The sequence below is a fragment of the Zonotrichia leucophrys genome, chromosome 3, assembly GCF_028769735.1.
Source record: "Zonotrichia leucophrys gambelii isolate GWCS_2022_RI chromosome 3, RI_Zleu_2.0, whole genome shotgun sequence".
In the NCBI taxonomy this organism is placed as follows: Eukaryota; Metazoa; Chordata; class Aves; order Passeriformes; family Passerellidae; genus Zonotrichia; species Zonotrichia leucophrys.
In genome coordinates, this window is record NC_088172.1 from 68,198,513 (window position 1) to 68,342,691 (window position 144,179).

Sequence of the window (144,179 nt, forward strand, 5' to 3'; positions counted from 1 at the left end):
GCCTCTAGAGGCTCACCTGTAAGTGGGCAGTATCAGGAAGAAATTCAATAGACTCTCTGAAAAAGACAGGCAGAAGAACAGCCCAATATTTCCTCACCCCGGCGTAGGGACCTGCTGCGGATCAGATGTGGGAGCACGGAGCTGGTTGGGAGGCGTACAGGAAGGGATTGCTTCCAAGGGGTGGGTCAGAGGGATGTGCCACACCCTCTTTCATTGCAGTCTTATGATTTCACTATTACAGATTCAAACTTGGCACATGCAAAAGTTGAAGTTCCCATGGCAACAGTTACTTCTACCACAATTCCTGCCTTGTGTACTTATCATACGCATTTAGCGTCAAACAGGAATACATTACATGACACATTTAACAACGTAAAATAGAAAAGAAAATGCTTCAGCTGTGGAATGAAGCCAAGTTAAAGATTGCTATAGAAACCTTGATTTTTGCACTACTTGACCTTTTCAATTTTAGCTGTAAAACTTTATGGTTACATTAACAAAGATTTGTACTTATTATCTGTTCACCTCACCCCACAAATGGTAAGAGCATTGTCCAAGCAGAAGAAATGTTCATTTCCCTAGATAAAAACTCAGTGCTTATTCTCACTTTACCCTGGTCAGCTAAGCTTCATTTGTAGTCTTGCTGGGACAGAAATTACCAAATATACTGAGAGAAAAAAAATGGTGAAAAATTCAGCTGTGTGATATCAGTTCAGGCAGCTGTTTGCTTTAGTCATTTTGTTGTTCCCTAATCTCTCAGAAAGATAAGCAGAATTGAAGTTTTATGGTTTTAGTATCCTAGTCTTGCAGAAATTGTATGTGAGGGGAAGGTGTTGCCCTTTCACCATACATATAGGAATGGACTTAACAGCTCAACCCAAAATTCAGCTCTACCAGCATCATGTTATGAAAGTAATTGATAGCAGGTATCTATGGAAGGCTATACAAACAAAGAAAAGATAGAAAGAGACTTCACAGAAGTTTCTTTCAGCCTAAAGCAAATTTGGGAACATCATGAAACAGATTTAGTTTTGGGGTTTTTAATCTCTTCCAACTCTAAACCTGTCAACTGATTAATTCATTTTATGCAAAATGCATCAGAAATAATAATGGGCTGAATTTAGCCCTGAAAGAGAGAAGTGGGTATCATTCTATCCATTTCAACGGAAGTACTTCAGGGACAATATTGTACTACTTGACCTAATTTTTTCCTGATATCCTTGCAAATGCAAGCAATTTCACTGAATCAGTACAAAAGGAGGATAAGTAAAAGAAGAATCTGTTGGATGTTCCGGGCTTTCTGTCTCCATGCACTTGTGTCCTTGTTGACAGCTGCTCACCATCACTCTATACCACTGTCAGATCAGATTGGCATTGCATTGCACATTAAATCCACATTTCAATGGTGTAACCTGTCATTGCACTGTTCATGTGAATTGATGTGAACTGATTTGTTCTAACCAGAGCTTGGAGCAATTTGATGGCAGGGCCTGTTATTCCACAAAACACAAGGCAGTGCCAAACAGCACAAGCAGACAATTTAATTAAATTCCTCAATTCCACTAACTTCACTGTCATGGTAAGAGTGGGAAAGTAGGTTTTTACAGCTATTTTGGCAGTGTTGTGCTGTGGTTTCTTTGGAGTTTCACTAATTTCATGTCTGTAAATTATTATTGTCCTATATGGGAGTTTTCCCCCATACATAACACAATGTATATATGCAGTACCTGCCACATACCTGCCATATACCCTACAGCCGGCCCTGCTGCCCAAGGTGTGCAATACATAGGAAGATATGGGAGTCCATATGTATGCAAGCTATACCAAAGCACACAAAGGTTTATTTACCTGCTCTATACTCATGGCTTCACTGAAAGTGAGATTTAGGCATTTCTCATACAAGAGACTTGCTGTTAGGCTGCTGTGTTACTTGGAAGTAAAAATTACACAACCACACTAACTACCAAGCCCCAAAACAGCTGTTGTTATGCAAGCAAAAGGTTTAGAAATATAACCCTAAGTATCATCAATGCACTTTGTGAATAGATTCGTAGTTCAGAGTTATGATCACTGTATGCAACAGTTATAGTGCAGTTTATTTGAAAAATAAGTTTTGAAAGCACCTTTCATTTAATAGGACCATAACATCTCTAAAGGAGAAATGTTGCAGTTGTTTAATATCAAAAAAAGAACACAGATGTGTACCTGCCAATACAAAGGTTGTTTTTGCCCTGAGGTTCTCATGGGTTAAGGATTCAGAGTGTCTGAAAAGGCTCACTAATTAAAGCAGAGAAAATAATTTTTACTTGTGACCCCTTATCTTTTGACAGTTAATTATCACCATAAACCTGCAGTAAAATATTACCTGCATTTCTCGGATAGCCAAATTTAACATACAGAGAGCTTCGATTCATACAAGAGAGTAATAAAACTGCTTAAGTGTAACAATTTGTGAAAATCTGATGTTTCAATGACAAAAGGTTGCTTCTTGTTGTAGTATCATATTTCTGACATCTTGGTCTATAGATTGGCAAATAGTTTCTTTTCTCCCATCCTCAGTCAACAAGTGTCTTTGCTGGAGGGGGGTCAATATTAGTATTTAATTTGCTTGACATACACAAGAGGAATATCTGCCAGCTCTGTCAAGTCTGAGGCACACATAACATATTCCCTGATGCCTGCCATTACTGCTGCTTCTAACCTAAGAAAGAGTTTCTTCCTTTCTCTTCAAGACTGCTCACGAATCCACAATATCTCAACACAAGCCTGGCAATGTCTCCTGGTCATAAAGGCCTATGCACCAACCTGTTCAGTCTGTACTCAAATTAAACTGTATTCATGAACAAAGAAAAGAATTGAAAGCTAGAAAGTTGGAACATAGCCTGTCTTCATCCCCATTCCTGCATCCAGTTTAACTCAGAACAGCATAGGTCCCAGCAGGGGCCCTATGGGATTCAATTGGGTCCAGTTTCTACTCTTTCTAAGCATGGCAGTTTATCCTTAATCTTTGTTACTTTTCTTTTAGTCATGCATTAAACCATGTGAGGGCACCTCCTTTTTATATCATGACTGTTTAATTCCTTTAAGGACCTTTGGTGATGTGAATCACTTTGTGAAAACCCAGGTCCACTGTATATCAGGCAGCATGCCCTTAGTCTGATTCTCATTAACTCCCCCAAAGGATGATAATGGATTTGTGAGGCATGTTTGCTTTCTACAAAATGATGTGTTTACCAATTCTATTTTCTATGATCGCTACCAATTTGTCTGGTACAGAAATCAATTTTACTGGTCAGTAGTTTTGCTGTTCTGCTCCTTAAACATTTTTTTCTTTTTAATAGCACCACATTTGCGACTTTCTATTTTTCGGCTTTCAAGAGTGATTTCAGAAATTAGTAGTTTAGCAGTCTCATATTTTAGCTTCTTTAGAATGCTTGGTTTAATACTACCTGGTGCTTGAGATTTGCTACTGCTCATTTTATTGAATTGCTCTGAAAATCTCCTCTGTTGACTGTTCGATTTCTGAGTGCTCTTCAGGCTTGAACCTGTAAAGAATGGCTCAGGTGTGGAAACCTTCATGACCTCTTCTGAAGAGAACATTGATGCAAATAATTCATTTAGTTTTCTCACCACAGTGCTGCTTCCTGGAGTATCCTATTTGCACCTTAATCATCTCTCAGCCCATTGACTTTCCAAAAGGCTTCCTGTTTCTGAGAAACTTCTTATTAGTCACTTTTATGCCTGTAGGAAGTTGCTCTTCAAAATCTTTTTTTGGCTTGCCTCATTAGAGTTCTATGTTCAACAGGATGAGTTTAACTTGTCTTTTATTCTCCTCGTTTGGACAGGATTTCTATATTTAAACGGATGAGTATTTTACTTCTAATAGCCTTCTCCATTCTGTTGTTTTAACATGCTGCCTTTTAAGCATTTAATTATTTTCCCCAGCCCTTTTAACTGTTTCTCTTCACTTTCACGTTATTCTCCATCTTCATAGCTTTAACATGATCATCATTAGCTTTTTTCATATTTTTGGTACTGCTTAGATGATGTAAATACTTAAAGGTTGGCACAGCACCCATTCACTGACCTGAGAATTCTTTTTTTTTTCCTGCTTTGGAGTTTTGGGTTAGTTGCTCCAACAACTAGCTATTTATTGACTCTTGGATGTTTGTACCTCAAACTCCAGGGACATTTCTACTACTGAAAGTGGACTAAAATTTGAAATTTTCTGTGTTGGCATTTTTGTTGGAAATAAAAATTGCTTTCATGTGTCTTTGACAAGCCAGTTGCAAAAAAATTTTTTTTAAAAATGTAAGAAGTTAAAATATTGTATGTCACTGTAAATCAGAATCTAAATAATTAGGACAAGACAAGGACAGCGGTGATTACCCAATATGGGGAAAATTGATAGCCCTCATATCCTTAATCATCTACAATTACCTATGATGAGCAACAAATGAAGTAGACTGAATCTTTAAGGTAAGTCAGTCACTTAATAAGCCAATGCACTTAATGAATTCCCTTGTTTATCTCCTAGGTCCAGAAAGGGCTGTGAGGTTCATAATGAGCTCTGCAGCAGCAAAGTGCTTTATCACCTGAACTGGCCAAATTTCATCTGGCTGAGCTCATCTCCTGTTGCCTGGGGATAATGTCTGCAAATTGGTGCCCTGCCAGGGGGAAGGAGGCCAGCACTGTTTATGTCCGGAGGTTCTTGCACTTGGTGCAGAGCCTGGGACAGGAGCCACACAGCCTCTCTGCCCCAGCATGTGGCTGGGCACATCTGCCTGCACCATGCTGACTTCCCTCTTCATCCTGGGCTGGGAGGCTGAGCTTTGGATGCATCTCCATGTTTCTAGAGCTACAAATTCAGATGCAAGCAAATGCTCAAGGGCAGCTGCTCATCTTGAACCTTCATAGCCAGACCAGTTCCCAACCCATAGGACCCCTGCCAGCAGCAGCTGGGGAAGGAAATTTTCACAAAAGACCTAAGACTGTTTCTCTTTGTGCTGCCTTCAAAGGCCACTTTGAACTCTGCAAGTATCACATTAGCAGTATTCCCATTGACTTAGCCACCAAGGTGCCCTTAAAGGACCAGGTCTGACATGCTTTTCTGTAGCTCTCTCTGGTTCAGAGAAAAGTGCTGCGCTTTTCCAGAGTTGAGAGATCTGATTTCATAGATTTTTAAGACCAGAAGAAAACAGAATGTTCATCTGTTCTGTGATGAAATACTATCCCTCTAAGCACCAGGCACAGATATTACCCTGACTTTGAGGCTTATAAAGTTGAGTTTATTCAGCTTATTATTTAAGTTATTTTCATATCTGCTTCCCTACCAACAGAAAAAATTCTCAAGTCAAAACTATTTTTTCATTTCATATTGCCTTATCAATATGTTTGGTTTTGGGGTGACAGGAAATGTAACTCGGATTCTTGTATTTATAAATATTCATAGAGGTGAGAGGATTAAGCAGTTAGAGTATTGTTTGAAAGAAAATTTAGATCCCCTTTGCAAACACCATCATGGTGATAGAAAATCATTCTTTTCCCTGTAATAATCTACTTTAAAAACATCCTCTTTGCATTACTTCCAGCTATCAGAATCAGCCAGTAAAGTATAGCCTGAATTCTGATAAAGGGCAATTGCAGTAAATGGAGAAACAAGCATAAATTATATCAGCAGTGAGCCCAAGAAAGAACTGCAGAGATAAGAGAAGATGAGCTTTTTGAATCATTTATTTCACCTTAAATTCTACTTGTAATAAAATAAAAACAATTAATTATAAATAATCATGTTTATAAAGAACAAGTAATTTCTATGCCTTGTCCTTCCATCCTTATTGAAAGTTCCCACCAGCCAGGGGCAGCAGTTGACTTCACACCATTTCATCCACTGGACACATCGCTGGATCTATCTCATGTGACTTTGGACCCCATTCAATTCCTAAAGTTCAGCTGTGTGTATCAGGAATATCCCATCCTCTCTGCAAGCAGTCTTATTTGAGGCTATTGAACTGTCTTCACAAACAAGGATCTGCACAGTCACATTGTGTACCCACTGAGAAAGCTCATATGGACAGCAGGGAAGTCACTGCACTCCCCAGAGCACAGGTGAGGCTGCAGTCCCTGTACTTGCATCCATGCTTCCATAGTTTGCTCTTTCCATTGAGAAAAAATGTCTTTCATCAGTGGTCTCTGCTGCACAAATCTTGTGCAAGCATTTTCAAAAGGGAGGCTTGGTGCATCTCTGTTTCCATGGGCATGTTCATGGAGCCAAGAGCCATGATGTCAGCAGGCACAGACATACTGTACTGGAACTGAGGAAACCAGCTTGGGCAGTGGCAGCAGCACACTGTGGCGCTGGGAGTTTGGGATAAATTGGGCAGATCTGCCTAGAAATGGCAAGTGCATTCAGAGGTAGCTGTTATGCACTAAGGACCATATGCAGAGCATCGTTCTGGTGGCACCCCAAGGGCAGAGGTGTCTCTGTCCTTGCTGCAGGGACACCTCCTATTTCAGTGTCGGTGGTTTCTGCTGCTAGACACAACATCAGTGTGTTGAGACTGTGGGGACAAGATGCAAAAGTAAACAAACATTTACAAGTCAGTTTAAATAGGTAGTAATGGCCACTAATTATGTGAATCAAATAAAATAACTGGTATTTGAATGATTGACCTTTAATTTCTATAACTCAGAGATCATCTACTTGCTACAATGTTCAAACATCAGTTGCTGTCACATGGCTAAATTTGTTTTATTTTTTAGCAAAGTTTATTATCATCTCTGAATTTTAACATTTTAACATTTTAACCCTATGATACAAGGCTGATGAGTGCATGCTTTAGAGTGATTTCATTTTTCTGTTTTTCTTTTCAGTTCTCCCAGGAGTCTCGTGTCTAGGAGAAGTTGTTTTATGAAAGAAGAGCAAATTTTACCATTAAAATAATATAAAATATTAACATTAAATAAAAACATCTATAAGCTGTTTCATGGAACTTGAGGAAATGACTTATTCAAGGCACTGTGACTGTCAGAGACTATAACTGCAGCTATTTTGCAGACCTGACATTCCTGCTGAGTAACAATTTACATCAACAAATTAATTTTATTTCAGAGTTGCTAACAAGCTTACCTAATGATTTATGTGTTCATTTAAAAACTACTAAATAGAAGAGCATTCCTGAATAAATTCTAATCTTACTTTTGGGGGTAAGTTGTCATTCAATAATATTTGTCATAAAAATACCACAAAAACTCTCATATTGTTTAAGGAAATAAAACCCATACACTAGACTGTTTATAGACAGGCTACTGACAGCCAGAAGGAGGAGTGTTTTTGCATTTGTGTCACCTGCATCAGCATAAGTGCTTTCAGTTGTACCAGGTGGGCTGCCTTTGGTTATGTAGAGGCCCAGCTCTTTGCCCAGTGGAGCCTTTGAGCAGGATTACAATGCCAGGGGCATTCACATAACTCTAAGGTGAGTCACTCCATCCCCTTGGCAACTCCAGGGAAGCTCCCCAACAATGCAATGCTCTATTCCCCTCCATACATTATAAACAGTTATCCAAGGGGTAGCACATCTTTTTTTTCATGGTTTCCAGCTTTCCTAGATTTACGTATTCACAGTACGAATGGCCAAGCTTCTGTCAAGTTCAGGAGCCCAATGAGCGCTATAAAATATGAAGGACAGAGAAATACCAGAAATCTGCAATTTTGGCTGCGTTTGCAATTGCTGTGATTCACATGCACCTCCACACCTCAAAAGCAAAAGCATCTAAAAGGTGGGAGAGTAGATCTTCAGGGGAAAAAGAATATAAGTCTTGGTTTAGCTCTCTCTGTGAATACAAATTTCATCTGCATGCACATAAATAGTAGAAAAGGCTTTATTTTGAGAGCTAGTTTAACAACTGGAAGGATGCTCCTTCAAAGACTGAGCCATTACAAGGAGATACATGACCCTAAAATTTAGACAATTTAGAAAAAGTATCTTTCCATTTAATGAACAGCTGGTTGAATGCAGAGAAATATAGTAATTTTTCTTGGAGATGGATTTATAACTACTAATATTTTCATGCTAGCAGCATCTTCAAGCAAATGTGATGTGTTTTATGATGTATCTTTGTTTTATATACACATTTCATTCTTGTAATTCCTTGAAAATTAAAAAAAAGAACCACAGCAAATAAGAACAAAAAATGTGGTGTGTAAAAATATTGGATTTATCTGAAATCCTAGTAATAATATGTCAGAAGATTAAAATTTAAAAAAAAAGCCTTAAAATGTAAATCTCTACTCAGCAAAGACACTGACTGAATGTAATAAACTATCTGAAAGCAGAACACTGAATTTGCATCCAGTCATTAACTGCCATACTTACATCTTTTGGGCAAATATAAAGCTCTCAAATACCACAAAAAAATGGAAATGTGATGGCCTCGCCATATAAAATAAAACCCCAGTGTAAGATAAAACATATTTCAATGACTGCAATTAATTGCAAAATAGAATAAATCACTATACAAATAATTTATCTGCTTTAAATATCATAGAAAAAAGCCATTAACATGCCAACAGGAAACTGGCAGCTTGACAATTTTATGACACTAAAACAGGACTGCAATGGTGTGATTCTCACTTCATTTAAGACAATGATAAAGCTTTCATTAATTTCAGCTAGTGAGAACAGAAGTGTCAATAATTTTTCATTTAATAAAATGTATTTTTCTTCTGCAATGCAAAAGAAATTAAAAACTCTAAAAAGTCTGAATATACTGACATTTGGGCTGGTTTACATATGCTTTACATGCTTACAGAAATGAGCAGAATAATTTATTATATCAGGCTTGCATTGTCAAATAAATCTTGCACTGCAGAATCCCTTATGTTCATCTTTTTCTCTGATCAAGAAAGAGCATTAAAAACCCTCATGCTCTTCTTGGGTGGCTTGAGCCTGTAAAGCTAATATAAAAAGAGATATGACTTAGGAGAAGCTATTTTGTATTGTTAGTTTATCAAGCCCTATCTTTACAACAAGGGAAAAGCAATCTAAAATCAGGGGCAGTGGCTATTTCTCATGTTTATATAACTTTTGTTTTGAAAATGTTGTGCATAACAAAACTAGGATTTATGCTGAGAGCAATATCCAAATGAAGGATAAGAGGTGGGCACCCAGTGTCTGAGCTATTGGTGCTTGGCAGGTGGACAGTGGGGCAACCTTCTGCTCTGCACTTCAGCAACAGCGTTGGAAAGCCCAGAGCCATCAATGTCCCATGGTGGGAGAGCACCAATGGCTCCATTCCCACCGGAGGACAGAGCCACAGGCAGCCTGAAAGACCAGACGGGAGAGCATTTCTGTCCTGGGCAAAAGGCAGGGAGTGGTTAGTGGCTCTAAAGCACAAGGAGTCCCACCTCTTGCCCAAAACCCTCTGCCCATTCACTGTGAGCTGGCACATTGGAATGCAGGCAGAGACATTCCACTTTACTGTGCTGCTTCCAGAATCAGGGGCTCACTCACCATGGGCTTCCTAGGGTTCATCCTGCCACTCTGTGCATGGAGACGCTCACTGAGATGAAGGAGACACAGCCTGCTTTTCCCTTCCCTCTCCTGCTTACCATCATTTCCAAAATACACCATCACTGGCTCCTTGCCTAGTCCTGCACCACCTCCCTGCTCCAACCCAACCCCTCTGCAGGAGAGAGGGCTAGCAAGGATCGTCTGGGGGACAGCCAGGGAACAGAAGGGGAGGAGGAGATGCTATCTGGTGGATAGTAGTGAGGGAAGGGGCGCTTCATGAATTATTATTGCCTCCTGAACTGAGTTTAATTTAGCCCCTAGGACCATAAGCTGCTTTTGAGCTACTGCTAGGCAGTGCTCTCTGCTTGTACGTGTCAAACACATGGCCCCTTCCCAACAAGGGCCCCAGGCAGAGGTTTGTGAGACAGTTGGAGTGAGCTAGTGTTGAGGAGCTGTAGTATGCCAACAGATGGGCTGGGATGAACATCTTATGTCAGAGATTGCTCTCCAGAGGCTATTTCTAGCCTCTTCAGGCCTTTTGTGTTGCTGGAGGGCAATGGAGCTACAACATAACACAGAATTAGGCCTGCTAGTTCTGAATGAGGAAGGTGTTTCCAAGCATTTGGGAAGCAAGTGCAAGTCAGCAATCTCAGCACTGGAATGATAATTGTCTTGCAATTTGACTAATTACCATGTGTGGCAATATAGGTGCGCTGTGACAGCATTTTTTAATGCATCCATTAGTGTGCAGCTATGCCACACAGCAACAGGGCTTCATCTGTTTCACAAACTTCTTAGAGTTTGTGGATAAAGTTAAGCACATCCCTCAGTTCCTTGCTGAGTCAGGGAGAGATTACTTACAGCATTAACTCAGCTCTACCAAGGTGCACCTTTATTCCTCAGAGAAAAATTGCAGAGCTGCCTCTTGCTTTTGTGTATTGCAGTCCCTATATGTAGAAAGACTTCAATGTAAAACCTTTCCTCTTCACTGAAATGATAATAAAATAAAGTGTAACTGTACTAAGTGGCAACAATGAGAAAAATACACCTCTGGATGCTCAGAGATATGTAGACACCAAATTCCCATTAAAACTGCCTAGCTAAAAAACACTCCTTCACCCAGATAGCTTCTGCACGGTCTTTGGTTAAGTCAGTATATCACCACTGCAAGAAAATTTTGCCCATGCTCAGCAGTCCATTAGAACTTTCTAAGCCTGTCAGGCTTGACTGACTCAGCTGAAAAATTTTTAGGTATTTGTGAAAAACGTCAATCAGTTGTTTTTAAAATTTTAAAAGTTTAATAGTAATAAAGTTGTTATAAAAATATCAATATAATTAGAGTAATAAAAATTTTGGACAATTTTAGGATTAGGACAATATGAAACAATAGAAACAAAGAGTTACAGATGTGTGGGTACCTTTTGCTGGGCAGCATAAGCCCAAAAAGGACACACGTTAACAGAGGATTAACCCTTAAAAGCAATAACCTGTTGCATATTCATACATCTCATACATGATGCATAAATTCCATTCAAACACAGGATTCTGTCTGTTCAATGTCAACTTCCTCTGAATCCTGACGGCATCTTCTGGGCTGAGTGATGTGGGAAGAAGTCTGTTTCTTCTGATAATGGGGCAATAAATTGTCTTTCTCTAAAAGATTTAGGTGTCCTGTGGCTGCTGTCTCTCTGCAAGTCCTTTCTTTCGGAAAAAAGTATCCTACATAGCATAGTTTCTATTTTAACCTTATGTTATAACCTAAAACTATATTTAACACGCTACTTAAGAAAATTAATACAGTATCACTTTCTAACATAACACGTATAACATTCACTTTAACATTGGTGAAAAGCCAATCACAAAGTACTCATTTTTCACAGCATTTAGGTGCTTCTAGTTTTCTGGGTTATTAAAATCTTTTCCCTGCTCCAGACAACTGCTTTTCAGCAGAGCCAAGGCCTGCGCTTTCCCTGCCTCGCCCCAGCTGGGAAATGGCGCTTCTTGCTTGAGAAAAATGAGCCTTCCAGCCGGTGCTTGCAGCCCCGGACGGGCCGAGGCGATGTGCGGGCGGGACGGACAGGAGCGATGTGCGGGCGGGACGGACAGGGGCGATGTGCGGGCCGGACGGACAGGAGCGATGTGCGGGCCGGACGGACAGGGGCGATGTGCGGGCCGGACGGACAGGGGCGATGTGCGGGCCGGACGGACAGGAGCGATGTGCGGGCGGGACGGACAGGGGCGCTCAGCGGGCCGGACGGGCAGCGGCGCTGTGTGGCGGTCGCCGCCAGAGGGCGCGGGCGGGCGCGGGGCCGCACAGGGCCGCGGCTGCTCCCGCTCCTTAATTGGCCTCAGGCCTCAGAGCGAGCACCGCCGCGCTCGGCAGTGGTTCTGCAGCTAGTTACGGACTGGCGGACAGTTTTTGGCATTTATTGGTGCCCTCTGACACCGAAATTATCATAAGGTCAGAGAATTCATTGAACCCGAGCAGCACTTAAGCGCTGTTAGACTCATTTTGGCTATTCAGACCAAACAAGTTTTTCAGAGGGAGGCTATTGGCTCTCCAGGTAAAAAAAATTAATGCAAAGAGCACAAAAAGAAAGCTGGGCTGTTTTAATAAGCTGTCTTGCTGCTGTAGCAGGGATGGGCAGGAGAAAATTCCAAACAAGCAGCTTGCTGTGCCAGCTAAAGGAGTCCCTGGGAAGCTGATGGGAGATAATCAACAAGGAGAAACCCGTGCTACCTTTTTTTTTCTGCTGGCTTTCCTCTCTTTCCACCTACTGTGTGTATCTCACAGAGCACTAGGCTGCAACAGCCACCTTTTTAATTTCGGTGTCTTGAGGGAAGCATGACACCGAGTTGTTAATAACCTCACCTGTCTCTGCTGACACAACCATTGCCTTTTCACTATCCCAGCAGCAGCAGGAAATCAGCAAGAAAAAAAAAAAAACCCAACAGCCTAAGGTAGAGCCGAGGAACATAAATCAGCTGCTCCTGGAAGGTGATGTCGGAGCCCGGGATGTAAGAGGATCCTCTCCAGGTTGCAGGAGGAGTGACACGGTGCTGGGAGCCAGCCAGGATTACCCCTTCTGCCCTGATACCGGGGCAAAGGGGACACGGGGGAGGCGGAGAGGGACCCCAAGGGAGCTGGCAGTGCAGGATGAGATCCCTTTCCTCTGTTTCCTCTGAGTCAGGGGACGTGCACAGCTGTCAGTGCGAAGGTGGAGATAGGTAAATGACAGACTGGGTTCGCTCTCCTCCCAGAGCAACAGCAGCTGAGTCAAAACAAGCGCAGCCAGAAACATGAAACCCTGAAACCCCGCCCCCGCACACTCGCTCACATATATACACACATCATAATTCATGCTACATCAAAGCAGTGATTACCACAGCTTCCTGGCTGTCTATTTCTGTTTATTTATGGTGCATTACACATTTTAATGCTATTCTCATACAGCGGCTCAGCTGCCACTGTTCTGCATTTGGGTGGGGAAAAAAAACCAAACCAACAAATGGCTGTAACATACAGTATGTTGTCCCCTGGGAACAAAGGATAAACAAATGCTCAGCATCTTCCAGGGAGCAGTGATTCAGAGTTATTAATAGCATGACTCCCCCTCCCCATTTCAGTCTTGCTCACGGCTACACGCTTCAGCAAGGAACGGCAGGAGTGACAGTAGGGAGGGGAGAAGGGCTGGAGAGGCTCCTGAAGTGACCTGTTAAGACCAGCTGGCTTCAGGAGAGTCCTTACATCATCCTCTGTCTCTGTAATCATGTCTAGCTCTGGGCTGCTGCAGAGTATTGGATGGAAGGGGAGGGCAAAGGTTTGACATTGGCCTGAGGAGAACCACCAAACTCATGTCTTGCTTGAAGCTTGGTTCGAGCTAAGGGTAAGAGATCACCTACTAAAAACACTGCCTGCCACAAAGTCACAGCTCATTCCCTCTTCTCTCCATCCTCATAAGGTAAGAACATGGGGACTTGACTTTATTAATTTATTTAAGGAAATGACAGTCAGCTCAGACTAAGTTGAATGTACAAAATTTATTTCTCCTTGCTGTCAACCTTACCATCATTTCCCCTTGAAGCCTGAGTTCTCATTGCCATTACTCTTCTTGCAAAATGCAAGTCATTTTGTTTATGCCATGGGAAAAATATATAATCTCTTTAAGTGCATTGACAGTATCAAAATAAAACAAATAATACTGAACAGGCAGCAAAAACAGAAGCCATTGTGCCAACAGTCCCTGCTGTGAGAGGCACACAGACCGCTGCTGTGCACCTCCTGCTGTACCCTAGTGTGTAGGAGTGACACTTCTAAAAGGCTCTTTTTACATCCCTTAATAATCCAGCCATCCTTGTGAGCTCACTGCAGGCACCATGCTATCAGCAGAGCTTTTGCTGTAATAAACTGCTCTTTTATACACCCAGGGATAGTGTCCATGAGACATGCTGCAAATACATCCAGGATCCCAAATCCCTCACTGGACAGGGCAGGGCAAGTGAAGCTGTGCCCTTGGTGCCAGTTTACCTTGGCCCTTAACTACAAAAAAGAAAGAAATACCATCTTTCCCATACTCTCTTCACAACCTTTTTTCTAAAGGGGACCTCAGCTCAGAAGAAAGGCTCTGAGAGTTTGTGAGGGGTCTCTGTCCAGAAGAAATAACACAAATAAAAACTGTTAATGGAAGAAAGCTGCAGGTGCTGCTGGATGGAGTCACACCTGAACGAGACAGGCAAGGTGAAGGGCCCCATACCTCATCAAAAACTTCTTGTCGCCCGGTCCCTCCTGCCACCCTGTTGCAGAAATTGTTGCAACAAGAAAGGATAGCCTGAAAGGGCTAAGCCTTGCATCATTTTTGTTTTTCAAGCTGTTACAGTGACATGTATGTTCCTAAATTTACAGAGTTGCTGAACTTCATTAGTTTATAGGCATCTATATGGCTACTTTTATACATATATATACACATACACAATGTCAAGGAGAGATTGCATTACAAATTTTGACCTCATGCAGAGATAAAAAAGGAACCTCTACTCATGCTAGTAAGACTCTAGATTTACAGGGTAAGGAGTGACAAAGTGTGACAAAGTGTCTGGGGTGACAAAGTGTCTGGATGGGATAACCTACACAGAGTTAAGTTTCCTACACACGTGTCCCCTGCTCTGTCTACACACTTCTGCCTCACCAAGTCCCCTACCCATTCCTCCAGAGATGTGAAAAGCTTCCGAAGAAGGAAGGAGAAAAGTCCTCATGTGAAAGTTTGTGTGACAGCACTAAGCAGGGGAGCTACAACAGAGCTCATATGCCAGGGAGCCTGAAGGGAAAGTCCCTATGGGAGCTGGGGAGGGGGACACTGATGGTCACCTCTTGCCGAGTCTGAATAGATGGTGAGCCCTTGTGGAACAACCCCCAGAAGAAGCACCTGATAAGAACACATCTGAGCTTCCCAAATGCCCTCAAGGGGGGCTCCAGGGTGTGGGCAGAGCAAGGTTTGCACTGCTCCTTGCCAGGACTGAGTTTCATGGGCCACTTAATCCCAGACGGCATGTGCTAGCTGAGGTGGGACGGTAACACAACCCACACGGAGGGATTTCATACAGAGGAAAAAATGTTGCTGCTATGCTGTAGCATTTGTGATGGGTATTTTTAGCCCCCAGGCTCGATGCACATGGGCAGCAGCCACAGCACTGAGGAGCATGTGGGGAGAGCTCCAAGGCAGCTGGGGCGACCAGGTCAGTAATGCAGACCTCCAGCGACACAATCAAAGTTCTTAGGGCTGTGTTTTGCTGGAAAAAGACAAGAGTTGAAAAGATTTGGTGGCCATACGTAGTGCCTCTTGGCTCAGAAATTTAGTTGTAGACTAATTTTTTTTAATGTTCAATTTACTGTCTGCAGCTATAGTTCTCATATCAACAAAAGCTGTGGGGCTGGGTAAGCTGTTGTGTTTTTTCAGCTGACCTGCTCCCACTCACCACTGAAATTAGAAGCATCTTAGGCAGCTCTTTTGCTGTTTCCTTGTCCTGCTGCTGCTGCAAATCAAAAAATGTTTCTTTCATCCTCAGCTTAAAGCTGAGGTGTATAAGAGATGGTTTTCTTATTTTTGTTCTATTGACAAGTCAGGAAAATGCCATTCCAATTACAGTAAATTATTTTGAGTTTCTTGATGGGGTAATTCAGACTAAACTATTCAACCCAAAATGAAATGTGTGCTTCATTCTCCAGGCATTTAGTTCTCTTGTTAAACTTTGTTTCTTTCTCATTTAGGTCACTTTTGAAATGAAAAATGCCATTTTGACACAAAAGGTCCAAAAGTTTCATTTGGTAAATGTCAAAACAAAGCAATTTCATGGGCTTTTTTTTTTTTTTAGCACTATTCTGTCAAAGACTGCTGAAACAAGACATTTCAAACTTTTTAAGATTGTTCCTTGTCATGACATTTTTGGGGTTTTTTGATAGAAACTCCATTTCAGGAGAATTACGTCTCCTAAGTACATTTCTAATCCTAAATAGATTGTAAAACAAAACAAAAGTAGAAGAACAAAATTAGAACATCAGCCCACTTTCACTCAGCTAAGCTGTGGTCTTTTCTTGCCACATGAAAGGAGGACCCCCAGAGAGCAAGCAATAGGGATTAGTTGTCCTTGACAGATACTGTTCTTTTTTGAAGAAAGGCGAGTTCTCAAGAAGAAGGGAACATGCAAGGGCTGAATTGGTGTGGCTGGTCATCTTACTTTGTAGGACGATCCTGAAATCAGCAGGAAAGTGCTGTGTCTAGAAATACTTCTGTCCTTTATCCCCATGACCGAGCAGACAGGCTTTGCAGGCTGCCAATAGCTTGTAGGCAATGGCACTCCTGTCACAGGGAAGGTGTCTCCATTTTCACAGAGATTTGTTTGCTGTATCAAGACCCTGCAGCACCATACCAGCTACCTCTCAAATCCAGACTTGCAGCACTTTACCGTAAGGAGTGAAGTAATCTGGAGTCCTGACATGACAATCCATATTCTGTACTCTGTACATAAAATGTTTTGTTGTTTGCAGTAGGAGAAAATAGGTGTATGAACATTTTCCTGTAGCCAAGGCCTTTTAGTGACTTCCAGTGAGGAAAATTTATTATTAAAGATAATCATAAATGGCTGCCTGCTATTGGGTCTTCTCTCCTCCCTGTCCCATTCTATCCCCACCTGACACACATCCCAGCAGTGATTAAATCAATGGGAATTAATCACATCTCGTGAAAGAGAAGTGGGCCTGTAGTTTCCCCTTTCTGTCTGACAGAATTGTACAGTCAACTTCAGAAATTTGTGATTTCCCTTATGCCAAGCTTTTGGCTGAGTAAGCCACTGTTACATGCAGGCAAATCTGAAACTATTCCCCCAACTTCATCTTTCAGCTTCAAATGTGCAGGCTATGCATTCCCTGAATGCAGCATATCACAAACTAATCCCGGGAAAAATCACAGCGATTTCATCTTAGACCATCATGGATTTCTTGCTGACCTGAAAACCTGAGTAAGGACCTGTGTTTTTCACAGTTCAGGAAATTTCACGGTTTCAAGGAATGGGAAAAGAATGAAAATCCTGAGCGGCAAGAAGACGCTTACAAATTCTTCTGCAAAAAATACAAAAATTAACAATTAAATTATTAACAAAATTAAAAAAAAAAAATAGAAAAAAAGCCTCCACTGCACCCTCCCTCTACCCGCGTTGTCCCATCATGAGACGCTAATCCCTCATTTAAAGAAAATCTGTTTGGGGAAGCAGGAGCGGCTCCGGGCAGTGCCGCGGCCGGCGGGCAGCGCCCGGGGCAGCCGCAGCCCCGCCGCTGCTCCCTCTGTGTTCCCTTTCGGATGTCCTTGTCACAGTTCGGGAGACAGACAGCACACGGGCACCGCCGCAGGGCTCATCGCCCCGCTCATGAGGCTGTGCCTGCATGGCAGCAGGGCTTGGCTTTGCATTTACTCCCTAAAGCACTCCTGCAGCAGTCACCTCATCCATGCATCTCATTATGGCGCAATTAATTAATGAATGAATTCGTTCATTCATTACCAGCACGGTGCTGGTAGCTACTGCTCTGCATCGAGTGGGGTGTGCAAGCGGCTTGGGGGGCTCCCGAGGGCTGCAGGGGAATCAGCTCCACATCTGCTGGCAACTCAACCAGCTTGCACCTCTCATTCTTACAGCCATCCCGACTGCAGCATTTTCCTGCAGCCTGAAAACTTCTCTAGAACTTAGTGGCAAGAAGACGAGGAGGAAAGGAAAGGAAAGGAAAGGAAAGGAAAGGAAAGGAAAGGAAAGGAAAGGAAAGGAAAGGAAAGGAAAGGAAAGGAAAGGAAAGGAAAGGAAAGGAAAGGAAAGGAAAGGAAAGGAAAGGAAAGGAAAGGAAAGGAAAGGAAAGGAAAGGAAAAAGGAAAGGAAAGGAAAGGAAAGGAAAGGAAAGGAAAGGAAAGGAAAAAGGAAAAAGGAAAGGAAAGGAAAGGAAAAAAGGAAAGGAAAAAAGGAAAGGAAAAGGAAAAAAGGAAAGGAAAAAAGGAAAGGAAAAAAGGAAAGGAAAAAGAGAAAAAGGAAAAAAGGAAAGGAAAAAAGGAAAGGAAAAAGAGAAAAAGGAAAAAAGGAAAGGAAAAAAGGAAAGGAAGGAAAAAAGGAAAGGAAAAAGGAAAGGAAAAAGGAAAAGAAAAAGGAAAGGAAAAAGGAAAGGAAAAAGGAAAGGAAAAAGGAAAGGAAAAAGGAAAGGAAAAATCCCAAAAGCAAATGCAAAAGCTGATAACAAAGATGAGTTCATCTGGAATCCAAGAAATAAGTGTAAGTGAAACATTCAAACCTTTATTTCAAAAAATTAATAAAGTTTTTATTAATGGAAAGGACTGGAGCCCGTTCGTCCCCTGATGACTATCAAACAAAATTAAATATGCCATTCTTCTCCATTTAATGTGGTTGGTAGGGGTTACTTTAAAGGTTAATTTTTTGGATTTCAGGTGGTTTACACAGAATAATCACAACTGGTATTTTACCATGGTGACAGGCTCCTCACAGAGGCTGCCCAGAGAAATGTCCTTCTCCTTTCCTCTGAAGGGGAGAAGGAAGTGTGAATCCTCCAGCTACAAACCATTAGTGCTCAGACTACCAGATCAGCTGCCAATGTACTGCATGGTCTTTAGTAAGTAATTTATTATTGAAAACTTTGTATAAAATTGCCACTGGGATGTGGGCTTCTCCTCTAAATCAGGTGTGCATGTGATGAGTTACCTTCAAAACTTTCCTCTATAGCAGAAAAGTAGTCAAATGCTAATCCAATAGAAGCATAAGGAGGAGAAGCCAGGGAGAGGACATAGGAGGGTAGAGGGGTGGAAAGGGGAGGCTGCTCTTGTCCTTCTCTCTCATAGAATCGTGGCACAGTTTAAGTTGCACGGGGCTTGGAGGTCTCCAGTCCAAACCCCACTCAAGTATTGGTAAATTTAAACTTAAAGTTGTTGAGACATGTCCAGTTGAGTTTTGGCTGTCCCAGAATGGAAAGTGCACAGCCTGAAGCACTCTCACATTGCTCTTTTTTCCCTCATACTCAGTCAGAATTTCTTACTGTGACTTGATGCAAATGCAGCTATCACCTTTCTCTGAAGCAGGAGCAGCCACACAGCAAGGCAGCAAAGCCCCATGCTGCAATACTGTCTTTCCTGAACCACCTCCCTAGATAATGTAACCCTGGGAAACCCAGTGTGCTGAAGCATCATGTTTATCCAGGAGTGGATGGTTATGTGTGACAGGGAAGTCTGGTCCTTCAGAGATTCTGGGGATGCACAATAATCCCCTCAGAGCAGTTCCAAGAGAGCACCCAAAGGCCTATATTCAACCTGAGGATCCTGAGGCAGGCAGACCCTACCCCAGGGTGCCACCTGCTCAGCCCTTTTGAGAATCCACTGAGCTCCTTGGCTGGAAGTCTCTTGGGAAAGAAACAGCATTACTTCATTTTCAAGGGCCATGAACATGCCTCAACTCTTTATGAAGTTATTGTTTACATACTGTATTAAATTCCCTTTGCTCAGTTTCACAGCAAATACAGTTTCTTGAATACTTGTTATGCCAACTCTGTGGATGCTGGATTTGCATGTAAGGGAAAAAACACATAGATGGATGGTAGGTAAATTAAAAATGAGAGCTGCTCAGCAGCTGCTCTGGACATGTGTAGGCATTTCTGTGTGGTGTCTGTTTTTGCTGGCAAAGCAGGAAACTGTGAACATACTAAAGGTTAAGAAAATGCACATAGACAGGGCATGATATTTTGAAGAGTGGCTTGACCCAAACCTGTGATTAAACAAAAAGGAAACAGCTCTTGAAAACCAAGTAAAGGATCACTAAGATATTCAGGGACTTGGAGGGAGAAATCTGCTTTCACTTTTCTGGGCATTTTGCCTGTCAAATTATGAGCTTATTTGTGGTGCTAAATGCTTTGCTTGTGTCTCAGAAAAATACAGGAACTGCTGGCTTTTTTTTTCCAGTGGAAGAGAGAAGTCGTTAATGATCCCAAAGGTTAAGAAATTGGCACAGTCAGAAGCCAGCACTCCTTTATTTATTCATCAGCTGGGCTCTGGGTAGCCTCCCAACATGCAAAATTCCCCACTTGACTGCTCACCTTCCCCAGAGGCTTCTCTGTGTTTGCTCTGTGTACACATGATGCCTTTTTACAGGCATCACCCTGTGTAAAAAGGAAGATTAGATTGCAGCGAGAGATACTAGGCCAAAACTGTAATATGGTTCAGCCATAGGCAGGTGTTCCAAACCAAACATGTTTGTTTGTTTGTTTGTTTGTTTATTTGAGCTAAACCAAACCCTGAATTGCACTATATACCCAAAGATTTCAGAGATGCTGAGTTTAAGCACAGGATCTATGTTTATATGTCTGTATCTCCTAGATTTTGTATAGAGATGGTGTGGTCAGTGCCACTAACCATCCAGCCCATGTTCCCCAATATGCCAGCAACTAATCCCAAAGGGACTGGCTTAGGAGTGAGAGATGACTGCTCACAGTTGTCCCTACAGAGGACCTTGGGTCTCAGGGTCTTTAATGTCAGAGTTTATAGCACAAGGGATTCAGCTTCAGAAAGGGCTGTATGAAACTCAGAATTGAAGACATCCCTATTTAGAATTTTGCTGTCTGTGAAGCCACAGGATGCCCCAGGGCACTTGGAAAACCTCTTTACAGATCATCAGGACCAGCCCTGATCCTCCTTAAAAAGCAAAGAGGAGTCTACTCCTGCTGCTCTTGTGTCACCTCTGTTTTGGCATTTTGCAATGCCTGCCGCAGGTGGGAAGGCTCAGAAGAAGCACAGCTCCTTCCCCCTTTCTGCCCTGTTTTTAACCTGCTGCTTCTGTTGAAGGGGATCTCTCTGAAGTGTGAATGTGTGCACAGTAACCCTGTGGAGGTGCTTAACTTCAGTCCTCCCATGCAAAATGGAGAAGACCTGCTGGACCAGGTCAACCATACATCTCCAGTTTTCAGAGATTTTGTTAGAGGAGAGGTGAGTGTATCAGCTTAGAAAATCCTATCTATTGAGAGCAGAAGGTATTACCTGCTTAGGCAATTGCTTAGGCAATTAAGTGTAATGAAGTTTCCTCTGCAGTGGTAACCAGAGAAATCAAGAATCAACTCTGCCTGATTTTTCATTCAAACCTCTCTCTAAATTAGTACATAAGGGGAAAAATGGAGGAAATTATAATAAACTTCATCCTCAGCATTGTAAGCCTTGCCCCTATACTTGTATTGCCCCTTTCCATTTCTGTTTAATTTAAAATATTCATCCTTCAAATAAAAAAAAATTAAAAGGGGACATGGAGCACACTCATTAAAAATAAAGGTGAAATTTCACTGCTTGTTTGTGGAACCAAGCACAGAAAATGAAAAGGTGTTCTGGCAGAGAAAGAAATACATTTACTGAGGTTTCATGCTGTAGCAGTGCATGAAGGCCTTTAATGAGAGCATGTCCCAGTATGCTAAGTAGTCCTTACCTATACGGGAAGTTACATTCTGTGACATCCTCTGAAATCTAAAGACAGAGGGACAAAGCACAGTAGCTTCTCTTTTACCACAGTAGCTTCTCTTTTACCAGCAGGAAAAGTAATGCACCCAGAAGAGATCAGGCCTCATACCTCAAAGCTGAGAGTGAAACAGCTTTAAAAATCTTGTTTAGTCTGTCTTACCCCTGTGCTGCAGACCTAGGAGCCCAGTGCCCATCTCCTCAGGTACATGCCAGCACCTAATTAGATGCCAACTCACACATCCTCCTGCATATATCACCCGTGCACCATACACTGGGACACGGAGTTTGCTATCTGAAAAGCCTCTAGCATTCAGTTTGTGCTAGATAAGTAATAATAGCATTAATGGACTAAAATATTAACATAAAAGACAAACTCTTGTAATTTCTTCTTTGTATGATTCCAGCTAACAGCATCTTCTTTTCTCGAAGGGAGGCTGCTTTGAAAGGATCAAGAGCTGCTCTGCAAAAGTGGGAGGAAAGGACGTTTATATAACAATAAGCCTTTTTCCCCTTAATTTTTTCAGTTGGCTGCACAGTCTTCTCTCATCTTTTGCTGACATCTCTTAATAAAAACATTAAAAGGATAAGCATAGGCAGCTCCATTTCCAGTGATAGGGTGGGTATGAGACCAGTGAGAAACTTCATTTCATAAAACCTCCCTGCTGAAATCTGCCCTACCTCAGCGTTTATCGGCTTCTCTGCTTTATTGTCTAGTTAAAATGGAAATAGCCTATCTTCAGCTCTTAGTTATCAAGCCAAGTGGACGACAATGCCAACTGACACTGGTTTTGATAAGCTAAAAAAGCTGCCCTGGGGCAAACAGCAGTGAGACCAATCAGATTTAGTGATTAATATTTCCTGCTTCAGAAATGATAAAGACACCAATGTAGTTGAAGTTAAACTTCACTGGTGAAGATGAATTGAGAGAATAGCTGGACAAACATCAGGTTTCTGAATGACCAGTGGCTCAATTCTTAAGTGGTATTTTCCATCAAGTTTTCTGGTTGTGTCTCACAGAGCATTAAAAACTAGAAAACAGAGTTGCCAAATCTATTCCCTGAGCCATTGAAAAAAAACCCAGAAAACAAGAGGCAGGTCTGCTCTTAGTGCTTGCACAGTAATTGTTTGCATCACCTCCCGCCAAAAATTCTTCCTTTCTCCTTTCAGCTTGGATATGTACTTTAGGATTCCTGCAGCGTTCCCAGTGTGGCTCTGAGAAATATTGCACTCTCTTATCCTGTATTTTTATTCCTGTCACCCACCAGCAGCTTTCATTTCACTTTGCTTGCCTGGCCACCTGAAGGAAATTCTTGCAGTCTTTCAAACGAGGCTCACAGTGTTTGACTGTGAAGGTGTTACATCAGTGCTAAACCAGTGCACCATCAAAATAGAGCAATCCAGCTAATGAACAGGCAAGCTCCACATGCTGGGTTCATGCTGGTGACTTTGGTATGCTAATGCTGGATATAACAGAGACTTTCACTGGCTTTACTGTCTCTTGTGCAGTTTTATTTTAGAATATTTACTCTCTGAAGATGTAAAAAAGAGGAAAAGCCTTTCCTCCTGCCTCAACTTTCCTTGTAAGAGGGGTTCTACCTAAGAACTGTCACAGAGTGAAACATTCTTTTATTCATGTATAAAACTCTCTTATAGCTTTCATGACACTTGCTTTTCCTTGGTCCTTGTATAAGTGAGGAGAAATATTGTGGCTCTCTGTGTCAAGTACTATTGACGCTAAGTCAAGGGTCCCCTGCCATTTCTGGCTCAGAGTCCATTTCTCTTAAGCCAGATGCAGAAAAGCCCTGGGAACCATTGAAGTCTGATGGAACAACAGTGCCAGAAAAGTTAGTCTGTTTTTACAGCTCAGCTTCTGGGGTTCCATGCTGTCCCCAGATCACAGATGGTGGAGAACTACTGGGTCTTGTCATGCAGGAGTCTCCTGGAAAGGCAAAGCAGCAACCTCTCTTCTCCCAGGATAGAGGCTGTGAGAAGAGCAGAGCTCTGAGTGAGCTGTTAGCTATTTGTTCTCCCCGGAGTTTAGGATTCCGAGGTAACTCTGAGCAGTTCTAGGGCTGTAGAACATCATTTCCAGGAGCTGAGATGGTCTTTCTCAGGATGCTGACGCTTTTTGTGTCAGAAGTACCTAATACAACAGAAAGCCAGGTCCAGCAGGAGAGGCTTGGAAACAAAGAAGCCTTTGAAGTGGGAGTGAGCAAGAGCAAGTGAGACACAGTCCAGGTGGCAGAAGAGGACAAAGAATCCTGCTAAATAATGAAAATTCTGAAAGTGAGAGAAGGATCTGTCAGAACTGAAGGAAAGAGAGACCAGGCTTAAAAATAGGAAAAAAACAAGTCACTAGAAGCAGATGACAAAGTGTTAGGAGGGAAAAGGGGCTGAGTAGGGCACTGAAATGAAAGAGACTGATTTATGGAACTTGAAAGCACAAGTGAAACATAAAAGCCCAGAGACATTCCATCCCAGGTAAGTCCACAGCTGAAGTTTTGAGGTTTCATGATGCAGGGTGTAAAGTATTTGATCTGGTTATCAAGAATTATTTTTTTTTAAATTCTCAGTCACTATCTTTTTCCAGAAGACATCATTCCTGTCAGTTTGAAATACAGGAGTGCTACTGTATATTTTTCAGGGTTTGTTTTGGCTTTTTCCTGGTATTCTATAACACTCAAATTTGATGGTGTTTCTTCAATACTGCACTTTTTGGAAGGCAGATAGCCCATTATGTGAGAGAATGAAATCATATTGCATCTAGTTGAGGCATGTAGCTGCTGCTGTATTTACATTGCTCTGAAAGGGAGGAGATGATTAGAGAGGGATTGCATCATACAGACACATCTGACAAATTAATATATTAAGGGACAAATTTTAAGTCTAGATCACAGGTCGTGACTTTCAAAAGTGCTTGGTCTGCATTTGGAAATGTAAAAAAGTAGACAGATTTTTTCATGCTTCAAAACTTATCTCCAGAATGAGATGAAATGTTCATTTGTGAATGGTAAAGGTTTATGGTGAATCCTGAAGGTCACTGTAAATTAGAAAGCTGGATTCCTTTTCTCTCCATCATATGCTCTTAGTCCCTCTAATTTATACTCCCTGCCTGCAAAGGATTAGCAAATAGATTAATTTTATTTAAATGGGATGTCAAAATGCAACGCAGTCAGCTTCGGGTCACATGTTTCATCTCAAGAGCAGAAGCAGCCCATGCTGAGAGAAAGCCACACTACCAGTAGATCAGAGCTTTCAGTCAGGACCATGGGGATAGCTTTGATGACTTTACAGTTAGTTCACTATTAATAAAAGTCTCTGTAAAACATCTCTCCTGCATCCCCACTCTCCCTTCTGCCTGCTACCTGTGGGCTCTGTTGATTCTGATATCTGACTGCTCTCACAGTTCATCTGTATTAGTGAAAAAGAGAGTTTTTGAGGAGGGGTGGATGTATGCACACCTATGTGCATGCACACACAACACATGGCCCGTGAGCCTCCACCCACCAAAAGCAGCTTTTCATTCTCAGCAAGACAAACCCACAGAGGAGCTCAGAAGTCGCTGCTGTTAGACAGTAAAAGGGCCAGTTCAAATCTGTCACTCCATCAGAGCATGGTATTCCCCCTGGTAAAGGTCACTTGGAGAGAAGGTATGAAAGTGATTCAATACTTGAACTTAACCAAAAAGCCAAGCAACTTATTTACTATGCAGTGACCCTGCAGTGACCTCATCCACAACACTTGCAGCTCCCACTGGCATCAGTTGGTGTCATGAGTACAGATGAAGAAAAAGCGTTGCTGTGATAGGAGAATACATCAGGAACATTTCTGTGGTGGTTTAGTTTCACAAAACCTGTACACATCTTTCAATCACTTTTTATAAACATTAATAAAGTATTGTGTGGGGCCTTGAAATATGTGCTTGTATTTCCATCCAGGCATTTCTAATGCTCTTTCTCAAGGCATAGCAAGTAAGGCACAGACACTAAAGACATGGTAGAGTTGTTCAAGCTGTCTTTTACCTTGAACAGGAATGGTCCCAGTGATGCTCTGAAATAAATCCCACTCTGAGTGATCATTTGCTTAAAAGTCAGGAATAAGCAATTTTTCTTTTCCTTTTCAAAACACTGGAGGCCAAAGGGACAATTTAGAACTCCTCTTACTCTTGATTTTTTTGGCTATCAAGAGAGCAACTAGTTCAGAAGGTAAAGAAAAAAACTGATGATCCACATCTCTCAAAGACACACTGTCGTTACCGGCATTGCAGAACCACTGCATGAATCACTGTTTTGTGTCACTGCTCATACACAGCTGTGCTGTCACTGTGAAGAATTTTTCTGCACATCGACATCCAAATCTGGATTAAAAGGGAAACCCAAACAAATTCATCTATTTCCTTCATGATTCACTCACTTGTCACCATCATGCCCGCAGTGCAGGGACAGAGAAGAAAGAGAGCAAAAAATAAAACCAGCAACCCCGAATTATGGAAAGCTGAGGTTGTTTCACAGCTAGAAAACAATCATAACGTCTTGCTTGACTCTGGGGTCTGTAAAGTGAATTTTTAAAAATTATGATCCCTGGTTTTGCCCAAACGAAGTTTATATTTCTAGTATAAAATGACCAAACCGCCTGCCTGATGTAAAAAGCTATTTTCCTTCTTTTCCCTCCTTTCCCCCTCACCCCACATCATTTGACAGCACTTGCCTCCGGTGCCTCAACAGTAGCTATGACTGTGTCTTAATGAAAAAAGATGTATAAAATATTACCATAACCTCAGAGGCATGAGTAAAGCCCTTATTAGAATTCAGGACCTACAGCTGGAAGGGGGGCTCGGGCCGGCAGATAAAGTTAACTATTGTTAGCTCACAAGTGGCTCAGACTTCCTGGCAACTGCAGTGAATTACTCAGCCCTTTATGCAGGGTTTCAGAAACAGTTCACTGTTTCACAACAAAAAAGGCATTCAGGCCGGGAAAGATGGTCTCCCAGGGCTCTAGAAAGCTAGCTTTAAGCCAGTGAATGGACACTGGAGCCTCCTAAGTGAATGACCACTGTGGGAAAGGGTGGTGATGTCAGCCTGAATGCATTTCCAATGGTTTTGTCCCACTTTTCATTGCTTTTGCACTCTCCCTCACTCTTTTTCTCTGCCTCAAGCTGTCCCCTTCCTGTTCTTTTCAGGCCATTATATTAAAAGTTTAGAGCTCGCATGCACACGGAGGGGAGGGCCCGCTGCAGCATTGCTGCCATGGCAATGCTTCTCCACACTTTTGTTTCAAATTAAAAAAAAAAAAATATTGGGGAGCATGAGCAGTGGGGGGAGCTGAAAAGGAGAGGAAAAAGTGAGAGGTGGAAGGAGAGGAGAAGAGGGAGTGTCGGCATTCTGCAGCTTAGAGCTGGGGCTGTGAGACTGGGGTGAGGGGAGAAAAGTGGGAGCGCAAGGAGGGGAACGGATGAAAGCAGCAGGGATTTGGGGTCCTTTGAAAAACAAATTTGTAATCCTTCACACTGCACATGTTTGAAAGGATCGGCACTTTTGAAGGCCTAGAGAAGAATTGGAATAATGTTCTTAGCTAAGCCCTCGGAAAGAACAGAGACGTGCTTTGGAAAACATACCCAATTACATAAGTTTATCAAAAGCTTTCAAAGGCTCCTCTGTCTACAACCAAAAGGGGGAAAAAATAGTGGAGAAGTGAAAGAGGGAGAAAGCTCCTAAGTGCATTTACCCATGGTAGCGGGTGAACAGCAGCTAAGCTGACATACTTCAGACCAATGTGGCCCACCATCCCAGACCTCCCCGTTGTCAGCAGCATGCAGGATTCCAGCAACAAGCCCTGGAAAGGGTCTTTGCAAAATCCAGATGGATTTGTAAGTAACAAGGGAATAGGAAGCGAGCACACTATCTGCACTCGCTCCTTGCAAATAAAACCACTAGTCCCCTGGCCAGCAAACCCACCTGGTTTGCTTCCTGCTTTCCATTAAATACTTGCTATTCATATAGATAAATGTATGCAGCCTTGGCTAAGCCTGTCCTGAGGCAAAATTATAGGATAAGAGCATTGCGCAGAGATCAAGCATTACAGCTTAGCCCACACTAAGTTCTCTGTGTGCTGGGGCTTTTTGCTTCTAATGTGTCTAAGAATGCAGATGGACGTGCTGCACACACCAGGGCGTGTTAGCAGCAATCCCCTCATGGAGGCTTTCCTTCCCTCTGCCTGAGCAGCAGCCCTGCTGCACCAAGATTATTTTGCTGATGATAATTGGCACGAATTCCCAGTCCTGCTGCAATAATAGTAGCAGAGACCAAGACAGTTTAATTTCCCATGAAACAGGTGAGGAGAGACTTCTGGCTTCACCTAAACTGTCTTTTTATTGGTCCTTTCTGTTACCCACCCACAGCCAGGCAACATTCCTGTGCAGGCAGAGGTAAAAGCACAGCACAGGCAATGTGCTGTAGATTTGCAATAGGGTAAATTCAACTAACATCAGCTCTGTACCCGCTATGGGGCTCACTTCAGTAAGTTTTCATCTGGTAAAACTTATGAACCTTGCCTACACTGTGTTTTCATTGTATAATAATTCTTGTGTTTGGTAAAAGACACAGATTTTTATACTTAAAGAGGAAAGCTCTGTGGCTTTCTTGTACTAAACACAGGCTCCCTGTCTCAAGACAGGATTTAGCAGGGAGGTACTTTCACCACATTAGCTGTCGTCTGGATAAAACCAAATCAAACCTTTATGCCATAGCTTAAGAGGGCAACACAAACCCTACATTTTCAAAACTACCAACCTGTGCAGAACCATCTGCAGTTAGCCTCAAAATATGAAACTCCCTTTTTGACCTGATGAGGAGATCTGTGCACCAGAGCTCCTGAGGTTCTTCTGGAAGTTCCTGTCACAAAGATGAACCACTAAGCACATTTCTAACCAATCTTATGGGATAAAGTGAGGGACATTTATTTCCCTGAGGCAGTATTTCCTCCTCCTTCTTTTGCTTAGAAAGAGTCCAGCACCTTATCTTGTTCTGTTTCCATTTAGCAGGGGACCTCAAGTCTCAGATCTTGTCCATGTAGTAAAACCCAAAGAGCAAGGAAAGCTTACAAGGCTGTGATTTCATGGGTGCTTTAGGCCAGTCTGTGGTTAAACTGCTGCCAAAGGGGCACTCAGCCCTCCACACAATTTGTGCCTTTCCTTGTGGAGAGTAAGCTTGTGATTCCTGATGGCAAGACAGTCTCTGATGAACCTCCCCTAATTATGAAATCCTCCCTCAGCCATCCTTTACTTCCTGGGCTGGTGCAAATAACATAAATACAAATATTCCAGTTCATTATAAACCAACTCACTAGCTTCAATAAACTTACACAGTGCCAACAGGAAAGTTCCTTTATACAGGTTTCAGTGAAAATAAAGACCAGCAGGACTTATAATTGTTACAGGTGTTTCAGTATCATCAATCAGGTGGACATGCCCACTGAGAACTTATGTGGTCTCTGTGCCTCCACAGCTGCAGGGACTGAGGTGGTAATTCTTTGACCCTGGTGCCATTTACCTAAATTGTTAATCCACTAAAGATAAATAGGTGTTAAGAAGAGCACCATTGGAATTTTAAACTGCTTGCCTTTAAAAGGCAGAGAGGCGTTTTCTCTCCTCAGCTTCCCTCCACTTGAGTCTTCTGACTTCTTCATTTCTTTAGTTCTCTTCTGGTCTACAACAGGTTTTAATGAACAATTTTAAAAAGATTTGTCAATGTAAAGAGCTGAAAAATTATTTTCAGGGCTTTTTATATACTAAGGAAGAAAAAAAAATAGAAAAACCTAAAGGGCACAGCTATTTTTCTTGGTCACCTCTAATTTCATACTCTGGCTCTAAGTATAATGGGCCAGGTGCTTCCAGGCCGTCTGGAGCCCCTAGAGCCCTGGTCCAAGGCCCTCCTCTGCCAGCCAGCCAAGCCCACACAGGAGGCAATGCTCTTTCTCAGGTACAGACATTGCTAGGGTGAAGCTATCCAGGAAAAATCACCTAGAAAAACACTGTTTCCACAAACCCCTACAGAAAAATATTTTGCTCTGTTTAGAAGGTCCTTTGTGTTTGAACAGCCTTGGGTTTTCCACATAACTGCTGTGATGGGGATGATATTTCCACATAATAATTCCCTGCCATGGCACTTGGGAAAGCCTCTACCCTGAAGCTGTGAGGTGTCATCTGCCACAGATGCACTGCTCAGCCTCAGGGGCTCCAGAGATATTCACTCAATTTTGGAGGTAAATGCATGACGAAGTAGAGGTTAATGTTTTGAAAATTTGAGTTACAACAAAAATTTTCACAGAACTTTCCTGCTATATGAAGTTTTAAATTTTATATTTTTACTTTTTAGTCTTGGTTTTAGATGAAAGAAACACATGGAACTGTATCAAAAGCCTGCAGGACAGAAGGTCTCCTCTGCTGCCAGCTCTGTTTGGAGGTTGTCTATAAGCTGGACTGTCCTGTCTGACACCAGGCTTTTAGTAAGCAACCAGCATCACTTTTTCCTTTCACTTATCACAGAAAGGTTCATACCATTATGGAATTCCATTCATTTAAGATATTGGTCTAAGAAAGACAGAATGTCTCAGCTAAATTTTAAACAGCTCAGTGAAGTAGCCCCCAAAGTTTGAGTTGGATAAAAGTCATAGGAAATAAACAGTTATGAAGGCAGAAGGCCAAAACAAGATTTAAAAGGCTTTTGAACTCTATCCAGACAAGTTCAGGGGAAATTAAAATTATTTTCTGAGAACCAGATCCTGGCAGGTATATTTTAAAGTAGTGTCTCCTGAAACCTTCCTTCTACACTTCGATCTCTCTCAGCTTTGCTGTGAATTTGGTTAATGAGGTTTTGAAAAGAAAATCTTTAGGATTATAATCTACCTTCTTTCCTTCTGGCACATTCCTATCCCCTTGTATCTAAGTCCTTCACACACACTGTTAAGTTTATTCTCTCTCCCTCCCTTTCTTTACCCTCTGGGAGCTGAGGAAGTAGGCTTTCCTAATTTTCCATCAGGAGCTATTAAAACCTCCTTCTGGCAAAGATTAAGTCTCTGTATGTTGTCTGCAGCTACCTTCACTCACAGAAGCCTTTTCTCCCTCTCCCCTCCCTGGTTTTGGCTGTGGAAAAGTTTGACCTCCTCTCTAAGTCCTTCCTCCTTCCCTTTCTCATTCTGTATCCTCTACACAACACTCTAGCTGATACTTCTTTTCACCTCAACCTTTCTTGCCATCCCTTATCTCTCCAATTCCCATCCATCAGCCTTGCCCTCTGATTTTAAATCTGGATTCTCCTGGTTCTTTACATGTCAAACTTTCTTCTGAGATGTCAGCCTCACTATCAATGAGCTTTCTTGATCTGCAGCTTCATGTGTTGTTCCCTCATGTTTTTACCACATTCGTAGCTCCTTCAAAACTCCTCTTGCCCATGGAAAGGACCATCCACTTCGCTTCCTCTTAGCCAAACACAGCTCTCAGCCAAACACTGGTGCTTTCCCTGCTCTCACAGCCCATCTACCTGCCACAGGTGCTTCACTTCATGACACAAACTCTTATAAGACCTTTCTGCAGCTTACTCCTCAGCAGCTTAGTCTCTTCTTACTCCTCTTTCACAGTAAGACTTAGGGAAAAAAAAGAAAAAAAGAAGAAATAATCTTGGCTCTGCTTCTCCACTCCCTGCTTTCTCATTACTCTCTCCTTTTTCTCTTCAGCTTTATTGAATATGATTCTTGCAGTAAACATCAGAAGTCCTTTCCTCCACTTCTACTATAGATTCTTTCCAATACCCCTATAGCAGTCCACAAAAAAAAAAAAAAGGACCTCAGTACTCAGTAATCTCATAATTGTCAAATATTTCTGGCTCTCTCAGGTGACTTCAACATACGTCAAATCCTATTGTCCCTTGGCTTTTATGTCTATTATCTCCTCATTTTTTCACTTTTTTCTATAGAAGCTTCTCATTTTTTATAAGCTTCAAATCTCTGATACTATTCCTCAGATCACCTTCTTTCCTGCTTTCCTGCTTCTTACAAGTATACTTGGGTAATCCCAGTCACATTAATTTTTACAGTATTATATGTTGTTTCTCAAAACAATCTGAGATGAAGATTTTTACTGTTATCATTATTGGTGCTGCTGTGTTGGTGCTTTAATATAAATTAAACGCTTTTGATAATCCAAATTCAGATTGATTTTCTGTGGTAATGCAAGAATTATATAATTGAACTAATCCAGAAGTAATATTTCTCTTGATTTCTCATTCTTCGTGTAATCATTGTCCACACAGACAATACACTGGATGCACAGAATTCCTTCATTAATTCCAGAATCTAGTTTATGGCTCCTCTCTTTCTATTGGTCTATTTTTCTACCTTGTATATGTCTTGGTCTCTGGAAATAACTCATTCCTTGTACAAATATCTCCCTACCAAGTTAAGGTCTTGCTCCTCCTTGATCTCTCCGTGGCACCAGGAGTACTTCTGAAATGCTTGGCAGTTAATAGCTGATCATTGATTAAAGTGGGAAGTGAGTAACCTGAATATTTTATCGGATCTGGGCCTTGTCCCCCCTTAGGGAGCTTTTATCCATGTAAACTCAGAGCGTCTGTGTAGAATGCAAAGGTATGGCTCTTCTTGAGAGATCTGCAATACAAGTACTGACAGACAATGTCTGGTTCCACGTTATATGGATAGACAAGGAGAAATCAAGTCAATTCTGCTCTCTCAAGAGTTTCACTTCATCTTGGGAGTAGAGCAAACGCCAGACTTCCTGCCTTGCCCCAGGGTGACACAGAGGGATCCAGTCCCTCTGATTCTGGAAAACCCCTGACCAGCTGGCACTGTCACTCCATGGAGCAGCCTCCCATGGCTCCTGCTTTGGAGCCTGCTCATGCCCAGGGCAGGGTGTGCAGATTGGAGCAGCCAAGGACCTATTCCTCAGGCACACTGGAGCTGGGTGATAAGATTTCACACTGTACCTACTAGAAACTCTAAATTCATCTGAAAACACAGCGTATCCAGCAGTATCAAATACTATTTGCATGCTGGAAGATGATGACTTTTCACTCTGCAGTTGGCTGGAGAGTGCCCTGACCACCCTGCTGTAGCCTAGCTTTGGCTATGTGGATATGAAAGCATTGTTGCTCAAAATCAAAATGTGTCACTGTGCAAAAAGTAACTGAAGGGCAGGAGGGGAGCAGCTCATGGTTTGTTTTTCTTTTATGGGTGGTACTAAATTGAGGAATCCTGGCCTGAGATAGGAACAATTTACTGGAAACAGCAACGAGGTAAGAAAACTAACAGTAACAGCACCATACTAGTCACAAAAATGTACAAAGAGAGGGTGATTTACATACAAAATGCTCACCAAACCTGGGATGATGGAAAAAAATGGTGGACAGACCCTTTGCCCTGTGCCCACGCTTTCCCTTGACCACAAAGGAACACCCTTTTTTCCTGAAAGCAAGAGTCCATTTCCCCTCAGCTCCTAGCAATGACTTAGGATGATATGAAATATTATTAGAGTCTTGGCCACACTCACACAGCTCCAGGCTTTGCCTCTGCATGGCTGCTACAAAAAATTAACCTGTCCTTGGCCAAAACCAAACTCTTTTGTTTAATCTTTTATGTCTGTGTGTTATTCTGTTAGTTTTATCACTGCCTTATTGTACTATAAAAGCATTTTATACTTTGACTGGTAATGACAGTCAACGTTATTTGTTATATTTCTTTGGGTTTTTTCATGAAAGTTAGAAAAAGTTTAAACATTGAAGAAAATCAAGCAAATCCATGTTTCACTGCTGAGAGTGGATTCTTGCAGTGGTAAATGCTTTAGAAGCATCTAGAGAGAGCACTTGGCCTCATTCTCTAGGTTTTGGAGTTTCTTTATTTCTATGTCATTTGCTGATGACCTGGAAACACCAAGAGCTGAGGTTTCAAATATGTGTGGCTTCAGTTACACAGTTCAGGACTTGGGTGACTTTCTCAGTTAGTTTGGTCCCTTGAGTATCAGAACTGTAAATGAAGCCAGTTGGACATTTCGATGGTCATCACCTCTGAAAACATTGCGTCATTTAGACTTCAAATGTCATGTCACACTCTAATTTAAAAAAATTAATAAAACCAACAAAACTTACTCCTGTGACAGAACCATGTTCATCTTCAGAGAACCTTCCCAGGGAAAGATTCAGAGGTCATAAATATGGTTCCAGAAGGGATGGATGAGATCCCAAATTCCCTTTGCATATGTGGAGAAGAAACCACTTTATTCCATCCTTATATTTAAAAAATGCAGATCTTTTTCCTCATCTCAGAAAGTGGGGTCACCCAGCTCTTTCTCTCCATGTCCTTTGTACTCCTGCAAAAAATCAGAGAAAAGGAACAAGAGAAGCAGAGACTGGAAAGAATCAATCCTAAGAGGGGGACAGAAGGGTGGGAGGTAAAACTGGGCAGGTATGACTTGTTTACTCTCTGGCATATTAATCAGCTGCAAATTCAAAAGGACACATAGAAATGAAAAATCCTGAGGAAAACACTATCAATAGATTACCTCAGAAAGTAAATTTAGAACTATTTTCATTCAGCAGTACCATGAACTATCAGATATATGGGACCTTCTTGGGCACTGCAGAGAAAGCAAAGCATCCACATTCTGCACAGCAATGCACACTGCCAACCATATTTGACTGACAAACCCTCTCAGTAAAGTGAAAATGTCACTTACATGCTCACTTACATGCTTACATCATGTCACTGACATGCTCATAGCAACCTTTTCAAATAGGGAAATATAAATAATTGTGGCAAAAAAGATGCATGGATAGACAGACAGATGAATGCCTCAGGTTTACAGAATTAATTATAAATTTGGATAAAGAAGCATTGCCTGTACAAGTGAGTTCATAGCCAGCCTGTGGGATGGAGAGAACTTTTCCTTGCTGCTTGCTGAAAACCCCCCACCAAACTAAATAACCAAATAAACAGAAAAACTCCACTTTTTAATTATTCCTTAAGGAACACATAAAACCAACTTCTAATTAGATGCAAGCCAAATGCAGTTAAGCAAGTTGTATAATATGAAGAAAAAAAAAATGTACTTCTCTATGCTGACATAATTAACATTGCCTATTAACCAGGACAGCAATATATTCAAGAAAAAACAGGGCAGAATCTTTTATACAACAAACAACAACTTGAGAAAATGAGCCACAGGTGAGATAGGAGAAAACAAAATCTAAGGTGTGACTATAATATTTAATACTCAAATTTACATCTTACAATGTTGGAAAAACCATTACAGTTATTAGAGTGAAAAGCCCAAGGAAGACAATGACAGCAAAATGAGACGTGACCCTCATGAATTCCATGCTGAGCTTTGAAATTTAATGCTTCAGAGCACACACTTGCTTGAGACCCAAGGAATCTATGCACTGGAAATGGAGTTTCATGTGATGAAAAACAAGCAGACCAGTCATGGTTTATGAAGAAGTTCAGGGAGCAGAAAGGCATTTTGTGGATATCTGACAAAAGCCTCCACTTTAAATCCTTGAGACTCAATGGAGCAGAGAAAGTCCCTTGGTGGTGTGAGCAAAGAGCTGGTGGTGCTGAGGAAGTGAAGCAGCCATTCATCACTATGGCATGGGAGAAGTTGTGTGAAGGAGGAGAAAAGCCTCCCAAGCACCCCGAGCCAGGCAGTAATTATGTCAGGCATTTGACCCACTGAAACCACTGTTAGCTTCTAACAGAGGCACACTTGTACAGCCAAACATTCACAGTCTTAGTCGTGTTTAAACAGCTTCCAGTAAAGATGACACAGGTCTATTAGAGGAATTTGCACATTCCCTTGGGAATTGATGGGTTTCTTTTGAGTCTTTATCCTCAGCCTTGGCTGCCAACTTCATCTTTACAGTTCTTATCCCTTATTTCCTCCGAGAATCTAATAAATGGAATATTGTCCCCAGAGATATGATTTTTTTTTAACCACTAGAGGAAATATGGCTTAGTGAGGGTTGACTGGCTCATACAACAAATTTCCTAAATGGTTGATTTGAATATGTATATTTAAAAAGTTGGCCATGAACCTTAGTTTGGGATAAAAAGGAAACATTGTTCTTCATTTTTTCCTTTAAAAAAATAGTAAATGTCATACAAAATGCATCACTCAGGTAACTCAGGGACAACTCCCATCCCTTCCCGTCCCCCTCTCTCTCACACACAGACCAGAAAAAGGTGACAAAGGCATTGTTGTCAGTCTGTTGACTGGATCATTTTAATTCTTAAGAGCCGGAACCACAAATAGTAAAAATGAGCTAGTTAAAATCAAAAAGGATCCATAAGACTTTTACAAGATTTTTTTTATTACTGCTCTATCATCACCAAATAACTTCATAATATTTAGCTGAAATCAGTGGAATTATGGCAGTGTGAAATATAAGTAAGTTATCTGGAGGTGAATCAAGTCTTTCAGGAATAAAGCTCAAAACCAGGGGTGTAGGTGATACCACATATCCAGCTTAACAGGAGTGGACCAGAGTCAGAAGTAAACACAGTCCTTATAATTTTCTAGGTGAAGGCACAGTGATAACTGTGGTAGCAGTTTGTCCTTCTCCACTTCATACTCTGGTATTTTATAACAAAATGAAGCTAATTAAATTAATCACTAACTATGTTCCTAGGATTTTTTGGAATTAAATTCTGTTTACAAACTTTACCTGACATCAGAGACCTTTTAAGGCGTTTCAAACAAGATTTCAAGTAGGTAGACTGATTTTGCTCCTTCCCCTTCTCAGGCTTCAACACTCTTATTTTGGCAATATATTTTTATTTTCTCTAGTAGAATTAGAGCAAATGCTGCTTACAAAATCTTACTGGAAATTAGCCCACCTTATGTATGTTTTGATGAAACTAAGCTTACTCTGTATCATCTACTTGGTCCTATATGTTTTGTCTAGTCTTTATTGGTTACCTAAATTGTGCCCTGGTATACACAAGCAGACAGAGACACATTTTTCCTGCAATACTGCATTGAATTCAGAACAATCTTGTGTCCAGTTCCCCAAAGGCATCTTTATGATGTTTTAATTAAATCCTGACCTCGCAGCCATGAGGTGTTGATGAGGAGTTCTGTTATGCAAGAGGAGTTACGACTGTGGCACTGTGGGAGCAACACCGCCAGTACATCAGCTGTCCTTTGGCAGCCAAATGCAGGTTCAAGGGGAAAAAACTGTGGAAAGGCTATCAGATAAGAACTCTACATTTAAAATGTCCAGCCCATGCAGCCATGGTGAGTGGGCTACTCCTATGTGTTTTCCTGGGAGTAGGGGCTTAACCTAACCATTGCCAACCCAACCTCCTCCCCTAGCAGAGTCAGTTTTTGGCTCCTACTGTTTCCTTCCTACAAGCTGAGCATCACCACTGAACATCTCAAGAGTAGGGAAAATTGAAGGCTTACATCTATTCCTTAGCTCAATGCTTAACCAAAGCCTTCTATTATCCCTGCTCCCACTCTTTCTCTACAACCGTGGAGTATACAACACTGAAGGCAGAGATCATGCAGACAGAGCCTTAAACCAGAGAGTTTGTATACCCTAAAGGGTGAAGCTGATATAGCATGGATCTGTGTGAGCTACTTCAGCACCTCCAGCCTGAGGTGCAATCCATGCCTTGCTGCATTCTGCTGCAGCTGCACTGAGCATCCCTCAAGCTTGTTTTTTTTCATTGCAATGCTGGTTTATCCGTGCTACCTACTGTGGTAAGGTAAATGGCTACCTAATGAATGTGGTATGCTCTTGTAGGGACATGGTTTAGGTGTGCTGAAGTTGTGTTTATGTTTGGGCTTAATGTTCTTTAGACTCTTTTCCAACATAAATGACTCTGTCTTATGATTCTGCGTTACACAGAAGCCACTGAGGCATAAACCAGTCTTCACATTTCCCTGCATGCTCCTTATCACCACCATCAAAAAGCCCACAGCTCAGTGTGTCTTGTAGTGCTGAAGCATCCTCAGCAACTTATCAGCCCTGGAAGATGTGGGATTTGGATACAACGGCAAGCAGACCCCAGCTAGAGACTGATGAAAGATCTGAGTTCAGCAACAAGATCTTCAGAACAAGCAGAGAAGGTGCTGATATCATGGACTGGGATTTTACAAAAGGCCCTGAGCAATTTATGAATGCTAAATTTCATTGTGTCCTGTGAGAAAAGCACCAGGAGGGAAAGAACTTGGTAAAATGTCAAGCATGAGTAGAGACCTGATAAGACTCCTTCTATAAAATTAATTTGGAATAACTTTGGGTTTCATTTCAGTGCAGAGAGAAGATTAGGGTCAGGGGTTTTTTTATCTTCTTCTAAAGTGATGCTGTTATTCCTTCTTACATTTCTATAATAAACTTCTATGAATCACAATCAAATAAGCACCTGCAGGATTCAGTTTTGTTGCCTAAGTCAAATGCATCATCTTTACTTCCATTTTGGAGAGCATTACAGCCATGTGTAGTAGTCCAGAGCCTCTTAAAAAAAAGAAAAAAGGCAGTCATTTAATTTAACAGCAAGTCTGTTTTCCATCAAAAGGCTAGAGAAATCATCATTATCAAGGTTAGTCCTAATTACAGTATATGGCACAAAAAATTCTGTAAAACTAATGCATATGCTGAGCTTTGGAACTTGCTCCCGTTGGATGTATGTGCCTCAAAAAAAGTAATCTAGTAGTAACTCTGGAAGAGGAACTGGAACATTATCACACCTCAGGCACAGTCCTTTCCCATCACCTTAGGATGCTTACCCAGGAAGTGAGTTCCAGTTTGATATTCTTTATACCTAAAAGGGTTCAACCTCACAGCTCCCTCTTCTGAGGAAAGACACTTAACCGTCTTGTCTAATACTGAGTTTATGAGCAGGCCTATGTTATGGAGGCCACCAGAATGTTATTTAGGTGGCCTCCATAGGTATGAGGTGTCTTTTGAGGTTGAGCCATGAACTCCACCATTGACACTGACATAGCCATCATATGTAACCTCCTCATGAACAGAGAAAGTAGAGAAAAATTAATTAGGTTTAATTTTTATCCCTGCTGGAAAGTTTTCTCCCTTGATTTTCCATCAGACATATCAAGACAGTTTTGAAGGAAGAAACACAAGGTAGTGTTTTCTGTTACCATAAAAGATAAAAGCCCTTAAGAGGGAGTTTGAAGAGTTGAGGCAGGTGTGCAGTTCCCTTGCTTCTGGCTCTCAGGCTCAAATCAAGTGCACAGTGGTCAAAGTTTGTGCCCTTGTGAGGTGCTCTAAGTGAAGGTCCTAACTACCTGTAGGTCCAGCTGGGAGGGCCTGCAGGGCCAGCTTTTGCATGTGGGCCATTCACTTAAGAGTTGGACTTGATGATCCTTGGGGTCCCTTCCAACTCAGAACATTCTGAGATCCTAATCAATTCTGTGATCTATGCATTGATCAAGGGGCTCCTCCACTCTGGCACACAGCTGTAATAGTGTCCTATTTCTTGAGAGTGTCAATAAAGGCTCCACATGTGTTTGGCAGCACCCAAATTGTTGTGGTGTGTTTTTAGCTTCCGGGTCCCTTCCTCAGGTGTGCCAATATTCCCTTCTCCCTTCCCCCTCGCCCCTTGCTGAGTGTGCCCTGTCAATCAGGCTTAACATTCCAGCAAGGCGTCGTGTGGTTGGTCAAGTTCAAAGGATGCTCCTCAGGCCTGGGGGACATTGGCCCGTATAGGTGTCCCTAGTCCCTTGAGACCCTGCCCCTTTCACCTGGTTGGTAGCTCACCTGTCCCCTCCCCTTCCCCGGTCCCTGAGCTTAAAAGGTTAATCAGACCATGCGGCCGGGATTCTGTTGGAGCAGTTGCCCCGGTTCAGACCTCTGTAACCATGGAATAAACATCTGGACATTAAACCCTCTAGCGGAATCCTCTCCTTTCTCTCTTCACCATCGCCAGAAGCTCTCTCTCCTGAGGTAAATGGAGTTCCTGACAAGCCTGGACTTGTTCAGTGCCCTGCTGCAATCTCCAGCAGCCAAGGTGTCTCTGGGGTGATTTACACCACAGTGCCGCCTTTGGCCCAGCAGCGAGGGTCAGAGTGGCCCAGGCACCATCTAACTGGTTATATTGGGATTCTTATTCCAATACAAATAAATGTCTGACACCTTTCATCTGTGTTCTGTTTTGACTTTGTGTGGGACAGGCTCTCTGTTTTGTTTAAGCCTCCAAACATTGTGCGGTGTGTTTAGACCATTCACTCAGTGCACACACCTTATATCATCACAGCCTATTGCACTGGGAATGGAAGAAGTCTGATCCAATAACCCCGCTCCTGTTTTGTAGGAGAAGGATCTTAATACTTCTGTGTACTGAATCTGAAATGCTCACAGAGCCCTGAGGACAAAGCATCAGATGTCATCAAGAGGAACACAGGCTGCCATGCACAATTTCAATATCTAGCATTTATTCAATTTTTTTCTTTCTGTTCTTGTGCCTTGTGGGCACTCTTCCTTTTTCTTTTTTTTTTTTTTTTTTCTGTTAATAAACTGTGTTTTTTTCACTTTCACCCCCTGGTATCCATTCCTCTCATTGGTAAAAGAAAAGGGAATTATTAAAGCCCTTTATGCTTAGAGGAAATGTTCATTCCTGGGCATTTTCTCCTGAAACTTGTCTGAAAACCAATACACACACTTTACACAGTACCCTGGCAGTACCCTGGCTTTACTAAATCTGCCTCTGGCACCACTGTAGAAATTGCCTCTGCAAACAGAAAGCTCATGTTGTATTGGCCCTCCTGAGCTGGTAACTTTCAAGGTTTGTCCATGTTTCCAGTACTGGACAGGGGGATGTAACTTGCTTATATTTTGTTCAGTTCAAACCTTCATGAAGCTGTTCTTTTTATACTGCTTCTGTTCAGAATGAATTTGGTGCTTTCAAAGTTGGGCATTAATTTTTTCTTAATAAGATATCATCATAAAACATGCAATTTAGTGCTTCGTTTCTTCCAATTTCCATATAGGAATCCAACTCTGCTAAATTTGAGTTTCAATCCCCCTGGCCCTTCATGTAACTCGTGCCATAGACTATGAAAGGTTATCGACCCATAGCAAATAAATTAATAAGCTTGCATAATTATATTTGGGTCATTTTATTTCAGACCGTGAAATCAAAATCTCTGTTCACATTAGTGCAGGAATTGCTCTAACTAGCCATTGGGGCTCCCTTGATATACCATCTGCAAATGCAGCAGACTGGCACCTGCTGGACCAGAGAATCCATGCTCATAGATTGCATGCATGTTTTCTTCCCATTACCTTTTCTGGGCATGAGCTTTGAATCCTATTTCTATCCATTTCCTGTCTCAAAACAGTAATTCTGCTTGACAGCATGATCTTTGTCTTTTGTAGTCAGCAGTTGCTGAAAAGTCTCACATCGCTACCAGGTAGGTCAGATTACCCAGCCTCCAGCTGTCTTGGGGTGCAGTGCAGAATGTGTTGGCACAGCCACCAGAGAGGACTCTCAGGAAGCCTGGGGAGCAGGGCTCTGCTTCTCATGGGGAAATATGTCATAGCACTTCGCTTATCCCACTTCTCTTCACCTCTGATGCATCCTCTGCTAAAAGGACACGGTCCTTCTGACAGCTTGAGTCTTTGGAGGTTTTTACTTGGCTCTTCTTGGCTCCATTTCACCTCATGATCACTTTAAATTGGAAGCCTGAGAAAGTTGTGCACGTTGGATTGCTGCTGTCCCCAGGAATCTAACTGAGCTTGAAAAATAGTTCCAAATTCTATACCTTGTAATGTGGTCACACAGGATAAGGCTGGTAAGGTCAACATCTGTTACTGTGATCATCCCTGTAGACACCTTGGGATCCATCATGGAGACATGTCCATTACACACAGCATGGAGTCATGAAGAGGGATCTTCCTGCTCCTTCTGTGTGCTTAAAGGGCCAAAACAGAACCAGAACCATCATTCCATGTATTTCCCCACTGCAGAGACTCACAGAACACAATTCCTGCCCATAACAAACAACAATATGGACAGCCTGTCAGGTGACTGACCACCTGGTATCTCTTGAAAAAACAGCTGCACAGAGTTGTCTTGTGAGGTGGCCAGCTGCCATCCACAGCTGGATGTGAATTGCCCACACACACTAGGGTGAGGAGGAGCAGCATGAGAGGATTTTAGCTGAGAAAATATAATTGGAATGTGGTCCAGAATAAAAGATTAGCTCACTGCATTACTTACTATATATTAGTCAAATAACAGTAGAGACGAGCATCTAGAGCTGCATGGAGTTCACAAAGTTAGCAGGGCTACTGGTGAATATCCATGAGTAACAGGGCAACTTTTAGACACAGAGTTAGCTCATTGGTGGCTGTAACAGTGACAGACCTTACCCAGCCTCTGCATAATAAGTCTCAAAAGTGATGGCTTCTGGATGGTGAGGATTCACCAAAGGAAAGATCATGTTGTATGTGTCTGTGCTGATGTACTTTTCCTAAGCACGTGCTGCTAGCCCTGTCAGCCTTGTGTACTGAGCTAGATGGCCCTCTAATCTAGGAAGAGAGTTCTCATGTCCTTCTAAAAGAGGATCTATGGGGAGATAGGTTTTGGTAGCAGAAAAATGACGCCTTTCCCAGCACCTTTATGGCAGAAATGCCTCAATTCTCCCCTCAGTAAGCTTGTTGAAGTTCCCACCCACTGCATTTGAATAGTTGAGGGATTGAATTGAGGGATTGAATAGTTGAGGAATTCACATTTCTATGTGTTTAATATAACTTGAGAAGAGTTTACTTGTCTGGAATTTTGAATGCAGCTATTTCATACAAGGGTGATTTTTAGCAGATGCAGGCATTTTATACTTATAAAGTTAGCAATGATTTTGGCACAGGAAGTTTTGTGTGCAAGAAAGCCACTAAAAGAAAATATGAATCAGAAATGAAAGTAAACCTAAGCAGAAATGAAAGCAGCAGCCAGCTTCCAGCACAGCATTCCAAAAGTTTAATTGTGTAGTCATCACCCTTTTAAACTTTAACCATACAGAGTTTGGCAAGAGAAAAAACAGAAACAACAGCAAAAGAAAATCCCACCGCAACACTTTCTGTCACATTAAGGGACACACAAAAAGACGATTGTGTAACTTTAGTGATGACTTCCTCTGAAAATCCTTTTCATTTGTGTCCAGCCCTTCCAAGTTCTCCTCATGGGGGATGCCAGGTCCATTGCCGATGTGGGGGACCAGCCAACAGGGGGCAGCCAGAGGACAGGAATGAGCATCAGAGACCGACACCCCTTCATCGGGGAGCCCAGAAAGGCAACAGTCAATCACCCCACCAGCAACCTAGCTGCTCTCCAGACTGATTCATTGGACAGACACCTCCCTCCCTGTCTCATCATTTCGTTATGACACAGGAAGATGTCAGCCTTTCATGGGACAAAAGGACATTCTCAGGAATGCAAAGGACTGAAATATCATCTCATACCCTGGCATGCTTCCAGGACACCAAGGATGTGCGGTCTCCTTAATCACAAGTCCTTTTTTGGTCCTGCTGCATTTTAAGAGACTAGTCTGACTCAAAGACGATATCAAGTTCGTCTAAAGTAGCCCGGAGGATTTGCATTTGAAAGCCATCCAGTCCAAGCTTTACCAAACTAGCTTTTCTGAAATTAAAAACAGAAAGAAGGGTCTTCTTGCTTGACAGTGCCTTTTTTTTTTTTTTGATTTTCAGCTTTGCCCTTGGGAGAAAACACTGCTTTCTGCCTCCCTTATCATATTTTTAGAAGGTATGCTCCTTTTATTTGGGCTAAGTCATTAAACAGACCACCAAAAGGACAGACAAAAGCTATTTTGGAAGACTGAGTTTTCACTCTGAGGATGTAGTCATACAAGTGCACCTCTGCTTTATAGCACTGCTCCTACAGCAAAAGCCAGCATTCATGCAAGGTCAAATTAAACTGGGTGGGTTGCTGGGTCTTAAAGGAGTTTATTGATATGGCCTAAGCTTGCCTGACAAGTAAGGATTTCTCACAGGATCCGATACCTGTGGAGCCAAACATAACCAGCTCTGACTTTCATCTCACACGGGGAATAGTTATAAATAAATGAGAGATTACTCTCCTCCCTGTGAAACAAGAGAAGTGAGGAAAGGAATGTTACCCGATGAAATCACGACAGCCTAATCTTTTCAAAATGCTGCTACTGAACTCATGCTATTGTCATCCCTTCTTGGCTGCCTCAACTTTCTAGAGCCCTTTTTCAATGATTTCCTACTCCTGAATTTTAAACTCAAGTCTTCTACCTCTGTTTATGAGGTGTAGTGAAGTTTTACTCACATCCACAGGACCTCCCTTCCTCAGCAGTTGCATTCACCCTCATTGTTCATTTCAAGGCACTTTATCTATTCACCTATTCTTGTCTACCTCTCTTTTATGAGCCCAAATTTTCATGTAATTTTATATTCTTAAGCAAAAAGATCTTTCCATTTCTTCTTTTTCTTAGGCTCAGTGTCAAAATCTCACTCTACCCCATAACACTCTCCACTGCTGCACATTCCTTGTCATCTTCTAGCTCCAATATTTGCCAGCAGACATGACAAAGATTGGGAGCCACAGGCACATTCAGAAACACAGTAACTGGAAAATAACAATTTAAGATAGTGGCATTTCAACATGGATGTCGCTTCAGTTCTGTCCCCATCATTAATTCTAAGGGAGACTTTCATCTCTACGTTATTGTATTTTCAAGCTCTATAAAGGAAGTTTCTCAAAATTCTTGAGCAATTCACAGCACATATCCTAGTCAGAAAGCAATCATGTCCTTTTTTTAAAAAAAAAGCTGGTGGATAAATCATATTCATTCTTACTGCATGTTCGTTTCCTTATATCCATTGTTCCAATTTCTCATTGCCTTACTTGCCATGAAAATTCCGCTTCTTCACACTTTCTTTATCCCATTCCTTCCTAAAAACTTTCCTTCGCCACTTCCTTCCTTCCTTCCTTCCTTCCTTCCTTCCTTCCTTCCTTCCTTCCTTCCTTCCTTCCTTCCTTCCTGCCTTCCTTCCTTCCCTCTTCCTTCCTTCCTCCTTCCTTCCGCCACTTCCCTTCCCTTCCTTCGCTTCGCCACTTCTCCTTCCTTCCTCCCTTCCTTCCCCACTTCCTTCCTTCCTTCTCTCCACTTCCCCCTTCCTTCCTTCCGCCACTTCCTTCCGCCTTCCTTCCTTCCTTCCGCCACTTCCTTCCTTCCTTCCTTCCTTTCTTCCTTCCGCCATTCTTCTTCCTTTCTTCCTTTCTTCCTTTCTTTCCTTCTTTCTTCTCTTTCTTCTCTTCTCTTTCTTTCTTCTTCTCTTTCTTTCTTTCTTTCTTTCTTTCTTTCCTTTCTTTCTTTCTCTTTCTTTCTCTTCTTTCTTTCCTTTCTTCTCTTTCCTTTCCTTCCTTCCTTCCTTCCTTCCTTCCTTCCTTCTCCTTCCTTCCTTCCTTCTTTCCTTCTTTCCTTCTTTCCTTCCTTCCTTCCTTTAAGGGACACAGCTGGCCCTCTCCTGTGCTGCCTCAAACACCTTGGATTTCTGAATGGCTGCAAAGAGGCATTCTCACTAGATTACAGAGGCATTTGTTAGCAACACTGAGCAATAACAAGATACTCAAGGTCTGCCAACACATGTGAAAGACTGTGATGGCTCAAGCCCCAGATAAGCAAAATACTTGTTTCTTTACACATTATTGCTCCAAGTCAGCCCCAGTTTATTGTCCATCAAAGCCAAAGACTGTCTATCCAATTCACTGGGACACCACTGGGACCCAGATAACATATTTCAGAAATTCTCCTGAGAAAGAACAGGAGCATTACCAAAGCAGCACATGAATTAAAGCAGCCTTGATCCTCTTTAGTGTATGCTCCGAGCCTGGGGCCCACTAAGAACCTTCTGATCACTTAATCTGCCTATCTGGAGGATCTGTATATATACGAGATAATCCTGGTAATCAAGAGTGTAGATAATAGCATTATTATTTTATTCCCATAAACATTTAAAAATAAATGTTTTCTTCTCCAGTGCAATCTGATGGGTGAAATCCATGCACTCAGAAAAATAAAGCTGACCTGCTAGAAAACTGTGGAAATGGAATAGGAATAAAAGCAAGGATAAAGTATCTCAGAAGGCAAAACACACTAAGTAAAAACATTTTGAATGGATACATGTTTTCCAATCTTCAGGTGTAATCAGAAATTCCTGATAAACAACATAGAGCTGATACTGTTTTATGGGAGGTGTCAGAAATAACCATATTTACACACTGTAGTTGTGTACCCGGAACCCTTGGATCATGGCAGGCAGGAGCAGGAGGCAAAAGGAGACTGAGATGTGGCTAAGGCAGAGGCTGACAACTCCCTCTATCAAGGGATGGGGAGCTGGGAATATTGGGGCAGTGGGGGACAGGAGAGAAAGCCCACAGCCAAGAAGGGCAGTCCAGGCCTGGCATGCTGGTGAGTGATCACAGCAGTTGCAATCCTATTCTGGTGCCCCCCTTAGAAATGCAGTATCTGTTTGAGCCCTACTTAGCCCATTATGTCACCACTAAAGCCAAAGAAAAATGTTGACAACTCAAAGACAGGACTGAAGGATGAAGAGTTACAGATATAGTTTAGTTAGTGAGAGTGGAAAGTCCAGTCCTCTTTTAAGGCTGTAACAACAGCAGAGCAGGAGCAAATCCTGTTAATGGGGTTTTTCCTAGCCTTTGCATCTCTGAAGAAACAGATTCTTGATCTTTCCTGGTAGAATTTCCTTCTGATCAGGATTTCCTTCTGATCCTAAGGGAATTGTAGCATGGACCAGAGGTCACCGCTATGACAAAGCATAGGTTTGGGAGCAGCAATTATTGACAAGCTTCTGTTCAGTGAGCACCAGAATAATCCCCTAAATCATCAAGGGAAACTCAGGTCACCTTCCATTCCACACATCTCTAACTGTGGTTTATTAATAGACCGAATACATTTGCTATTTCTACATAAGGTTAGTGTGTTCTATTGAATTTGGTTTGGGTTTGTTTTGTTGGGGGTTTTCAGGTTTTTAGAGGGGGAGTTACTGTAAGATAAATGATACTTATTTTGTATCACTCTCCCTGAGAAAAATCTCTGCAGTCTTACCAGTTTCCCAAACTTCTGCAGCCTTCACTCATATGGTGTAGGATGGGGCTTGGAAAGGAAGAACTTCCTCTAAAGCCAAGCACTCCTGTTTCTCATTGGTTTTAAATTGCAGATTTATAATGAGAGACACACCTAGGGTTCAAATGGGATTCATTTGAAATTTAACAGTGGAATCTGGCTTCTCAGAGTTCCAGCCATTAGACTACAGCAAAACATTTTGTGATAAACCACAGCACTACAGTTTGAAATTGGACTTGAAAAATCATCTACATCATATACCATCTGCAGAGCAGGAATTACTCACCAGGAGCTCTTGAGCAACAACAAAATAAATTTATACATTTCTGCCAGAAGGATTGTGCCAAAAAGAGCAGACTAACCAAGAAATATCTTTTGCTACACAGTACTTACACAATTCTTATTATGACTGTAGACCCCCAAGTGACTCAGTTTGTCTATCTTCTGGAAAAGAATTCAGGATACCAATATGATTTCTTATTCCTATTTCATTCATGGCAAAGTTTTTGGTTTTTTTTTTTTCCTTTATGGTTTTGGTTTGATCCACAACAAAGACAATCGTCTCTTTGCAAAATCTGGATTGATTTTGCTTTTCAAATTCTCATGACATTCAGTGAAAGCTTAATCCAGCACTATTGAAGTCAGTGAAAGTTTTGCCAATGGCTTCAGCTGGGAATAAGAATTTAATTATGCACTAGTAAGAACTGTCAGCATCTGATTCCAGTACTTGCAAATGCAGAATATGAGCCTAAACAGATTATAGTTGGTCCCCAAATGGCAGTACCATGGACTAAACCCAAACTCTTGTTTGGTTGTTTGGGTTTTTTTTTTGGAAAGAGGAATCTGTTTCTAGAATCCAAATCCCAGGAGACTTGCCTTGTGTTTCCAAGGTATTTCCTTGATCTGCAGGAGATTAATACCCATCCTCCTCCTTTTTCTGTAGGAGCATTTTTTTGTGAATAATTTTTTCACAGATTCACAGAATATTCTGAGTTGGAAGGAACCCACTAGAATCATCAAGCCAAACTCTACAGTAAATGACCTATACAGGGATTGAACCCACAGCCTTGGTGTTATTAGAACCATGCTCTGACCAATGGAGCTAAATCCAGGCCATTGACTTCATGGGATGAAATAAAAAGTTATCATTGTTCTTCTGTCTGATTGCTCCAGGTTGGCTTCCCAAGCCTGCAATCCCTTCCTCCCAGCGCCAAAGGAGGATTGCCCCTACGCATGCTCCATCTTCCTTCTTCTCTTCTTTCCCTGGGGAACCTCCGCAAGCACTATTCAGATATGTTAGGTCTTCTCTGGTATTTATTTCATTAGGAGATCAAGTCTTCCTTAAATGTCAAGAGATTGTCTGGAGGTTTTTGTTTTTTCAAGACAGGATGTTTACATTCCTGGCTTTCACCTAGTTTTCCAGGTTATCAAGATTTCTGTCAGGTAGGATATTACTTTTTTTCTACTCCCTGCTCTCCACACAATTATCTGAAGTGCTTTGTGTTTTCCCACATAGGGCACACTTCTGATCTGCTCCAAATAAGTTTTAATCTGCCTGCCTTACTGGAGTTATTTCTGGTTTAGTTCACTTTGGTGAGGAATCACTCCATTATCCTCCACGGAGCTGTATTTGCCATCAACTTTCTAATTGTGCTGCATTATAGTTTTATTTTCTTTATGGGGCCTGCTAGCCCCAAATCCACACCTCAGCAAAAGTCCCACAAGTCAGTCTTCACGTCACAGCCTGAAGGAGGACAGAGAAACAGAGCATCAGGATCACAGGAAGAGAATGCAGCATGGGCTCTTACCCTCCACTCCATTTTTCCTGTCGTCTGTGCAAGAGTAAAAAGACAAAGGAGTTTTTCCCCAAACCCATTTCTGCTGATGCTTACACTAAGTTGAGACATTTTAATCTGTCCTGTCCACAATAACTCTGCTCATCCCATCTGGGTCTTTCATGGAAAGAAAAATCTCACCTGCCCTCGAGGTATCTGCTGGTTTGTTAGAGAACAACCAAATCTAGTAAAGAGATTAAAGGGGCAGTTCCAGAGACAGATGAGATATGTGGAATGGTTTCTCCTGGATGCATCAATCTTGCATCTAGTTACAGTAAATCAGCGCCACAATGAACTCAATCCATTTCGTGCACACATGGGCTAAGGGTTCATTTTTACAGCTGAGAGCAGTTTATTCCCAGAAGTTAACACCCTGCAAAAGGAGATGAAGCAGATGAAACGTACCTACTGGAAGTCAAATGTCTATGTATGTGTTCCGTATTAAAGAATTTATAATATTTGCCTTTTGTAAGCCTTAAGTTAGAATAGATATTGTGGCTAAATAAATTAAAAATTAAACATAGACACCCTGTTACTAAAATCTGTATGCTTAATATCTGAGACAACCATGGCAGTTTCTTCTTTCTGTTTGTTGATTTGCAAGATATATGGTTAGTTTTAAAATCCAGCCTCTAAAACAATGCACACATTTTCCTAGTAGCATAAAATGCTCCTAATATTACTATAATAAAATATTTTACTTGCAAATAATCTTATAAATGTTTTCCTAAAGCAAGGAGCAAAATGCAGCACATACATAACCATTCCTAGTTCAATCCACCACCCGAACAATGATTACATCTTAGAGAGGTATTTGACAAAGTAACAGTGAATGTTTTTGAGAGGAAGAATAACAGGATAAAGTGTCTGAAAAACCATTCAGATAATGTATTGAATGAAATATTCCAGAATTTTCCTTAAAAACATCTTGTCTGAGAAGTGTTGCTGAAGCTTCTTAATGAGAAATTACTAGTGAAGGAGTTCTATCTGCAAGGCAGCTGAGATAAAGTCCATGAAGAAATATATGCAGAGCCCTCCTCAGGAGCAGGGCAATTCATTTTGAACCCACTTTCTGCTTTCAAGTAGACAGAGGCAGAGGTCTGTGTTGTCCATAGGCTCTCAATAACTGACTCCACATTCATCTGTGTAATCAGCATAAACAGATTCATTGACAATATCCAAGTGAAAACTCAGGTTATCTTTCTCACTCTACCAAAGGAAAAAAAAAAACCAATTTAAAAAAATAAAAAAAACCAACCCATATGTATCTTTTAGTGCAGTGAAGGCTTGGAATCAATATCATCCATTATTGACTTTGAAGCTAACTAATGGCTTTGCACAATATTAGCATTACTAGTATGAATATAGCTAATGGATATTAACACAATGTGAAAAAGTGTTCATTTAAACACTGTAAAATGCATTTGGTTAATAATTAACATCTTTGAAAGCTTAACTTCTTAACTAATGCACTTATTTAATAGATTTATAATTGCTAAATCATATGTACTCAATTTTATAAATTGTAGTTTCAAAAGAAATGTGCTCAGTGTAATTCTAATATACATTTTATGCTTCCTTTCTTTCTTTTTTGCATATTATAGAAAGTGCAAAGGAAGAAGATTTCAGCAGTAACTCAGTTATGGCAACAAAAAGCATTCCCCAGACAAAAAGCAGAATGCCACATGGAAATGCAATGCTCCTGAGTAGACACCAAAGAGCCTGGTCCTCTCTGTCCCAAGTGTTCTCTCTTGGAGCAGCCTCTTGATTTACTGATGCATTCAGGATCTGCTGGATGAGTATCATGCATCAATGAGCTTCATCAAGAGTTTAGCTTCAGTACAAAGTCTTTTATATCAATTTTTAAAAAAGTGCTTCCATTCCCAAACACTATCATGGTAGAGAACCAGTTTCCTGATGCAGGGAATCTGCAAGGAAGTGGTAGAATTTATCATATCTTAGAGGGGGAAAATTCAATCAAATAACACTCTGGATAGCCCTCAAAATAAATAACAACAAAAAAAATCTGGATGGGGTTAAAAAAATAGAAGAGAAGGAGTGTGGAGGAGAGTAAGGAGATGACATCCCCTTAGCAAAACCTCCACTACAGAAAAAGGAAAATATTTCAACAAATATCTCCTATTGTATGTATATCATGAGCACAGAGACCCCCTAAGCTGGAGGTTTTGCCTTCTTTTTCACAACAACCTTTAAGCAACTCTTCAGGTTCCTGTGGAAAAAAAAAATTCTCCTCAATCCCTTATTGAGTTCATTTGAAATTCTAAAACTAATGAAGCTTTTGTCTCCCTCTTAACCTAAGAGCTATTGTTACCTCTAAAAATAAAAGAGATAATCTGTTAAAGAGCTAAAAATACTGAGCTCTGAGAGCCTTTTCAGACATGCATAGAAGATGATTGACACCCTTGCACCTTTAGTCTTCACAAAGAAAATGGTGAGGCAGGAGCTCCTATGCCCACCTCACAGCAACTCTTTCATCAGCTGTCTGCCAGTTCTCCCACAGCTCAAATAAATCCAGCACAGTGTGGGTAGGAGGTTAGTGCTCAGAAAGTGGTATTCATGGAGAATCTAAAACAACCACCCAAAGCTGCTTGGGCAACACTGTTTTGGGAAGGAGCTCTGTATCTTTTTTTTTAGAAGGAAAAGCAGGGAGTACTTTCAGGTAGGAATGCCAAGAAGTCCAGCTATGTGCCACCTGCCCAAATCCCCATGCCTGCAGGACCAACAAAAGCTCTCCTGGAGCACAGCAGGACAAGGGGTGCAGGCTGGTGAGTCACTGCATGCTTTGAATTGAATGGGACAGTTAAAACAATTAGACCTAGTTACCAGTAACACAAAATCTCTCCTGTCTATCATAAAGTCTTGTCACAGTGAAGTCTAGGCACAGTACAGTGAGCAAAACTGTTCATTTTCCTAAGCTAACTGGTCAGAATAGACAAACATTTACCTCTCTTGCCTAACTTCAAAGTTGAGTGTCCACAGCAAGTTGCTGGCAGAGGCAGGACTGCAGGGATGAGTCTGAGCCAAGAGATGAGGAGCTGACCCATGGCAGACACATCCAGCTCCAACTGGCTCCACCAGACCCCTGCAGGACACAAAGTTCATCAGATGGTGCCTCTGTGATAAGGTAACACAGAGGGAGAGAGGAGAGCTAAAAGGAATGAGAAATAGCAGAGGGAGCATCAAGGCCAGAGTAGGAGCAGGTACACCTGAAGGAACTGTAGCCCATGGAGAGCCCAGGAGGCAATAGATATTTCCTTAGGCACTGCAGACTGGAAGGAGAATCCACATGAAAGCACAGGAAAAGTGTGAGAGGAAAGGAGCAGGAGAGAGAAATCACCAAACCTCTACGTTCTGACCATAACTGCCCCCTGGCACCACTTGGGGACCATCTCCAGGAGTCTGGAGAGGAGAAGAGAGGGGAGAGAAGAGAAGGGGATGGGAGGATATATCTTTGTGTTTCTTTGTGTCTTACTGCCAGATTCTATTCTAATTTGCAATAAATTAAATTAATTTTCTCCAGGTCTGTATTGCCTAAAACAGTAACTGGTGAGCAATTTCCCTGTCTTTATGTTGACCAATGAACTTTCTTATCCTATTTTCTCCCCATGCCCCATGGACAGGGGTTATGAGTGAGCAGCTGGATGGAAATTTGGGTGTTTGCCAAAGCTAACCCACCACAAAAGTGAGCCCCATCACAATGTTCCAAAATCTCAGCAGCACATGGGCTTTCTTAGCCTGGAGTCTCTGCAAGAGGATGTACTTGGTTTCAATCAAAGGAAGTACTGGGAAAGGTAAAAGGTGTTTCACATAGTTCTTCTACAGACATAATAATAAACACATAAATAAAAATATTATTTCCCTAGGGGAAATACCAGTTTCAGCTTTTGCTGATCATTTGGAGGAAGAGGAGACATCTGAATGATCCTGAAATCCCCAGTCCTGATGTCCTTTCTCTTAGAAATAAAAAATAGAGTGGAGGACAATTGAAGATTCTCCAGCAATGACACCATATAGAGGTTCTTTTTGATTCTAAAAACACCCTGTTTAGTTCAAATTATTCTTTCAAACAAAAGATGCAAATCTGTTTCCAAGTTCTGATTTAATTTCAACTGGGCATCTAAGGACATAGAAAGTTTTCCTGGCTCTAACTACCATGGGACATTTTGGACATTTTGGTCACTTGTCTCAGCAGATCTGTAATCCTAAACCTTCCTTCTATGGGCAGCTGCATTTAGCCATTTTTAGTCTACAATTTTTTAAGTGTGAACCAGTATTTTTCCTGGGTTCTGCATTCTTATTATGACGTTTTCCATAACTTTCAGTACAGAGAGGAATGTCCTTTAACTTCTTTGACAATAAAAAGGCCGCAGTGGGGAGGACAGCAAAGGAAGAAAGATTCCTTCCCCCCCATTTTGGGAAGTGAGGAGAGGCTGAAAGGACATTTCTACTGTCCAGCAGATTTCTTGTGCTGTGAAACTATTTCAAACACATGGAATTCCCCAAGCCTGCACAAGGTGCCATGAATTAATCTCTAACTCATTTGTACTCTAGAATGTTTTCATCCATTTAGGGTATCAAGGGATTTGCTGTGCTTCCAATATGTCATTATAAAGTCCTTTAAATTATTTCAGTTCTACTTTAAACTTAAACTCCTCAAAGAACTTTAACTGTGCAGCATAAATTTATGAAGATCATATGAACGATGTCAAGCTCATGATAAAAGTCAGAGATAATCTAGAAAAAAAAATTGGACTACAAATTAGTCTTCAATGTTCATGCCTGTTTCCACTAGAAGAAATATCTCTAGCAGTGCCTCCAGGACATATCTCCTGACAGAAGTCAGCCAGCCTACCTCATGTGTCTGAGTATTCTGAAGTCAGTGGTCACTTCCACAAAATCCTGCATTAAAGCCTTTTCAATATGAACCTGCCAAGTTTTACAAGATGCACAAGGTTGGGTCAAAGACCAAACTGTGTTTGAAAAGCTGGGTTGTTTCTGCAGGTCATGTTCTAACTGGAGGAGCTCTGCCTTTTTGACCAGTGCTGACTCAATGGCGAATCTTGTCTGAGGCTTGGCACCAGAGCTGTGCCTTTTTGCAACAGAAATTAAAACCAAGTTTTGTTGTTCTCAGTTGACAGAGACTGTGTAGCACTTACACAGGAATTGTAACATACCAGCTATGACCTCCTGTTGAAGCTGCACTTCGGGTAGCTGTAGCTAGTCATGCTCTTTACTATCTCAAATCAGCAAAATAATCTCATCTCAAATCAACAAAATAATCTCTACACTTGGGGGCGCTGCTGTGGGTTGACAAAAGAATTGTTCTGGCTGCCTGACAGACACAAGAGAAAACATTTACAAATGCTTTAAAAGTGCAGTATATTGGTCAGTGTATAATTATTTCCAAATCTTGTATGAGCAATATTTCTAGTTCTATTGTGCTAGCAGAATTTTAATAAAGATTAAATCACTCACTCAAGTTTCACTTTACTAACGTTGTAACCTGGACCTTGTAATCAAAGGGAAAAAACTAATTCTGGCTTGCTTCTTGTATCCTCAGTCTGATGATGATTTAGGGAAAAAACTTCAGTTCCATAGAATGGGAATGCATTTCCCAAACTTGTTACTTCTCTCCCAAATCAAACATTTGTTCTCATTCTCATACATGAATCATGCAAATCCCTTGTTTTTCTGATTCAGTCCCTGTGTATTTCTCTCCATTAAATGAAGGTTAAATGAGGTGGACAGGACATCTATAGTACCTCTAGAGCAGCAGAGCAGTAGTCTCTCCTCAGTTATGTGGTTACCAAAATTTCCATGAGCTAGTCCTCCAATATCAGGTCTGTTGAACATGAATTGATGCGTGTTGTGTGGTGTCACACTTTACAGCTGTCCTGAGTCTTCTAGGACAACCTTTGCTGGACTTCAGGTCCTCTTTAGGACCTGAATTGGCAGGCTCACATCTGAGGAATGTTATTCTTTCTCTTTATCTCTCCAGCTTATAATTTTTAAGACCCATCCATTTCACTTTGCATTTGACATGAAGGCAAGGAAGTACATTTTTAAAATCATCTATTGGGGAAGTAATAAAAGCCTTGAGCCATTAAATTCATACACGTTTTTCCTTAGCCCTTGCCAAGTTATGTGCAATAAAACAATTTGACTGTCCTTGACCAGACTTGATTGTTGACTATCAGAGTAGCATAAGATATCCCTCAGACAGTCTGATTACATTATACAGTGAGATTATATTAAAAGTGTCCTACATTTTTGACTGGGACAAAGGCTAACCATGAAGATAGTGAAGCTTTTGATTGTGAGATATTTCCTTCCTCCATCCTATTCAAGAGTAAGATCTTCTGCAAATTCTTAATAAGATCTTCTGACAGCTCACATTTATTGTTTTCTTTAGCCTGCATTTGTGTGTAGCTTATGTGAGCAAACCTGCCCCAGAGTGACCCATGCTCCAAAACAAACTCCATTTAAACATCATGCTGCTGGCTCTGTGAAACAGAGTCATTTCAGTAGGCTTGCTCAGTGACAAAAATCCATTTCACATCTTCACTGGCCCAAGTCATTTTCATTTAATCACTCAACAGAGTGCAAAGGGCTTATATGATTCATCCTGAGGAAAGGAACGTATACTTATACCCTGCTTTATTGTTATTTTTTAGATGCTTTTATAAAAATAAGACAACCCAGCTATAACAAAAAGATCTTTCATTTGACATTCATCATTCACATTCATTTGTCATTAAGTTAGTAACACTGAGAATCTCTGACTCACAAAATAAGCAAAAGTCACCTTAATAACATCTGCAGGAAAATTTTATCCCTTCTGTAATGTCTACATGTGTGTTCAACTATGTGACCCAAACCATACAAGACATGGACATACTTCTGATTTTAAAGAGAGAAAAACAAAATTATCCTCTCATGCTGATGAAAAACTCAGTGAATTTTTTTGGTTTTTAAGGATTTATTTGAGCTATGACCTTCAGGGAATCTGGGAATCTTCATTCATAGGCAGCAAAAGAAAAATAGCTGAAAATGCGCACAGAAATTTGCAAAGGCTGAGCCAGGGTCACCTTGCAGTTTTCTGGAGATGTCTTCTGATAAAGGCCATCATAAGGGCATTATGAGAAAGAGTTTAGGGGGGCAAAAAGTAGCTCTCCCCCCACCCCTGCCACATACACCTTCCTGGAGTCATACTCACAGACATCTAAAAGGGGCCAGGACACCTTGGAGAGTGGGCAGGGTCTGCTGAAAAGGGAGTTCCAATGTGTCAAGAATATAAATTCAGTATATTCCTCTACAGAAACTTCCCATTAAACCTTGCAGCCTGAGAAGATATGACAGGACAACCACCTCTTTGCTTCCCAGAAAATATACCAAGTAATCCATTGGTCTCATTTGGACAAGAAAACTTATTTTACAGCTCCCATACTGACAATGTGACCTGACCTACTGGAATGACTGAAAATTTTCCTGTTGATCCCAGCATGCACCAAAGTACCTCTTATCTTCATTGACACATTCCTATTATTAAATCTTGCAAGTACAGGGTTATTTTCATTTTACCAAGGAAAAAGTCAAAGGGAGGTCAAAAGCCCTACTGTCAAGGTATAGGGTATAGAGAGTGTCCTTGCAAGAGCAGGATTTTGGAAGCTTAGTCACTCTTCATCTCATCCTCAAGTAAGATGAAGATATTTTGTCATACACTTTTCTGTAATCAGTGCAACATTAAAAGCAAAAGGTAGCAGGAGACATCTCTTCTGACAGCATCCACTTCAGCAATGGGTGTATTGATAGCCAAAAAACAACAATGTTTTTAAATAATCCTTCCAAGTCATTCATCTCCAGTGTCTCTTCCTTACTTTCTTGCTGGGAGTTCATTCTTGTAACAGTAAGTACAAATTAAATTAATAAGTTTAACAAATCCAGCATAAATGGTCGCTTGGCTGTTCACATTTTGACTGGAAGTGATCAGGCTTTGATGCCATCATGTCTGAGAATCAGTTGGAAAGATAGGGAGAATTTTCTGCCCACTGATATCTGACCTTGCAGTTTTGGATTGCTGAGTAGGAGCTGAAACCTGACAATTCATACAGTCCCAATGCCCAAATTATATAAAGAAAGGAGTTTGCAGTAAGAGTGGGTGTGAGACAGGCAAATGGTACATGTTGAGCACCATGCTGAAAGAGCATGCAGCTCATAAAATTACAGTCTCTTGGTGAAGTAGCAGACAACACTTTGTGTATCTGCTCTATATTACACATGCACATTTTAAATGAGATTGTACCATTTTGAGCATTTTTTTTTTCTCTCAAAGACTCATTATTACCATAATTTGTTCCACAATAAAATCAAATATTCACTAATGTTTTTCATGTCAGAATAACAGGGGGGAATACTATTTTAGCACCACAGCAAATTCTATTAAGTAGAAGAAGAGTTTAAAGTCTTGTGCCTCTCAAGCTCCCATTTATAATTAGATCTCTTGTATCCTTATTTTCCATTGGGGGTGGGAATCCTTCAGAGCCCAACAGATCAGTAAAAAGCACAAACTTATTCAGAGCCTATGGCTTTATTTCATTAATACAGAATAGTTACATATCATTGTGGATATAATGCAGCATCTGGACGGTTTTTCAGTCTCTTTCACTGTTGTTTCTCCCTTTAGCATTAAGAAATAGCATTTTCATTTTTAACTCTGTCTAAAGTGTTATGTACATCCAAACACCAGCATCTCCCCCTCGCCAAGCTCTCCAAAATAACACTGCTTTTGAACTGTAGGCCCAGCGCACAGAAGTGTGCAGAGATAAATTTTAATTTTATTTCTGTTCCAGTGGAACAGATAATTTATCAAAGTTGAAACACACAAAAAGTACTTTTCAGAGATTATATGACATAAATTCTGATTACAAAAAATAAAAGGAGGGCATTATTTAGCCTTGCAGAAGGAGAGTGAAAAGGCTAGCTAGAGTAACTACTGAGAGATTGCAGTGCAGCAGAAGCTTTTATGTAATGTCTTGAATCAGCAATGCTTTTTGTGGCAAAGGCCAAGACACTTAGCATGCCTTTGCATTTAACCATTCCACTGTCCAGCACATCTTCTTTCAAAACTGTATTTTAAAGAGATATTTGAGGTAATCAAAAGCTCAGTAATATAAAACAAATAAACAAACAACCAAAACACCAGAAAAAAATCCAACACAAATACATAGCACTTTCTTCAGTACTTTATTTCCAATTGTGTGAAATCTGATAAATCACCTCAGCATTTTGGAGAAGATTATGCTAATGAAGTGACAGGGTCTTGCACTGTGCAGTGCTAATGCTTCAGTGACCTCAGGACTCAAGCTAAGACAACACAGCATCATGCTGTATCTGAGAGGTACTGAAGTGCCTCAGGAAGCACTGAGCCATCATCACTACATGGAGCAAGCACACTTCTGGACATGGAGAGCAGAGGAGACTGCAGGGATGAAGCACAAGCCAAGCAGAAAGCCATCTAGTTTAACAGGCAGCCAGAAACAGCAAAGTAACTGCGAGCCCTGCTTTGCCTGCACCAGAATCCTGGAAATTCATGCTCTTGGTGTGAGCAGAACAATTATAATGGCAATTACTTCTGTGTTGGCTGGGCAGGAGGGATCAATTCTTTCCTTCTGCTGCCATAGGCTATAGTAGCATCACCAAACCAGTTTCAGGAGGGTTGCCTGGATCTCTGTTGTTTGCCACTCTTGCCCTCAGTCTGTCTCCTTAGAACAGAAGATGACTCAGGCTACATCCCTTGCTAGAAAAAGATGATAATTGAGTTTTTTTCCAGACAGCAGAACTTGAGCAGAACACAACCAACTAGCCCAATCCATCCCCTTTCAAATCCTGTTCTTTCTACCACAGGAGATATTACTTTGGCCCACTTGGAATAGGAGACCCAGAATTCTGCTCCTGGAAAGCACAGATGTTCGTGTGTTTGTGCATGTGGGAATTGGAACTTGATAGTTTTGTCCTTTGTAGACATCATCTTGAACAAGATAACAAATGACTTAGGTCTTAAAACAACTGAGGTAGAAATAGACTGAGGAAGAAGTTATTAGAATAACTAATATATAGTTATTGGAATAAAAGTTCAAGGTTAAGTCTGAGGGAGTAAAGGCATCAGAATCAAACTGGATGTCACAATCCAGACATCCTCTCTTTTCACTGGACATGTATGTTAAGGAGACTGTTTCAGTACTGCAGCCTCTTGAGCCTCTCTGTGCTGTACATTGCTACAAACCAATTTGATTTTTTTTTCTTATTTTGTCCTATGGACTGGCTAAGTGCTGTTTAGTGTAATGCAGGGAACCAGAAGTCTAGTTAAGCGTGTGTAGCCATCCACGCTCACACTAAAGACCTGATCCCCTCAGTCTGCCATACACGAACTTAAATGACTGAAAAAGAAATCTGCCTTCAGCTCAATTGCTCCAAATTACAATTTGTTTTGCATTATCGAGGAACATGCTGAGGATCACCTGGAAAAAATAATAATTACCTCACTGTAAGCAGTGCTCTCAGAGCTCTCTACCATGCAGTTATTTTGTCTTATTCTGTATGCATCATTTTGATCTAAAATAATTTCTAAAAATACAGTCATTGCCTTTGGCTTTCATTCTGCTTAAACTATCACATAATGCTGCACATGGACTGTTTTCTTTCATTATCCCCGGCCACCCTGAGCTAGAGAGCTTGCATTAACACTGCACCTCCTATAGCGCCACACATCTAAGCCAAGGATTAGAGCACAGGACCCAGCGTGCCAGCAAACGAGCCACATTTGCATTTGTATGCTTGGCCACACTGACGCAGGGGGACAGAGTAAAGAGAAGCTGTCACTTGACTCAGTCTCTCTAAATAAATGAAGGCAAAAATACTTGATAAATGCCCGATAATCAACACAACTGTATAGTGAAAGAATTATGGCAGGGAGGGTAAGGAGGAAACAGACACCTCTATTTGTAAAATGCCATCCTAACAAGGAGAGAGCAAGAGTTATAAGATCACTCACCTAAATACCTCCCAGGATGTCTTCTCTGATTAAGGATTTGTGAGAGTTATTGAGTTTTGAATTAGATGCACTTTAATAAAACAGTAGAATGTTCTTATCTGATTGCACCTGTATTGATTGTGTTAAAGAGGTCTATCCTCAGATCAAGGTCAATGATTTTACATAAACTCACTAGCTAGATGGAATTGCTAGCAGTGCTTAGGACTCCCATAGTATGTCCACCTTTCAACATATGATACCTACCTGTGAAACCTGGAACTGGAATGAACTTAATGCTCTTTCCATATTCTCTCAGTCTTCTAGCCATACAGTACTTATTCTAATTAAAATATAACATTAATTTGGAAAAGACCACTCGTGCTAGTAAACTCCCTAGCAACTGTCTTACCAGCTATAAAAGGAAATTTTACACAAATATTTAAACAACAATGTTTCACAGACTTAAAAGCACCCTTGACCATTTTGAAATGCTGTACTTCATGTAAATATCCTTCTTTACCCAAGGAAAATGGCACATTAATCTGATTCATTGTTCCATTGGCTTCAGTAGAGCTGATCCAGCTTTCTGCCGTGGTGTTGTAATTTGGATGGTTTCTGAGTGATATGCTCATAGTTCTCCTCAGTAAGTATACACAAATATTTTATATACGTATGTAACTTTATGCATATATAAATACATAGTACATATAATTATGAACATGTATAACATTTAAAATTGTGCATATCCACCCATCACTTTTAGTCTGTTAGCTTACCCTGCTTGGGACCCTGAGTGCAGATCAAGGAGCACAGCCAGTCCTGCCAGTCCCCAGGTTTATTGTGGAGCAGATAAGCCCTTCAGAGCCTAGCTAGCCCAGGAAGCTACCCCAGTGAATGAAGGTGCCAGCAGGCTGTTCAGGTGAGCAGTAGTGTGTGAGTGTGCAGTTGTGCCCCATGGGGTGACCTCAGCTTCACCATTAGCCCTGAGAAGAGATCAGCAGTGCTGTTCCAAAGGTAACAGAAAAGCATCCTCCTAACCACCCTCACCTGAACCCGCAGGGGATGAAGTGGAGGAAGAGGACTGTTCAGTAGGCTGTTTGCTGCTGATGGAGATGCTCAGCAAAGCAGAGGTGATCCTGGAGCTGAGGGTAAGAGCCTTTTGTATGGGCAGAGTGAGGCTGCACTGTAGCTGAGAAGGGAAAGAGGCAGCCCTAAGCTGCCCCCTTCAAAACTCAGGCTGAAGAAGTGCTTGTCTTGTGAGTTTTGAAGATAAGTGACATCTTGCTCCCTATGAGCAGGTGGAGAGACTTCCAGGTAAATCTGTACCTCCTCAAATGTTGCAGGAACGTTTTCCACTTCATGGCAAGTAATGGAAATTGAGCAAATAGAGAAGTCTCCTGTCAAGCTTATAGGCTGGAAAAAGGGCTGAACAGGATCCATAAGCTGGTTTCTGTTGGTGATTCTGCTTCTGTTGGTGATCCTGACAAACTGAGGCAGAGAATCTGAAGAGGACAGCTGCAGGGGACGAGATGGGCGTGCTGTTGAGAGAGGCAAGGGTGCATCAGTGGTGCAGGTGTTGAGGCTGCTGGAGACCCAGATGGCAAGAGATTTCCTGAGTAATATTTCCAAATGTCACAACTGAAACACATGAAGGGGAAAGGGATCCCAATACCCATTAAAAGTAAGTTTTGTTCATGACAACATGAAGTCTGTCAGCAAGGCAAGGAAAAGCTGCCACCCCAGCTCCAGATGGAAATACATCTTGTCCACATAAAATACAGCTCAAGAGCTTGTTAGATTTTTCTTAACTATCCTGCAAGTTTTTCTGTGAAAATTTCAGCCCCAGCCACAGACACAGCAGGAAAGGAGGATTTAGGAGAAACAAGTTTGCCAAGGGCATCTGGAGCTTTCTCTGGAAAGTCTCATGCTTCTGCATGTCCCAAGCTTCAAAGACCACCTGGCCAAGATGACAAGCACCCAAAGGAGGAAAAAAGCAAAGCACTCACTGCTATCTTTGAGCCAAAAGATTCACATTTGCTATCTATGGCAAAGGACACCAATAAGAATCCTGTCTCCTCTTCAGCTGGCACATTTTCATGAAGGGTGGGATTTCATTTGGATGATGCATTGATTCCCATCTGCTTGCCATATTTTCCTAGTGCTGCTGAGTGCTGGGGAGGAGAGAGTGTGTTCATTTCTGAGTTTCCTACCCCCTGAATCAGCCAGTTAGAGTGAGAGCAGAAGGGAATTAGATGGTGCTTCTCAGCCAGTAGAACACGGCTCACACAGGACTGTGCTTGAGCACTGAGTGGTCACACAAATTTTCCTGGATTATCTGTTATCATGTTTGCCTCAGCAGCTGAATCTTCTCTGTCCATCAGCAGGTAAAACACAGAGCAAATTTTGCTCAAAATTGAAACAAGGATAAAACACTTATTTCTTATCACAGATGAGTTGGATCCCTTTTCCTTGCAATTCCACTGAGCTACTAAGATACAAGATACCTAATCCTTTTCTTTCATGCACCAGCTTCTTGTTTCATTTCTCACTAATTAACTTAATGCAAGAAAGAATTCATAGGCTTTTGAACAGGCTCAGCTACTTGTTTCCCTGCTGTAGCACTTACACGGTCTAATACAGAAGGAGCTCCTGATGTAATTTCAGGCAGCAACATTGCTCTTTTACTGCTGCTCAGCACAGACTTTGATTTTCTCTCATTTGGCAGGAATGAGCAGAGATCTCCTTCCAATAGACAGGTAGTGTGACGAGAAAGGTCTAAATTCTGGGACTTAGAGGGAGGAAGGAAAACTAAATGAGCAAGAGGAAGTGGCTTCACAGGAGCACAAGACATCAGATCAATTCATTAAATGAAATAGAGCAAGCATGTTGCTCTAAAAGATTTGTACCACAGCAACCGCAAATTTTTATTTTTACAGCTTGGAGTATGATGTTTGCCATTTCTCCTAGCCTCATTTTCATTTCTAGGAGCTGTAGGAGAGAGGTAAAAAAAAAGCTGAAGACTGACTCTCTTCTCATCCTGTGAGACAGAGTCCTGCATTTGTGGGAATCTTCAATGTTTTTGAGAACTTGGCCATGCTGCCTTTAAATGAGGAGGCATGGGGCAATACATCAGAGACTCCCACAAACACTTAGGCAACGTGCAACAGAGAGGCCAGGGGTAAACTCCTGGGCTACTCACCTGTGCTGAGTGTACAAGCTGACTTCATTTTCAGAGCAGTCAAACCCTGCAGTGTCTTAAAGGAAAGTCCGAACAGCAGCCCAGATATGTCAGGAAAGAGAATACAATGCTGAAGAACTGGAACAGACTCTTTGATTAAGTTTCTATAATGACAGAAGCAAGATAGCCATACTTGCCTTTCGTCCCTGGCCACTGACACAATGGGACATTGTCAGGGCCTTTTTCTAGTAGGAAAAACATCTGGGCTGCCAGAGAAACTCTCAAGGACTTTTGTGCTCTAGACATGCAAATATAAACCAAATCTCCTCATTTCTTCTTTGGACAAGGCTCAAGGAAACTATCCCAAACCTGCTAAATCCAGGGGGCAAATGGAATTTGCCTGCCTGGACAGAAACAAGGGAGTGTGAGTAGGGGGTGTCAGACGCAATTTTGCTCTAGAGTTGGGAGAGTTTTGAATTCAGGTTGGGTGACCTTCAGGGTTTCACTTCAGCACTCTCCTGCTAGTTTAACCTAAAAAATTGCAGGTACTCTTCTTCTGCAGCCTTTTCAGCACAGTTCTGCACATTAGTGTTATTGGTACCTCAATGAATGACAGAGAAGTCAGGGTGAATAAATGGTGACGTTTTAGAATTCACAGTAACACACTTTCAGTCTCATCAAACAGCCTGCATTAGGTATTTGTGTCTGTCTTCACAAATACTAGGGCTGGAGACATGCCTTTTTTTCTCCTTTTTAAATGAAAGAGAAGACAGAGTTATCCCTCAGGATGTCTGTCTGCAATCAATAGACATACAGCAGTAGGCACTGTGGTTGCAATAAGCCAGAACTAGAAATAACAAACCAACTCAAATCAAATATCTGTCAAGTCTTCCCTAAACTAGGAATGTAAATTTCTCCAGTTTCTATAAGCACACATTGGAAGCAATCACCATATGTGGTAAAAAAAAAAATAGTCTGAAGCCAGTCAAAGAAAGTTCAATGTATGCGCATAAAAGGAAAGATCTCAGATGTCTCCTTGAAGAGCTTTCAGGTGTGAAAACATACAGCATGCTTTCACATCCAAAGTACTGAGCTCCCATTCCAAAAATCAGCATTGTCCATTACGTGCTCTAAGCATCCCAGCTGAAGGGGAAAATGGACTCAGAGGCCAAGGACACATGGTGCTTGCCTGCCCAAAGGATGCCTCGTCTGCCTCCCACACTGCCATGCTGTCTGTATCCACGGAGCTCTTGTCTCCCAGCAGCTGTTAAATGGGCTGACACCTTTTGTCAGCAGAGACTTCAACATGAAAAAATCAAAACACATTCAAAAAGAAAAATAGAGGAAACTGCAAAGCACATTAAACTCCAACTGGGACAGCAAAACATAAACTGGGGTGAGGGAGGAAGAAATAGAAGCTGTTGCTTATGTAGGAAACAGCAAATGCTTCCAGGGCCACATGATTCACCTCTGCTGCTGCAAGCTTGCTTCAGTTCAGGGAACAAACCTTATAAATAAGAGTTATACACAGAGATGTGCATAGTTTGCTATGCCTCTCCTTTGCTAGTATGTTTACACTTTCCCTTTCCTATTTTTAAGAGTTGTTGTGTTCTTCCAAACACAAGCAGGCAGAACTGGATTCATTACAGGCAGATAAGGCAGAAAGCCCTGGACTCAGGGGGTTGGAACCCAGTCCTCCAGCTACTCTAAATCTTTAGAACCCTTGGACATAGCTTTTTGCAATGAGCCACCTCTCCTACCCTCCTACCTCATTCTCAGAGTTAGGAAAAAGGAGGAAGAGAAGCACTTCCAAAGGTTGACTGAAGTTTGGCAAGGATAATCAAACCAGGGTTTTCTATAGTTACAAGGGAGAGACAGAAATCCTCTAAAGCAGGATTTTGGAACAGGAGCCCAGCTTGGCTGTTTAAATCAATTCTCCATGTTTCAAGCCTGATTCCCATCCTGCCATGTGGTCTGTGGGAGAAAGTTGAATTTTGAATGAGACCCCAGCCAGGAGGGAAAGGTAGAGAGCCAGGAGGGAAAGCTACAGAGCCATCATCACTGGGAGCCTCCAGCTGCTCCTGAAGCCTTTTTATACAGTTTTGACTGGGTTGTCAATTTGTGCCAGTGGGCTGCTTCCTCCAGCCTGCATCACAGCTTTCTTGGAGCATACATCTTTCCCAGCTTCTCATTCTCACTTCACTTTCCCTCCTTTTCCTTTTCAGCTTCTCTTCTTGGGAAACCTCCCATGTTCAGCCCTCCACAGCCTCAGTGCCAGCACACTGGCTGCTGTGACCGTGCTGTTGTCTCCCACTGTGAGCTCCACGTCTCCCTTCTGCTGCATGGCCAGGCCAGCAGCACGGCTCAGGCTGCTGTGAGAGAGCAGAACTTGTCTGCTGGCTTGGCTCTGCAGCACCTGGGACAGTAGAGTCTCTTCTTGGCCGGTGGTAAGGCATGACTGCAGCAAACAGGATGTCCCGAGAGAGACATATGCAGAAACCCACGCAGTCTTCCACTGGAATATATGATTGTGCCAGGCCTCAGAGTCCCAGGTGGATGCCTGGAGAGTCTGGGGAAGGAGACGTGAGCACTGAACCTTTCCAACTTCATTTTGTACGTGTTTGCTTTATGAAAGCCACACACACACCCCCCAATCAATTGTTTTTTTCATGAGACTCAGATAAACAGGAGGTGATGCTGCTTTAAGTCAGCAGGAGTGAATAAGAGAGATAACAAAGGCAACAGGATAAGGAAGCCCACATCAATAAGATGAGAGCATAATTTTTCTATCTTCTGGAACTTTCTCACTTTAAATGTCTTGCTTTCATTTTTTCGTGTGTGTTAATAATTATAAGCCAAGAAACTAACACACCCAGTCTCTGTGCAAAGTTAACTCTTTAGGTGTGCATTAAAAAAAACCAAAACATTGAAGTTATTATACTAATACAGATAGGGAGAGACTGTGGTCTGATCTGCAATTGTGGGATCAAACAAGATCAGCATAAATTCCTGATAATAGCACAATTGCATTGTACTAGGGTTTATATACTGCTTTCAATATACTAGTTTCAAGCCTATATTTAAAGCAGTACAAACACTGCATGTAGGCAAACACTTGGGAGTGTTTTTGTTCTTCAAATAATTGTAATCAAAGGAGCAGTACTGACCCCACTCCAGTCAGTGGGAGTTTCACTAGACATTGTTTTCAGATTTCTTTCAGCTCCTGGAAAAATTTCTGTTAAGTCAGAAGGCTTTCATAGTGCAAACAGCTTTTCGAGGTTAGGGGGGGAAAAAAAAGGGAGAAAAAAAGGAAATAACACCGACTGATCAAAGGCAAATCTATGTCTTCGACGCCTACATGCACATTAACACCTCATTAACACTACTTGTACCTACAGAAGAAGTCAAGGATGGGAATGGCTCTGGCACAAAGTAAACAAGTCCTAGGCAGAAATATTGCTTTTTTCTTCTGATAGTACCAGAAATAGTGGGTCCTTGACTTCAGTAGCTTTATTCTTACCATTTATGAGAACAGAAATGGAAGATTCCAACATTCAGTGATAAAGAGTTTCTAGATAAGAACTCTTAACAATCATGATAAAAACAAAAGCAGCAAATTGAAGAGAACAAGATAGGGGGTTTTTTTAAGCTTAGTATCTATTTACAGTATGATAAAAATATCAGAATAGTCATTTGGAGAAATAACCTTCAAAAGTGTCATAAAATCTTGCAAATGTTTCGTAGCCCTGAAGGCAAGACATCATTAGAAACTGTGATAGCTCAAATTCTCTATTGATAATTCTCAGTTCTCCTGGGAATTCCATTTTCACAATATGGTGCCACACTTTTGCCAAGAAGCAGAACTGCGGCTTCCTCTTCCTACCTCCACCTGCTCCCAGCCACTTTCCTTGCTATACTTGCAGCTCAGCCACCTTTGCAAACCTCTTCAAAACACTAAACCGGCTGGAAAAAAAACATAGTGGAAGACCAAGATGCTGCCTCGGTGGCCTGGAGGGCTGCAGCCTGGAGGGGCAGGCAGAGTTAGCAAGTTCTTATCTTGCATGTCCCTTGCTGCTCCTAAAGCTCAGAGCAGTCAGGACGAGGATGTGCTTGTGCATATGTGTGCAAGTTGCTGAGGAGAGAGTCCTGCATTAAGGCAACCATCATTATCTGCCTTTCTGTATGTTTTATTTTGCCAGGGCTTAAGATTGGGATAGGATCTGCTGAAGCTGTGCAGGATCTGGGGTTTTACTGGGATATCTTGTACCTGATCATTAGCAGGCAAAAAGAGAAAGCAAACCTACTTTGGGCTCATGCTGAATCTGCACCCATTTCACTTCTCTAAAACCAATTTTGTTAAACCAGATCAGATGTTCTTATACTGACTTAGCTAAAATCAATTCCTAATTGATTAAAGCTAACTTGAAATAAAATTGCCTAGGCTATAATAAAGGGTGACCGTAGCAATTTAACTGACTGGATTTAAAATAACCCCATCAATTAAGCAGCTACAACTGTCGAGCTTTTCGTGGCAGAATTTGCTTCCTCCTCTGTGCTCAGGAAGCATTAAGTGCAATGGGGACCTAATCCCAATTAGTTCAGCTGAGAACTGCTGTGGGAAAACAGTAACCAATCCAGAGTGAAGCTTATCATGCAAGGCACTGGGCCGGAGAACTGGGTTCTGCTTTCAGCTTTCCAGTTAGCCGCTTGCAATGCCTCAGGCAGGATATCCTCCCTGCTTGCCGGTTATGAGCAGAGAAGGCAAATTCCTGCAGACAGGAGCTGTCTCATACCTTGGATTTGCAGGGCACTTTGCACCAAAGGGCTAAGTCTTGTCCAGGTCCTTGGAATGCAGGTATTAACCAGGTATTTGTCTTTACACACTGAGGAACACTAGCGTTGCACTTTCTCAACAGTTCAGTCATTTTTTTTTAAATTTATATATCTTTATAGGTGAGACAAACTCAAGCCAAAGTTTGATTTTCTCCCTTTTAATATCTGGTGTCCTGTTCCCAAAGTCACATCCATATGGAAAAAATTACACACAAAAAAAAAACTGCTTCAAAAACACTGTTTCAGCCACAAACCTGCTGATGAAATTTGGCTCCTGTGATTTGGTTTGCTAACAACACATTTGGATACTCTCATAGGAAGAATCTGCAGTACAGCTGAGGTTTAGCACCAGCTCATAAATAAAGGTTTGGGGAGGGAAATAACACTTGATTGCTTTCTATGCCTTCCCTGTGCCCATTGGAGCCATTCCTGCCAAGCTGGAACCAGCACCAGGTTCAGAGCACCCCAAGTTTTTAGCAGACAGCTCCATTATGCTTGTAAATTACATAAACCTCTGTGAATAGGTGTTTGAAGCACTGAGCACTAAACATTTTCTGTCTGTGAGACCAGCACCTTCTACTCGGTACACCAGTTACTGCTGGGAATGAGGGTGGCTGAACGCTTCAGGGAGGTGCATCCATGCAGGCCAGCAAAAGTTACAAAAAAAAAAAATTCTCTCCTTCAGTCCTCTGTGCTGCATATCTTTTCTCTGCCAGCCCACAGGGAACTGAAAAATACCCAAACTGCTTAACTGCTTATTCAGAACAGACATGAGCCAAAGCTGGAATGGGTTATGCAAACTATCCTGAAGACCGGATTTGCTGGTAAAAAAGGATTCAAATCCAGGCCACCCTGTCTTTGTTTCTGCAGAACCAGGAGTCAGACAGTGATTTTCTCCAAAACAACCAGAATCGTTCTATGTCTACTTCATTTCCACATTTTGATTCCCTGGTTTGCCATCCATCCCACACAACATCCTTTCCCTCTGCCTGCCAATCACTACATCACACTTCCAAAATTTATTTACCTTGTATTAGCCACATAAAGAGGGCTTTCTTCTTTTCATGGTCCTACTCAAACTTAAATCTATATTCACCTCCGTACAGAACAATGATAAGAAACTATTAAACATTTAAAATACCGTACTTACATTTATGCCTAAAATCTAGTTCATGGCCAATGAGAGAAATTTTCCAAAATACTGATTCCTTTCCTTTGATTCCTTTGTTTTGGTTTGGTTTGGTTTTTCTCCCATGATTAATTATTTAGCTACTTAAAACTTTTAAATTTGAATTCTCTTTAAGGAAGTAAAGTAAACACTAATGGAATTCCAGTGAAAGATATACAAGTCACTTATTTCCAAGTGTGAGACTAGAGCAAGACATGTACATTTGTGTGGTTATGTATCAATATACATGTTGTGCCTCTGTATGTACACACACACGCACATGTGAATTTACATTCTTTGCACACTGAATCATTTACGTACTTGAAATAGATTTAAGTTGCACAATTCAGCCTAAATCAAGTTTGAATCTTCTCAAGTTTCTGAGGTATTTGGATCTAAGCCTGGTTTTCAACACATAAAAAAATGGGTCCTATTCAAATTTAAGAATCCATTTAAGGCTCAAACATTTCTCACCAGTAACCTTTCCCAGAGTGGCAATGAAATTTGAGCTTTGCAGATGAGACAAGGTCACATGAAAAATACAGGAACATTATGTCTCTACCAAGATGACATAGGAAGATGGCATTCAAATAAGCAATTGGGACTTCTGCTAGTGTAAATCAGCATACCTGTATGGAAATCAAGATACCACACAAAGGAACACAACAATTTCAAACTCACATTTTTATCCTTTGTTATGAAAGGAAACAATACTAAGTCAATAAAGTAAAATTACAACTCTTTTAATGTGATTTCTTTAAGCATTGACAGGAATTTCACTTTTTCCTCTGTGTAATCAATGAACTGCCTTTGTGTAGGTTTTTCACACAGTAACAAAGGACTGTGTACATGGATGTGAATAAATGATGAGAAATGGTCATGAAAAATCAGGAATAAGAAGAAGGAAGCCAAGAAACAAGTGCTACATTAGAGAGATCTTTTATTTTTGCAATTGACCACATTCCAAGTCAAAGTTGTCCCTTTCTTATCAGCCTTAATATAGATTTCTCCTAGCTGCAGTTCCAGCACTTAAACACAATAAACTACTATGCTCACATGTTAAAACATAATTGTATTAAATGTCCTGCTGAAGACAATTAAATCCTGGTGAAGGCACACTGTTCTTTTCCATCTGTAGCCAAGGCCTGGGCAGACCTGAGCACCAAGGAGGCTGAATTGTCCTCACACCTCATCACTTAGGGGCAGTAGCAGCCACAGCATCAGCACTTGGTGTGACAGCCAGTCCTCTGTCTCTATCAGCTTGATTTGCAGTTTACCACAAGGAACTGCAATAGTTTGCACTTGAATAATAAATACATAAATAAACTGGCATGAATAACACTCCTGGGAAATCAGCAATGAATTTCCAGGTCTATTTCTTACTAGGAAAAAAAACAGGGAGAGAGAGAAAGGGAGAAGATAGATTACTGGGAGAGAATTATGCTCCAAACCTTTCCTGGTCACGGAGTATTGACAGAAAAAGAAGTGCTGAACTGTGGGCTATTTGGAGATGCATTTGTCAGTCGGTGCACAACTTCCCCAAAATCTGTACTTTGTATTTGCTTAATGCTATTAGACACGAGAAAGATTTTTAGAAATCTGAGAGACAAAAATTATACCTGAAATTAGTATTTCTGACTGATTTTCCTTCCTCCGGGTTATTTCTACAAATCAGATATTGTGAATTCTTATCTTGTTCCCAAATCAAATAACTCAAGTGAGTGGCAAAGGCAGGGTTTAAAAGAGGAATCTCCAATGGTCTGTGCCTCAGAGCTGCAGTTTATTCTCTTCCTCCTCAACTTTGAGGCTGCTTCATTAACTTGGACTTACATTCCAGCCTCAGCTCCTGCCGTAGAGAGGAAAAAAAAAAAAGGATGAAAGAAAACTTCATCACGATCCAGCCAGACCTTGAAAAATTAGACCCAGTGAAGAAAAGAATACATTCGGAACTCGCAAAGACATTTTTTTATTGGCCTTGTAATTTCCTCACTAAACACGCTTTTAGCAGCCTGCCCCTCTCAGAATCTTAATTATCTGTCGGCCCCTCATAATGGCCCCATTCATGGTTCTTCAGAGCAAAAGCCCTGTGATATCACAAACACAGGAACTCAGAAGATACAGCATGTTCCTGAGGAAGGGCTGCACACCCACAGATAGCTGGCAGAGGGAATTTGCTACTTGGAGAACATAATATAATACAAATATGTAGATTTTTTTCCCTTCTTTCATTTTTTCCTTTTTTTCCTGAAGAAATAAAGAAGAGATGCTGTGCCTGAGCTGTGTATAAAGGCAAAAAAAAAAAAAAAAACCAAAAAAACCTCTGATATACAGTTCTGAAAGAAAGTAAATATTATAGGCTCTCCATCTCTCTCCCGTACCATTTCTGACTGTTCATTGACTACCATAAATTAATATGACTTGATATAGTGTAAGGGCTGGAGACATTTTATGAGCTTCTGGAATCTTTTCCAACAGGAAATGTGAAGCATCACTTATGGTTCAAGATTTTTTTTGTTTGATTTATTTGGAAATGAACCACATGCTGAAAATATTTCATTTAAATCAAAACTAAGAATACCAAGTTGGTCAGCATTCTTGAGAACTGGCCATTTTTAGTGAATCCAGTACATACTTCTACAGACCCTTTCTATGATAAAAGAAAGAAGAAAAATACTACTCTATCACTAGCTCTGAGAGTCTGCTACTTCTCAAGTTCCCACTGATTAATTCTCTCCAGGTACTTTTTGTATTCAGTTTTGCTTCTTAAATTTGCAGTCTGGCTTTGTCTCACAAAAAAAAAAGTTAAAAAGAAAATAAGAAAAAATAACAGAACACCCTCCCAAGAAAAAAAAACAAAGATATACCAAACTTTGAAAGAAACCACATTGTATGCAAAATAAAGTCCAGAAAATTATATTGAATCACATTAAATAAAAATCTTGCCAAAAAGCTGTAACTTTAGGCAATGTAAGAATTCTACCAAAATATTCACTGTTCAGGGGAAATATCAACTCTATATGTCCATACTTGTCTTGGGATGACAGTTAAAGTTGATATTCCAATAGAAATGCTCCCTCTTACTTCAGGATCTTCTGTCCCAAGTCTACTCATTAAAGATTGACCAAGGTCCTAGGAATATCTACCAATTTTTATTTTAGCAAATGTGCTCCTTCCAGAACTGGAGGGCTAGCAAAACACCATGGAATACGAGCCATATTCCTAGCTGGAATAGCAAAATAAAAGTGATCCCAGAATAATGATAAGAATGATGGGTGGCAGAAAAAAGAGGAGAAAAAAGTTCATGCAGAAGCCTTGAAAAATAAATTTTAATTTTAATCCAGTTTATCACACCTAAAATTTGTATTTTAATATTAAACCTTTTGTGTCTATTATGTGCAGATATGATTCAGGTCAATTCACGTATCAGAAATATCCAAATTAAAAACAAAGCAAGCAAACAAAAATAAAAAAGTCCACCCACAAACAAAGATACAGAAAGGCATTTGGACCTCTGAGGGTATGTGTAGATAACACCACCCTGAAGACCTCCAAGCAGTAAACAAGGAAAATCATTACAAAATTGGGTTTTGGGGCAGGACTCCTTCCCAGAGTCCTGTTTTTAACCCCCAGGGAGGCCACCTCAGAGAAAACCCAAAGCCAGAGGCTCCTCACACATATCCAGCAGCCTGTGCATGAGCTGCTTCAGGGACCAGCTTCAGGCTGGTCATGCTCCAGGAGCCTCATGGCATCAATGAGTGCCAAGCCACCACCAGCACACTGGCACCTTGCAAGCAAGACAAAGGAACGTAAGAGAAAGAAACAGATGTTCTCAGTGGTCTGGAAAATGTGTCCTCCAGAAGAGGGTGAAGAGCAGAGTGTGTGCGTGCCAGGCTACCCAACTGCACCTGCTCTAGACTGGTACAGTAGCATGTCTCCACATTTCATTAATGATAAATTCCCATGTTAAAGGGGGGATCACTAGAGAGAGTAGATTGAAGGAAAGCTCAAGTTAAACAGTGAGAAATTCACCTAATACTTGCATTTACCAACTGAAGCCCAGAGTTTTGCATCTCTAGGCAGAAAGAAATTGACCTCTTCACAGAAGTGGTGCACTGAAGATGTTTAATAAATTGCTTCAGAAGCAGAATCAGTTCTGAACTTAACACAGGTGTCTCAGGGAGGAAAAATGCACATAAAAGGACTGTGCAAAGTGCTGACAGCACTAGCTATGTGAGAGACAATCAAGGTACTTAACGTTTTAAAACACATGCCCTGCATAATAACCAACAGTTCCAGAAGCCTCTGTCACTCTTCCAAGCACTGAATTAAGAGAAGTGTCGCTGTATCAGGATCATAAAAGATATCCTTTAAGCCTTTTGCATAAATGCATGTGTTCTGAGATGGAGAAATGTGAACTCATATTCTTCGTGTATCCAGGGGCTATTTTCCCCCTGAGAAGTTGAGGGGAAAGGGAGAGCGGGGCACCACACTATTGATTTTCTACAAACACATTTAACCTTTAGCAGCTGCTGTCAGCATTTCCAGTGCTAATACCAACAGTGAACAAAGTAGCTGGAGGAGTGCAGACAGCTTTCTTCAGAGGTGAGACTCAGGAAATCAGAGATTCGTCTCTCAGTCTGGGAGGAATTGCTTTAATGGCCATACTGGAGAGGGTATGGATGCAGGGGAGAATGAGAGAGGAGAGATGGGGAAGTGTTCAGGCAATATTTCCTGCAGAAGTACCTGCTCAATAATTTCCCTGAGCCACTGTATCTGAGTCAATTAATAGTACTCACATCTAAAATGTGCATGAATCTTCTCATCAACATTTCCCTCAATGAGTGCAGTGCAGCATCAAAGAAACAGTGCCTAGGCCACAGGTGATGGGGCATCCACTGCCCAGCTTCCAGGCCTGGCAAAGGCTGATGGAAGCAGGGTGACAGGAGTTCTGCAAGAGGCAGAAGTTGAAATGGCTGGTAATAGCTTCTGTAGCCCTTCATTTCTAGGTCACTAGGTCGAATGCAGAAGCACACAAAAATCAGCTTTATCTCCCTCGCAGTCACAGGGAGCCCACAGGAAGGGAGGCAGTGCTTTCAGCCTAGCTCCTCCCAAGCCACTGCTTGCTCCCCGTTGTGATGGAGGCTGACTCCCTCTGGGACAGTCTCCCAAGGAACACATAACATCAAATCAGCATATAGATGGTGCTGCTTCCTGACACCTAAAATCCTGATTTGTGTTAGGCAGGCGATGTGTCCCCATCACAGTAAATTACAATTGACTTTAACTCTTGACCAGCTTACCCTCACTCAGGCCATTAATGTACCTCCACCAGGCACACCTCACACACCCCGCTGCTGCAGCTGCTCTCTGCAAAAGCAAACCAAGGCAGCAGCAGCAGCAGTGTCTCCCTGTGTCCCACACAAACACACACTGCTCAGCAAAGCAGGTCCATGTTCAGTCCTGAGGCAAACACAGCACCCCCCTGCCATAGCCCAGAGATGGGCAAGGGCTGAGCCCCTCAGCAAAGCACCCACCCACAGCATTTGCTCCCTCTCACTTGGCAGCTGGGGCTGAGCCCTGGTATCGTAGAGTTACAACTGAGCTTTCTAAAATGTACTGGTTGCTATTTTTTTGTTGCTATTACCTCCTCCAACACAGTTTGGGCTTGCAATATTAAGACAGCTTGGGTTTACATACAGAGGGACTAAAATAGCTTTCCTGCTAAATAAGTGGTGCAAACACATCATTCGATGGTGCTGCGTGGCTCACAGGATTTATGGTCTCGCGTTTGGGATGAAGAGTGCAGTTCTCCTGTGCTGTTTCCATTATGAATAATGTGGCCACGCTAAACTCACACTAATAAAACCTGAATGTATCACTGCATTGTTCGGCACTCTCTGTAGGAGAAACCCATCCATTACTGAGGCGGGCACTGAAAATTCTTTGTGGCAGGAGCAGCACAGGGACAGCTTCACAGCAGCTATTCAGAGCCACTTTACAGCTTCCTGAGCAGAGCCCAGGCTGGGCTGCATGCCAGCAGTGTGGAAAATGGCTGGCAGAGGCTCTGGCCGCTGATTTGTAGGTCATGTGGATGCCCAGGGGAAGAGGGAGCAGGTACTGAGAGCACCTGTTAGAGAGTGCTTGCTGCATGCCACTGCCCATCTGAACCATTGGCTTCAGCCCACCTGTTGATGATTCCTCTGACAAAGCAAAATGACAGAGACTCTGCAAATTGGACAATCACCCCACTGCTTTAGCTGCTAAACAATTACTGGTGGCCACCAGAGTCTGCATGGGCACCGGGAATGTGCCAAAGAAAGCAAAGCAGGCAGCCCTACCAATGAGAGGGACAGTGCAGGCTGCTGAGAGAGTGTGCTCACAGGGGTGTTCCCAACTCTCAGGGTAGGAGCGAAGGCACCACAGACTTTCTTCTGTCTCCAGCCCAGTTGCAGGGGCAGAGCCAATGACCACAGAAGGTGTGACTGCATACCCAGGTCAGAGCTGAAACCAAAAGCAGTAAGAGCACGTACTAGCAACAGTGTGTGCTTCACAGCCAACACCCTCCAGCCTTCCTTGATAGGCTGACATACACTGCTTCCCATCACTAGTGTGCCATCACTAGGCTGGCTGGCCAGCTTCCTGTGTCCTGCTCCAAACCACTTTCATTTTATGAATCCTTTAACCCTGAGGAGTTACCCAGGAATGTACTAACACCATCCCTTACATTTCTTCTTCATGAAGCTCCTAATAAATATCTCTCTAAGCTGAACTGCCTTCCTTTAAAGAAACTTTAACTTGAAACCTTCCTTTAAAGACTTTGCTACTGGATTTGCCTTTCCTCCAAGCAGTGGTATTTAGCCATGCAAAACAGCCCTCTGACTTCACCCTACTGCAGTGGCACAAAGAGAAACCTGACGAGAAAGTTTAAATTGAACATCTTTCAGTAGATGACAAACCTCGGCCTGCCTGAAGCCTTTGAAAGGCCAAAATGCAATGCAAATTAAAGTTCAAGGAGCTTAGAAGAAAACTATTTTGGCTTTAGGCTTTCAACCAAGCCAAGAAGAGTTAAAATTATATTTCAAACAGCAGTTCAATCATTCACTTTCCCAGTATTAATGAACGCCTCCTGCATGTTTACCCAGATAAGGCTGAGATTCACGTAGCAGGCATACCCCAGAAACTTAAAAGGTCAAAAAGATGGCAACAAAGCATTCTGTTAATATTACCTAGAATCCACTCTGTTCCTTTGGCTATTTTAGTATCAGTAAATAACTCTCTGCATTTTCTGACCTAAGCATTTCCATTTGAGAAGCTTCCCAGGCTAGATGTTTCTAAAATGTTACCAAATGATTAAACACAAATCCTCAAGTGAAGAGAGCAGGTTTTATTAAATATCCCAGAGCAGTGCTGTCTGCCCACACTTATGCCCATGTCTGGCTGCTGGCTGATAAACGCCTTGGCTTTAAGATATTACTTATTAGCATGCCTGTATATTTCCACCTCACACAGTCACCCAAGGGTGATTGCTATCTGTTAATTGAATTCCGTGCCAGCAACTGTGTCTTTGTGTGCCTGCCATTATAATTTCGAGGATTGTGACTTCATTTCCTATTTACAAGTTGCAGTGATGAAAAAGTGTTTTTATTTATCCATAAACAAGCTCAACATTTTTGTAGCTATATGGCAGGAGGTGGGTGGAAGTCACATGTGAAATGCATAGGTGTGTCCTGGTTTTTGCCTTCCTTTTTCTCTTTTTTTAAAGGCAATCTGCTTTCCACCTGAAACAGAGCTGGTGTGATAGAATATATCTCCAGTGATAGAAGAGAAGGTCAGGGGAACAGAATGAGAGTCTTAAGTTTAGAGCAGAGCAAGCTGAGACTGTAGAATTGCTTGGGCTGGTGGCTTCCAAGTAGTGGACTCTGTGGTGCAGCCTTACTGCAGTAATGATTGGCACATCTACCATATTTTAATCAAGCATCATTTCCTTCATCAGAGTGGTTTATGCAATGTTTTTCCCATTGTTTTAGATGTGTAAACATCATGTGTACATTGCCTGGCTCTCCCAAGACTACTCTGTGAGACTGAGGCGGGAGTAGCAGGAGAAGGAAGCCAGCAGAAGAGACAGGACCCCAGAGGCTGGTCTGAGTTCTGACCCTGGATTTCAACAGCAGGAACCTTTGCCTCAGATAGCTTTTGCTGGCCCCCAGAAAGGAGCTGAAGCTTTTGAGAAGACATTGGTCCTTTTGACCAATGCTGTTTGCTTCAGCAAACAAAAGAAGTTCCTGAGCCACCAACCACAGTTGGCTGCTGCTGCAGAAAAACGTGTCTATAATCCCTTTCATAAACACACCGAGATCCACATCATAATCCCTCTTGGCTTTCCTGTCCCTCAATATGTCTGTAGGAAAATTGTTGAAAAATCATAGTCCCTGGAAGATCAGAAGCTGATTTCTCCATAAAGATCCCCAGCAAGTGTCTAGTAGAAAATTAAATGCAAAAAAGCTTGGCTGGTGTTGTAGTTACCTCAGGCTAAGAGTCCGTGGAAAACCAGGATGATCTCTTTTTGCCCAGCCAATTAATGTTTGACATAAAAAGCAGTCAGCCTACAGACAAACAAGGGCTTGTTACAGTGCACTGTATGGAGGTGGATTTCTTGCTATCCACATTACAGTTGTGAGCACGCCTGCTGTGAGCACTCCTATTTCCAAATGTCTCCAAAGAGAGCAACGGAATAAGGAATTGAAGAATACTGATCCATTATAGCCAAACATTGTTTATTTAGCTTAAAATGCTATGAAAGCATTCCTTTTTCATAAAACTCTTAACATTTCCTGATACTTGTCTACATGAGTCTCCTTCATCACTGTTTTGCTTTACCTTTTTCCATAATCAGAATGTAGTGATATTAATGTCACTTAATATAAATATAATTAATGTTACATATTAATGTCAATTAATATAAATACCCAGGAAGTTACAAAATGTTTTGTGAACTGGAAATAAAAGATTTGCAATCAGATTAATTTACTTATCCTGAGAAATCTTCATCCAAATGATATTACTGTACTCCAACCTGTCTTCAGTTTAAGATAACTTCTATTTTGTCTGATTTTATTAGGACATTATCAATATGCAGGATGCATATTGCTATAAATTAGCTTTAGGAAATTTTAACTACAGGCAAGCGTATACATCATATTCATCACTGATTCAGCTAACACTTAAAAAATCTGGCTTCAAGTATCTTCTTTTTGTCTATAAATTGTACTGTTTAAAAAATGAAATACTGTTTTCAGAATAACTTCCAAGGACAAATTGTTTGCAGTGTGGTAGATGGAACAAAAGTTGCCATCTATTATGGAGATCACTCAATAATTTTTAGATTTATTTTGGCTGCTTTTAACTTGTGAAATCTTTATCCACTTAAAAGTTTTTGTTTTTTTGTTTTTTTTTTTTTTTAGGTTGGATGTCATCCTCATAGCAGTTATAAATTCTGTTGAAATTAAGTTTCTGAAATTTTCTTGTTTTCATAAAATATAGGAAAGCCCCGTGCATGCAGAAGAGCCAATAAACACATAACTGTTAAAACTCAAACTTATTGAAGCCTTCTAATAATCAAATTGGTCAATGTCAGAATTAAAAAAATTGAAATGTTCCAAGGGCATTGTGCAGGGGATTTGATAATATTTAACTCATTAACAGTAAATACAAATAATGTATACTCTGAAACCAAAAGAAATTAAATCAGGCCTACATTGAAACAACCAGCAACGAGAAGAACTTTCTTCAGATTTTGAGTTGCTCACATTTTTTTCTGTCAAAAAATATCATCACAACAAAATGTTCCTATTAAGTATTTCAATTCCGACAAAGCAGCATTTCCTGGTGGAAGATATTCTGGTCAGGAAAACCCTTCAACACAATTACTTCAGTCTGTCTTTGATTATACGAGAACACAGTGCTCTTTCAAACGTCTCAAATGCAAAATTAGTCCTGCTTGGTGTATGGCTCCAGCCGGAGAGGTGAATTAGTACAGGGCGTTCTCCTTCTGCAAGCTCTTGCTCTCGGAGTGGGAAAATCAGAAACATGCGCACTGAGCCAGGTCAGTTGCTTAGGTGACCAAATCCAGGAAAAAGTCCTTGCCTGGGAAACATTATAAATTTGCCTTGGTCTGGTCCCAAGGCTTGGCTGGAGCCTTGGTCCGAGCCTTGGCCTGTGACACAGCGTGGGACACGCCCCCATCGCAGCTGAAGGCAGCTGGGGGACAACCAGAGCACAGCTAGTGAACACCATGCAAAATTGGGGGTTGAAATAGGATTGCACCTTACCTCTGATGCTCCATAAATTTGCGTGCTTGCCTTTGAAAGGCTAATATTTTTTTAATCTGTTTTTTTTTTGTTGTTGTATAACTGTATATAGTACATAATTACTCATAATACATTACTGCACATGCGACAGTAGACAATGTTTAGACATTAAATCTTAGCTCAGTGATTGAATAGAAGGTACAGTAAAAATAAATATCCATGTATTTTGTAAATATTTGCATAATGAGCTATTTAAATGCAAGAGATTCTAACATATGTAAACAATTGGAAATACTCTCTGTGTGTAAGTCTAAAGTGGATGTAAAAATATACACAACCTCCTTTAAAATCATATGATTTAGTAGTCAGACATTGCATATTTTTTAAGGCTTTATATATAACTATTGCAGGTTGTAAACACCCATTGTATTAAAAACACATTGCTTGGTACAATTAGTCAGCAAACGGTATGACTGAAAACTTCGGATGACAAGGACAGTGCAGTAAATGGACACTAGTGACTGTCCAGTTACAGTGAAAGCTCTTTGTGGTCTGCAGACTTAAAATATCCAGAGGGTTGCAGGACTCAGTGTAATCAATCCCAGTCCAACAAGTAACAGAGGACATAATTTCCCTCTTGTTAAAAAGCTGTCATGTAATGTGCTGTGGACCGTCTCCCACAAAACTTTCTCCCAGGTCACTGTACAGCCATCTGTGCCATGGGAACTGGGAGGCTACCTCCACCTCACTATTTGCTTTTCTGGTCTTGGTCCAGTCTGAGACTACTGAACCAGTGTGCCAAAGTGGCGCCTTAAAGAGGCCCCACAGCCTTAGCCACAGTGTAATGTGACTCAGCATGGTTTTTGCAAGAAAATATAGCAGTGGAGGATGGAGAGAACAAAATTACGTTCAAAGCGAAATATTTTTTTTTTGTTAATAACAGGCCTGAGCTGGCTGTCAAGGAGAGAAACAATGAGCATTGTACCTGGTAGCTAGGCTGCCTTCTGACTAATTACTGTTCCTGCAGAAAGGAGCAGTGCTCTCTGCCTCTGCACCAGGGACCAAGGCAGCTAGATCATACCCACAGTCACGCCTCTGCGCTCACACCTGATTAAAGAGAGTGAGTAGTGGGTTGTTGCTGCCATCTCCCTCAGGCTTCATGACTCAAAGGGACACTGCTACAAGATGCATCCCATCACCTGTAGGGCACTCCATGTTTCTCTGGTGAAGGGGATGAGTAGAACATCTCCTGCTTTGGGAGACACAGCCCTGTTGCCAGGTGGCACCCCTGCTGCCTCTGCCATGATTCATGGCCACCATCAGTGTCCTAAATTACTCCTATTGCAACAATTAAGGCCTGGGAGCTCCTTAACATGATGAACTCCTGGTTCCTGAGCAGTTAATAAATGCTTGAGTCACTAAGGAGCTAATTTAAGATAGTCCACAATAACGGGGTGTGACAAATAATTGGCAGAGTGAAGAAATGGAAGATAATACGAGATGCCTGGGTGTGGGTGTTTATGTGAGGCATAGAGGGAGAGTTTTTGACTCAGAGGCTAAGTTATCTGGGTCAGATATAAGGCTTTGGAAACTTCTGTATGAGTTTTGGGGAGGGAAGAAGTTAATTTCATTCTGTTCTATGGGACATTTAGTTTCAACATTAAACTCAAACACATTTTCATTAGTAATGCTTATAGTCCTCAGGCAGCTCTGAATTTTTAAAACCTCCCTTTCAAACTCCTACATTGCATTCCAAAGAGGTTGTGTCCAACTCATGACAAGCCCTGCACAAAAAAAGAAAAAAATATTTTCTGCACAGGCATTCCACATGCCTGGAGGCAGAAAAAAAGGGGTTTCTGAAATGCCATCCACAAGAAAGCCATTTGGGTTGTGGGGGAGAGTCTCTCAGTGGGCAAACCACAATCATAGTCATATTTCTTACACCTTCCAACAATCAACCCACAAAGATGACACTCCTCAGAAATGCTTTTCAGAGATTTTCTCCTCACCTGGAATAAAGATAACATTTACACTGCTCTTTCTCATTGAGCAGCTATTCTTAAAACCAGGATGTGTTCTTGACCAACCTATTTCCAAAGGAAACTTGAACAGCTAAAACCCATACTTTCTGCAGACCAAGGAAAGAGGACAGTCAGTATTCCACTCCATTCTCAGTCTCCATAATATGACAGAGGAAAGTATCCCAGGTCTTCATCACAAATGTCTGAGCATGAAATGCATTTGACAAAGCCTGCATAACAAAAAAATTCCCATTCCATATATCAGCCTCTGTTCCAGTCTTCTCTCCCACTGTCCTTAGTTGTATGACTAGTATCTGCCTCAAACCAATTCTCTTTTGAGAGCAAAAAGCTGAGGTAGACTCAGTTTATGTCTGAACGTGTGGAAGATGTGTGTGTCCTAACAAAGGGTGGTTGAAACTCAAGGGCTCTCAGACATCTCCTCCCATCCATGCTCTTCTCAGGTACTCCACCACAACACTACATTTACAAGAACTTGCAGGTGTGTAGGTGAACATGTGCACTCATGTTACACTGCACAAGTTAAAAATTCTGAGCAAACCAAGTCCCTCTCATCCCACAGGCTTCTTCCAAAGTACAGCTCCCCAGAAATATACACAGGGGATTAAGCTATTGCTGTTGTGTTTGCACCTTCACCCACACCACTGGGGCTTAAAATAATTCTGCAGACTTTGTCTCTGGGTGGAGCAGCGCTCATCTCCACAGTATGGACACAGAAAATGGACACTCACATACCTGAATCTTGGGGGCCTGGCTTCAAGCAAGCATGTGTCATCATGTTTGTGAAGACAAGCTTAAGAGAGGCTAAAAGCAATCAGTCACAGCTTCTTGTTCAGCAGGTAGGGACAGGCACCTTGCTTGTGGAGTCTGAAGAAAGAAAGGTATTGCATTTTAGAGGCAAATGATCTGGGTCTGCACTAGCAGCCCTTTATACTCCAGCAATGAAAGGTCTAATTGAGGCTGTATAATTATCTCCTCACGATGTAAAATGAAATGTGCACTCCCTTGGTGGATATCAATGATGAAAACCCAGTTCAGGAAAAGGCTGAGATATACGGCAGGATCAATTTTATTTCTAATAGTTTTTAACATTTCATCTATACATTTAACAGGCTGAGGCAGGGGGAAATAAATATTGTGTTGGTGACTGTGTCATGGAATGAAGCTTTCCTTTTCATTAAAAATATAAAGGGAAAACAACCATCACCATTTTATGGCTATCATAATTTGTTTCACATACATTTTTTCAATACTAAGGTGCACTAAAATATTTAACTGGTAAATAAAGTACCTATAAACTTGTAAAGAGATCTTCAAATCCCCTGGATAAAGACTTGAAGAATGTGGGTTTATTTTATGTTAATTGTCTTGTAATACTTACATGTGTCAATATTAAAAAGATATATATGTATATACAGTAACACATAAAATTATCTCTTTATCTATGCATCAATTCCATATAGCAAAAATATACTAAAAATATTGATCTCAACCATTATTTTGCATTGCTCTGTTTTTTGTTTTATTGATATTAACAATATTTGCCTCCACATAAAGTCTATTTTGCAGATTTTATTACCGCTTGATGCAAACTGAAATTACAAACCAAGACACAAATTTGGGTTCAGACATCAGTCCTAAATTCCCCCCCTACAGAGCAGTTTAGTTTTCATGCTTAAAGAATAAGAAAGATAAAAGCTTAGTTAATGCATTTTTTCCTTTTAATATATGGAATACATACAACAATCTGAAGGCAAGAATACAACATCTTTTATATGATAGTATATAATTTGATCTCTTAAGCATGAGACATCAATACCATTAATGTATAAATAAACAAATAAACCAAGGGGAAGTAAAAATCTGACATGCATCGTGTCTGGGGGTCCTGGTTTTATTTTGAACCTATCAACCTTGCGTAAGTATCAAGGCTTTTCTACTGAGTATTTTACCCTGTGGATGTTTATTTTTCTGCTATGTAATTTGATGCTGCTCTTGGTTTTGGCATCAATACGTTAAAAGTTAAATTTATGTCAGCTCAAACAGATCAACTATCAGATGTTGCTATTAACTTTGACATCAAAATCATTAAGAAATTGCCATCATGTAAATTAATTATCAGAATTGTATTGGCATGAATGCATAATGATATTACTCATGGAAATAATTAAAGAAAATGCGCAGTGAAAAATGCATTAGAATAATGGCACAAAATGTCATTACTCTGGCTTCTTGACAACTAAATGCTATTAGTTTTCAGCACAGTGAACTTTAAGGTTAGCTGAAAGAGTCAGGGAAGTCAACTGCAGAGCTCAAGCTGCTCTTATTGTGCCTTTATTTATTCAGTATATGAGACTGAATAAATACGAGTGAAAACTAACTTTTTTCAACTTGTCAAATAAGGCTTTTTATCACTCTAGGAAAGACTACAAAAAACAAACAAACAAACAAACAAAACCTAAATCAAAACAAACATAAAGCAGCAGAATTACTTATAAACTGTTGTGCAAATATATATATTCTTTTATTGTTGCCAATGTGAGGTCTCAAGGGACCTGAGGCCCAGAAAAGTTGTTAAATTTTAGGATTTTCCAGAGCACAGAGGAGTAATAATTAACAAAAAACTATTTAGGCTGTCACCTTCCACCCCTTACCCAAAAGGTCGCTATTACTGATCAGTGCTCAGGGAGAGTTGTGATTATGGAGCATGTGTATGTTCTCTTAATTTAATGTGAAATGGATTGAGTTATTTTGGTTTTTTTTATCTACACTAAAATACAGTCCACTCTAATAGAATAAACTAATGACTCTGTGGTTCATGCCAGCTTACTCATCAGCTGGACACATTTCTTTTCAATGTCTCTCTCCATTCCCTCTCAAGCCAATGGAAAAGTTCTCTTTCTCTCTCAGTCAGGTTTTGCACTTGATCCGGACATTATATTATAGAAATAATGAAAAAAGGCAGTAATTTCTAGGCTTCTTGCCTTCCATCTTTATTAGACTAAGTGCATTCCATTACTCCCCCAACACAGAAGTTCACATCCTAAAAAAAAAATTCAATGTTTTAAACATTAAAGTATGAAGGGAAGAAGCCCTATTTACCATGCTATGGACAGTTAATCCTAATGACACTCAGAAAAAAAAGGAATATTTCCAGGATATATGTGGAGGGCTAGGAAACAGGACATCTCTGAGCTGTTTATGGCCCTATCCTTGTTTTCCTGCATAACTTCAGACGAGTCACTTAAATGACTTGCCTTAATTTTTTCCCTGTTGCCAAAGTGCTAACACAAAGAGAACACAAAAAGATGTGGCAAAGAATCAACGGTCAAAATGCCAAAACCTACTCCATACATAAAAATCAGTCAAGCTACCTAACCATACACAAATAAACAAACCCTAAAAAATGTCTCTGAAAATTTGCAGAAGAGTCATTTGTGACCTAATGTACAAAGTCTTCAGCTGGATCTGCCAGCATAGACTCCTGCATGTCTGAGGAGTCACTTGTAAATCTCTGTTTGGAGCCTCATTGTCACTGCACTCTCCAGCCTTGACATAATGAATCTCAACTCAGAAACGGGACACAACAGGCAGGCAATCTACATGTTACTGATACCAAAGGTTTGGGTGCTGTCTAGACCTCCTGGCAGTTCAAAGCTTATTTTCTGTGGTTTGCTCTGGGGGACTGGGAGAGACACAGATCAAAAATGTTTAGGGCGGCCAAAGTTTCTGGGAGAAATTTGGATGATAATTAATATGACAGCAATGGCAAAAATAATTTTTAAAAAATACTTGAGAGCTATTCATGGGTATCTTTAAACTTTATAAGTTGCCTTGGGGACTAGCTAGCTTTTCAGGTATGCTTTGACTTTTTATGGCGAAATACAGACATTTTACTTGAAACAGTTTGTTTAATGATGCCCTGAGCCTTTTAATTCTGTTTAACAGTCTAAGCTTTGCTTCTAATCCATCAATAGATAGGTCAAACTTGTACCCATAATTTAAAGTTATGTTAAGAAGATCTATGACATGTCTTGCTACATTTTATTGATAATATGCAATGTATTATAAGTATCATGGGATTGCAGAGCTGCTGTCACTCAGGGGTTTTGCGTATAAGGTATTAGATCTCCAGAGCACACTGCTGCAGTGAAAAAGGATTTTAAATAAATAGGCTGGCACAATTCTGCCTTCAAAGGGACAGTCTATAAATTCACAAAGAAGATTTACTGTGTAATTCAAGCCTGAATCAACACAGGACTTATACTGTGTAACTAAGAAGGGACACACCATGTGGTAGGGTGTTTACAGTGGGGGCAATATTGTAATGCAGAGGTTGTTTTCCAGGCACATCTTTTCTAATTACATTGATTGACACCTCCCACTTACAGTCACACACACACTGAGATTAACTGCAATAATTGTTACACGATAAATTTATTTCAGGAAAATATTGAGTGTTTATTTAGTGCTTTTTAATGTAATTTAGCAGCTGGGGGAAAAAGAAAAGATGGCAACAACACCATCATGTGACTTCGTTAATTCTCCACGCAATATGGCAAAGCATCTTCTGCACCACGTCTGTGAGGCCTTGGAGGTACAGTAGCTGCATCTGGATTCGAATGAACATCTGTAAATTTGCTAGCTTACTTATAGTTTATAGCCACATTTACTTGTGTGAGTTTACTATGTCCTACAGATGATATTTTTCACTCCCCTGCTGTTTGTTGATGGTATAAAACCTTCCTGGGAAAGGGCAGACAGTACATTACTTAGGGAGCAATAAAACCCTGCAGAGACAGTCTTTGTGACATAATCTGATCATGTAATTCACTAAAGGAGTTGCTTTTTCTCCACCCAAAATTTAGCAACACAATCTACTAAGAATAAGCTTGCTTTGTTCATATATTTATAGTAAAAATTGTTAAAATTACAAACAATACAGGATATGTTCATCCAGTTAATTCCAGTTTTACAGGGGTTAGGACCTGCAAAAATACAGCTCCCTCCAAATAATTAATCCATGTCTGTGCTATGGCACCAGTATTTGTTGTTGTTATATGATCAACAGAAGTGCTGGCTCATGTCACCCACTCTCAGAGCTGTACCTGACTTTCAGAGGTCAAGATCATGTTACCTCTCATCTTCTCCTGTATGAGTGGAGGAAACGTGTTCTTGCCAGCTCCTTTGATCTCTGCCTACAGAGCTGTTGTTTGACAAGTAAGGCTGTATTAAGAATGTGATCTGCTAACCACAGATACAGCAAAATCAAATGTTATACCCTGCAAGGTGGAGTTGCAATTCATCATTCCTCTTTAAGACCAGAACAGAAACACACAGCCCAGTGTTTAGGCAGGTGGAAGAAAAAGATGCATAGTGTGTCTGTCCTTCAGAAATACTTCCTGCACTTTTAGCTAGTGTAACTGGAAAATCTCTGACCTGGATTGGTTTGGAGAACAGCGCTGCAGTTTCTTTCTAAGAGGCAATGTTCTCTTTCCTAACAGGCAATGTTATAAATTATCATTTGCTACTAACTGAAAAGAAGGGATTGTGGAAAAGTGTTAGGAATGGCCCCTTAAGGATTGCAACTCCCTGGTCTACTCTGCATCTTAAGTCTGAGCAAATAATTTTAACCCTTCTGCACCTGAGACTACAAACCTGCAAAGCAGTCACTCCCACAGGAGTGGTGAGTCTAAATACATATTTTTAAAGAGCTTTTTGATTTGCAGGCACAGCTTACTCTAAAACAGATGATGTCTTCTGGCCAGGCTCATGGGCTGTGAGATAGGAAGGAAAAGAACTAATGCTGAAGAGCCAGCAAAGCCACTAATGTCTGTAGTGCTGGGGACTCCTACAATTACAGTTTGCTCTTTCAATTAACCTCTCCAAACACACAGAAGGTGTCACACATCTTCATTGCTCTCTCTGTGCTCATGTTGCCCCAATGTAACCAGTGAGCTCAAGGGAGAGCCTGGGTGCCTCAAGGTGAGCGTGGCAGGCTCACAGTGGGGCCAAAGCCCTCATGATGTTTTGTGTGAAACAGGTTTGGAAGCAGCCTGTGGGCTGTTAGAAAAGACTACTGGGATCTTGAGCTGCTTTCTTTATTATGATATTTTTCTGTGCAAACCTACTTTATCTCCCCAGTTCATATTGCATGAGTGCTACACTATTCAAGCAGGTTTTGAAGAAGTGTACTTGAAGTGATGGGCTTGGCTGTGCTGCAGAGCAAGTGGGCCAAAGCCCTCTAGCTCGTTTCATGTCTCCCTTGCACCACAGCATCAAAGTGGGTTAACAGGCCCCCTAAAACAGTGACTTCATCCATCTCACAGCACCTCTCACCAAAGCTATGATGCTTGCTTAGTCCTTCACCTCAGTCCTCCTCAGCCTATTTTCAACACCACAGCAAGGTATGCCACGTGAATCCAGGAATGCCTGGCTGCCTGGCCGTGCTGAAGAGATGGCATGGCATGGGATGGAAAGCAGTGTACCCAGGCAGCAAAGGCCCCCTCCTTTTAGACAGAAGGATCCTGATTTACACAGGATCGGAGACAAAAGCATATTCAACCTTGTTCTGATTAATTGCAGTGGAAATGGTAAGAAACTACCAGTGCAGCAGCCAGGAGAGCTTAAAACTAAATATAACCTGCAGGAGAGGAGGAGAGGAAGGGAGGATGAGCCTTTGAAAAGACTCTTCTGAAGTGAAACAGAATCTAGGGAAGGTTTTACTCTCTTCTCCCCACTCTCTCAGTCTGTGCAGCGAAATGGGAGTTCCTGCCTTTCCTCTCAGATGGAAGTGCCACTCGCGTCCTTGGGATGAACAGCTGGGACCATCCTGCTATCACCTCCCTGCGCTTCCTCACCACTTTAAAATTAGCTCTGCTGGGATCAGGCAGCAGCGGAAGAAATGCTCACCCACTGCTTGCCAGGGCGTTCAGAGCTGATCCCTAAAGCAGCGCCTGCCTCCAGGAGCGGGGAGTTTACAACACCCCGTATCTCCAGCAGCTCGGGGCCGGGACGTGCTGTGTGAGCAGAAGGTTTCACCCACCAGAGAGCTCCTGCTGCTGCTGCTGGCACCTCTCACATCTGCCAGGGCTGGCTCTGTGCTCTGTGTGAAGCAGCCGGGGAGACAGAAGTGACTCCGCAGTCATAAATAGCAGAGCCGGTCGGAGCTGGCGAAGATGATTCAATGAGATATTTTGGTTGCATTTTTACGAAGGCAGCAAGACTATCCAGAGAAGTTATTTTTAGTGGGTTGAGCCCCATGATACTCATCAGTAGGCACACACACTGCCAGTGCAGGAAACACGTAGAGTAAAACCACCCTGAGGGTGCATTCAGACTAGGTGGTAAGTGCAAGTCAGAGAAGATCTTCCTGTAAACTCTGAGCTCCAGAAACTTCATGGAGCAGATTTCACAAAGAGACCTCAGCAACACGAAAAGTCCATTCAGCCCTTCCTGGTTCATCCTGATAAATGCTTCGTTTCTGGTTTAACAGCAAATTGAAATTGATTAAGCCAGTATCGATATTGTCCTACAAGGTACAGAGAAGCTAAACTCATTTGGGATAAATCCCAAGAAAGAGCAACATTCATGCATGTAGACAGACACCCACCATTTAAAATAGATTCATCTGGAATGCATAAAACCTGAAAAACATTCATTAGGACTGGAAAAGGAAACACTATTAATCAGCTCTAGGCTTCTTTTTACTTGGTGGAAGAAAACTTCAGTCAGATAATTTTTTAAACACACATAAATGCTTGAAATTCTCATTGGAAGAATTAGCCAGCTAACTTGCTGTAAATATGAGGAGGTGGGAAAAGAAGCAAATGAAAGGGGTTGGGGGCCAGATTATTTTTATTTTTTAATTTGCATTCAACAGGAGAAAGATTTATGCATGAGATGCAAATTGCTATGCGTTATTTACACATCTGAAGAAAAACAAATCTTGAATGTAAATGCTTAGAGGGCATATTTTTAAATATGAAAGTGATAACATTATTATAATGTTTATAACTTCCACACTGTTTAAAGGAGATTAAATTGGGGAAAAATTAGCCCTTTTATTTAAATTATAGAGTCCTCACTAAATATTAGGGCAGAAATCAAATACAACCATCTGTGTGTTTCCATTCTTGAGAGTCTTTTAGAGCAATTTGTTCACCTTGCAGTTGGTCCTATCCAGAATATCCCAGTGGGTTAGCAACTGGAGAGGGCAACAACCAACTACAGCATTTCTGGTTCCATTGTGAAATACTATGCATGTCTTCAGGCAATTAAGAAACAGAAGCACCATTTAAAAACAAGCCCACTCCATAAGCAGTCCAGATTGGGTAGTAGGATATATATGACCTGTAGCTGAATACTCTCCTTAGAATGAGGTGAATGGCAATGAAGTCTGAAACGATTGAGCAAACAAAGCTAAAAACCAGGAAGAAAAGAACAAGAATGTGAAAAAGATGAGATAAGAGCAAGGGATGGCACCTAGAAGACATAGCACTGCTTAGCTGATCCATATCACTGAACTGTGGATTTTCCAGTTCTCTTTGGAAAATGTAAAGGACTTCTACTGTACTAGAATCTTTCCTGTATTCATTTCTGGAGCCAGAAAGCTATTATGTATGTTTTTACTGAGAGAAAACCAAGGTAATAAGCCATGAGTTATCAAATCCATATGTGCTTGACTCCTGTCAGCTTCTAAAGCCTTTGATTATCTGCACCACAGACTCATTAAAAAGCAAAGAGGTTTGTGTGCCTTCATCTTACCACTTTTGATAAAGGGACTCACAACGCTGCCAGTCTGAGGGGCTCAAATGCCGTGAGACCAGACTGCATAAGCCAAAAAGCAACTATGGAATTGCCACTTCAGCTTGATTTTTGACTTTGTGAGAGCTGGATGGAGGTTGTTCTTTTCCTTCAGCTACACTATGTGAGCTGGACCTTACAGTCACCTTTCCTCCATCAGAGCACATCTCACCAGTGAGCATGCTAGCATAAGACCTGAGTACACTAAAGCAAGAGTTCTGGTAACACAGAGCAGTGACTGCCCACAGCAACTACTCTCAGGTAGTTCTGCCCACCACAGAAAGAAATCAGTGCAGGTCTAGACTGTGTCCTGCAGGACAAGGAGCCTTGCAAGCACACGTTTCACAAACTGAACCAAAACATCCATCTAAAACACCAAAAGTTTAGAGGAGGGCTTGGAAAAGGACTGCGGGATTCCCTATCCTACTTCCTATTAAATCAGGCAAGGGAATTTCTAGTGTGATAAAGAGTGGTCAAAATGAAAGGAAACCAAATCATTAGTCATGACCACTCACTTTTTGAATGTCACTTCATAAACACATTGAAACCAAGTGAGAAAGCACCCACGTTTGCAGCCAAAGATGTGGAGGAGGGTTTTGTGGTTGTGGTTTTTATGGGTATCCACATGGCTAATTCACATCATGTTTTGTGTTGATCTTTTAATATTTATGTCCAGATGTCCCTGTAAGATTCCAGATGTTTTTGCATAGACATCAAATATGTTTGCATAACAATTACCAAAAGGAAGTTTGAGGCATTTCAAAGGCCTGAGAATAAAAAAAGACAAAGTGGCTTTTGTCACTTAAAGATTTAATTATTTCTTTTTCTTTTCTAATTTTTATTTTATTATTACTATTCTTTCTTAATGTTATTATTTCTTTATAAACCATTTATCAGCCTACTAAGCAAAAGTAGAACCCAATCCATCTACTTTGAGTGTCCTGTTTAAGTGCTGCCTCTGAAAATTTTAAGTTTCTCTTGGTCAGATGACTGCTACATTTCCAAGCAAGAAAACTAATTATTTTTACAAATAATTAAATACCTTCACAGGTGATCTAGCCATATAACTTAATCACTGATTCAGTCTTCACTCTGTTCCTGAGGTATGGGTTGGAGTTAGGTGGGCTTAAACTCTTCAGGTTAGGTGTTCTGGCAACTATAAAGCAACCTCATGCTTCCCTTTGTTTCTGTATTGCATTGGGAAAAAAGCCCCAAACACCTAAAACCAAATGTAATCCAAGTGCCAAGTGTGTAGCAAAAGAAACAAAGCCTATCTTAATGCTGGTAATTATGCCACATGCTAGAACAACACAGTGAAAAAAGACCCGTGTTCCTCTAGAGTGAGAAGATATCTCAGGAGGTGATTTCTTTAGCACCAATGCTCAAAGTGACAGTCCAGCTACCAAGTTCAGTGGCTTCTGTGAGAGAAAAGAGGCAGTCTTGTTCTTTATGTGCTGAGTGTTCACTGTAGTACATATTTTGGTCCCAAAAATAGTCAACAAGAGTTTTGCCAGTGAGTTCAACGGGGCAAAGATTTTTCGTTTGGCCAGCAGCAGAAGCTTCACTGCTCTTGTGAACTGGTGTGTCCCTGGATTTACCCACAGAGCTTCCCAGAGACAGAGGTGAGTGGCAAACACATCTGCGTGAGTTATATTTGCATTTAGTCAGCTACAAGTGAAATTACACCATAATGTACTTAGGGAAGGATTTTTCACTCAGAAACAAATACTAAAGTGTGTGAGGGTTTGTCAATATTTTCTGTTAATTGACTAAGGATTGAAAGCAAATATCTACATCCCAGACAGCAGTGTGAGGTGGAGATAGCCAAACACTCTAAACTGTCTTAGATACCAGAAGAAATATAAAATGCAGCATCATTATTTCAAACTCCCACTCAGTTAGAGCTAGCTCAGGCATCTCCCTCAGTTACCCTGTAACCTGCAGTATATTCTGATGCTGTGACATGGTGAGAAATTTCAAAGAGCAAACAGCTGGGAAACCATAAGATATAATTTAATTTATTTTTAATATATTTTTTGAAAATATATCAGAACTTGCTAGAGCAATTATTTCCTATGCACATGTTTCCTAGTCTCAGTTCACCTCTTTAGCTCAAAAATTATGTTAAAAAGAAAAAGGATTAATCTGATTAGCATCAGGAAATCCATGCAGACATTATCCCACACTGCTACTATCGAATGTCTTTTTAAGTCCATAAGACCAAACACAAAAACCTCTAAATGTAATCTGTGACCTTTAAAAGGCAAAACAAAACTAAACCACATCTGAAAGCTGTGCGTCAGGTGTTCAGCTGTTGAGAAACGCTGTGGTTTCCTTGAGTCCACTGAAGAAAAGTTCCCACACATCAACCACAAAATAAGCTGTAATGAGTTGCGCCAGTTATAGCATTCACTGAAAAAAAAGGGAACTCCTCACAGGCCTTTCTGGAGCTGGTGATTCTTAGGCAATTCAGGTGTCTTACCTAAATTACCTACCCCCAGAATTTATGGACTTCATCTTACAAACACAGCCAGCCCTGGAATCTGCTCTTACTGTAGCTATTGCCAACACTGACCATGAAGCTCCATTTTATGATTCTCAGCAGCAGAACCACGTATTCGCCTTTTGTTGCTTGGCATTTGCTAACAATTCGTCCAGAGTCAAGAGAAATTTTTTTTCCCATAGCACTGTCTTGAAGCATTTTTGTCACAAATAAACAACATTGTTGTTTATTACAATTATTTTTTTATCTTCCCTTGTAACATCAGGCTTTGATCACTGTCAGGGACTGATTAATGAGCAAGATGGACATGAGATGTCCTCTGGGAAGGCAATTCTTATGATTCATTGACAGCGGTGACATCTGTTTGCATCCTACTTTAAGGGCCCATTTCATCATACAGTAGTGGCCAAGAGGCATGTCCCTGGAAATCTGTATTTGTCATATGGGAAGCAAGACAAAACTTCACTGAGTCAGACTGCTGAGGGAAGTGATGGAGCTTAATCATGAGCAGGGTGGTACCGTTGGGTTGACAGTAAGACTAGATGATCTTAAAGGTCTTTTCAAACTTTGACAAATCTATGATTCTATTTATGACTGCTCTGTCTGCTTTGGTCTTGCCCAGTGCTCCCAACTTGCCATGGCAAGCAGTTTGTCCAAGGCTCAAAATGAAGGGCATATGCACATGCCAAAAGCCTACACACTCATGTGGGTGGTTCATTTAGTAATTTTTCCTTCCTTTGTTTTTTGTTTTTGATAACAAGCAGTGTTTAGCAATAAAATTAAGCTTCACTATAACATCACAACATTAAAATGACTGAAGTTCCTTTAAATAAAGGACACCGAGGAAGTGTTGGCTTATGTACAGCTGTGCACCAAAGTTACCCCAGTTCTCCCCCCACCTTGCCACTTCTAGTCAAGCAGGAGGTCATAAAAGGGGCCAAGGCTTACATGATCTGGTAGGATAGACAGGATAAATCTGTCTGGAGAGTCACATGAAAGAAGGGATCCACATCTCTAGGTTGCAGTTGGTAATCATGTCTCTTTTAATCAGGAGTGTGTCCTGGCTGTATCACAGCATCAGAGACTTTCTTCTGTGCCATGACCCTCAGGAGTCTTTCACCCATGTCAAGCCCTGCCATACAGCTCAGGGACCACAGCAGGGTTCTGTGTAAACACCAGAGGTGTAGCCCAGGGTACAGCAGGTCAAGGGGGAAGGGTTGTGCAGCCCTCTCTTACAGCCCTGAATGGTTTATCTCTTATTTTCTTAGAGGTCTAAAAAGATATTTTAAGACTTTCAAACAGGGAGGGGAAAAAAAAAGGATAAAAAATAACTCTAATTGCAAATAGTGGCATAAAACCTGTGCTGTTCAGTCAGCCTTTTTCTATCAGGTAGTAGCTTAACTGTCTGTTTTTAAAAACTATTGCCTTGCCCTGTTAGATTCAATATCTGTCACATGATTAATGTGCTGGTGTCTTATTAACTGCTGTGTTAGAGGATCTTCTGTACCCACTACCACCCCCCTTCTCTCACCCCTTTTGTAAAAAGCTCAGTGCAATCCAGCTGCTCTGACCAAAGGGTACTGCACCTTCTGACAAAACATCATAAAGAGCGAAGAATTACCATTTCCAAGTAATCCATCCCATAAATCAACCCTCACATTTTGTTCTGAGGATGGTGAGGGACTCCGTGAGCTCTCCCTGTATTCACATTCACATGACTGTCTGTCTTCAGAAGGAAGAATAAGGAAAAAAAGGGTATGGGGGAGAAAACAGAAATGGCTAAATCATTCCAGCTTCTGATTGATCTTATCTGGACCTCCCTAGCTGCAACAATAATTTGAGACTGTTGAAAATTGCCACCTTATCTGATTGGTGGTCTTACCAGCTGCTATTTTATCAGGGCCCAGCTGGATGAGAAAAGCAGGACGTGGCACGACCTTGGTCTCTCAGTGCCTGACCTCAATATCTAATCAGTCGGATGTCTCGCTGAGGCTGCCTCGGGATGCTGTGCATGTCCCTTCTGGCACCAACTCGTTCAAAAGACGTTTGCTTTTCACTGGTGTTAGCCCCCAGCACAACACACACACACACGGAGCACATCCCAGCACATCACTGCCCTGCCCCTGATGATGCTGCAGCACCTGAGGTTTAAGATGCTTTTCTGTAAAGCTGTGGCAGCCTTGCTCCCAAAAAGCTTTGTTTGCAGGACTGCACACAGTCAGCAACGTCAGCATCATGCTGGCATGGCAGCCAAGGCAAAGCAAGTCCTCCACGCTCATTTCCTTGGCTTTGTGTAAGTTGTACAGTAATGCCCATCAGTGCAGGGAACCTTACCAGCAGACTGGAGCACCACAGACATTGCCACGTGCACTGCAATAGGGAGAAACAGATTCTTGCTTCAGACTGGAAATTGAAGGGAAAGGTCTAATAGTCATTAGCTGCATATCTGGGGAAAGCATTCCACATCTCTGTGCTCAGAACAAGACAGAATTTCACTTATAAGGATCTCCCAAGGCAAGGTTATAGTGTCTGTTAGCTCCAGGACTTTCCCACAGTGCTGAAGAGGAGAAATTCCTCTTCCATTCCATTGGTGGAGCAGGGTGTCTGCACAGGACCTGTGATCCTCTACCCATAGGAACAGTAAGTGGAACCGTATCCTGACCTTCACCAGTCCTTCTCTTCCTTTTCTCCTTGCTGTGTCTGCAAGAGAAACTCCAACCTGACAAGATCCTGCAGGAAGATATATTCTCTGGGGCAGGACCCTGGGACATGGTCACCTCCTGTCCTAACTTCTTGATCTTCCACAGTGGTGGATGCTGCTTGAGGAATTACCTCTCAAAACAGCAGTCATTGCACTGTGCTGCCCTGTTTAACAGGTGCAGTGTGAACAGCATGTTGGGGGAAAAGTCTGGGCTTGACTCACCTGAGGTATCACAGACCAACAAGGGAAAAGCTTGCAAAAAGTGAAACCTGGAGCACAGAAAAATTAACCATCCAAGGAAGATCACAGTGCTCCAGCAGGTCATTTCTAAAAAAGAAGATTAATAGTTTCTCCTTCAATTTATGGCTTTTAATTCCTTTATATGTGTACATTTATTATACAGATTTTTTTAAAAAGTTGAAAAATTAGAATCAAAGATTTTGATACTCTTAAGCCTTTGGTATGACTCTGTTTTTTTTTTCCTGGAAATTACTATGGGTTTCTTTGTCCCTGTTCCATTTAACAAAATGTAATGTAGAATTTCTCATAAAACAGCAAGTTCCTTCCCAATTATCTCCATCCATCACCTCTGCTGCATGTGGTGACTGCTAACAGGAGTCTTGGATATGCTCTTTTCACATCAGTACCGTGCACAAACTGTGGTGTTTCTGCACACAGGAAGTGTGAGAAAAAAGTGTCCGTTTTATACCAAAAAGAAGTCTCTCACAAGCTCCTGCATTGTGGGTGAATTTTCCTGTGCAATGAGTAAAGATTACGGCAGGGGAGTCCATCAGGCAAAATAAAGGAGTAGCGCATTCTTTGGCCAAGTCTTGGTTAGCTGTTTCTGTCCCAAAGTGCCAGAACATTGAAATCCATAATGTCCATGGCAGTCTTGGAATTTAAAATTCAGAGATCTATGTAAGTCTTTGCAGGAGGTGCAAAGTTTATTTTTAATTCTGCTATAATTTTCTGCCTTGTCTGAAGAAGAAGAAGGTGATGATGATGATAAGAATTTCCTATATATTTTTTTGTTCCATTTGGGCTTTGCTTCCACTGTGGCTGAGCAGAGTCATAGGGTTTGCTGTCTCCTAAAGTCAGATTTAAATCTTTAAGGTAGAACGGTTGCAAAATAATCATTACTTTATATTGACAAATAAAGAATATTTAGTGTGTTTGGAGTCTGGTTGTTTACTAAAAGAAGTAGGGTGTGACAATACTTGTGGCTTGCAATAGCACTCTTATCAAGCAGGGCTGCCCTGACTGCACACAGACCATAACCCTGGACAGCATTCCTGCACTCGTGAGGACATCGCAGCAAATTCCAGTCCAAATAAAGCTACAGAGCAGATAAGCAATTCCACCTCAACACACACAGATGCATATGTGCAAAAATGTCCCTATATCAGGACCTAGATAATAAACTCCAAGATGCAGCCAAGTGCATCTTATTTGATTGACAATACATAACAGATTGCCTTAGTGTGTTCTTCAGGAGAAGCAAAACATACAATTAAATAAAACTTGTTATTGAAAGCAGCCCTCTCCCCCCCACCCCAAAAATAGATGTCAAGCTCTGACTAGATAAATGTGGTATTTCAGGTGGAAAATTGAATGGACTTAACAGGAGTAATATGAACAGTTGGTCCTGGAAGAGCTTATAGACTGTAAATATTGCTCACTGCTGATGCTAACACAATGATGAATGTATCAAAATATTAGTATCAAAAGACTGCTGGAATAGATTTGCAATGTTGTGGAAAGCGTGAAGGGAGGTAGCTGTCCTTCCCGTGGCTTTATATTAATCTGGGTACTGGCTGATAGCAGGGGCCATGAGCACTATAATTAGATTTTGGAAATGTATATAGGGAGGAGGAAATGGAATAATTAAGGTAAGCTATCAGATGCCTGTCCTCATCCTTTTTAAACAAGCCAGAAATATACCCTGCACTCGTTCAGCATGCAACCTTCAAGGGGAAAGGTGTCAGACACTGTAATTGGTAGAGCTTGAATGCTGCTGTACCGGTGTCCCTTTTTTAAGGAAACCTATTTTCCACACCAAAATTGATCCGGCAAGGTTGTTATCTCATAATGCACACCTAGACAGGTACTATGAAGCCTGAGGGTAGGAAATAGCAGGACACTTCACAGTCTCTGTGCTGCACCCACCCTCTCTGGGGTAACTCACTGCTGAGGCAACAGGCTACGTGGTGAAATTATAGGTATAGGTACGTGGAGAGTTTGGGATATCCCTAAAAAACCCTGGTTGAGGCATAAAAAGTGCTAATGGATCTGGCTGGGTCTGAGAGCTGAACCAGGTGAGCATTTCCATCCCCTTCTGGGGTGCTGCTAGGTGAGAAAGCACCTGAAGGGCACACTGGCTTTTATTTCATTATCCTGCCCTCCTTAAAAAACAGACAACAGCTAAGGAACCTCAAAGAACACCAAAAAAGAGAATAATTTTGGTGTGGAAAATTATTTGACATTATTCTTAAATATTTAAAGGACACTGCCTGCTGGTTTGGAAATCCAGTGAATAATTTAATACTGTTTGACAGAATATCTTTGGGTCAATTATTCAGTAAGTGGATTAATATATTCTGACTAAAACAAAGCACATTGCATTTTGGTGGGCATATTTCATTACATCACATATTCCATGTCACATTGCATTGCAGAGGATGCCAGCTTAATAAAATGGGGCAACTTGCATTACAAAATGCAATCAGAATAATTTCCAAATATTTTTCTAAACCTTTCTGTTCCTGACTGTTTCTCTACCTGATCTCTCTGTATTTCTCTGTTGAAAAAGGGAAATAACCACAGCAAGAGATCTGATCAACTTATTTTTTAAAAAATCTTGCTAGAAACTGCCAGCAACTCTTGACCTCATTATAACCCTAAGCATCTTATCTATACCAAACACTTTAATTTTAGAATAGCATCTTTAAAGCCTCAGGGGGAGAGAGAGAGCATCTCTTGATGCTTGACAGCAATTCTCTAACACTGACATGGTCCAAAACAGATATTCTTATCAAATCATTGTGAGGAAAGTAGCTGTAATATAGGATCTCAAGGGCAGTGGGGATACAATATAGGTTAAAAAAAGAAGCACCCTTGGGATTTTGAGAGATATGCAGAAGGCTTCAGAGGCAACAGCTGTCTCACACCAGGGAGGGTTTTATAGATAAAATTGGAATGAAGGGTCCTCCTTATGTTTCAAATCACCAACAGGCCTGCCTCCTTCTCCTGTGGTTCCACTTCTCATTCTTCTGCAGCAAAGCTCTGAAGAAACAGGTGGGACTTTATTTCCAAAATCCCATAGGGCTAGGTGTGGATGACATTTATTTTAGTAAAGCTAATTAAAAGTTGGAATTTTTATTTTGTGGGGAATTCTCAGATTCTTCAATATTCCTTCAAGTAGAAGGAGGATATAAAATCAAAAATTTCACACCTTTACTGTGAAATAGAATATTCCAAAAGCAATTCTATGGCTATGCATTTTTTATAATTGTAGTATGAATATTGCAACATGGTGTAAAACCCAAAACTGTGCTGTAGAGGACAAATATTCAGCTTTGTGGGAGTGATCTGAGTATAACATATTTACTTCAATAAAGTGAGATATTTCTGAAAAAAGGCTTCCATTTCCTGCAGTCAGCATGTTCTGACCAAATCCCTTTACTAGCTCAAAATTGTGAAGACAGTTATGCAAATATGCATATCTGAAGGTCTGTGTGAAATCAGAATAAAAATCATTACAAAAATAAAAGGTATCTGTTTCTCTGCTCTCACAGGCGCATTCATATCCTTAGAATAACCCAACAGGAATTTTTCTTACTATACTTATGAATGGGAGCAGGGATGAGGTCAGGATAAAGCCCCAGAGAAGCTTGTAAGATTAATTGTGAGGAGTCCCTTGTCCCCAGCACTAAATGTCCCCATGCTCATGTGCATCTTTGCCAGACAATCTGAACAATCTCTTCTCCAGAGCTGAATGGGAAACCTGTCTTCTTCAAGTGTCCAGCATGAGGCCAGAAGTCCTTCCTGCAGCCCCATTGCCCAAAACTGCTAAGGCCACAAGCAAATTGGCCTTCTCACATTCTTCAGGATCATATAAAGAGAGGGTCAAAGATAAGGGAAGAACAAAAAGGGAAAAACAAAAAGGGAAAAACAAAAAACTCAAACCAACTTTCAATGCCCAAAGCTGGGATGGGAAAATGGTCAGGCTTTTAGTCTAGTTCAACTTTCTTACCCAATTCTTTGTGGTTTTTGTTAGGGATCACAGTACAGCACAGCGATGCTTCATGCTGGTCATTTTCAACATCCAAACGTTTTTCCCATTCTACTAATTGGGAAATGGAGGCAAAAAGAAAGTCATCATTCTGAGAGCTTAGAGGTTAGTGTCACAAACTACACAGAGCTTGCAGCTTTAGCTGTTGGCAAGGTTTGAGGTTGCAGTGGCTGACATGAAGCCCTCAAATCTGCACTGACAGATGGCAGTGCTTCCACAAACAAACTTCCACATTCCAGACACCCCCCAAGGAGCTCCTTTACAGCAAGGTAACGAGCACTGATGAAAAGGTACAGCCTGAGTTCTCCTTCAGACTATTCAGTAATAAACATTAATATTGAAAACCCCATAACCATCTAAAAATGCATAACATCAAGGCCTCCTATCCTTGACTTTTATGCACATAACTTCACTCCAAGTCAGCCTCATTAAGCCTAGCTGAATAATTCGAATTCTCAAGTGTTTGGAGGGTTGAGAATTGAATAAACATAGCAGAAAGCTCACACATCCTCCTTACATTTTTAAAACATGTACTTCCAAAGAAATGTCGCAAGAAATATATTAAAGACAATAGTTCAATAGGCTGAGATGAGAAAACATGCACTACCAGGAACCTTGCCTGATGTATGAGGGGTATTAAAGTATAGGGGAATACAGCTGAACTACTTTTCCAAATTCTCTCATGTCACACTGAAAGGAGACAAATTTATTATACAGAGGGTTAAAATATACATGCATCCATGCACACACACACATACACATACTTAACTTGAATGGCTCCTGTAGGCAGAGGCAAAAAGTGCTGTGTGGTCCCCCTGACTCATGGAAGGGCAGAAGCTGGGGTGGGGTGGGCAAGGGATGTGGGACTGGGGGCTGGGGGTGCCTAGGGGGCTTGTTCTGGATCTGCAGTACTGTCCAGGGGTATTTTAGGCAGGGCAGAAAGTACAAGGATCACTGGCTGCAGCACAAGACAGCCTGAAACAGGATGATGTGGGTTCTGCCCCACCATGAATGCTCTGACATAGAAAGGAAAGCACTACCAAGAAATTAAAATAAAATGCAGAAATGGTTTCAGAGTTTTTGGAAACCTCACAGGTACTGCATCATTTTAAAAACACAGACACTCTCCAACCATTTCACACAGGCAGCAGAGTGCTTTTTGTGAAGGCAGGAGAACCAGAGGGAGAAGGAAGAGTCACAATCAAAAATTAAAGTGGTCAGGTTAGATATCCAGACAGAGCTGTTTAAAATGCCAGCTATGGCTTGATGGCGTTAGTTTTTAAAACACTCCTTTTAGGATTTATTACTATTAAAATCTCTGAAAGAAGAGACAGAGATGAGACCAATTTCAGTTTTAATTTCAGTGGTGCACAGAAAGCCGGCAGTGACTACATCTGACCTCTTGGAGAGCACAAGGAAATGGTCTCCCCAGTAATGTGTGCTTTAGACTCTCATCTACCATTTCAGCTGCAGAACATCAGTTAGAATGGATTGCTGTCCTGACAAAGGGTATATCAGTTCCATAGAAAATTATTAAGTATCTGTTTTTTCTTCAGTATACCTGATTTTCCAGATAGAGAAGAGAGTATTTTCTATATAAGTGAATATTTTCTATACTCCTGATTTAGGAAACTATCTGAGTGTTTTCTCAAATAACGGGTGGATTTGAAGCACTCATTGAAGGACTATTCATAGACAGGGATCCTGTTTCTGAAAAAGAAATGGAAGATGAAAGGGAGACCAAAACTATTTTGTGGATAAGGTTTAATGCAGAGTGATCAGCCAAAATGAGGGGAATCACTTCCATTTTTAACTGATGCACCAGCACAATTTGGGCTTCAGGCTTAATGAAAACTAAACAAATGCTTCTCTACTTGAAAGCAGAGTGACACAGGAAAAACCCTTAGGAAGAAAAATTCCAATTAAAAAATATCTAGGAAAGATCAAATAAATACTGATGGTTTAACTGACACCTGTAGCTCTCTCTCTAGTTACAAGGAAAAAAGGGTTACGTGAGCAGGGGCTTGCTCCCAGAGGGAGAAAAAGTGGCATTTGACAGGTGCAAGATGCCAATAAATGATGGGATATGTGGAACAGAAGGGGTCATCTATTTCATTGAAAACTGTCAAGGTTCAGTCTGCAGAAGATCAGAAAGAGATACTTAAGATAAAAGTTAAAGATGAAAATGCTTCTTTTTTTTTTTTTTCCTTTTTTTCTCAGGAGGAGGATAAGAAGGAGGAGGAATCAGTCAGAAAAGTAACTGAGTTGGAATGTAAATCAAAATCTGCATTTCAGTGCTATAAAAGTATGGTGGGACATTCTATCTTCACGTTAATCATGTAAATTAGTTCAAGGCTGAATTCTGCTCTTACAGCCAGAAATGTCTATAATATAATATCACACATGTTCTGAACACCGTTGGTTGTATAGTATGCTGGAATTGTCTGAATAGACCAACTTTCTTGTGCTTAAATTTTACCATCTCTTCCACAGAGGAGGAAGAAATAGCCATCAGCCAGTCAATGTATGAAAAACTGATAGCAACAGCAGCACAACACTCGAACCTGATGCACAGGTGCCCAACAATCAGTGCAGCTGAGCACAGTGTTAAGAGCCCTGGCCAGGAGGGAAGTTGCCCTCTCTTCACCCTTGCACTTGGTTTGAGTCTGGTTTCTCCTTGTGCTTCTGCTGTTCAAGTGAAGCCTTGTGATGGTATAAGCAGAAATACTTCATTGTCTCTTTTGCCGTAGGCAAGTGTGGCTGAGTGCAAGTGTATTCCCATTAAGTCATGGGCATTAACTGTGTATTACAAGTAGGGAACTAGGAAACTGCTACACAGTCTCCAAATTGCTTTATTTCTTTCCTCCCATCCTCCCCTTAGTAGGAATGGATTAAACGTGCAAACTCTTTGCTTTTTCCCTTCTAAAAAGGGGAGGAAACGGCAGCTTGAAGCTGAGAGCAAGACTTCCCCATAATATAAAACAGTGCACTGCCCCTGATGTGAAAGGAGCTACACTAATTTACATCCACAAAGACTGTGGCTCTCTAGCATACTGAGTATCCACTGCTAGTGCTGCACCAGGTATTCAGCTGAGGTATACAACTGCCCACTGCTGACAGTACTGTGGGAAATTGGCTCTCAAATACAAAATAGAAGCAGGCATAGAAATGCCTTGTCTTTCATTATGTAGCTCTCACAGTGAAGACAAAACCAACATTCAATGTCAACAGGATCAGAATATGGTCCTCAGAGAATATTTCATATTGTTATATGCTTTCATGACTCAAACAAAATTTCCTTCCTGGGTAACAGCCCTGGTTTATGATAGGAAATAAGTGCTCTGTCACACCCTGATAATTAGTACATCACAGACAGAATGTAAAACCAGGCAGTAAAATGGGATTAAGTTTCTGGCAGAACTTTGAGCCACATATAAACCATAAACAAGAAGACACAGACAAGACATGGTTGTACTCCTTTTCAGAGAGGCTGGTAATAGAAAGGTCATCGCCTCAGGATAAAAGGGAATACTGAAAATGAGCTCATGCTGCAAAGCAGCTACAATGCTATTGCCCTGCTTCATATTCACTCAGGAAAAATCTCAGCACAAGCAACTTTGGCTGTGTGCCCTTCTTAGCATATAAGGAACTTCTTAAACACACTGGGAGCTGAAGGGATCACAGCGAGGTAGCTATCACTGACCATATGTGATGGAGATGGAGAAGGAAAATCTGCTGTGAAATGCTGTGAAATGTGGTGGGGTTTTAATGACCTCTTTGACAGAGATTATCATTTCAGTGTTCTGAAAAGATAAATGCAATTTATTAAGCACTGTTCTGAGAAAGAGAAAGGAGGGAAGAGAGGACATACAGCACGAACAACACCATGCAGGCAAAAATGAAGACCCTAAATAGCAGTGAAGAAATGGAGACCCAGGTTTCCACCCACTGCAGCAGAAAACACATTTCTCACACTCCACATCTATGAATCATTATCTAGCAAGAAATAACAAAACTTTAAAAGTATAAGTTAAAAAACAATTTAAGGACTCCAGATAGATTCATTAAACCAAATTGAGACTCATATATTCAGGAGGAGAAGAACATGCAGGTCTTTTCAAAGACTTTTTTTTTAAAAATGCCATGGGAATGAATTACTCAGTAACAGGAGTTGAAACCCACTACAAACTGCTAATTTGAGTGCAGATCCAAAATGTGCAGAAGGCCAGGGAAAATCCAGATTAAATGGATGTGTGGTTTCCATCCCTTTCTGGTGAGCAGGTGCCCTCACCCCAAAAAAGCAGTGGGTAAACAGAGAAGCGATGAGGCTCTTGGCCCTGCCAAGGACTCTGCTGTGACCATTCACCCACACAACAGCTGGAGGAAAGTTTGTTTGCCAATAGGGTCCAGGAGAAAGTTTACTGCAAAAGTGCAATGGGAGCAATGCACCAGACTGCACTTGGCCATACACAGCTTCAGTGCCACGCTGCATTCCCCCAGTGGTGGCTCCAATCCACAAGTTATTGCTAATATTAACTTTTTAGCTGAGTTTCCTAAGGAAATGAGGCTTAGGCAATCATTTTTTCTGGCTGGTTTCTCCAATAATTTTGAGCCTACTGGCTGATGTCAGCCAAGTGGAATAGACGGACAGACATTATGTTGTTATAAATTTTACAGAAACAGATGTCTGGGGAGGAGAAATTTATTCCCTACTAAAGGAAAGGCTGCAGCATGAGATCATCATTTAGGTGTCAGAGGATCCACACAGAAGAGGTCCTCCTTTGGACAGAAAAGCTCTTCTGTAGATGCTTATGATACCAAAAATTCAGAAAGCACTGCCACTTTTAGAGACATCAGGCTCATTTGGCCCAGGTGGAAGCCTGCAGGAGACCTGGCTTTGTGGGTTCCAAAGCCTGCAGAAGCACTTGTGCCCCATCTAAGCACTGATTCATGCTGACTCACACTGGACATTTCCCATATGACGCTGTATCCTACGGCATTTCCTGTTCTCAGAAACCCTCCTCGCAAGAAGCCAAACACAAAGGATTTCCTTCAGATTTCTGAGACTACCTTTCTTACTTACTAAAAGTTGGTTGATCATCCTCATACTTTTCAGCCCACTTTTCATCTTTTTTGATGCCAGTCAATAGTTGCAACACATATTCAATAACACGGATACCATCAGCAACATCTCTGTAACATTCCCTTTGAATTCATTATCTACTTAGAATAAGCATGAAAACGACCCACATCTGCTACATTAAATGGATAGTGCACACCTCTGTGTATTTCCCGTGTATGTAATCCATTGCTACACCTACATCAGTATCCAAACCTCAATACTAAAAAAGGCAGACATGAGTATCTGTACTGGGTGGTGCCACAATACATCTGGTGGATTTCTTTGAGCTCACTTACATTTTCTCTCCTGAAGAGTTAAAATCCAACACGTGAGGGCAGACTTACAACATCAGTTTAGCAGCCCCCTTTTTCAAGAAAGTTTATGTTCCATTTAAACAAAACAAAACAAAAAAGAGAGAGAAACAAAACCTCATCAACATCTTGACTAGCTCCTATTGAAAAATACATCTCTTTGAGAAATCCAGGACATTCCTCTTTGCATTAATTGACACCTTATTAGTGGAATGAATGTTGCCAGTCTTTTCTCAAGCTGCTTGGAGGTGAAGAGACTCTTTCTTTCCCTTTACCAAAAACAACAACAAAACATCCCAAGAGAGAAGAAAAGAGAAAAAAGGAAAGGGAGCTGCTGAGAGCCAGGCTACTTATTCATCTTTGAACACTGGTTTCCATGGGAATAAGTTTGGTTCTTTGTGGAGGCTGAACAACCCCATGCAGTCTAATGCTTCCAACATTACATTTGTGTGGTCAACTTTCCTTTGGCCTCTCCTTGTCCCCTTCCTCCTCATTCCTGCTCAGCAACAAGACTGGTGTGACAAAAATGAAGAAATCATTCAATAAATTGGCTGAATTGGGTTTGAATGAAAGCCTGCTGAAGCCATTCTACTGCCACCAGTAAAACTTGGATGAAGCCCTCACAGCTTAAAGCACAGTGGCTTCCAGTCAGCCTGTCAAAACTATTACTCAGCCTTTGTCTGCCTCAACTTTTCCATTTTGATGGTTTCTGTCTCAGTTTTTATCATTATATTTGGGCATTTGTTTATGGAGTTTTTTTGTTTCAGCAGCTCTTCATTGTTCCTTAGTTTTGACAGATTATGTAGAGCATACAATTCTGGTCATATTAATGTTTAAAAGTGAATGATTACTTGTTGACCAGGAAGGGCACAGCTCACCAACAACAGCAAAAAGGACTAAATAAACTGAAAAGTGATTTGGGATGAAACATCACTTAAATCATGAAGCATTTTTCAGATGTCAAACTCTTGAGATAGTCACTCACTTTGCTCTGTTTTAAACCAAGGAGGTGAACAAAAGCAACATGACATTCCTGTGAGAGTGGGAAGCAGATGAAGACTGGGTGATCACAGTCAGGATGCAGCAGACATTACAGAAAAAACTCACGGACTGTGTATTCTGTTTGATCTGACTACAATAATTCCCTAGTCTTCTTGTAATCTATTTTGACATACTTTCTTTTTAAAAGAAACTGTTTATAAATACATTACTCAGAGGCTGCCATGCAATACATTTTCATACATTAATCCTCATCATTTTGCTGTCATGATTTTTTTCTATTAAAGGAATAAAGGAAAAGCATGTTATTGCAAATCACTAATAAAATATTTAGCACTTCCTATTGCTCCACTTTAAAAACTTCTCCTTCTTAAAAGCTTCTAGAGTCCAAAGTTTTTTTGAAAAAATGAACAAAAGAAAAATATATTAGAAATTCATGAAAGCCATTCACACATAGAATGCCAGGACTACGGGAGTTTTCTATTGTGAGGATATTTCTTCCTTACAAAAGATTTTGTATTTTCAGATTTTGAAATTTTCTTTGCAAGACAGAGATGCTGATGGGTTTTCAATTCTTAAATCCAAGATTATGTCTAATTGCCTAATTTACTTTACCTACCCCTTAGAAAACTTAGCTGAAACTGCTGCATTTTATATAGCAAATCAGGATGAATGTAGCTATTGAAGCACACAGAAATTGATCAATCATTTGATTGTCAATTCACACATCAGTGAATGACAGGTAGAACCATTTTAGTCTTATCATTTCTGTAAGGATGTTAGCAATTCAGGCCAATGGAGATCCACTGTGATAATGGAAGTAATAAAGAAAGCTGGAGCTTAATCCATGCACTAGCATTTATGGCAGTACATCTTCTCCCTTTATTCACAGTCAGATTAAATACGACAGCTGTTAGAAACCCACAAAAATAAAGCTGCCAAAAAACTACCTTCTGTGGATCCAGATTTTAATGGTACATGTGCATTTATTTTTTTCTCTCTTTTTTCAACACAGCTGAGGCCTTCTCACACCTTTCTACTGCATTTCAGTCTAGGGCAGAAAAAAAGCAACTGTGTGAGACATGTATGCTTAACATGTAGATATATGTTTCAGGAAATCAAATACACCAGGTTATTTCTCCAAACAAAAGGGAAATGCAAAGCTAATGTTCAGAATTTGTCAAGTCTTCCCTAAACCACTGCACACACCCACTAAAAAAGGAGGAGTGCACAGCATCATTGAAGCAAACTATCAAATGTCAGGACAGCCAGTTTACCCAAACTGAGTAAGTTTAAGCAAAATATGAAAAAATAGTCCAGCTTTAAAGAGAAGTCCAACTTTTCACTCTGAAGTACATCTGGCATGGAAATCTTTGTTGACATGTATCCTTTAAAGCAGGGAGAAGACCCAATTTTCATCAAATTATACTTCTAAGACAAAGCAAATTGACACCTTTGAGACATTTTAGCATAAATAACTAACATTTTAGCATTATAACTAAAATGTTAGCTAAAACATTTTTGCTAAAATAACTAAAATTTTTGCTAAAATACTAAAATAAATAACTAAAATGCAGAGAATAACCACAAATTTAAAAGGCAATTAACACTTCTGTTATTCCTTGTCCTTCAACATATAACAATCCAAACCTGAGAATCATGAACATTTTGCAAAGAGAGGCATCAAAGCATGAGTTTCAGTTCACCATAGACTGGTAAACTATAACAGGAGTTAATATGGTCTGGTATGGGAAAGTTATAAAAACTAACTCAAACCCACGACCTTCAGAACATGAATTTTGATGAGAAGCCATCATTGGAGACTGAAACAAAGTTAGAAGTCTAATAGAGAACATTTATTGAATTTTTTTTGTAGGGCTATTAAGTTATCAGGAAAATATGTGTATAGCAAATATCAGATCTCTAGCAAAGCAAAACTGTTTTAGTCAGAGTTTCAGTACTTTCCAGAAATTTTCAATTCAGAAAAAAATTTAAAAATAGCTGCTCAGCACAACTGGAGCCAGAAGACAACATGTGCCTGTGCCCTGCTTCCAACACAGACTTCCCAACAGAGAAGTTCCTACAGAAAATCATGTGGTGATGGGAGCCTCTTACAAGGGATGTTACAAGGAGATAGGACCTTGACTTCCTAAAACAGCCTGGATGGAAGGAGGAGCAGGTGAGTGTTCCTGAATTTAGACAGAGGCTACCTTTACAAAAAGATCAAAGAGGAGTTGGATATGGTGATACTTGTTCTTGGACTGCTGCTTAGCAATGTGAGGGTTGGGGTGCGGCCCCTGAACAGGAGACTTCCATGTGGCCCCTTATTCTGTTGCATTGGACACAAACTACAAGAATCATTGGAGAGAAAAAAAAAATACATGATTACGCCTGTATTTCTACAGCCTTGTTATCAGGGCATTTACCTGAAAGACTGAGTTCCTAGGGTCTAATCCATGGCTGAATGACAACTCAGGGTAAGACCTGTCATTGTTTCACCATGGCAAAAGTGCCCTTTTGCAGTGAATAAGTAGGACTATCCATCAATGAGCTTGTTAACCTTTTTTTTCCCCTGTTTTTATAAATAATTCCAGTTTCTAATGTGTCATGTAGAAGTCATAAATTGGGAAGGACAGAATCTCACACTCATTTTACAAAAGGACAAACACTATCTCCAAGGATGTAAAATACTGGAGAAACTCTGTAATTGGAAGCTTCTACTGCCTGTGCAAATTTATGTCACAGAGGAAAAAGATTTGGACTCTCTACAAGTTAGAGTTAAAATTTTAATACTTAGGGTTTTTACTTTGATGATAGTGTCTTGATTCATCATATTTTCTCTCTGCAAATACCTTGTAAGCTAGAAATTTCTGCAAGCCTGTCAACTTTCTGAAATAATTTTTTTCTTAATCTTATTGATTTGTTTTCCGGAAGTATTTTCCCTTCTTCCTAATGTTTTATTTATCTAACAGTGTTCACATTTTTATCCCTGGAAACCTTTTCATTTGCTTTTTGTTGCTGGTTTTTTGGGTTTTTTTTTTCCTTTTGTGTTTTTCTGCAGAAAAGCAGCTTGCATTTCAATGGCAATACTTTATACAGCTGAACATCCCAAAGTGCTTTGCATTTAGTTACACCTATAGCAAAGAGACTGTAAGACAAAGGTGGCCTTTGGGATCTCCAGAAAAGGAAAGGAAGGCAAGTCTTTCATCATCAGACCATCGTGCACTCACTTGTGGCACTCTTCTAGCAAATGAGCACCACTGCAGATTTGATATGTGAGGTACAGGAGACAACTGTAAGGAAACAAAAAAAGGAATGGAAAAACCCCATATTTCTTGGTTTTCCAAATTAAGAAAAGGTACCACGTAGCACCTGGAATTTAGTGTCTTATACTAATTCCCATGAAGAAATGTAGCGTATTTCTTTATACACAAAGTAATAGAGAAAAAGGCATGTAATAAAAAGCTTACATAGATACCTTGTATTTATTTTGTTCAAATTATAGCATGTGCTGTTCTATTTCCCTCTTCATCCTTTTGTTTGTGTTATTTTCTTCTGTGGCAGTTTGCAGAATGTTTTGCTGCTCATTAAATGATGAACAAGAAAACAATCCATAAAAAATATATTTGGAAATGAAACTCTAGTTGTAATACTAAAATTGTGTCATTTTAGTCTCATATCTCTTTCTTACAGAAAAAAAGTTAATGAGGAATGCAACTAAGATGCATTATTTTTTATGACTGCTTCAGAAATTTTCAGTGGTCAAGAAGTCAGCAAGAGATATCTTTGATCATATGATAGTTTGGGCAATCAGTTGTTCAATAATTTAAAGAAATTATTTTAATTTCTCATCCAGGGACATTCAACAGTCTAGAATGTGTCAGTCAATTTACATTAGTCATGTAATGTAATAGCTTTCATGTCCTTAGTCAGTTTTTTTAAGTTATTTTTTGAAATAATTGAAGAAGAGAAAAAATTAATCTGAAACTGTTTAGTAAATACAAGTAATATTCATGAATTTGTCACAGGCTGGCAATGTGGGATTATAATATTCATTTCACAGATAGCAAAGTCCTGGCTAAGTGTTCTGGTTAATTTTCTTGGACAAATTGATATAGAAATTATACAACAATGCCTATATTAAAATCCCAGTCCAGTGCTTTATCTATCACATTACTGTTTCTCAATGGTGGATTGCAAATGTTCTTGATTGTTACATCTGACTAAATGAAATAAAATCTAGTTTCTCCATTCCATTATGTCTAAAGGTCACATATTGCTAGTAACTATTCAAAACACACATTCACACCAAAAACTACTACTAACATCCTTAGCCATGAGTTTTGGTTTGATTTGGTTTTTTTTTTTTTTCTGACTTTTAAATAAAACGAAGGAGGCAGGATCACAAAATTGCTTTTACTGAGACTGAATGTTGCTATATTGAACAGAAAACAAAACAGTTCATTGGGACTACTGCTCCTTCCCAAATATTTTGTCTTGTTGGAGAGGCTGAGAAACACAAGTTCCTTTCACAGAAGCTCTATACCAAAAACCCCAAAATATCCAACCCACAGTATCCCCCAGCTGCACTACAACTGCACGTACACACAGCATTACCACTCTGTGCAGTGATGCACAGTCCTGAGTAGCTGGACTATATGTTGACCATGACCAGTTTCTATGCATTTCTCCACGCCTCAATACTTCTCCCAAACATTTTGTGAGCCTCTGAAAGCTGACCAAACAAAAGAGAGCAGGCAAATTGTTACAAAAACAGTAAAGGCTATTTTCAAGCTAAAAAGAAACAGTAAAATGGGTTTTCAAATTCACAGCTGAGCTCAAGTCTGTTCACTATTTTTAGTATCACTCTCTATTGTTAGTGTTTTGTTTCTTTTTAATATGACAGTCTTTTCACCCACAATCCATTCTCAGGCCCAATCTGCGATGACCTATGCAACAGCTTTGCAAATGGGCTTCATTGCAGTTGATGTCTTCCACCCTTACAGCAACTTGCTCACATTGCACTAAGACAGTAAGAAGAAAAGTGTCTATAAGCGCAGGAGAGTAGAATTACTTCATATCCCTCTCACTTTCAAAAAGTTACAGTTTTGACACAAAATATCGTCCAAGAAATCAAACATTGCTTCATGGGATAACATGGTTTTAATCATACCCCACAGTGCAACACCAAGGCAGGTGTATGTAAGCCAACATCCTCACAAGTGGTGAGTCCTTTGAAGTCCCTGACTTCTCTCAGTGAGTGGATACACTGAACAAATTTACACTGAACAAAATGTAGAAGTGGTTAGGGGACTCAGGAAAATTATACGCTCTCAATTTTAAAGCTGAACTTGGGCATGGTTTTACATTCAGTGTGAATGGTATCCCACCATCAAGGACCATTTCTCAAGGCTGTTTTTCATCTTAGGACACCTGTAAACCTAAACTAAACCAATCCTCCACTCAGGTCTTGTAACTGCAAACTTCCAGGGCAGCAGGAGCCCTGTAGTCAATGCCCTGGAGCTGGGAGCAAGGATCTTGGCACAGCAGCTTGGGACCATCTCGGAGCAGGAAAGGCCAACTACAAACCTCTACTCACACCAGTGGGTGGCCAGCTGGACATTTACCTGGTACTTTGGTCCCACCATCCCAACGAAGAGAGATTCTTCCTTTCCCATTTCCACCCTTCTCCGTGGCATCTCTCTGCCAATTTCATGCAAGTACATTCTCTCTCTCTGACTTGTGGTCCATAGACACAAATTCAACATTTGCAGTTTTTTATTAGTTTGACCCCACTGTTTCCTCTTCTGGTAACTGTAATTTCCTCCATTCTTTCAACTTAAACTATAATTTCTGCATAAGTTCAAGCTCAGTTTATAGCTGCTCTTTTCTTCTAGTTATTTTTCCTGCCTACTCTCCAGTGATGAGTCACACGTATATATTTGCCCCCCATGTACAAACACTATTCAAAAAGAGTTATCCAATTTCTTTTATCTCTATTTTTTTTCTGATCAAGGTGCAGAGCCAAAATATTACATTTAACAGATAAAACAATATTTTACTGAGCTTTTACTTATACAGTGGAAGTTACTGCAAAAAAAAAATTGCTTGCTAAATGAATGCAAGACTGAGTTTTTCTGGCTTACTCTAGTATAAGGAAGCTGCAATGAAGAGAAGAAAGATTATATATTCCAAATCATCTTAGCTACCCTCTTTATCATTATTATTGCCTCCATTTTCTACTGCATTTTAGAGTATATTCTAAATGGAATATTAATATTAATTTCTTTCTTCTTCATGAGAGTTCAGATAATTTGAGATAATTAAGGGAGAGAGGATAGGAGAATCTATTGTGGGGTTATAAATCTCCAAGGAATGTGTTAGTTTTGCATTTTAGTTCTGCTGAAAAATGTAAATGCTTCAATTAGTGTAAAAATCAGAGGCTGCCTCACTCATTAACAATGAGGCCTCTAACCTCTCACCTTGCCCGTATGTGAATCAGAGGATTCTGAAATGGAAAAGTTGGCCCATTTTCCTAGATACAGAAACTGCCCTTTAAAAAAGTAACCAGAAAATATCCCCCTCAGTGTCCTGGCCTTAAAGAGCTAATTCATTTGCAGGAAAGGCCTATCTGGAGAAGTCAGTGTCCTGTTGCATATGATGGGGAATCTGTGTGCTTGTGGATAGCATTAGAGCAGACTTGAAATGAAGATAACAGGGCTGGGCATCTGCAGCACTGGGATGAATCTCCTCAATCTAAATATTCCATGTTTCATAACAAACCTGTCAATAAGGGATGTGAGGGCAGTTTTGCTGCTGCGCTGTGCTATCCTACAGCTAACACAGCCTGAAACCTCCTAAAGGCTGATTGAAATCGATTCATACGCAGGTGGAATGCTACAGATCTCTCTTCTCAGCCTTTATAAAGGGAGATTTAGTGGGAGACTTTTTATTTATTGAGAGATTCGTATTATACCAAGTTCAATATTCCTCCAGTCCACAGTTACCCAGAAAGATACACTTAAACAAATGCCTGATGTATTCAGTGTGTATGGAACAAAATAAATCAGAGGGAAAGAATATAGCTACTACCACACACATCCATTCTGCACACATTTATTTCTAAGCTAGTGGCTGGGAGGCGAGGAGGAAAGCAATGCCTGGACTGATGATTACATTTCCTAAGTGAATAAAGCCTACATGTGCAAAACAGTAATGCAAAATTACCTGCTCCCTTTGCATAAAAAAACTTCATCTGCAATGATTTGATTAATTGAAGGATTAGCCTTTTGCTACAATTTTGACCTGAGGTTCTTCTGCTAATTTTCCTAGAGGATCTTCTAAGCAGTATGGCACAAGTAATATAGCACTGCAGGACTCTGGTATATTTTCAAGACTATCAGCACTACTCACAACTTCTAATCCTTAATTTCTCTCATGCATTAGTCCATTAACATTTTCTGAGATTTGAATCTTTTTTTAATATATGAACTCCTTCAGACAGGGCCCGGTTTTCCAAATGCCTTCAAGATGTTGACCCAGTTTGCATAGAGACTGCTTTGTCTGCATGCACAAATTAGTATGGAGAAAGGTCATATTATCTCCTCGTGCCACACCATCTAACCAAAATATTTCTTGATTACTCTTCAAATCCATTCTAAGTGCTGCTACCAAAAATTACCTTCCTGGTCCATTATTTCCTCTCTCTGGTTGTTCTCAATACTGCCTGAAGTCACTCTATGGTATCTTGCTGAGCCCAGCTCTGTTTCTCCAATGATATGAGCTTAAGTCATTCCATCTCCACACCACTACCCTCTTTCCTCATCTCAGATAATTTCCATAACAGTTAAATACTTCAAAATATATTCCTAGAACTCTCCTACATTTTTGCCTTTAAATCAATCCCTTGACCCTGATACATGTACCTGAGCTCTCTCCTAATAGCCTTAAAATCTTTTCATCTCAGGATTTCAAAATACTTTGTGTCATGACAGTAAAGACTATGTAGGTTCTGTTTTAAACGTTCATAGAAAAACCACCACTGAAAAGCAATGATCACAACATTCTTAGATCAAATATACTCTTTGGAGCATCAAAGATCAAAAAGCCACCACAACTGGGCTAAACCTCAAGAAATTGAAGTATATGAAAAGGAGGAAAATTGTTTAAAAGGAAGCTGAAAGAGTTATCTGAGAGAGCAAAATCCTCATTGATAGCACAAGGACTACCAAAGAACATCCTACTAAAAGCAGAGCTCCAGTGCACATTGACTGTTACGAAAAACTTGAGAAACAATTAAAAAAAGCAGGTGTGATGGAGCAGTGAGCTAAAGATTTGGGAAGTATAAGAGTTTATTAGAATTGAGAAGGCATCATTCAAAAGCAGAAGCTGTATCCAAATGAAGAAAATAAAAAGAATCATAAAACCTGGCAGATTAAATGCAAAAAATATAATTAGGCAGGCCAGGGGGGAAAAAAAGTTTGAAGAACATTTGGCGGGAGCAATCAAACATAGTAGTAAATTCCTCTTCCACAGGAATCATCAACATCAGAGCACAAAGCCTGCCAGGCAGTCTGTGGAGCTCAGGGTGTAATGCTGCTGCAGAAGAGCAGAGTGAATACCTGCACCACTGCGGCCTTCCCACACCTCAAGGGAGCCTACAAGAAAGATGGTGAGAGACTTTTTGCAAGAGCATGTGATGACAGGACAAGGGGGAATGGCTTCAAACTGAAAGATGTCAGGTTAAGGTTAGACAGTGGAAAAATATTCTTTGCTGTGAGGGCGGTAAGGCACTGAAGCAGGTTACCCAGAGAAGCTGAGGATGTCCCATTCATGGAAGAGTTCAAGGTCAGGTTGGACGGGGCTCTGGACATTCTGCTCTAGTGACACATGTTCCTGCCCATGGCATGTGGGGCTGCAACTAGATGATCTCTAACGTCTAAATCCAAATCTTTCTATGATTATATGTTTCTAGGATCATGTAGAAGAAACAGCTGATACTTCCTCACTAGAAGCCTTTTATGCAGGCAATACTGCAGGGGATCTATCTGAAATATAACTGACTATGGAGAGGCTGTTGTAATGTTAACACAAGTGTTGATGGGTTGTCTGGATGGGAAGGTATTTATCAAGAGTTTTGAGAAAGCTCAAGGAAGTAAGAGCTGGGTCACTGATAGGGGTACCTAACCTCCCATGTTGATTTTTAGGCACTGAACACTGAGGGTTAGCAAATGTGAGGATCTGGAGAGCTACAGACCTGCAAGCTTGTAACTCTAGTGCACAAATTTGTAAAGGTTACAATAGAGGACAAATATATGTCTGAATGCAACTTATATGGAAGAGCCAATGTCAGCTCTGTAGTGGAGCATTATGCCTTGTAAAATCCATTTGAGCTTTTTGAAGTTAATTAACATATGGGTCAGAGGAGACAGTCAAATAAAATACAACTGGATGTTCCAACTCTTTGGGTAAAGTCTCCAATCAATGGTTTTAAAGAAACTGAGCAGCCATAGCATAAGTGGAAAGGACCTGCAGGGACAAATAAAGGGACAAAAGATGTGAAACAGAAGGTCTGCACTTAGAATAGAACAAATACTCTTCACAGTGAAATAAAATTATGGACTCTAAGGTGACAATTACCATTCAATAGCGGATGCTCAAGGTTACAATAGACAGCTCTGCAGAAGCATCAGCTCTGCTCAGCAGCAGTTAAAAAAACAATTCAAATGCCAGTAACGAAAAACAAGACAAAAAGATAATTTTGATTCTGTTCATCTACATCTTGAATGTTTTTCCAGTTAGGGTCACCTCATCTCAATGAAAGGACACAAAAGATATATCTGAGGCGGCCCAGAGAAAGACCAACTATGACAAACTATGGTATGGTTTATACAGTTCTGAAAACTCGTGATAATGGAAAGTCAGTGGATAGCAAATGACTGTTCACTGTCCATCCACTTCAAGGAGCAGAAAGTGTCAAATAAAGCTTGTAAGAGCTAAACTTAAATAAAAAGAGATGACCTCAGAATAGGAATCTGTACCACTTAGCGTATCTTTTTTCATATCTAAAGAGTTTGCTTTGTAGAGCAAGGACTTCATGTTGCTCTGTATCTATCTGTATCACAGTCCTTGAATTGGACTTCCTGGGTATACTGGTACAAATAATTAATTGTACACATTCAGCATGATTGCACTCTAAGGAGTCAATTTGTAATTGGGAAAATCACTTGAGCAATGCACTAGACCAGTCATAGCTTCCTGTTCCCTCTTTGCACAAATTCAAAGTCATCACAACATACTGCCCTCATTTTAGAACAGGAATAGCAAAGGAAGAAACAAATGATAAAAAGATGAGCCATAAATCATTGTAAATTCTTATATCTCAAGCAATGCATGCACATCAATGATGTTCCTGTGAACATGAAGAAAAGTCACGTGAAGTAAGAGTATTTGAATTTTGCTGAAGGTAGCTATTTCCAGGGTGCCTGCTTGGAGAGAGGCAACTTTCATCCTGGGCAAAAGACTACTTTCATAATGTCTTGTTTTTGCATTATCCTCTGCACTCCAGTTTCTTGTATCATCTTTCTGTAATGGAAGATGTCATGGGAAGTCTCGTCCTCTACTGGTTATGATACAAAACAACTGGAAGAGGGAAACCACTCCAGATAAAAACCTCATCTAAAGGAAATAGTTTTCCTCCTTCAGAGCTAGCAAAAGAAGATAAACAAGTGTCCCATGGGACTGCACTTCTGTTGAAGACTGGGAGAATTCTCCAAAGAAGAAGGAAATGTCCTCTAGCATCCACTGATGAAGATCCAGAGTCATGCCACTGATGTCACACCAAGATTTACACTGATGCAGTTTTCTATCTTGAGAGCCAGTTCTGACTGATGCGTCCTCACTGTAAACTGAGTGATGCCTGGGACTGTCAGGCAGTGTTCACTACATTTACAGGAGCAAACGAGAACAAGATGGAGACAGTTTCATGCAGAAACATAGTATGGTACATAAGCTGAGGTTGGTTTTCTTTGCAACACGAAAAATGTCAAGTCTGTTAAAGAAAACCTAATTTTTGTTCTGGTGTGATGGTGAGAATTAGCACAGCTAGGCTTCACATTACCGAGACAGTATAGGAAGATTTCCCAGCAAAAGTGCTTTCCTAATGAGTGAAGAACAGACCACTGCCTACTGGATCTGTTGTATTATGCAAATACAGTAAAAAAAAAATTTATATTAATTACATTAAAAATTGTAGATAATGGATTCTTTCTTTTCTTCCTTAATAATTCAGATATACAAGAAAGGTCAAAAGCTGTAGTCTGACTGGACTGACCACACCATTTTTTACTATTAATTCTCCTATACAATATTACCGAAGATGAATGATTTTTCATTGTTTTAACAGAAAAGTATTTCACACATCTTTCAAATTTCCTCAGTATCTGAGCTCCATATGAGCACAGGATTTTATTAGGATATGTCAGTTCACCATAACCACTTTACTGAATAGAGACTTGCCATAAGAGTTTCCAGTTTACAAAGAGGAATAAAATAGCAGGTGTTAACACTGGAAAAGAAAATTGTGACAGAAAATTAAGGTTATTAGGGAAGCTGAGAATTATAAAAGGCCCAATAGGGAGTGATTTCAGAAACCACAGTTTAGCAGCAGAGCAAATAAACAAGGCAGCCTGTGACTGAAGTCATCAAACTAGAGGATATTTTAGCAAAACAATAAAATGAGAATCTCCAAATGGAACCTGGTTACCTAACCACTGTATTCTTTCACTTTTGGCTCATGAAATACAACCAGCCTGGCCACCTTGCAGGGTTGAGCCCTTGACGGGAAAGCATCCAGATGTTCTCAGTTTTTGGGACTGGATTGAGGTTTTGACACAAAACCTGTCTGTCTGGCAGCACCTCACTGTGTGAACTGTGAAGTGTTTCTGGAACCTATTCATGAGGTTTTCCCCTACCTGAGGATGCAGTGGCTGACATGGAATTGTGAGCCAGATTTTGCACTTATCCCTGTGCAACTCCAGGGTAGCCATGCCTGTCTGCAGAGCTGGGAAAGCAGACACGCCTGCCTTCACCTTCCTGACTGCTGAGTGACACACTTGCAGGCAGGAAAGAGAAAGACCTCAGAAAGATTGCTCTTCCCACTGCCCTGCTGTTGGCTGCAGGGCTGAGCAGTGCAGGGACACCGGGACAGGGCAGGGACACTCTTAGAACAGAATGCTCAGAAGGGCTGTACAGGGCAAGGCATCTACTAAAAGGATGAGGGACATGTCCCACAGACATGAAGTGCAAAGACCCACATCACAGATGTTCTGTGTCCACAGAGGCTGTGGCCACAAAAGTATTGTCATCACAAATATTTTAAAAAAATATTTAAATAAAGTAGTTCATATGAACCCTGTTCATAAGAGAGACTCTTCTGAGCAGCATAAATTAAAGTCACAGGCAGCAGGATGACCAAAACATCAGCATTTCACAAAAAAACCCTGTGTTACAGCCCCTAGGCTGTAAGCCAGCCCTGCTGAAGCAGACAATGACGTGGATCTTAAGGGCAGCAAGAACTGCTACAACAACAATCACGCAGCCTGACCCCCTGTGAAATGCAAGCCATAGAATTTTATCCAGCAGCTCCTGCAGCAGTAACACCTACTCCTCCCTGCTGCAATGAGGATCCTCACAACCCACTTTGTCTCGGCAGGACTCCAGAGGAAACGGACAGACATCAGACAGAAGCTTGTTTGTTTGCTTTCCCACAAGGAGCAGCCAGGAGAGCAGTTGCTGATCGCTGGTGCAGGAGCACATCCCTGGTACCCAGTGGGCAGGAGGCAGCCCGGCTCAGGCTGAGCACAGAAACCGGGGTGGCAGTCACACCACGCTGCAGCAGGACTAGAGCTCTTTCCTGCTTCACTGACATTCACGTTGCCTTCCTCTCACCCACTGAGTATTATCATCACAGAGGCTGGAGTCTGAATGTGTTTAATGCTTTCTTAGCCACAGATCATTAGTAACCAATTCCACTTTCCACTGTCTCAATTGTTTTTATACAATACAAGACTCCTTTTTTTCCTCTCTCCTCCCTCTTCTTTCTTCCTCCTTTTTCCAATTTTCTTGTAGTAAAACAGTCCTGCCTGAAAGCAATAAGCTCCTTTCAGAACTTAAAACCCTAATGGCAGGCATTTGGAAAAGAAGCTCTAAAGGCACCATTATTCCTGACTTTGGCTTCACTGCTGACTCGCTGTCTACATGCATAATGCCGAGCTTTTTCCCATAAAAATAGCAGTCCTCAGATAGCCACAAATCCATGTTAGCTGCTTGGGTTATTTATTCCTGGAGGAAGCTAGCAAAGTGACAACTTTTAGGACATTTGGGAGGCCACCATGAAGTGGTGAGCACTCAGCTAGGTATGGGAGGAATATAAATGAAGCAATGACTTAGGTAATTGTACCCACCAGGAACAGCTATTCATGCTTTTGGGGTATTCCCACTCTGCTCATGATGTTCTCTCCTCTTTCTCTACCAAAGCTTTTCTGGTTCACAAACTCTCTTTCCACATCTCAGTTCTGCATCTCAGCATTCACATAAGGCCTGAAACAAGATTGCAATTTGTCATTGCTCATCCTGTTTCTGTGGGGCTGCAGTGTCCAGAGCAGGAAAAGTCAGAGGTCCATTCCCAGTGTTGTTACTTGCTCTCTGTGAAAATTCCAGTGCAAATCTCCATCAAATTGACTGGCAGCAGTGAGAAAGTGCTCTGCAGCCCAGGCTGCTGGCTGGAATAGGCAGCACCTCTCAATAAAATCCTAGAGAACAGTAGGACTTTAACACCAAGGGCATATCTGCTACTGTCCAGGGTATGCCAAGCCATCAGGGGCCATTAAGTTTTGCCAGCAGGATACACATTTGAAAGTCGCCAAACAGAAATACAGATTGGTCTTGGGACTCAACTTGTGGCTGCAAGGGATAGCAGAGACTAAGAAACCTGGGGGATTAGTCAGATGGTGAATCCCTCTTCCACTGCTGTCCTAGGGAGAATAAAGAGCAAATGACAGGACTCACCCATGCCTGGAGGAACAGTGCCAAGAACTTCACCAGAGGTAAAGCACTCAGGGTGTTAGTCCCAGGCAAAGACAGGACTCCACCATGCCTCATCACTGCCAGGCCAACAGGCATTTCAGGATATTTGCAGCACCTGTAGTTCACGGCAACACTCTTCCACTGGGATTGCGTATGATGGATAAGGGGATGTTGCCCCTCTTGCGGCCACTGTGCAGTCAGTGCTAGCATAGACTCCTGGGTGGAACCACCACATATTTGCTGCAATTAGCTCTGAGTAGGGACAGCCCTTCTAAGAGGATAGAGGGAGAAAACCCGAAGTCACTAAACATCCATGCCCATCCTCACATTTTGTGAAGGAAAAGCCTCCTGCAAAGCTGTGCGTCCCACTGCAGAGTCCTCAAACCTACAAGTCAGAGCTGCTCTTGTATTAAGTCTAGCATAATCCAGCAGAAAACAAGTGGTGGACCACTGCAATGGGGCATTTCTAGCTGTTTGACTTTCAATCCATCCTTGAGTGAAAGAAACTATGCAAACCACCCTGGCACTCAGCAAGGCAGCACCATGGGAAGGCTCTGTACACTGTTTTGCTGGACAGACAGGGGCATTCCCAAGCCCCAGCCCAGAGCATTTGGCACATGGATACTGTCCATGCCCAACAGCCAGGCTCTGCCTTTGCCATAAAGAGCAATCCTTGTGTGCAGGGGGAGCGGGGCTCCTTGCAGCCCTCGCACAGCTGCCGGGTGCCAGAGGGAGAAGTGGGGCAGCCCCTTCAGCTGCCAGAAGGATGAGCAAGAGGCAGGCAGGAGCACGGGGATCTGACAGAGGCACGTGGCCCAAATCCTGCACACCTGCTGGGGTGTGATGCCAGCTGCAGCCCAACAAGGGGCCCCATTGATCCTGCCCATGTGGGGGGTTTCTCTGCCTCTGCACATGCAGCTGAGGAGATCTCGTGGAAGAATTTTCATCTGTGGTTTGCTAAGGGTTTCTCCCCAAAGAATCATGATTTAATTGCTGTTATTATCTTCATAAAGCTGTCCAGAGTGTTTTTCCAGTTGTTATTTAAAGCTTATCTAAAAGATATTGATAGCAGTGGAACGTTAAAACTGCATTCCTGGTATACCAGTAGCAGAGTGTGATAAAAACAGTAGGTCTCTTAAATCAATCATCATCTTTCTCTAATTTATTGTATTGTTGTATTTTTGGATTCATGCATAGCACATACAGCATATCATTATGAAAGTAATGCAGTTAGAAACTACATAAACAGATAACTGGAGTCTGAGTTACTGTCAGTCTTCTATGAAAAAAAAGGACACTTTGTCAAAGAATAAAAATCACACATTATCATTTCTATAAACATCCACTGATGAGGAACCTTGCCATAGAAAGCAAACTTTCCAAAACAAGTCCCTAAAACATGTTGTGTATGAAAAAAATTATTTTAAAATCTCTTGATCAGCAACAGCTTCACAAATAACAGTATGAATAATATGGATGTCTGGTGGGAACAAACAACCTCACAGGATATCATTAGGTATATAGTCTATACATATTTTTTTTCTATTCTGATTTGCTGTAGAGAGAAAAGACAGAAGCACAGAAGCGATGAAACGTGTCTTAAAAGATGGAGAAAATTTTTATTTAATGCAAATCCCTTGTTTCATCATATTGCTAGTGACTCATGCATAAAGGCTTAGAAATCTATGGAAGGAGATGAGAAACCTCAGAAACAGATATGAGCAAATAATTTGCTACAGGAGATTTGTTTTCTCTTCAAATCAACTCCATTTTTTAATTTAAAGAAATTATTTGCAAATAGGTCATTCTAACTATGAATTTATTCCCATGTTTCTAATCGCCTCAGGGATTGTCACTGAAAACAAATTTAGACAATGAATTTACAGACTAACTGTTCAAAAAGATTAGCTACTGTGAGTTGCCAATCAATTGGCATTAAAAATCATATGTGTTATTATCTCTACTTTGTAGTTCACTCCCTGAATTGCAAAGTCAAAAAAAGTACCCATCAGAGTTTTGAATCTCTCAGGTTTACTTTGGATAATGAAAAGGGCTAAGAAAAGTTAAGGAATTAAATGTCACCTCATGTCTTTTTCCATCCTTCCACACAAAGCCCCTTGTCTTCCAGTCTGTTACCTGCAGCCCAATCCCCAAGTAGTGCATCTCTTTATAACTCATCTTGGGAGAAGAGGCACATCACATTTATGGACTAGTGGCTTTCACCTGTCTTTTCCCCTCGCATTCTTCTCAAGTCATTTGTGTTGGTGAGCACCTGTCTGCCAATGACGCAACCTAACTCTACTCTGGCATGTTTAATTACCCAAGTTCCTGTGCCAGAGCTTTGGAAGAACAGGAGGAGACCTCCCTCTGCCTGTCCTACAGCACCACAGAACAATTAACCTACCCATCTGTGAATGGCATAAATTATCCCGTATGATCTTCCTCCTCCACCATCTACCATCTCCAGAAATCCTCTTTAGTAAATGGTTTGAGTTAATTGGCTTGAGTTCCCTTAAGCTCTTAAATAAGTTTGGAAAAGGAGTACTTGAACGTGAGACAATGCTACACAGACCTCCTCCAAAGAGGGGCAACTCTCTGGCCTGCAAAACTGTCAGGAGTAGGCTGAAGCCCCTTTCCCTTATTTTTCTGTGAATAAGCCAAGGAAAAATCAGACTTTCTGCTATAGCTATTACCAAGAATGAGGCAGCAGTGTAGGAAGTAGTAGCCAGAATTGGTGACTATTTTTAAGATTCATTGCACCATATTCGGGGTTCACCATTGCACCTTCTAAATGGCTTACATAGACCAAGCTTTTTAAGGCTTTTCCTCTGGTTTCCTGATCCAGCTGTACCCAGTTTAGCTTGGGATTATTTCTTTAATTCTTGGCTTTTGCTGACTTTACAGTGACTTTTGTCCATGCCTTCCTCTCTAGCAATGCAATATTGCCTGCAGTTCTGTGCACGCTGCAAAAGAACTGGTGAAGGGTAAAAAATGCCTGAGATGAAATATTTGAATAGAGTTACTCCAGTGAGAGATGTTGCTGTAATATCTGGTATACAGAAGCAAGTATCATGAAAACATTTTTCCCCATGGAGCAGTTTCATTAGCCTGCCAAATCCTTTGTAGCCAGGAAAATGCCTATGCTGCAAAACTGAGACTGATATTATGACAGCATCAAATCTGGGCTTGCTACAGTCTATATCTTACCCCAAAATCATTCTTCACACAGGCTTCCAAGGCTTGGTTCTTGCAATGGAGTATGCTAAGGAGGTGAAACTGGGAAGCAAGATAGAATACAAGATTAATGCTGCAAGAACACACATATCAACATCCTTCTTGAAAGGTGGCCTGTGTACCCTACAATAACATTGGGAAGTGAGCAGAAAGTTCACTGATCCAGACAGACCCATGGCATCCCTCCTTGAAGAGAGATTTGGGACTTAACAACACAATTACAAGAAGAAAAGAGTTCTCTCTACCAAGAAATACATTCCTCTTCTAGTACATTGAAACAATTAGGTAATTTCCATCTCCTTCCTTGCAAATTGAATCTCTCAATAGCCCAATTTCTTCAAGTGACATTGTTTTCTCAGGCACAACAAAAGTAATTTTGCTAAGCCTCCACACTCTCCAAGTACCTAAGCATCTCTAGCACCTGAGTGTTCAGTGCTGCAGCTATTTCTTGACTACTGCTTGGACATGTTTCAAGTTGACATTTTAGATTGCATAACTCCTGGCGCAGCACTGCAAAGATGTCTCCTCCCATTGCATCAGAGAGTGACCTGCTGTGGCAAAGGCTATTACTTCTTTTGAGATTATCGAGTCTGTGGTGCCTCATCGAATTATACAGATTCCAAGGAGAGAAAAAGTAACTGCTGCGTGCTCCAGGCCCTGAACTTTTCAGTGCAACACATCTGGAGAGCCTTCATCTGCATATGCATCTCTAATGCCACATCTCCTTGGTGAACACTGCGTGCATTGAATTCTGCTAACATAGGGTGACAGACAAGTAACAATAGGAGCGACGTTGACTCTGTGCTTGTCTCATCCTAAAATAAAATTCTGTGTGATGGACTAGCCACAGCTGCACGCTTACAAAGAGCAGTCTGTGGTTTCCAAGCAAAGCAGCTGAGAAGTTTAAAAAAAATATATATCTCAGCTTCCCCCTCCCCACTCATCTCCACACACATGTTAGATTTGAGGCCAAAATCCGATGACTAAACTAGGCATACAACCAAGAGTGACCTGATTTTGGGGAGTTACTGAGCACTGGTGTTGCCCAGGGACTTCACTGCTTCAAAACTGCATTTCTTGGGGAACACAGAGGCTCAGTTCCTCTGAAAATTGGATACATTCAAGCAGGTGCCTTAACATTAGGGTTTTTAATGGCTCAGTCTACTGTTTCATTTGAGAGTAAGGGCAAATGAATACTGAATAAAAATCATTAGAAAAATCAAACACTGAAAGTCTAGTTTCTGTAGCATTAACCACACTGAGTACCACTGAGGGGGTGGGAGCAGCAGGCTGTGCAATTGGCAGAACCACTTTCCCATCAATGTGGCACAGACCAAGTACTACAACCGATAGTACCAGTAGGGAGGTAAAAGCATGACTGATCACACCCAAATCTCAGAAATCCCCTGTGAGCAGTATCCTCACTTCTCCAGGCAGCTCACTGACACTAAATACTGCAGTTTTTCTAGTCAGGTTTGGTCATCCAGCAGCCCAGGGACAGAAATGAGCAAACCTGGATCTATCTGAAGCAGACATGGTGATGCTGAACCCAAAGGGTGAATTTTCTATCTCTTCCCCCACCTCACTCCACATAGTCCTTGCAGCAAAGGTTGCAGGAAAAGACTAATCCTTGCCTTCAAGGGATTTGAAGAGAGTTCTTAACTTTATGAGGAAAGCTTAAAAAATTGTAATTCTTAAGCAACTTTCCAAGGCTGGTTGCTGAAGGTTACAGGGCTAGGTGTGAAGATGTGTAATCCTGTTTTTCAAATGTCAGCAGGAAAAAAGTCAAATTTTCCTTTTGGCTTTCTCCAACCCCTGAGTAATCTGATGCAATATAAATCAATACGTTCTTGAGACAGCATTCCATGGAAAATGTAAATTGTAATGTTATCTGATATTTGTGTTGTACAAACTCAAGCAAATTGCAGAAACTATAATCCTGGGCTGTGAATCACTGCTGCAGATCTAATCACTACCAGTCTTTTCTGTCCATCAGCTCTGCTGTCTGCAAAGCGGTGGAAGTATGGATTACACAACTTGTACTTTTCATCACTAACATGCCCTGGTGGTAAGAAATTGTAGTGTGACCAAACAGTTAATCAGAAGCAAAGCCTTGTAGCTGGTTTCAATCTCCTGTGTGCAGATGCCCTCGCCTCTCCAACCAGAGCAGGTTCAGGTGTTTACTGCCAACACACACCTACTTTAACTTTTTAGAGCAAAAACTGTTCAGGGGAACAGACTGTTTAGGAGCTGTGATTAGGAGGAAGCTCGCTAGTGCAACAAATGGTCGAGCAGACAACACAAACCAACAGATGCCAAACTATTTGAAGCCTGATACAGAACAAACATTTGAGGAGGGCCCTCCCTCCTGAAGTGAGGGCCAGGGCTGTCAGACCCCAGACAGAAACACATACCAGCTGGCCAGCCATGCAGAATGAAATCTCCCAAAGACTGGTTTCATCATAAGCAGCAGCTGACCGATCACAATTGACAGGACGGCTGACAGGAGGGCTCATTCCTGGGCTTCCTCCCTCCCTCGCTCTCAGTCAACATGAGCCGCCACTTTTGTCATGAGAGCCTGTGGTATGTGTTTGCCTGGCACAAACTCATGTTCATGGGGAATCAGACTTATTGTTTGCTACAGTCTGCCACAGGGCAAGTAAAAACTCCTGTCTCAAGCTGGCAGAAACCAAGTGAAGTCAAAATCTCCTCATAACGAAGTGCACACTGAGCAAGCCTGAGGCTGCTTAGGGAATGCAAGCAGGTCTGCCCTGATTCTGCTGGGATTAAGTGGTGCTTTGACACACAGCTCTTACCCCACAGTGATGAACACATCTGACATCACACCTTTGCTTTACTGCTCACATCTCCATCATTGCTGCCACAATTTTAGGCTGTACATTCGCCAGCAGAGACTAAGGCCTGAAGAGTTATTCCTGCACTTTATTAGTGTCCTCACAAGCCTTTCTAAGAAGACCACTATAGACATTTTGGTGGTTCAAAGACAAAGAAGGAAGTCTCACAGTCTGTGTGAAATATGAAACAGGGAAGCAGAAGGTCCTGGAAAAAAGAAGAGGCACAGAGTCGAAGAGAACTTTCTTGTAAGGTGGGGACTTTGAAGAGAGAAATGGAATGAAAGTGTCTGATGTGAGCTCTTCTACAGAAGGCTGGCAGACTTCTCCAAACCCACCCAAGCTGCTGATCTAAACAGAGCACCCTGAAAATTCCTTGTGAAGCAAATGACAGGATGAAGGAGAATGCAGGAGGACGATATCTGAAAGAGACACACAAGCAAGGGAGGGACTGTCAGCGGGAAAGTCCTATTCTATATATCAGGTTTAACAAAAGTAGGAGAGTCACCGAAAAACATCCCAGCAAACAGAAATTTCAGCATCCACATGCTTTTTCAGTTTGCCTAAGTGTTGTTTATACCTTCATGTCTACATACAACTTTATCCACTTTTAAATGGTACTGTAATTATATTTTCTTCATAGTAGCAGAGCATTAAAAAAAAACAAAAACAGACAAGCCAAGGGAACAAACTCTTCTTGGACAGTTTCCCATGCCTGTTATTTTCATTAAAAAACAGGGTGCACTGAGACTAAGGCTGTTTGCACTATGTGCCTGACTCAGGAAACAAGCAGTTTGTTATTATGGTTATTTCTGGCAATTTAGACCATTTCTTCTTAGAAACATAAAGAATTCCTATTTAAGTACTAGTCTGCAGATTCAAAATGCATATCCTAAGTCTTAGTCTGCAGGGTGTCCCACCTGACTGACTAGGAAATAAATCCAAACAGAGCACAGCAAAAAATTACAATAAGTTGCCTGCATCACTTCAGGCCATATTCATCAAGTGATGGCTTATGAGTGCTGCCTCCTGAAAATACCCAGGAGCTGAGTATTATGAATTCTAAGCCACTGACCATTATTTCCCTTTACTCCACAAGTTCTATTAAAAAAAAAAAAAAAATCAAGGAGCTATCAATTAACAGTCTCATTCAAGCTGATGCTGAATTAAACAGGATAAAGATGCATGCCCTGACTCAAGCAGAACAATCTTTCCCCCACAATTGCAGCAGAGAAGCTCTTCTTTGTTTAAATATTCAGTTCTACAAAGGCTTTAAAATCCTCATCCTCACAAAGGTTAGGAACTCTGTGGGCAGCGGTGTAGGCTGTGTGCACCAGATTTGGGAACATTTATGTAAGTGGCTCCTAAGATTGTACAACAAACTGGGGAGAGCCGGGAGCCAGTTTCACTGGCTACACACTGTACCTGTAGCTCTTGTCTCTCCCTCCGCATTTTGGTCTTAATCACTCTAGACATCCACAAGATGCTCTGCTGCGTCCATTAATTTTTGAGAAATAAAATAGGAATCTATTCTTAAAATCGACATTTTAAAAATATGGGATGCTCCCACTGCACTGCCACAGCACTTCTCTGTGCTGTTCCCCATTTATCTTTCATGTACACACACTTCCCTCATGCCACCTTATAGCCACTTCTACTTGCAGGGCAAGGTAGCAGCTTTCAGACAACCAAGAAAACTGTGAGAAAAAGGGTAAGGTGGGACTATTTTCCATATTTCAGGCTAAAAATAGACATGATTTATATTTAAAAAAAAAGACCAGGGAAGTTATTACACCTGTCCTTTACCATAGGATGCAGGATTTCATGCTCAAATATGGGAAACCCCATATTAAATGAGAAGTCTGCCAACCCTGGGAGCTGAATCATAAAGAATCATTCTGTGGAGTCACAGAGGTTTCCTAGACTACTCGTTTTCACATGAGCTGATAGCTCGAGGGGATGTTCAGACAGTGCTTGATGCTTTTGAACCCAACCTACAACCAGCCAAAGTCAGTTCAAACCTGACCGCCGGCAGAAAGCATGGAAAAAACAGGAAGAGGAGCGAAGCATGTTGCCATGGTCTGCCTCTGTCAAAGGAGTCTGCAGTCTGATAGACATCAAACCAACAGAGCAGAAAGCTCAGACTGCACTGAAGCTAAATAAATGGCATGTTTGGCAGGAGTGGGGGAGAAGTTTGGATCTGTATAGGAAGGTAGGGGAAGTCTGGGAGAGGGGTAAAGGGGTGGTAGAGGAGGAGAAAAGGGACAAGACTTGGAGTAACACAGACATGCTCCCAGTCCTAAAAAAGTCCAAGGCAAGTAAACAGTTTCCTCCCTGCCTCCTCTTGGTCCTCAATGAGATCTGGGCACCCTTGCCCTGAGACTCATCTCCAGAAAATGGTGACTGCCATTCTTTATGGGAGCCAGCAATAGGGCAGCCTTTTCCACCTTCCTGGTACCTTCTGAAAAGCACAAAGTGCAAGACTGGAAATGTACTGGGTCAGTGCTTAGCACAGTATCACAGGCACTGACAAGGGGTTAGGAAGGGAGGGACCACTGACTCAGATGAATGGCAGTTCCCACCCCTCACATCTCCTGCGTCTCTACAGAGGACATTTTCATTCACCAGAGCCTACAGCTCATGGAGATGAATAGGTAATTTCACACCCCTTCAAAAAAATGCATTCTGCTTAGAGGTCAGGAGTCTGAAATCTACACACTCAATTGGATTTCCTTGATACTAATAGCACAACATAAATTTGCCATACAAATACATAAACTTGACATCACCTGAGTGATTTACAAAATGCATTCCTTAAAAACTAAAATAAATAGCCTCCCTGGAGGTTGAATGATTGTTTTGAGGGGCTTTTCTCTGGAGTCAAAGTGGGTCCAATCAAAACACCTAGCACTCAGTTCCACTACATCCATCACAGCTGGTGCATGGTACCTGTCACCTCCTTGGCAGACAATGCAGAGCAGGGAGCTTGGCAAAGGCTTCATACCGACAAGGAAGATCAAATCTCCCAATGGGATGGAGCAGCCCTAGCAAAGTACCCACTAGGATTCTCTGGTTGCTTCCCCATATTGTGTGGGGAATAGGATCTTGTTCTCCTAAGCAGACCGTGTTGATTATCAGTCTCAGGACTTGGGGGTGGTTAGCACATAGAAGTCATTCTTCACTCAACCCTGTACATGTGCTGAGGCCTGAGAGAGTCCTAATCTCACTTTCTGCTATGCTCGGTAATGGTCTGAGAGTCAGCAAGAGAAATGGAGCTGAAAACCATAAGAAGTCAGGCAACTTACATTAAAGACATAGTCCCCTCTTCTCAGCTGGGACAGGAAGCAGACTAGAGCAGGTTGCTAGGCTGGCAAGGAGGGAATGTAATAAAGCAAGCCTGGTTGAAATTGGTGCAGGGAATTTCACAGATGGGTGACATACAGGGAATTCAAGATCTACTCAATATGTGCAGTTAAATAACCCCAGAAGCATGCAGAACTCCAGCAGGCAGCTGCCTTTGATGCATATATAGCAATAGGTACCAGCTGACAAGGACTTATTGGCTCCTAAAATATCATGGATTAAGAAGACAGGAAAGGAGGTAAACTAGAAGTGCTAGCCAATAGATATGCATGACAGAGGTTGGAAAAGGAAGAAGATTCACATTTTTAATGTGGAGGTTTTTGTTAAATGGCTGTCACATCACAATTTATGGAGCTAGACCTGCTAGATGGCTCCCCCTCTGTCTACACAGTAGAGAAGAGCTCAGCACTTATCACGGTGTGACCAAATGCCAAAGAGTAGGAAAGAAGCACATTGCAGCCAGCCTGCCTCTCCATTCCAGTCATACTCATCTTTCAGCAGCCCCTGTAGCTAGGAGTCACAAAATTCACTTCCAATTGAAATAGTTCTCTTGCATTAAAAGGCAGAGAAACTGAATGAAGACTACTCACCCACCATAAAGTTGTGTACATCCAAGATGACCTTCCTACCTTGAATAGTTTGGGGTCAACATGAACTAGCAATCTAAAAGGGAAACTTTCCATAACCTATTGCCAACTACTTGAATCAGTGATTTCCAAAATGTGGGCCATAGACAGCTGGTTGGTCATGTGTGACTGGCACTCCTCCATTCTCATTGCTATTTCAGCCTGAGCCCTGCTAAAAATATACCAAATCATTTCCTAATATTGCATTCTCATGTGACCACTAGCTGGTGTCGAAATGGGGATGTAAGAAACCCAAAGATGTGAGAGGTGGAAGAGGGTTGCTCCATGCATCAGGAGACAGTAAAGGGAGGTATGGCTGACTTCAGGAGAATGTGAGATGCAAAACCAGGCTCCCACTTAAGATAAAGCAAAACAATGGGATGTGCTAGAAAAGTGTATTCTTTCAGTTAAGGCTGCTGAGAGGCATGTAGATTGTTTTTATGATTTGGTGGGGTGTTTATGTTTTCTTCTGTCTATTTCCATAGCCTCCTCTCATTCCGGGACATACAGTGATGCTCTGTACCAAGAAGTGTGACTCTGCTCAGCTGTCAGGGTGTCTGGGCCCTGTATGGTCAGACACTCAGTGGTACAGAGGTACCTCAGGATATGCAACCAAGCACCTGTGCCATCCAAGCAATAACCACTGCCCTTTGGGCACCCGAGCTTGTGCCAGAGCAAGGTGCATTTTTGCTTGTAGTTAAAACTGCCGACCAGCCTGCCAGTGCCCCAGAACACGCAGGCCATGGCACATGGCATGACCCAAACATTTCTGACTCCTCCTGGGCTGCATGCCTACCATGCTGCAGGTGGGGTGCAATGGGGTGCAGCCATCTGAAGAAACAGATGGATCAATACAGAACTGTAGGTCTCTCCTATCCATCAAAAAATGGGAAAAGGGAAAAGCAGGCCTAAGTTGTTTTCATAACAGATAACAGTATGAGGGATTCCAAGGGGCGGTGGTGGGGGGAGTATGGGAGTGTGTAAATCTGTTAAAATAATTTTATAAAAAAGGATATGAACAAGTGAAGCCTCAGTTTATGTTTGCCACTTACATTTGCTGTCCTTGACAAAAATAGGTGGCAGGCTATTGCAGGCTTTAATGGCCTGCAGATCCTTGATGGTATATTCCAGAGAGGACAGGATCCTTTGGAAGGCTGCACAGTGATATCACCCACCTCCAGATTGAGAAGAATTTGAAAGCCTGTTCCAAGAAGATCTGGGGCTGCAGGCAGGACAAATAAAGCTCTCACGTGCGTTTCAGCCAGGCAGCTGCATGTAGTTCAGCAGGAAACTCTTTGTACTATGTGACCAGGTCACAGGCACAAACAAAAGGGCACTGAGAGACTGAGTCAACAGCCGGTTCTCATGTCCCTCTGTGTCATATTCATGTCTATAAAAATCAAGTGCTCTTAAGAGGAATTTGACATCATATATGCATGCTGTAACACTTGTTATAAAAGAAACAGTAAAAATTCAAAAAAAGGCACAGAGTTCCAAAAGTTTTACTGCTACTAAAACAATAGCTGCAGACTACATTTCCAACAAGCAGCAGCCAGGATTTTAACCATGCTGCTTACACTAATCCGCCTGAAATTTCTCTTAAAGATAATCCAGGAGGAGGTCTGAACTAGCCTATTCCTTTTAAGAGAAAGAAACTGAAGAAAAAAGCTAAAGTTGAACAGTCACCTGAAAGAAGTGAAGAAATGCCACTTCTGAAAGGGACTTCACTGACCATACTGGATTTAGCTACTCAACCACTGTTGAAAATCACAGGTTATTGAATCGTCATAAAGGTCTGAGAACATTGGAAAGTAGCAATAGTCACTGTTGAATGACAGCTATGTGCTGTGCAGAGTAATAGGAGCAGGGTCTCAGAAACCACAATGTCCAGCATTACCACTCATTTGCCTTCAGAGCACAACAATGAAGGGAAGGAAACACTGGAAGAATGCAGTTTGGAAGAGTCTGTTAAATGCATTATAAAATGTATTGCTGTAAGACTGCAGTTCAATTTATCCAGGTTTGTATTTTTCTTGCAGGAATTCTTTTCTTTACCAATGAGGGCACCAACATGAAAAATTTTGATTCTGGTAACAGCACCCTTTAAATAAATTATGGGATTTTTCTTCCTTAGCTAAGAAACAGAAATGGTTTGGGGTCTCTGTACTTCTAATTTCAATGAAGACAGAGTAATAAGGCAACAGCTTCTCTAGTATGACACACAAGTTTTTCTCTAGTAAAACATACAATTTTTCTCTGTTGCAGTAAGAAGAATAGAGTCCTCTTCCTCCTCCTTACTGTTGAAGACCTGCACAATTTAGGAAATCTTCCCAAGAAAATAAGGAGAAGAATATTACAGCAAATTTGTCTGGCTGAGTCAGCAACATCTGTTTGAGCAAGCCTATGCAGTGCTCCAACACAGAGGTGGGAGGATTTCTTTCTACCACATCCCTCTGGGAGTGAGCTGCAGAGATCATCCATATAAAAACACCCTCTTGCAGGTGGAATTGCAACTCATCTTTGTGGTCAAAGCATAGGTTTAAAATCTGGCAGAAATTCTGGTTGTGAGGAAAAGGATCTGCCGTCTGATTGTCTTCTTGCTGTTGAAATCCGCTTCTACTTCATAGGCTCAGAAATAGAGAAAACAAGGTGCTACCTAGGGCAGGAGGTGGCTGGGGAAAGGAAGCAGTCCAGGCATCATGATGAGCCATAGCACCATTGCTTGTGCCTTGTGAGGGAAAAAGAAGAGGACCAGCTGCTCAAGTGGCTGTCCTCCATCTTTTCTGTGGTCAGACTCCAACCAGGGTGGTTTCCCTCTGCGGGGAAGAAGTCTGCAGTATATTTTCACTTCTGTGGGAAGACTGTTCTCTGAGTCAAGCAGCCTGTAAATTATCTTGTGCCTGTCCTGAATGGGCGGAAAGTTTTTCTGGGCACCCATGCCCTGGTTGTGTATGAAATTGCCTGCTGGATCATGTTATGACAACTGTCAATCCCAAGACAGTTACAGACCGGTCCTTTCATCAACACAGGGTCTGAAATTCAGGAAGAACTTCAAGCAAACCGCTTAAGGTTACTGGCTGCCTTCATGTCAGCACCAAGATTGGAATACCAGACTAGCTGGCCTCAAGTCAAAGGTTCAGCTCCACCTATCCTATATATAGATTATTGTATCATATGCTCCCCCTTATTGCTATGCAACTGGGTGTCAGAGTAAAAACACAATTAAACACTGGTCTTGGGCCTCATTGAACCAGATGTTGGGAGTGTTTTTCTCCATTGTGCTTGTCTAAAAGGCAGCCACATTCAGTAATCAACACTCAAGCTGATTTTTCTAAATAGGCTTTTGACCTTGACCTCTTAGGACGACAGGAATTTGCTGCAATTCTCTCTTTGAAAAATCTTGAATAATTTGATTACAGTAGGAGCTGATTAAGCCTTCTGGTTTCAAAGCCAAGTATTGCATCAAGCTGAGGAAGAGACCAATAAACATGGTTGTTTCATAGCCACTTGTAACTGCTTATGAAAAGGCACCAGTTCTTGCCAGTGAAGCCCAGCATCCTGTGCTCCTACTGCCATCATCTAGATGTCAGCAATCCCTAAGGATTGCTCAAAGGCTTTTCTCAAGGCTTGGGATGATAGCATCTCTTTTATACCTGGTCTAATTCTCCCTTATAGTTCTTCAAATTGGTAGTCAAGATTCCAGCCACTGAAACATTACCTTTATACACATGAAATTGCTCTGCACAACAGCGTCTTGAACCACTGATAGTCGTTTATTTCTGATGTGCCCTAAGGCAACATCCTGGCAACAGTAAATCCACAGAAATTTACCAATGACTTCACTCAGACTTATTTTTTTCACCTTAGGGGCCTTGATCCTCCTGATGAAAAATAAGAGAAAAATTTGCTCCAGGTTGCAGACTTGGTTTCCCGAGCCTTTTTCACTTGCCTTATTAACACTGGTGAGTAAAGTAGAGAGATAAAATTCACTCACTGAAGGGTTCTTCTTTCTCATGTTTTATGCTTTTGATCCATACGAGTACCCAAAAGAAATTGGTTTTCAGCTATTGATTTAGCTCAGAAACATAGCAGGGACTGCCACCACCATCACCTGTGAGGAAGCACAGCCTGATGGTGCCATCCTGCTTTTCTCTTGATATATTTCCCCCTTTCTAATTTTCAGACATATGCCTATTTTAACCGTATGTACACAAATGCAGAATTTGTCTGTTTGGGACTTTACATTACTTTCATTACAAAACTGTGTAAAAAAGACAGCAAATCAATTTCATAGTCAGTGCTCACGCAGCAGGAGACAATTCATACTGACATCTGATACCTGCTGGCTGCTGCTTCCAATTATGCCAGATGCTTGAGAGTGGGACTGTCGAAATAACAGTGTCGATGGTGCAATCAAACTAGTTAAGATTCTGGAAGTGTGTTGTGCTTGGTTCAGTGCGTCGTCAAATTCCCACCATAAGCAAAATAGTGACACCTACTCCTTTTTTGTTAACTTCTTAACCAGCAAAGAGATATCCATTAATTCAATGTAAAGTTGCATCCTTGGATACATCTACCCCAAGGCTAAATATCAAAAGATTGGAAGAAATATGAATCAAAAGTGAAATAAACATGCTAAGGACTTATAATAATACATCCTTACTAGATTCTGCTACAAGGCTGCATTACAGCCCTCAAGGCAAGACCATGTGTACTGCCTGTCCAGTTCCTTGCAGCGCACTAGGGAATTCTCCTGTCATCAGGAAAAAATTGGTGAGCCTGAAATTGGCAGGAATAGTAGAAGAAGAATAGGACAGGATGTCACTGAGGCATTAACTGACCAGCAGAGACAAAGAGCATTTCTCTTCATTTGAGGCAGAAAGCAGAGGACAAGTTTGGCTGGATACATAGAGCGGAATAACCATGAAGTCTCTTCTCTTATCTCCCTAAAATACTAAAAGAGAAACAGAACACTGTGGTGCTGGCAAAAGAGATCCTTCTTCATACTGACTGTCATCTCTCGAAAAAGCCAATCAACTGAAAACAGTTGCACATACACAAAGAGAAGAAAATCACTGGGCCCACCCCTTCCATTTCCCATTCTTCCATGAAAAGATCTTTTAGAAGAAATGCCATCAACCCTCTTTCTTTCTCTTTTCTTTTTATTCCTTCCAGCAGCCTTCAAGCCAAGGCATCCTTCACTGATTAGCCTCAGAGATCACAATACTTAGCATCTCCTGAGCAAGTTGCATCATAAATCACATTGTCCAAAGAAATGAGAACAGGAGCACAGGAGATCAGTTTAGCACAGTCCAAAATGGAACAACACCAACAGTTCCACTTGGCCTTACCTTGTCAATTAGCACAGGCTGTCCCCAGCAGATACTTAATAGAATATTATGAACTGCACACCACAGATAACTCCCGCAAGGTTTAATTGTGCTCTCTGCAGAGGACAGAGGATGTCACTGAGGCAGGGAAGTGGGACTCTCCAGGCTGAGCAAGGAAGTTGTAGCAACTTTCTGCATATAAACGCTTCAGCTGAGCAATACAGTCCCACTAAGCATGTGCAAATATACAAATAGCTTCTCACTGGAGACTTCCAGAAGAGACTGAAATGTCTGGTTTGAGATAGTTTTGTTTTGCAGAGAGGCATCACTTGATGTACCTGATCTCCAAGTCAGTGCACAGTTACCTATTCCATTTGCAGACCAGGTGACAGTATGTCTGCAGTAAGAGCACCTACGCACAGTTGTGAAATGGCCATAATTTAAACACTGCATAAAAAAGCTCAGTTGATTTGGCTGGCCATATTCAGAAGCATACTGTTCTGAATTGAACAAAATCTGCTGGATTTATAAGTAGATGGTCACATTAATGATGTTAGTATATTTGCAGTAATCACAAATGACAAACGATTCTTTGCAATGTTTTCATCAATGATTTCTAAATTTACTTCTAAATTTACTACATCTGTGCTAATCCTCATTTAATGTTTTTCATAGGCCATGGGACCTTTGTTAGCAGAACAAATAACTGTCATATTAAATCTTATCTAAATACATTTTCAGGACTCTCATTTAAAAAGTTACTCTTAAATCTTTCAGACAATAAGACCTATGGCAAAATGAGTCTCAAGTAACATGTCTTTGGCAATAATTTTAAAATCCTTAAAATTCACAAATGCCTCACTCTTAATTACATGTCAGGGTACTTTCACACAAAAAATGGAGGAAGTTCAACAAAACTTCAGCCTCTTAACCCAGGTATCTCTGCCTACTTCAGGGGAAAATTGAAACACAGAGGAGAAACCACTGAATCTTCAAATTATATCCAGTTCTACTCATTGACTTAGAGGGGATAGTGTACCAAAAGTATTTAATTAATTATGGATATTAACCACATTATTAATGGCATGAGGTAGAAGCCATATGTCAGTGCAGAATGTAGCATATACATTTTGTGAACAATTCGTTATGATGGGATAAAGAACAGCATATTTAGTTTAAATACCTTGACTGAAAAAAACCCTTAAGCATGGTCCAATTAATTACTCCCCTAATTACTCTTGTTCCGATAAGTCATTGACTTGCTCCACATCACTATATATTTGAATTTTAGACTTACTACTGCTAATATAATTAGTACTAAGCTTAGATCTAATATAAACAGAATTAATGCAAATCCAGGAGATATTCAGCATTTAGCTATATCTTATTTTTAGAGCATTAATCAGTTGTCTGACTTTTTTTCTTTCTAAATTATCTATCACACTGCCTGCACAATCACAAATTATTTCTTCATAATATTTCCAATCCAAGCGTAACTTAGTCAAAAAATAGTTGGGAATGGGGAGAATAGCAGGTGATTTCTTTCATGAAAAATGTACATTACAAAGTCTTGCAAGAGACAATCTAAAATATAAGGGTTGACTTATTTTCCTAATTCAAAAACCAGTTTACACTTGAAAAAAATTTGATTTCTAAAACACACAAACACCTAAGGAAACAAAATCTAGATATCTACTGTGTTCAGGAGATCCACATAGAAAACAATTAAAACCAAAAAAAGTGAAAATTATTTCTAACTAGATCCCAGTTGTATTAAAGGCTTGTTTTCCATTCAAAAATTTTTACCACTTTTAACACACATTAAAAATATAAAAGGATTTACAACAAATTTAAATCTGGTTCTTGTACTACAACTTTCTTGCCTAGCATCTAGACAGTACAGCTCATGTTTTATTTAAAAAAAAATTAAAAACCCAAACACACACACACACAAAGAGACACAAGCTTTTAGTCCAACAAGATTATCTTATGCCTAAAATGAAATTACAAAGAACAAGTGTAACTACCAATATGTAGATGTATGGAAAAAAGCACAACGGCTTCAGTAATAAGATCAACACCTAATTTCAGGGTCCAGTGCTTTACAGCTTCTGGGAGGCAGGACTTTGCTAGCAGGTGTGACCAGAGAAGAAAGATCTAAGATTGTGCAGAAAAATTTTTAAGAACTATTTGTCTCAGTGTGTTTTGTTATTTATGCTCAATCTGTCCCAGAGTCACACTGTATAGAGATGTGATGACGAGGGAGAGGAAGCAAAATATTTCTTTAAAAAGTTTCTACATGTTTTCAAATCTCCACAAGAGATGAAACTCCATGCAGTTCCTGGGACAGCATTCATGTCATGCTTCCTTCTGCACACTCAGGAATCCCAAGCTCTTACGTACATATTTTCAGAACTCTAAAACACCACGGAACCCTGATTAATTCTGATTAATTGTCCAAAGACTTAATCAATATTAAATGAGCTAATTACAACTAGTTGTCCCTGTGGGACTGTCAGAAGGCTGATAAAGATCGGTCAGTTGCAGGTACAAGCCAGCACAGATCCTTACTCTTCCCTAAAGAACAATTTACGTTGACACTAAACCTCAAATTGCCACTGATGGATAGCATGCTACGTGTACCTCCCTTAATCTCTGCAAGAATCATAAAATATTTACCTCCACAATATTGGCCAAAGGAGCATAGAACTGCAACAGAGCAGTGCTTCCTTGTGCTGCTTTCAGCTGGGATAGAGTTAATTTTCTTCACAGTGGCTAGTACGGGGCTAGGTTTTGGATTCATGCTGAATTGATTGATAATATACAGATGTTTTTGTTATTGCTGAGCACAACTTATGCAGACCCAAGGCCTTCTATGCTTTGCTGCCACACTGATGAGGAAGTTGGGGGTAAATGGGAGGCTGGGAGGAGACACAGCCAGAGCAGGTGACCCAAACTGACCAAAGGGACATTCCCGACAATATGGCATCATGCTCAGTATGTATAGTGGGGAAAGAAGGAGGAAGGGGGAGACATTTGGAGTGATGGCATTTGTCTTCCCAACTCACTCTTACCCATGAAGGGGCCCTGCTCTCCTGTAAGTGGCTGAGCACCTGGCTGCCCATGGGAAGTAGTGAATTAATTCCTTATTTTACTTTGCTTGTGTGCATGGCTTTTGCTTCCCATATTGAACTGCCTTCATCTTGACCCACAAGTTCTGTACCTTTTATCCTTCTGAATCTCTCCCGGATCCCACTGGTGGGGGAGGCAGCCAGTGACTAGTGGGGGTTAAACCACAACACTGCCCCTATTTCTACCCCATGAACCACATGGAGTACATGAAATAGGATAGCAGAGATGTTGGGCCATCTTCAGTCTGTTTCAATTCACAGTGTCTCCTTTTGAAAAAAAAATGTATGATAAATGTATACGGAAAAAATAATTTTGAAATGTCATATCCCAGCATTCAGACAGGGGTATGATAGATATATAGATTTTCATGTCTTGCACATTGTATTGCTAGTATAAATCATGACAGGAGTGAATTAAGACATAAATAGGAAAGAGAGAGAGAGACTGGAAAAGAGTCTCATGAGCTAGGGACAGTGGAACAAATTCATGCTGCAAGAAAAAAATCAATGAGGAGAGTGAGTGCTTCTTTCACAGAAGCTTTACCCACCCACAGCACGATGTAGCTTGGTCCATTGACTCTTTCCAACTTAAAGCAATTCGTAAAAGCTAAACTGACAGTATGTTCTCTGCCTCTGGGAAAGATGAGAAGCATTTGTATGAATGGCTTTCTGAGGTTTCTGATACCTGTCGAGGGCACACACACATATGACTGTTTGCGTGAGGTATTGTTGCTAACTGGCATCTTTTCTTTTGCAGAAATGTTCAAGTGCTCCAGAGTTTTTAATGATGTCCTTTGAGTGTGCCTCTCCATAGATGAAAAAGGGGAGAAGTAACATAAAAAAATTCTTCAGCAGTGAGAGCTGGAGGATCAGCTCAGCGGTAGAGCAGGAGTGAGTGTTGCCTGGAGAATGCCTGCAGAGCCCCCAACACATCACTAGCCCTGGATGTGCACAGAAACATTTGGAAATCTTTCCTTGCATGCATTTACTTTCCTTACATTTTTTGCGTGCATCTGTTCTCATTCAAGCTCTACCAGATGAGGAACTATCATGTAATGACAAGAGTTTGAAGACAGTTCCAGCTCTCTGTCACAAAGATGCTGCGTGGTATTAAAAGATATAAGGAAAAACAAAGGAGTACCATGATTTGGCCTCAGGTTTTTAAACACAGGATTTGTAACTATTGTTATGCAAATACCTCCAAAATGTGCACATTTTCTGCATTCCCTTTTCATGATGTATCCTAAATTTTCAGGTAAATTTTAGGCACATATTCACAGAATCATAGTATGGGTAAATTGGAAGGGATCTTAAAGATCATGTAATTTCAATTTCTCCACCATGGACAGGGATGTCACCTACTAGATCAGGTTTCTCAGGGTCCCACCCAACCTGGCCCTCAACAATTCCAGGAATGAGGCATCCACAACTTCTCTGGGAAACTTGTTCCAGGGTCTTACCATGCACTGAGTAAAGATGATCAGTATAAAGACCAAGATTGATATAAAATCAAAATTGCTCAGCAGTAATTCTCTAGATAACACCCACCTAACAAGTGAATGAAGTGCTGGGCTGGACTCATTACAATGAGAAAAAGCTCAAATCTGTAAAAGGAATTACTCACTGTGATCTTATACAAATTGGAAAAAACCAGATACCTGGAGAAATATAGAGTAAATCTAGTTATCTAGTTACTTCATAAATGCTTGAAGATCTTTGGTTGCCAGGTACAACCATGATGCAAAATATTACTGTGATTCATTTTTTCTATTAGTACAAGTGCAGTAAGGAGTTAAGCAAGTGTTTTGTAGTAGAAGTTTCCAAGAGGCTATATGTGCTGTACTTCTCTGGCCCATAATCAAAATTATATTCAGAGTTCATGGTAGCAAATTTGGTATGAATGTTTAGAGGGATCATAAAAAGGTAAAATGGGAACATTTAGCAACATTGTGCTAAATCATAGCTGTTACACTTATTCTTGGGGAGTGAAGAGCTGCTAGTGCCTGACACTGCTGTGTAAAATGTCAAGCACCAACTATATCGATCCCTCAGTTTTTCCCTTGGAAAGGGAAGAAACCAAAATCTGGAAGGCTCTTTTTTTTTTTCTTTTTTTTTTCCCCAGATCAGGCATCCTTCCAAGCTTTTCTGGAAGCTGGAAGGTATATGTATATTTCTGGAAATATACATATACCTTTGCTCAAGCCAAGGAAGCTTCATCAGGAAGACAAATATTCCTCCTCCAGCCAGTGCAGCCACAGAGCCTTTTCCCTAGTGAGTGCCCTTCCTGCAAACAGAGCAGTTCTTGATGCCCTCTGTGTGGCTCATCCACTGCCAAGTATGGAGCTAGCAGTGAAGAGATTCCACTGAGGAGTGCAAATCAGAGGGAATTATTTTCTTCAGCTTGTTTAAGGATTTGAAGACTTTTCCCCAGAGCCTAGTTATCGAGAAAAATAGCAAGAAACAAGAGATGCCACAAACACTTTGTCAACTTCAGATGTTTCTGGTTTAAAGATGTTAAAGAAAGCTGTTTCCAGCCAGTGCAATCGTTTTACTGCTAGACTAAGTAGGAACAATGTGTTAAAATTGAAATGCATTGTGTTGCAAAGCTGGAATCTGCACAGAATAAATCTTATATGGGAAGATTTCAACTGCATTAAATGATGCCTAGTGGGTCAGATGTACCAGCACATGATATATTTCCACAGAAGTAGAGATCTGTGTAACAGTTTGGTTTGTTGACGTGGCTGGTTATTCAGAACAACCCAAAACCTCTTCAATATGTGCTTAGAAAGCATAGAATAAACTGTCAACAAGTATAGCTTTCTGAAAAAACAAAGTTACTGTGGTGTAGACACAGGATAAGTATCTCTGCCATGGATCAAGGATTCAAGGTGCAGCTATTCTTAAATTCTATTTAAGATCACAGAATTTTTGTACATTGAAACCATTGTGGTTTCAATGTACAAAACCATTATATGCTATAACTCCTTGCCCTGTATATTTTTTTTAATTTTTTTTTTTTTTTTTTTTTTTTTGAGTAGGGTTTACATCTCTGTCTCAGAATAGATTGCTCAGTCAGGGCTATCAGCACCAGCATTGACCCTGACCGGGAGGAACAAAATTATAAAGAAATGTTTTCCTCCAAGAGCTTTGAAGAAAAGGGAAAACAGGAGATGAGATAAATCTCAGGCAGCACAGAGAGATCAGAAGGCATTGGTTTGTACTGCAGGACACCATTTTTTTGTGTAGGAAAGCTGGTCATGGAGAATGCTCGGTGGCAGATGTTAGGAAAACAAAACTCCATGTTTCTAGGATCTCAGCTTATAAAGCACTCCTGCAAAGACCCCATGTCACAAGAAAACATTCCTAGAAAACAAAGGTAGGAGCCAATCTCTCAAGCCCTGATTAAGACAGCTTGAAGGTGTGTGGCTCCAATTTGGGGGATACACCCAGAATGTGCTGACACACATTCAAGAAGAACAGGCTGAGCAGGCTGTATTAATATGTGCATTCTTAATAGCTGTTCCCTTGCAGCATCTGGTAAGTACTTAAAAGACACTGGAGACTGAACATTGCAGTTTCCACAGTGAAGATGTGATCTTTCTCCTCAGTATTTTACTCACAAAACAATCTAGCATTTCCTAGGTAAGCATCCCTCTTTGCGCTGCGTGCCAGAAAGCACCTAAGAAAGAAAAAGCAAAACTGTAGGAAAACCCTTGCAGCAAAATATTCAAGCCTCCTGTTTACTCTCATGCTTTCACAACGTGAATGAAAGCTAGTCATGCACCATAAAAAAGTTGTTGCAGTTGTACAGACACTTTCCCCCATGTATTTTTGCCCATCAAACACAAGTTTCATGTCAATATCTCCGTTACATGCCAGTTAGGGAAGTACGTGACATCCTATTTTCACTGGGTTAACAAATTTTCACTTAAAGGAAAAGAAAACCAAAACCCAGAAAATATTAGCTAATGAGAATTCATATGTATGGCTTTATGCCAGAGAACTTCAAATTTGCTGTTTTCTTGCCATTTTTGGCAAATCATTTGGAAGCAATATTTGTGTTTGCTGATATCACAGTAGAAAGCACTGAAGGGATGGCTACAATTAAACACTCTGGAAAGAAACAAAAACCTGCTCCTGATGTTCTGATGCATCCAAAGACAAAAAAAAACAGCTAAAAATGGAGAAAAGGACAGTTACCAGTTTATGGATATGTCTTCTCTCACAGACTTCCCTGGAGTGGGAGCTGACATAATCCAGCTGTCCCAGCTTCAGCACAGTCTGAACCTGGTCAAAAACACACTCTTTACATCCAAAATCTTTCCCTTGCTGCTGAGCTGGCTACAAGACTCATTTCAAGATCCTGTTGATTTTTCAATCACTGTTCAATTTAGGCTTCTGTATAACTAAATGAGGTTTTGGTTCCCTGTTGCCCAGGTCATGTTCTGTACTTGGTAGATATTGGGCTGCAGCTTGTACAGAAACACCATGGTGCTATAAATCATTAAGTGTCAGGGTCTTTCATACTATGTTCAGCAGTTCTGAAACACATGACTTGTAGAGATTCAGGAACCATTCATTTCTGTAAATACTGTCACATCAAACTTAAAAGCATATTTGAACCATTTCTTTTTTGATCCTTGTAGTAGTAATTATTTTGGATGTTCATCACAATATGTCCCATTATTTTCAAGACAGAGAGCATAGCTTTAGATGCACACATCTCTGTTGCAGTCAAAGCTAGGTGGCAGGAAATAAAGAGAAAATTTTCCATATGCATATGGAGGCCAAGGAAAATTCATGTCTGAACTGAAAAGATTTCCCCACTTTTTCATGATCTAGTTGGCATGGTACTCACAATCAACAATACTCATGGTGCTTCAAGTGCAGAAGCAAATAGTCACACAGGCAAAAGTACCTTTTATCACTTTTCATTATGAATTCAAATGCATTGCCTTAGACATCACATGAGGTCATAAAAACCCACAGTTATTAACTTATAGACAATAATTACTGAATCTGACCTGAACAAAGTCACAGGACTGCAGATAATGAAATCAGACTTCTCTGTGAATACAGGAGAGATGTTTCCAAAAACAAACCAAGGGTCAGAGCACATGGGAATGATGTAAAATAAAATCAGTGAGAACCAAGGCAAAAGGCAGACCTCTCCCACTCTCCCCTTTAGCATGCAGATGTCTTTTCCAGACATGGGAGCAGTGTCAGAGAGTTATTCCAAGCTGTGCCCACTCTCTCCAGTTGTGGGACTACAGAGGACACACTTCAGTCTCAGGACACAAGAGGAGCCCAGTGCACAGACTTCCCTTTTTCTTTGGCTGCATGCCAGCCATTAGGGCTGGCTTAAGTTTTATGCCAAATCCAGGTACCATGGAGTTCAGAGAAGTTTTTCCATTTCTCACACAGGGTTTTGGGGAAAAAATAGACCCCAACATTTTAGCCCTTCAAACTTCTGCTAGCATTAAATATGTTTTTCCTCACTAATTGTGGAAAATCACAGCATGTCACATTGGCCTTGGTCCATTAATAACATATTGTGTGATCCTATTTACTGGCCCTGGAGAAAACAGATATCAATGATGTAAACATATTTCCCACTGAAAACATTGAAGATTCTTCAATGAAAAAGCTAAAAATAAAATTCTCTTGAAAAAAAAATTTGCTGAGGGTAACATATATACACAGAAAACCA

The 144,179-nt window shown here is 41.1% G+C and overlaps 1 long non-coding RNA gene across 1 annotated transcript; it reads left to right on the top strand.

Annotated features, from left to right (window-relative positions):
* The first annotated feature begins 5,111 nt into the window (after nucleotides 1-5,111).
* LOC135444946 (uncharacterized) lies at nucleotides 5,112-6,983 on the top strand. The gene is made up of 2 exons (XR_010439371.1): nucleotides 5,112-6,108; nucleotides 6,874-6,983. It is a non-coding gene; the product is annotated as an uncharacterized LOC135444946 (long non-coding RNA).
* Nucleotides 6,984-144,179: the final 137,196 nt, after the last annotated feature.